Here is a 107,399-nt window from a genome sequence, read left to right as displayed (position 1 = left end):
AGAATAATGATTTTTTTAAAAACAATTTGTTGTTCTAGCTATAATTATCTCCAAATTTATTTGGAAACGTTTCTTTAAGTTTACACAGTATTCTATTAATCGTTTATTGTTATATTTCTAAAATGTTTGTCACCTTTGTTGAATATAAAGCTGCAACCTTCACACACTTGACCAAAATTTGTTGTTTCTAACTTCATTTTCAAAAAGGTAAAATGTCTGAAAAGCTAGTTATTATTGAAATATTTGTCTTTTTTATCAGTTTGTAACCCTGAGCTTGACTTGTTTTTTGAAAGAAATGAATAATTTTGTAGGAAATTCTGACAAACTTGCTCAGCTACAATTTTCATGTCTCATTAAAAGTGTTTTTGTTTTCACATGCAGAATAAATGAAATAATTAAATTATACTCATCTGAGGTGAAATTTTGAGATAAACAGATGGTTACATGGAGTCCATCACTTTGCTTTCGGTTGAAAATATTGAAAATCTGTTTTTCCAATTTATTTTGTTCTGTTTTGTTTTAATTAAATTTCACTCAAAACCTTCCAATCATATTTCCTGATCACTCAGAGTTTAACCAGACATCCTGCTTTAACTATTCCACATCAATACTACAGCCTGCTGATGTGATTTACATCATATCTCAGCATCAGTTGTCCACTTCCTGCATAATGTTAATATATGAGCAAATCCATAGTGCAGCTCGCTGGAATGATAATTAAATTAATGCCTACTAACGGTTGGTGTCAAGTGTGCTGAATAAATGTGCTAAATGTTCTCCATCATGTGTGAATGGAGCTGATTAATACCTATTCATTGCAAATGAAAAAGCAGCCATAAGTGGTAAAAGAAGAGGCGTTGCTGCTGCACGGTGAAGGTGGGCAGGATAATTATGAGGAACCGAATCCTGATTAGTGATCTGATGAGACTGCAGCAGTGCGGGCAGCAGTGCTGCTGCTGCCTGATTACAAACGACATCGCAGACCTCTGTTGTCAGATTCTATCCGTCATAATTGTTATGGAAAATTAGTCTGGAAGAGAACTTTGGCTCTTTCTGCTGTGTGTTCACAAAACAGTCGGTTCGTTTACAACCCAGCCGAACCGGAAAAGCAGAAGCTTTTTCTTGTGTTTGTTGTTTTTGTTCTACAAGGTTTTTTGTTTTTCTTAAAACCAATTATTATTTTCCATCCTTCGTATTTCTGCATTAATTTGTATTGGTTTATCACACAGGATTCATATATATTGCAACACGGAAGAATGTGGAAAAGTTGAAGTTGTATTAGTTTACAATCTATAATCTGTCTCTGGCTTTTACCGAGCAATTTTTTTGTGTAGTTAAAGGCAACCTATTATAAAAAATTCACATTTTGAATATTTTTATACTTCAGTTTTGTTCATAATGTTTTAAAAACACCCAGCTGTGTTTTGGCTATAAGTTAATGTTTTTCTGGTGTCTGGAAAATGAGCCGTTTCAATATTTTCTGGAGTGTAACGCTGCAAATCAGCCATTACCTAGCAACCGCAGTGAAGCCCAGCCTGTTACCTAGCAACTGCAGTGAAGCCCAACCCATTACCTAGCAACCTAGCAACCCCAGTGAAACCCAGCCCGTTGCCAAGCAACCGAAGCCGAGTTCCTGCATATTCGGTCATCTGGTTTATCGCTGTATGTAACAAGTTTTTTGCTGTTGACTTTCCATCCAGAAACCACTTGCTGCGTTCTTGTTGGTTGTGCAGAAGGCTCTACTTCTGCTTTGCAAAGATGTACGGTTGTATAGTTGCGAATCGGTTTGTAGCCATTTTCACGTACAAGAGTAAACGTTGAGTTTGGGTTTGTGGCCAGAAGCACCTTATTCAGATTTAAAGGGACGAGACGCCCTAAAACAGTCTAAAATCTAACTGTCCAAGAATGATTTTGTGCAAAAAAATGTAACAAACACGTTTTGTTTAGCTCAGAGATTTATCCTAACCTGTTCAAGGAAGTATAATAGGTGAATAAAACATAATTTTAAATCCATTCTAATAACTCAAAACCAGTGTGTTTATATTAACGTCTCTAAAACTGTTCTTATCTAAAAGATGCCTTTGGCTGTCATTTCATTACTGACTGATCTAAAAGGTTGTAGCTTTGCCTCAAACCTGCTAAGATCGATTGTCTTCCAATAATTATCATGCGAAACTCCTTCTGCCTTGCAGCTTACATACTCCCCTAACCGATTTATTCAGGGCATGTGAAATTCCATCATTTTCTTGTTAACAGAAAAGTTAATCAGTTCTCTGATTACATCTCCAGCTGCATTTTGCATACTAAGCTGCATATCAGTGATCTGGTGCATGCATAGCTTCAAAACAGCTTGTGTTTTATTAACATCCTGCATGAAAACAGATAGAAATCATCTTTCACCTCCAGTTTCAAGAGTTTCGATGGAAACTTGATGCAGCTTACAGAGAAACTGCATAAAACCAATAAAAGAAATGGTTTAATAAGTGTACTTTACATTGTATTTAGTATCAGAGTTAATCACTTCTGCACAGCAAACTATCATATTGTACCAATAATAAATAATAACCAATAAGATGCTGCTTATTATTTGCCAGTTCTACAACTAATTAAAACATCATGTAGTTCCTACTGTCTTTAAAAACATGTCAATGTGTACAAAAACACAGAAAATATTCCACACTGTCTTCATTCCTCATAAAAAATAAAACTAAAGAGAATAAAATGTTTAAGAACTAAATGCAACCTTGCTGACTTAGTTATTATTTATTATTATTATTTATTTATTATTATTATTAGATTTCTGAGGCCTTGAAAGCTGAGGCGGCTCATCAAGGAAAGCAAACAGTCACGCTGCTCAGAATGCAGGAAATTTAAAATTAATCTCAAGTTTTCTTTTTTTTTAACAGCTATTTAAGTAAAATGAATCAAATTCATAAATAATCTGATAATTGTTGCTAAATCTAAAATGTTTTGTACTTAGTTGATGCAGAAAAAATGGAAAAACTGAAACTGATAAACATTGTACAAGTCTTAATCACTAAACTGTTAACAGTTTTTAATGCTGTTAGTATTCTAAACTAGTAGGTAAGTAAATGTAATTCTTAACCAAACTAAATGACATCTATAAAAACATATTGTAAAAGAATAAACAAAGTTATACATATAAAAAATACATTTAAAACAAGACGAACAGTAGCAAGGTTTCGTTAAACTTGAAATAAGACTAAACTAACTTACAGGTAACTTTTCATCAAGATGTAGGAGTTTGTTTTAAATCAATAATTCCTTAATATTGATTTTAAAAAGTACAAGTTGCACTAACAGATTAGCTCACAATTGACAGGCACTTTGCGCCGTTACCTAGCAACCCCAGCCAAGCTTAGCCTGTCACCTAGCAACCCTGTTCTCTATCCACTAGTAGATTATTTCACTTATAACACAGGAAAAAGCTAAATAATCTGCCAATTAAACAATATTTTCATCATGGAATTATTTACTTAAAACAAACGTTTCAGTAAATTTTGTTTTATTTCAATTGTACTGAGATATTTGGACTAGAAACTAGACCAAAAAAGAGTTTGTGTTTTTGCAGTGTGAGATTATTTTGCCGTTTTTCCTCTGTCTCTTTGTGAGAATTTCATATTTGTTGTCAGTTTTCTGAGTTTAAGTGTAGATTTTCACTCCAACATTTTCATTATGAACTCTGCCTCTTTAGCGTCACAGATAAATGGCAACATCAACACACCGTCCACAAAAAAATGATCTATTTGGTCTGTTCTGCCAAGTCCCTCATCCAGACATTGATCACAGCTCCACTGATTTATATCTTCAGATGCATTATGCAGAAGAAGCTCCATAAATAAAAGCGATTTGGCCGACACAAATCTGCACAGCGCTCATGTTTTATTGATATTTTGCATGCAGATGGCGTTCAGCCCTCAGACCGCTCACCACCTCAGCTCATCTCTCAGGGTGTCACCAGGACCTCAGACTCACCTCTTCAATCTCAACTTGTTTTGACAAATAATAGACGCTGGATTGGCTGTAGCAACATGCACTGCATGTGTGAGAGCGCCAAGCTGTTGTTCTGTGATACAACAGAAAGTTCAAACAGAAACAGAAGGAAATTTAAATCTGTTTGTCGCTTATATAATGTAAAAGTAGCATCAAATCTGTTGCAATAAACCAATTAATCGTATGATAAATTAAAACTGACTCATTAAATTCCACTTGCATAAGTTATTGTTTTTCTTTGTTTCTACCAAAAACTGGATGATAAAAGTCTTCAGTCTGGTCCTTTAGATTCAACTAAACCTTGTTTTGAAGGACAATTTTGTTTATAGTGACTTCATAATTTATTTGTTGTTTTGTTTATTTATTTTGTGTATTTAAAATGTCTTCCAGTTCCAGTGTGAAATGTTCATTTGAATTTAAAGTTAATTGATATTCTAGAAGGTTTTTGAAACGGCTCTTTTTCCAAACACCAAAAATCATTAATTTATTAATGAAAGAGCGTTTGGGCTTTTTGTGGAAGCAGTGGAAACCAAAATGGAAGTGTAAAAATGAACAAAAGTGAATTTTGCATAATGTCCCCTTTCAACAAATAGATGGAACTGTTTTGTTGATTCGATTCGGCTTCTGGGTTCAACAACTTGAGTCAATCGTTGTCCGTCTGTCTGGCTTTCTCTGCTACCTCATTCTGACAAACACACAAGTCAGGATTGTTATGTATTATTTTTGTTTTGGTCTGCATCCTTTGGCAGCATTATGAAAAGTAGATTCTGTTATTTTTACAAAAACATGTTTGTTTATATTTTTCAGTGAGGGAGTTTTCCAGGGCGAAATGATGAGAACCAGCTGGAAACAAACACCAGGAACTCAGAGAGCATTAAAATATTCTGACAACAAACAAACAAACAAACAGTACAAGGTTACATTCAGTGTTTTAACCGTACCAAAATATTCATATTTTGAATATGAATCCATATGTTAGAGGTGAGATTTTGTGCATTTCTGAACGGTACAAAGTTAAAAAACAAACTATTGGCAATAACAGCGATACAACGTAATTACAGAGAGCCTTAACATCTGTTCTGACATTCAGGTCGCAAGAAAATGAAAACAATACTTACAATCAAAACGTCATTTAAAACCAGCTGATGGCAAAGTTTATATCAAAAAAAGCAGAAAGTCTGGAGTGGAATAATTTGAATCACCAGTGACTTAAAAGCAATCAGCATATCAATGCATCGGCTGAGGTTAGTCACATACAGTGGCTGCGTTTCCATTACAAATGTCTGCAAAACTTTGTCGATATTCAGCTGATGCCAAAAAAACACAATTTAGTAATTGTGGTGTTTCTATTAAATACGAAACGTAATTAAAATCAAACATGAATAAAATCGTTATCAGATCCTCCGACCACTTCCTGTCATCGTCTTCTTTGTCGTTTCTGCCAGTAGCAACATCCGGCTGTTGATCATGCTATGTGAAAAATTGTTTCAGTGAAATAAAAACTACCTTATCCTAACGCCAAAACTATTTACTGGAAATCGAGAGATGTTTTTTTTATTTGCCGTGCTTCCTTTAAGTGAATTTATTTTCTAAATGTTAGAGGATTTTTTTTAAAATACTTTTTAATATTTATTACCTTTTGTCATATTACGAACACTAAGTAAAATCTATTTATAAAAAAATTCTAACTTTTTGATTCAAGCAGATTTATTAAATAACAAAATAACCTGTTTTATTTATATACTGACATAAAACTCTGCCGTTAGTTTACATACAATTCTCTCTTAGTTTACTATAAAGTTAGCATTTATCATTTAGTTGATAAATGCTGTCATTTATCAACTAAATGACTGCATTTTGTTGATAAATACTTTCTGCTTATTATACACTTTAATAAATTAGAACTTTTAGGCTTTCGATTTTGGTTACATCTGTTATTTTTGTTAATTTTTTGACTTCTCTCAGATTTACAACCAAAATAAATGTGCTAAGCTAGCGCTAGCGGGAGAAATGGCTCATAGTCTATTACCAATAACAAAAAAATCCTGCAAACCTAAAATCAGATGTTTTGTGAAGAAGGAAGTTGCGCTCAGTCTTCTTCAAAGGGTTTTGTGTTGTTTCCTTTATTAGTTCTTGGTGCAGCGCCCCCACAGGCCAGGAAGGGAACAAGATTTTCAAAGGGTTTGCTTTGTTTGACACAGTGCAGCTGAAAATGTAACAAATGTTGCAATTTTGGTCCCCAATCGAACCGAGTCTACCAGACTATCAGGTATGAAAACATAATAACTGAAACCTCTTTGCTCTCAGTTGAAAATAAGGGTTGTTTGTTTTTTACAGTGTGTTTTGTTCCCTTCAGGGTTACATCAACTCTTAGTTTAAATTCTTGACAGGTGGACTGTGCTTGCTAAAAACTCAACCTCTAACTGCATTTGGTTGCTCTGACTTACGCAAATCTGAAACTTCGGTTTTACTTTATAAATTGGAACAATGTGATGATTTTGTGGGAAGTTTTAGGTTGGATGTGAGGCAGCGGAAAACAATTCATTCTGAAAAATAAGAAATGCAAATTCACCCAAAATCAGAGCGGTATTTAAACCAGGACAACCTGACAGAAAAGGAATAGTAACCACAATTTTGTAGAAAAAAAACATTTCTTAGTTCAGCATCAGTAAAAAAAAAAACAGCTTTTCTTGAGATGACAGCATGTTTTCTATGGAAAAATGTGAAGTGAGCACTGAAAATAAAAGAGAGATTCTGCTGTTTATTTTAGTGTGGCTAGAGGTGAGTGCTTAGGCTCAAGATGAAACTGGGGCTTGGGGAGAAAAACAATACACCTGTGGAAGTGTTGTGAGTAAAAGAAAGGAGTGATTGGGAGCCTGAGGCTGAGGAGCGAAGGGCAAAAGTTCAGAGTGAAAACTTGTTGGAGAGAAGAACTGATGCTGTAGATCTGTGTGCTGTCAGCTCTGTTACGTCCTCCACATGTCAAGTCCTTCACACGAAACAGTAAAAATGGAGAGGAATTTTTACCGTAACACCTTTTCATATGCACAGAATTAATATTGTTGACATACAAACCATGATCACTTCAAATATTTGTAATAAAGCAGAAATATGTCTAGATGCTAAATATGAGTGAATATTCTGAGTTTTATTTTTCAGTTGATGTTTTTGTTGGTGTAAATAACAGTAAACCCTATAGACATGTTGCACTTTATTGTTTACATGCAGAAATAATGCGCATGCAAACAACACTGGAGGACAAAAAGATGATTTTTTTACTTCCTGTCGTCTTCTTCGTCTTTTCCTCCAGAATCTGTTTTTGAAACTTTGGTCAATAAATGCCCGCTTCACTGTCCTGGTCCGTGTTACATAAATTAACCCACTTTACCCACTCCCAGAAAACATAAAAAGACATATAAAACATTCTGTAATAACCTGTCCAAAATGTATTATACTAACATTAATATTCTCCAGAACTAGAAACCTGAACATTTAGAAAAACCAACATCTATTTCACACAAACTTATTGCACATTTGAAGGCACTGTGAACGTCGGTCGGATCGTCTTCTTTGAGTAGCAGCAGAAACGTCTCCCAGTGGTGATTATCCAAATTAGTTCATTTAGGCAAAGCATTGGAAATCTATGAGAGCAGTACACAACGTCGCTAACGGTGAATGGTTTGTCAGCAGAAAGGAGAATCTGAACAGAGGAGACTATTGTCTTAGACAAATGAAAACACAAAACCCAGCTGGACCAGATTTATTAAACATTTCTCTGTCAAACTCTGAGCCTGACGTAAAAAATCCTCTTCCTGGATAGTGACCTTTCCAGGTGATTGATTGCAAACAGAGGATGTTAAAGCAGGTCTGTAGACGGGTTAAAATTGCACAGGGAAAAGTTATAGATGTGTATATATTATAAGCACACATATATAGGGAAAGACGGTTACATTTAAAAGATGTTTGCTGCTGTTGCTGCTGCTGATGCGGCTGTTAAACCAGCTGCCTTAATGGCTGCTCATCCGTCTTCTTCCAGAAGATTTCCACATTATTTACAGCTTAAATTTTAATAAAAAAATCATCTTGGGGAAGTGACAACATGGCCGTTCTGTTTGTGTGGAATTCATTATTTATATTTGATTTCTTTCTGAGTAATTTATCTGTTCATTCCAAAATCTGACTGTACGACAATGTATTAGTGCCGTTGTAGATTAAAAGAAATTGTCTTGAAAAAACAAGGAAATTTCTGAGTATGAAAAGTCAAAAATTTGCTAAAATTTTGAGATACATCTCAATTTTCTAGAAAAAGACTTCCAAAAGTTGGACATTTTTCATCCTCTGAAAGTTTTTACTGGCAACTTTCTGAGATTAATTTAAACCTATATTATTATTTTTCTACCAAACTTTTCAAAATCAGTAATTCCCCTGTTTTTTCTGTTGTTTTTTTATTTTATTTCTGAGATTGATATGAAAATTAAAGTTTTTTTCTTGCACATTTTCAACATTTGAAGCTTAGAATTTTCTTTATTTTTTTATCTAAAATTTCTGAGATTAATCTCAAAATATCTGGGCTTTTTGTGGCAAATTTCTGACTTTTCAAACTCAGATTTCTTTGTTTTTTCTAGACAGTTTTGGAAGAAATTTGCTTCCTTTGTCCATCTCCAATGACACTAATACATTGCCGCAAATTTTCAACTTGTGGACCTCAGAAATGTTGATGTCAACAATCTTAATCTCAAATTTTATCCTTTTTTCTATTTATAATGGCCACTGAATCAACTTACAGTGGACTCTCAATGTGTACAAAGCAGTTTGCACCAGTCTGATGGTTGAATAACCTAAATAACAAATTACAATATACTCTTTGCTGTAGAGCTCAGTAAAAAGAAGTTTGGAATTGAAAAACTTGCTTAACTTAAATTAACTCCCACCACTACTTTTAAAAAATTTAAATTAAAATAAGTATGATGGTAGTATGAGCTTTGGTGGTGCAGTTTTATATTTGACTGTAATAAAAAAACTCGTCTGTTTTTGGAAACTTTGAGAGCTTGGTGTCATTTGTGTGGCAGCGTTTGGCAAACAGCTTCTGAGTGGCAGGTGGTCGTGGTTTATTGGGATGGTTATTAACTCCCGGCAGGAGGATTTTCAAGCAGGTGGCTACCGGGCGACGGCATGGACAGCCCCTTCGCTTTCACCTCTGGTATCACCATCAGCGGATGGCAGCTCGCTTGGCGCAGGCAGGACTCCGGCGTCGGGGCCAGAGGTGTCTAGCTGATGGATAAGTCTGTTGGGTATTTGAGCATCTAAACTAACTATGATTAATGCCTCGGCGTCAGGTGGATCACAAACTGCAGATGCATGAAATTAAGTTTAATCACAGAGTTTGTACAGCTGACTTGTTCCTGTTTTGTTGTACTTTGATGGACGAGGTAAATATATCAGTTGTTGATTTAATGGATCTTCATGTGGATGTCGAGTGAAATGCATGTTAGTCTCAGCGAAGAGACAAATGTGCAGTTTATTCATATCCAAAGTATAAAAAGGTGAAGGGTTAAACTTCCTTGAACTGGTTAGGATATATCTATGGGCTAAACAAAGCATGTTGATGACTTTTTTTTTTTGCACAAAATTATGATGGGAAAATGAGATTCTCTGCCTTTATGAGCTCCTCTCAGAATGAGATGCATGTTAGGGCCATTGTAGAAAAAAGGAGCAATAAAGTTCCACCAAGAAACTGAGACATTTTTAGGTTAACCTCAGACATTTTAGACAAAACAAGATTTTGGGGAATTTTCTAGAGACATTTCTGAGTTTGAAATGTTGAAAATTTGCTGGAAAATGTTTAGAATAAATTTCAAAAGTTGAAAGTTTTCGACTTTTGAAAATTTTTAAAATTTCCACAGACTCAGTTTAGAAATTTCCTTGTTTTTTCTAGGAAATCTCTATTCTAGATTAATTTCAAAATTTGAGCTAAGTTCTAGGAAATTTTCAATATTTCAAACTCAGAAATGTCCAACATTTTTATAGAAATTTTCTGAGATTAATCTAAAGTCTGAGTATTTTGCAGAGATTGACTCCACTTTTTCTCCCTCACCTACGATGGTCCTAGTACGCCGTCATAGTTTTACAGGCTCTTGTCACTTTAAATTCAACTAAGCTGCTGGTCAATCGTGCTGGAACTCAGCTTGGGTTGCTAGGTAACAGGGCTAGGCTCCGCTGGCGTTGCTAGGAAACAGCGTAGCACCCATGGAATGTGACTTAACACTAGGGAGGTTTTTGAAACATCCCATTTACCAGACACCAAAAGACATTAACTTATTGCCAAAAAATAAAAATGTCTAGATAGGATTATTATTATTATTATTATTATTATTATTATTATTATTATTATTATTATTATTATTATTATTATTATTATTACTGTTTTAAGTGCTTTGGCTGTTTTTAGAAGTAGTTAAGACCCAAATCAAAGTACAAAAAATATGCAAAATGTTAACTTTGCATAATAGTCCCCCTATAATTGTCTCTCCTTTTTACAGAGTTGGAGCTAAACTTTAGATAATTATTTCTATTTTACATGTTTCTGTTGGTTTAAGATGTGTAAATGGAACTTGCATAACTAACATTTTGAAATAAATTCTCAGCTGAAGAGAGACTTCAGGAGAAGTCATTTTCACGGTTTCCTCTCTTCTAACAGCTCCACCTTATAATTGCCCTGCCTGATGTGAACATGATAAATATTCCTTTAAGCCACATTAAACTGCAAGATTTCATGCGGGCTGACTCAAAGTTGCATATATCACACTTAATGGAGTCATAAGATCTCATGCAATATTCATATTCATACTCACATCCAAGCAGCATTGTCAAAAGACACTTAGCAACGTTTTACATATTGTGTTTTTCCTCTGTTGAAGTTTTCTTTTCTGGCTGGTTAAAACCTAAGGCTGTTTTTCCACCTGATAGTTCAGTAAACTCAACTCGATTGGAGACCAAGATTTCCACATTTGTTACATTTTCATCTGCCGTGGTTTTCTTTACACTGCAGGGAGTCAAACGATCCAAACTAGTTGGAAAACCTGTTCCCCTCCTCACCTGTGGAGGCGATGCACCGAGAATCACTGAAGAAACAACACGAAAACCTCTGAAGATACTGAGCGCAACTTTACAAAATGTAAACAAAAATGGTCAATAATTCCTTAATATTGATTTTAAAAAGTACTTATTTCATTGACAAATTATTTAACTTAAAACAAAACATTTTTTCCCATTTTGGTAGTGAAATAAACCACTATTGGAACTAGTAGTTTTTTATTCATTATTGACTTAAAATAGCTTCCATATGTTGCTGAAAAGTTACATGTAAGTTGGTTTTGTCTTATTTCGAGTGTACTAACATATTTACACTAGAAACTACTTCAACAAAAATACTTGGTAAGAGTTTGTGTTTTTGCAGTATGGTACAGTTTATTTATTTTGTATTTGTGTTTACTTTTAACTTCATGGCATAGAGTATACTCCAGCCTTCTTTCTTCCACATTTTTTTTCAAATAAAATATTAAAAGAATTTTAATATGACATCATCTGTATGATGTCATGGTGGATCATGTGCCCAGGGCACCAAGCAGGCTAGGACCGCCCCTGTACGGCCACAAATGTAGAGCGGATTACCGTAAAACAATGTGTTTTTTAGTTTAACAACTGTGGATGCTCCTTTCTTTGCTCTCCAAATTAATTTACAGAATGAATGCCCGCCTTTATGCTGCTGAGTGAAGATAAAGTATTGCTGGATCTCACGGTCCGCTGCCTCACAAGACGAGCGGCGCATCGAGGGGAGGCCAGAACATTGTTTACTGTTTTACTCGGCGTTCTAAAAGCAGCACCCTGTAGAAGAGACACTGCAGTAAAACAGTAATTTACAGTGACAAAGAATACCCTGTTGGTTAATGTTTTGGAATAAAAGCTTCAAGGCAACGGTGTGAAATTAATCTGTGAATTTACGGACAACTGCTGAAGTTGAAGGCCTTTCCTTTGAGGAATTATTACATCAGGTGGAGTTAGTGTCGGCCATCTGGAGCTCAATTAATCAACCTCTTGTGCTTCAGAGTCTACAGTGTAAAGGGAGATTTGTTTTAATTTAACTGCATGGTTAAGAGAAAATTTACACTCTGTCTTTCAGGCATGTTTTTTTAATTATTATTTCTAGCCCTTATTCTGTTTTTCATAATTTGAACTATAATATACCATATTTAAAGAACGAAAGCTGCAGTTTGCCAATTGAATGCTGAATAAATTGTGTTACTCTGGGTAATTATAGCATTAATCAGAAAAACAACCAAAAGTAGGCTCACATTTCAAGATTTGATTTGTAATTTAAAACAATGTATAATTTTACTTTCTTTTCTTAAATATATAATAAATTGTATAGAATATGACATCCACCAAAAAAAGACAAAAAACTGATGTGACTTCAAACTGAGAATTATAACTTTTTTCTCAAAATTATGATTTTTGTTCTCAAAACATTAAAGGCAGAATCCATAGATCAGTGTCAACATTCAGAGAAAAAATAGAATTCTCAGGAAAAAGGACAAATCTTGAGAAAAAAAGTTTGGATTTTGAGATTAAAGTTAGAATTATGAGATTAAACTGTTACTACTGAGTGGAAATAAATCTGAATTCAGAGGGAAAAAAGAATTCTGAGATTGAAGTCAGAATCGTGAGGAGAAAAAATCCAGATTCCTGAGAAATATTCTGGGGAGAAAAGTTTTAATTTTGAGATAAAAGTCAAAATTCTGAAATTGAAGTTTGACTTCTGAGGGGAAAAAGTCAGAATTTTGAGGAACAAAAGCCTGAATTGTGGTGGAAAAAGTTTGAATTTTTAGATTAAAGTCAGAATTCAGGGGGAAAAAAGCCAGATTTCTTTTTCTTTGGCCCTAATCTTCTTCCATATTGTGATGGTCCTTCTCATAAATTCCCTTGCAGAGATACAGTAAAGTTTAAAATGTAGAAAGGTTATGAATGGTTTGTAATTATCACAGTTTTACTCGAACTCCTCCAATCCGCCTGGTCCATCCTGGAGTTAAAAACTCCCTTGATTCCTGAGAAAAGCACCCAGAATGTCCCCTCACCCACTGATCTATAATTCAACTTGAACATCACCATTCAATTTAACCAGATAAGTTGGTTTATGCATTTGAGTCTCATGTTTAAATGCTCAACCATGACATGTGTGTCATGGGAAAAAAAGATAACATGGCTTCCTCTAAATCAGACCTGTTTTCTTAAATCCACCATGAACTTTACTGGTAAGAAAAGAGGCCAAAATGTCCTAGAAACTAAATAAATACAATACATCACAGGGACAAGGAAATCCCATGGGAACAGAGGGGCTTTCTTTGTATTGGCTTTATTTTTAAAATTTTGTGGAGGTTTGCATAATTTAAAGTAAGAACACAGTGCTTGATTAAAAAATCTGTCAGGCATGTGGAACCATCTGTACTCACTATTGTGAGTGCGCCCTTATTGTGTTACAGTAAGGACGCAGGGTGTATTTGGAGACACTTCTGCAATAATGTCATGAAGGTCGATTATCTCAAAGGACAGAGGTAATGAGCAGAACTTTCTTTATTATAAAGATATTTCAGAGTTGCTGTCTCACAAACAACAGCTCAGAAACTAAGATTTCTATTGAATCCAGTGATATTTCCTTGACCTTTAATATTTGTTTTTAATTAAATCAACACCACCCAACTTTAAATGTCATTCCAATTTCCCCTGAAAGTGCAGCTGCTCATGTGTTTATTATGTATTTTAAGAAAAATATTTATGGTGTAAAACATCTTTTAATTTTCAATTTTAACTTATGTTAGACATTTATGATGCTTGAGGAGTCATAATTTTGCTCTATTGACTAATAAAAACTCCAGTCGCCCAAACCTTTACCAGTAAAATGTTTTTAAAGGTGACCTGCCATGCTTCCTTGTACAGGTTAGGACACGTCTATGGTCTACACAAAACATTTTCACTACATATTTTGCACAAACTCATTCTTGGATAATAAAATTATTACGTATTTTTGAGCTCCTTGCAGAATGAGATGATTTAGGGGCATCTTGTCACTTTAACAAATAACCTGCTGCAGGCCATGCCCCCTAACTCAATGTTTATACTGAAAATAGCCTCAAACAGATGCACAGTTACACAACCAAACATGTTTGAAAAGAAGAAGTAGAGCCTCCCGCCCAACCGACCAGAATGCAGCAAGTCGGTTTCTGAATTCTAAGTCAACAACAAAACACTTTGTTGCCACTGTACATTGCAATCAGGACGTTTTTGGAATGCCTCGTTTTCCAGACACCAAAAACTTTTACTTATTACCAAAAAGTTACTGGGTGGATTTTTTAAAGACTTGGGTTGTTTTTAGAAGCAGTAGAAACAAAAATGGAAGTACAAAAACCCCACAAGGATTCCTAGGCGATGAGTGGAACTCTGCTGGGGTTGCTAAGTAACGGGTCTTACTTAGCTGGGGTTGCTAAGTAACGGGCAGTGCCTGCTGATTTGTGACGCTACATTCGGTACGTTTTTGAAACGGCTCATTTTCCAAAAAACAAAAAACATCGATTTATTGCCATAAAAAGGTGAGGTGGGTTTTTTTTACAGCTCTTGGGTTTTTAGAAGCAGTGGAAACTCAACGGAACAAAAACATTAGAAATGTGAATTTTGCATATAACCCCGTATACACAAAAATTTAAAACGTCTACAAACTGATAATAAAAAAAAAAAAACTATATATACAGACAATGAATGAAGCTTTGGTCAGTATCAAACTCACAACTACAGCTATTTTTCTGACTGGAGCTTTATCAATACACAACTTATCACTTTGTCCACCAGTCCTCTGTATGTCCTTGCACATCACAGCGCTATCCTACAAGATAAGGAACAACCCCATAGCAGAGATAAACATGCTGTAAGTTGGCAGATTAATTATTGACTTCTGTGGGACGCTCTGATAAGCAACACAACAGAGGAGTTTGGGGTCTGCAGAGTAACTGGGAAACTCACACTGGATAGACAATGGAGAATTACTCTTAAGTTGGTTTAGTTCAGGAATGACAAACTCATTTTCATTTTGGGCCTTATCAAGATTATGAATGTTCCTAAAGAGTCGGTTGTGTCTGAATGCATTCGTAAAATCCATCAACTGTTAAAAGTATTAATTAACAGCAGTGTCTGCATCTGATAAGTACTTTGTAAAATTAAATAATATTGAACATGTTTTGAAACTACAGCTACAAAATAGTGCAGAAATTTTTAGATTAATCTCAGAAAATTTCTAGAAAAAACTAGAAAATTTACTTTTGATTTTTTGATTGAAAAATTTTAAATCTGCTCAAAAAACTCAGAAATTTTGAGATTAATATCAAAAAGTTTCAAGAAAAAGCTTGGAAATTTTGAAACTCAGAAACTTGCTAGTCTTTTCTCGAAAATCTTTGAGAAAATTTTAATGATTCAAAATTTCTGACTCATTATTACAACATATTTGAGATTAATCAAAAATATTTCAGAGTTTTTCCCCTCAACTTCTCAACTTTTGGAACATTAAAATTTCCTCTTTTTTTCTAAAAAATTTCTGAGATTGTTCTAAACATTTTCACATTTTTTGGCAGAAATGTTCTTTTTTGTCTATCCACAAATTATACGTCAAAATGACAATATTATTGTTTATTGTAATAATTTCTGAGACAATTTATCGTCCAGCTAAATTTGTTAATGTGAAAGGCCTAATAATGAGCAAACCAGGTTTTTGGCATCAATACTTATGTCACACGGCTAAATTTTGATTAATAAATAGTAACTTTTTTCCTTTTTCAAATTAAAGTGGCAAATAATTAATATAACGTTTTGGCCCATTCTAGCATGTTTTCTTCTCCATCTGTTGAAGCAGGAGTAGAACCAGTGAAACCTGCTGTGTTGCACAATATACTCCATCATTTTCATCTTGCTGTTTAGCCGCCACAGTCTAAGAAATACCCACTTATGGTGGGGATGTCAGCAAAATTTGGAAAGTTAGCAAATTTTAGTGTTCAGGGAAAAAGACATCTGGCTTCCTTCTCCACATGCTCTTATTTGATCTGGCACACACAGAGGAGTTTGGTTTTACTCTCTAAGGGTGTAATTAAAGGTTGGCCTGATGCACCTTGGAGCTATCACTACTCCTAATCACACACCGCTACCCAGTAGCAGCAGATTGCACTGGTTGCTGCTGACTAACACGCTGAAATGTTTTCAGACAAAACCTTAATGCACAAAAACTCTTCCTGGAACAGATTCCCAGTTTACCCAGCTGTTGGGGATGGAACCAGTTCTGATAGCCTTGAACTAGTCATGAGTTTTGACCCAGTTTATGGACAGAAGAAAAATACAGTACACCCCATCATGTAGCAGTTAACACATGTAGTTTTCATTTTATGTATCCCTTTATATGTATCTCTCTTCAATCCGAAGGCACCACTTCTCTTTACAGAGTTGCTTGAGATAATATAGCTATGCCCTCTTCCACTGATATTGATGATAAATAATTCCTTAATATTGATTTTTTTTTTTTAAAAAAAAGCATCAGTTCCACTGGCAGATTATTTCACTTATAACAAGACATTTTCCCAGTTTTATAATGACATAATCTGCCAGTGGAACTAGAACTGGGTTGCTAGGTAACAGGCTGGGCTTGGCTGGAGTTGCTAGGTAACGGCGCAGTGCCCGTCAATTTTGAAATAAGTTAAATAATCTGCCAGTGGAACTAGAACTTTTTTCATTAAAATGAGGGAATTATTTACCTAAAACAATCACCTACAGTTTGCACCAATCTGATAGTTGAATTACAAATTAAGTACAGTATATATTTGTCATTTAGCTCATATGTCTATTTATTCAACCATTTAGCAACAAAAATGGGTTTTGAATTGAAAATGTTGCTTATTTTGTCAATTTATGGTTTTCAATTAAAATGTGATCAATTAAGTTTAATTAACTAACTAAATTTTAATTGAGTCCCACCATTAGTTTTTTAAAAATTTAAATAAATAAAATATTGTCGCCTCGGATGTCGCCATGTTGTTTACGGTGCAATGCATTCTGGGCAGCTTCCGGACAAGATGCAGACTAAAGTATCTGAAGCTGTTGACCAGCTCCGCTTTCTTTCCCTTAAAGTTTATAGCTGTGAATACTGTAGATATTTGTTTTATACTGTAGACATTTGTTTTCTCCACCAATATTTCCCTGGTTAGTGGTCCAAATCCTGCTACTCACCAATTCCCCTTTCTCCAGCTCTTCCTAGTCCTTAATAACCAATAACTAGTTACATTTACTCAATTACATTTACTTGAGTAACTCTTTTGAAAAAATATACTTTTAGGAGTATTTTTACTACTACTCATTTAAAAGTAATGTTATTATGAAGTATTTCTGCTCTTACTTGAGTAAAATTTCTGGATTTTTTACTCACTGAGTGAAAAACAAACATGTTTTAACCAAAAATTCACCAGACACAGACACACACCTGCAGTTTCTGTTAAAGTTTTATAAGTTTTTTATTGAAATAAACTGATTTGGAAAAATTTACTTTTGCCTGATTTTGGGTTTTTTTATATTTATATGAATTATTGTCATTTTGGTCCTTAAAATACCTAACTTTCCACTTAACTTCATATTTTGGTCCATCTGATTATGTTATTTTTAAATATTAAATTATTATAATTTGAGTCTTACTTAAGTAATTTCTTGGACGGTTACTAAAAATATGTTGAAGTAGTTCTACTTTTAGTTTTTGGGTGGTTTGCCCACCTCTGCTGGTAGCATGACTGAGTCGTATTTAAAGTTTGAGGTTTACAAGGTGAACAGAAACAGAGACGGGTTCTCCGGTGTTTCTGATTACCGTTTCAGACGGGATTCTCCCTGGGCGAACGTGATGAAGCTGGTCTGACAGGTAATCAGCAACCCAGGAGACACAGGGAGCACAGACACCCATCCGGAGCGGTTTGTCTCCCAGCAAAGATGGCTGGATCAAATCAAGAAATAAGACTGACAGCATCACCCACTAACAACCTTTACAGAGTGATGAGGCTGAATACATTGGGCGGCTGGAAGGAGAACTCAAGATCTCACCAGTGGGCCAAGTCGAGTCGGAACCAAAACCAATCTGTGTGACATCAGGGCCAAAGGTCTGAAGTGAAAGAGGCCAAAATGTGGTACATTGCAAAATTTACAAAGTTGTTTTTGGTCTAGTTTCTAGTGTAAATATCTTAGTAAACTTCATGCAACTTTTCAGCAAGAGGTAAGAGCTTGTTTCAAGTAAATAATTACCTAATGTTGCCAAAAAAAATTAAAAAAAAAAGATCCACTTATGGTACCCTATGATTTCTACGATGGAGTTTAAGAGCCGTGCTAAGAAAAGAATATTACTAGAGTAAAGTCATGACATTACAATAATAAAATAATATTACAAATTACATTTACAAGAATAAAATTATACAAGAGTAAAGTTAAAATTGGAGAACAGTGGGGTGCTGTGGTGGCAAAGTACAACCCACATATTGAGGCCTTAGTCCTCGTGACGGTGGTCACAGGTTCGATTCCCGGCATGGCGACATTTGCCGCATGTCTTCCCCCTCTCTCATTACCCAGTTTCCTTTCAAATATAGGCCACTAGAACCAACAAAACCTTTTTAAAAAATTGGAGAATAGTCCTATTTTGAAAATAAAGTTGCATTTCAAGAATAAAGTTATAATATTTTGAGATTAAAGTCACTATTATAAGAATTAATTTCAAATAATACAAGAATAAAGTCATATAATATAAGATTAAACTCATGAGAATAGTTGTAGTATGACAGTAAAACCAAAATATTATGCAAAATAATGTTACGAGAATAGAGTTCAAATTAGATTAAAGTCATAATATTGCAAGAATAAAGTCATATTTTGAGGAAAAAGTCATTTTATTACTAGAATAAAATATGACTTTATTCTTGTATTTCTTTTTTCTTTTTTTTTTACCGTGGCCCTAATACTCTGCTGTAGATTTCCATAATGTGGAAAATGCAGATAAATCACAGAATTTAATTTAAAATGTTGAATTTCACCAAATTAGCTGACTGGAAGATCAGATATGAAAGCAACACAAACATACTGATGGTCCGTGTGCACAAGCTCCTACATCTTATAGGAGTTTTATGTTCATGTGATAAGTATTCTGGTGTTGATTTCAACTTTCTAAAATTTAGATTTTCTTTTAAGTCAAAATGAAATTCACATAATGCTTGAATTGTACTTTTTGTAAAACCAATGTTCTGTTGGACAACAGAAGAATAACATAAATTAGTGACATATAGCTAAATTATCTCACTTTTAACATGAGAAAATGTCTTGTAGTGCTGAAAAGTTAGTTGCAGATTATTGTTATTATTTTCTTTTTTATTTCAAGTGTACTAAGATATTTTCCCAAGAAATTAGACTAAAACTACTTGGTAAGACTATATTTTTTTCCATTTTCAGAACCATTTCCTCTTCTACTGCACCATTGTTCAGTTGGAGGTCATGAAGTCACACAAACTGAGCCACCCTGAGCAATTATGATGCCCTAAAAATGCTGCAGGGAACAGAACTTTAATTTAGGTAAAATAATGTGCTGGACATATAAGATAACCAGTCAAGTTAGTTAAAATAAATAAAATTTAAAAATCAGTATTCCTGCAGCTAATTTTATGTCTGACTCCAGAGACTCTCCACCTGAAACAAATAAGTGTTTGAGCACAATCAAGCAAAAGTTTGCCTCCTCTTACAGTTTCTATGAATCTCAATGAGAAAGTCTTGAGAAGTGAGAAGTGGTGGCCAACAGATTGCCCGAGGCGGCAAAGGACAGCAGCAGCAGCAGCAGCATGGTAAACTTTATGTGTCCGCAATGTGCAGAATATTAAACTCTAAAGCAGTCTTCCTCAAACTGTGGTCCGCGGCCGCCCCCTCGTGGTCCGCCGGGTACTGCATGGAAACGACCGTTTATTTACCGTGACGTCAGCTCAAAGTGCGACGCCACAGCTAGCTTAGCAAAGGACTGTTTACAAATATTAAACTCTAAGAAGAAAAACTGAGAAAAGAAAGCAACGCCAGGACTACTTCTATGATCAGAGGAGGTCATACCTGCTGACAGTTTTAATGTATCGTTCACGAACGATTCAATTCTTTTGAACGACTCTATGCCGTGACGGTAGGACAGAACTTGAGAACTGTTCTTTGTTTTTTAGGACTGTGCTTCCTGGTTATTTAATTAAAAATGATTAAGTTAAATTAGTTGTATACAATAGATAGCTACTATCGATAGAAATTGGTGGATAATTTCATATTCAATACGAAGTTATCCATATTAAATTATGGATATTTAATCCATAATTTAAATATTGATTAAATATCCATATGCTTCGCCTTTTATTCTGGAAAAGCAACTCAAGTCTATTTGTCTTTTATTGTGCTTATAAATTACAAATAGCCCTATTAATGCACATAACAGTAAAGAACACCTTCTTCTTTATTTCCATGTGTTTGACATCATTACAAACACTTTCAGAATATGTAAATAACTCAATATACCTGAGTTGACATTGTCAATGGCTTTGTCATATTTACCAAACAATAAATGAACACAAAAACTAACAATAAGTAAGTTAAGAGACTATTATTTTCATTTCAGATACTATATTTTGTGTTATTGTGGGGCAATTTCAAGTTAAGTGAATGTTTGTTAAATGAGTTAAGAGTTCCTCAGCCTGAAAAGGTTTGAGAAACACTACTATACAGAATAACTCACATGACACAATGAGGCTACAGAATAGCTCCTGTTTTTAGAAAAGCACTCATTATCATGCCTCAATACATTTAAATATGTTTCATCAAAGAGAAGCCTAGCAAAAAACTTTTTAACTTTTTAAACTAATTAATCCTTCTGAGGCCACCTTTGACTGTCCGGCTAACCAGCCGTAAGATGATGATACGTGAACAGAATACGCAACACGCATTATGCAGTTCTTGGGCTCGCAAAGCGGGAGTGCAAATTTAGAGAATGAAGCAACACTGGTGATTAAATATTTGCTGCTTTTAGAAATGGACTTCAAAATTCCTCCAGCTCTCACAGTTCGCTGGTGATGGAAGTTCATAGGAAAACCAGACCTTTGCATTTTTTATGTAGTAATCCCCCTTTGGAAAAAAAAAAGGAGGGCTGTGGAATAAATATTTAGCGAGAAGCAGAGTTCAATGTTTGGTTAAAAACTTAAACATTAGTTTTTGAGGTGAAGTAACTGGGAAATTGTGATCAAAAGTGGTAAATGTCATTCAAAATTGCTAATATTTTGACTTAAAGATGGCAGATCTCTAATACTAAACTTCTTCATATCTAGCAAAATTGGTGTAAAACAAAAAATTTCATTTGTCTCATTATAATTTTAAATATATTAATACATGTTGCCAGAGGTCATGAAAGGTCAGCCCCCCACCCAACCACCTTTTTCAAATCAAACAAGTTTGTTGTCAAACAATTCGACTACGTTTGTGAAGCAAAAATGTTCGTTTAAACTGCTTTTGCTTTGATGATATTAATTAAACTTAAGGTCAAAAAGGTCAACCAACTGCCCCACTTTACCCAAATCTAACAGAATTGCTCTGTCAACATGGCTGGGGTTCATAATTGCTGAAGCACAATGAGGAAAGTAATAGGAAATCATGGTCCAATAACCTGTGATTGATGGCAACTAACACATGTTCCTCTGCATGAAGGTGAACATCTAATTTTTGTCACAGTGACACTTATTGATAATCAAATTGAAGATCATTAAATGAAGGTAGTTATGCTTGATTTAATGTGAGTATTTTCCACTAGCTTAATGGCAGCATTATAACATGTGCTGCAGTAACTGCGGTATTTACATTTAAGCACCTTTTTATTTTTATTTTCAAGCATTTTCCTGAAGGCAGATTTTCACATTTCAGTCATTACTCACCCGCTTTTAACGTGCAAAATGTGTCCGAAACAACGTTCACAGTCACTTCATATAAGACTTTGTGCCCTTCATTCTTCCACTGATTGCGAAAGACTTGGGCTTTAATGTTGATTTCTTTGTTATTTCCCCACTAATAACCTTACAGACCTGATGTAGGACTCGTTCTTACCCGTCGTTTTTTCCTCAGTATCGGTTTATAAGGCAAAAATGACTCAAAAATGTCTTGGGTAACTCATCCAGTTCCACTACCTGTGCCATTATAACACTGTTTGTTTGTTGGAGGTTTGCTCTACTTTCACACGGGGGCAGAAGTAGAGGAAACTGGTTTCTTATGTCAAATGAGAAACCAGTGACAAACTTTACATTTTCAAAATCATCAATAGCCATTAAGTATGGTCAATGTTCCATTTTTTATGGTTCAAAAGCAATTCTGTACTGGAGGGTTTCTTAGGCCCACTTTAACTTGAAGTGCACTCATGCATTTGACAGTGAATCAAAGTTATGACTACTACACACTCTTAATAAATACAAACTCATTCCTGTTAAAGGTCAACACTCATCCCATCTTTTGGTGGAAGGTATTAGAGATATGAAACTCTGGTGGAGAAAAGTCCTTGAGTGCAAAAAAATCAAATAAAATAGGATTAGCAGAACAAAGACTTGTCATTGTGCTATAATACTCGAAGGTCAACCTAATTTTCTGACTTTGATCCCATGGTCCGGTTCCACAGAATCTCCTTATCTTAATCAACAAGAAGAAGTTGTGGAGAGCAGCTTTTATCTGTGGAGCCTTTTGTTGCTTTCAAATTGTTCATTTGTTGCCAACCAAAGTCTTATGCAAGGTGGAAATGTTACCTTGACAGACTGTTGATGTGAAAGGTTGACAGTGTGCATGTCAGGATCTTTGCTGACCCGTTTCAAGGGACCCCAGTCGATAGGGAGTCTTATTCTTCAGGGAAAAAAGTAAAACCGATGTTCAGGAATACACTGAAGCAGCCAAAAAGAGTAAAAAAAAAACAGTATAGGTTTGCATCATTTCAAGCCTAAAAGAAACAATGCAAGCACTCCGTCAAATTGGCTCATTTATCAAAAAGACAGTGAAATGCGGACAGTCTTCTTTCTTTTTTTGGATGATGCTGACAGTTTTTTGCTCCCTGTGTACGTTTGTGCTGAAGGTAACATATTTTGATGAAGTATCTGTCTGTAGAAAGACAAATATCAAAAGTTTTCAAAAAACAAACTGAGCGTTAAAATAAAGTTATAATAACATCAGAATAAAGTCAAAATATTACTAAAAGTAATAAAATTCAGAGAAAACAGTCAAAATATTATGAGAATAAAATTGTAATATTATGGGGAAAAAAAGTTTTAATGATACGAGAAAAATAATACATAACGTACACTGGGAAATGTTTCCAAGAATTATTTTACAATGACCTTTTTATAACAGATCCTGCTGAATAAACAAGTCACCAAGAGTTTGAAAGTTTCTTGAAATATTTAACTCTGTTGTGCTCAGAAAACATAAATCTAAACTTTCATATCAGCACCAAAAGAAAAAGACGAATATATGAAACTAAACTCACTGCCTGCTTGTGACGTTATGAGCCGTTTTTCATTTTACTGCTGCTCAGGTAAAGAGAGCGAAGGTGTAACTGTGAGATCGATGAGGTTTCCATAAAAACGAAGCTGAAAAATGGGCAAACAACATTCTGCATGAGATTAGGAGGAAAATAACTTCTGTTTTGGTCATTCCTCATTCTGTAATTGGACAGATGTTTTAGTTTCCAGCTTCATAGCTTAGAGAGATGGAAATCCCAAAAGTCTCAATTATATTTGAGAGAAACTGCGATTTGCATCTCAATATTGATACCCTAATAATTTCCCTGCTAGGATGAATAAAGTAATTCTATTCTATTCTAAAGAGACTTTTTCAAAATTATGATTGAAAAGTTTTATTAGCAGGTTATTTACCACAGCGTATTATCAGCATTATAGTTGGAAAAAAGGAGTGAATTTTGGCCAAAAGTCTCAGAAATCTTCCAGAAAAAAAAACAAAAAACGTTTCAGGACTATTTGAAATTTAGAGCTCCAAAAGTTGAATATTTATGAGGAAAAAAAAGATCAATCTCATAAAAGTAGAACATTTTCTTAGTTTGAAAAGTTGAAAATTTGCCAGAAAAAAAAAAATCTGACATTTTGAGACAAATTTCAGAAATTTTGTAGAAAAATACTTGGAATTTTCTGAGTTTCAAAAGGCGAATATTTCCAAATATTGGGGAAACATTTGGAAATTTTCTTTGGGAAATTTTGCCTTCAAAATTTTCCCAAAGAAGTGTTCTTTTGGAAAATTTCCCAAAGAAAATTTCCAACAATTTTTTGCTATCAGAACTTAGAAATTTCCAAGTGTTTTCTAGGGAATTTCAACAATTAATTCTCTAATTTTGAGTTTCTTCTTGCAATTTATCAACTTTTCAAACTCAGAAATGTCAATGTTTCTTCTAGAAAGTTTTTGAGGTGAAACTAAAACTTTCTGACATTTCTTTGCAGAAATTTACTCCTTTTTTTCTGTCTATAATAGCCTTAACCCACCATTATAGTTATTAGTCTCTTTCCAGCTGCAGCAACTCAACGTCTCTGTTTTGTGATATTTGCAATTTGAATGGCATCCATATTGCAGATAGCCGGATATTTCCAGGTGTGTGAGAGATTGTGTCTGATGTTCCCAGTTTCTGACATCTTAGTTGCAAGATGAGAACGTCATTCAGCTTTTCATTTGGTTTGGATCCAAACGGCCAGATGGGTTGAATGTGTTGACATTCAAATAAATCCACAGAAAAGTTTGTTTCGCTGAGATGACAAGCAGGGAGCAGACAGGCTATTAGTCCATGTCAGCCATGAGTTACAGTCTGAAATATCTGGGAAGATGATGCAGATGATTTATAATTCACTCATGGTGGGTGATGATGTAAAAAAAATTTATGTTTTATTTCTTTTTGCTTTGTTTAATGTCAGTTATTATCCATGGCAAAAGACACAGAGTCTTGAAAAAGTGGTTTTATTCCTTTAACATTTTACATTTTTGTTTTATTGTTACTATTCTCAACCATTAACAACATGATCTAGATCAGTTTTCATTTAAAAAACACTTTTTGTATTTGGCCAAGTTTTGATACAGTAATAAAAAGCAGATTTAAGAGCATTAAGATGTATTTTAGTAAATGTGCTTCTAGTTACCATGAACATAGAAGGAAACAAGAAAGCTTGGAAAAAATTAGCACTTGATGTTGCAGTTAATATTTTTGTAAGTAGGTTTGTCCTAATTTATTTTATTTAATCTTAAATTGTGGTTAGGATGAGGGCGCGGGAGGAGGGCACATAAAATCAAACCAAAGGCCATAAATGGCCCGCACACCCCACTTTGAGCACCCTTTATTTAAACAAGCAAAAGTGGCCTTATGAATTCAAAATATCTTTTCTGTGTAAAATAAACACTGTAGAAAAATGGCAATGGGAAGTTCACAACTTCTTACAAATTGTTCAGCTTAAACTGATTTAATAATAAAAATGTTTCAGTTATAATTAACTATAAATGTAACGTGATCCACGGTAACCGGCTACGGTAGCTGATACTTTTACTGCTGCTGTAGACTGTAAGTTAAAATAGAAATGATCCTGCTCACTGACTTCAAAGCACTTTTACATCATTATTTTATTTCATATTGAATGTTTTGAAGCATAGCCCGAAGAAAGAAAATATGTATAAAAGGGCTCCGGTTTCCACTCCAGGTTCTTTTTATTATAATAATCTGCTGATAAGGTGTAGCCCATGAGAACCTCTGTTCCAGCCGAATGCCGTTTTCCTATAAAATCAATATGAAAGAAATCTGAAAAGACGGAGATAAACAAACACGTTCTCAGTAGTTTGGTAGAAAAAACTGCAGCTGTTTATTACTGGACTCAATGTTTTTGTTTTATTTAGTGTAGATTTTGAGTCAACTGATTTAAGTGCTGATTTGGTAGAATTTGTATTTTTATGCATAAAGAGAGTATTCAAGTTTGAGATGGTTTTATCGGCATAAAAAAAATTCATGATCCTTTCCCTCTGATATAAAGAGATAGATTTTTTATGCTAAAATGGAACATTTTTCCTAGATGAATTTCTCAAGATAGCGAGTTAATTTCCAAATGGTTTTCTCAACATGTTTTCTTGAGCTTAATTAGTTGTCTTGAGAAATTAAGGGGAATTAAGTCGTTATCACAAGAAAACCATTGGAAGAAAGTATATGTGTGAAGGAAGTTATTAATCTCAATAATCACTGGGAAATCAACTTATCTCAAGAAAACCATCGGAGAAACGTACACGTGGAAAACAAGAAATTAACACGTTATCTCTTGGAAACCTGCAGGAAATTATTCTAAAAAAATAATCAGGAAGTAAACTTGTTATCTCGACAAAACCAACAGGAGAAAGTATATGCAGAAAATCCTTGGGAAATTAATTTGTTATCTCAAGAAAACCTTCAGGAAATTAATTTATCTTGAGAAAACCATCGGTAAAAATTTATGCGGAAAACGTCCGCTCTCACCTTCCCAGAACTCACCTGTAACTTTTTTAAGTTCCTTCAACTTAAAAACTTCAAGTCCATTCAACTGAAGTGCAATATTTGTAAATCCAGTGTAAAAAAAATGTCAACAAATTTAGGCACATTTAAAAAAATGTGTGCAGGGGAAAAAGTTAAATTTATTCTCTATAAAGGAGAACCTTATGAGTGTATGAAATTCTAGATGGGATTTAACGCTTACAATTACTGCACTTATTTCATTGTTCTGTAATATCTAATTATAAATCTGGACAGCACAAATTAAAGTCTGATGGGAAAAGTCACTGAGTCAATCTGTGTTTACTACAAAGATTTCGCCTGGCGGTAATGATCACACACCAGAAAACAACTGTTCCCCTTTTCTCTATCTAAAATTAAATCTTTTAATTACACCGGTGTGAGCGCGTGTGTACCTTTACGCTCCAACAGTCACATAACGTCCCCAACATTTCATCTGGAGGGAAAATTAGCAAAGTGACAAATTATTTTCATTCCATCCCACATGAACAAGGTGTACATACATATTACAGCCAATTTTGGCTTCTGGTTCAAAGTACCAAACAAAAAAAATGTGATAAAAACAAAAATTATTGCAGAACTTAGAGTATTTTTCCACATAAACCAATTTTTTCTCTTATAAAAATTACTTTGAACATCGAGGAAAGACACGACTTGTTTTTTCGACCAACTCGTTTGAATCAATCAAAAAATAAAATCCAGTCATAATTTTTAGAAATGAAGATTTTAAGTTTTATTTTGATACTGACTCACATCAGTGCTTCTGGTGGGTTGTCCAAAGTGGGGTCTGTGGACCATTTGTGGCCCACACAATTTTTATTTTCCTGCCACCTGTTCCCATGACTCATGAATATTAGAAATGTGATTGATGCAAAACCTACAACCGCTAAAATCTGATGCTATTCCATTTTTGTTTGTGAGGAAAGAAATTGCACTCAGCGTCTTCTTCAGAGGTTTTTGTGTTGTTTCCTTCAGTCAATAGTGGTGCAGCGCCCCCACAGGCGAGGAGGGGAACAGGTTTTTCAAAGGGTTTGGTTCATTTGATTCAGTGCAGTGTGAAAGTGAACCGCAGCAGCTGAAAATGGAACAAATGTTGCAATTTTGGTCCCAAATTGAACCGAGTCTACCGGACTGTCAGGTGTTAAAACACCATAAAAAATCTCTTTTCAGATGGGTTGTGCTGTGTTTGGTGTTTTGTGATTTCTGGTGAAATAATAGCTTGTTTTGCTCGGGACTTGTAGTAATGATCAGCTATGATATCGGCGTGCTGGAAGCAGATGGCTGGTGCTACCTGCAGTCAAATCCCTGCCATCCCAGTCTCTCTGGGTAAATTCAGCATAAGCTTAATTAAGGATTTGATAACCGCAGAGGCGCTCAGAGATGGGCACTAATTCCAAATTTAAGACGAGCTTACTAATAAAACCTTATGGAGGCGGTACTTAGGACATGTTGCTGCTTTATACTTTCCTCTAGCATGTGAACTTGTCCGACTGGAGCTTTACAGAAAGGCAGACATTTTAGAGCAAAGCGCTGAATAAAACAGATGTTTATTGGAGGCTTTGCTTCCTCTGAAGTTACACATTACAAGGAGCAGCTGTTTCTTTAATGACATGGAAATCTATAAGAAATGCAAATGTGGCTGAATGAAGCTGTGGTTATGGATCTCTGTAGTATTCGTAGTCCAAAAACACCACTGAGGGATTTCTGGGAGTCTTCATGGATCGGTTTCCTAAGGTGACCCTGCCAAAAACTTTGAAAACAAACTCCAAATTTCCACAAAAAAATGTCATCAGATGATTTTCTGCCTGTTTTTTTTTTTATATATATATATTTTGCATGAAAAATTATGAATTTGTAACTCTTGACATCGACATGTGATGCAATATTTTGATGGATGGTTGCATTTACCCATGACGCCCTGCATTGTAGTCCATTTCCTGTTTTTGTAGCGATCGCCATTCTGCTTTGCGTTCACGTTCGAACCGCACCAGAGTTCACGTCAACCGAACTGAGACTGAGGATTGTAGGTGGACCAGGGTTTGCTTATTTTGGTTCAATTATGGATTCACACCTCAGTAAAGAAACCGGACTTTAAAAGTCAGCAGAATGTGGAAATTTATTTAAATCAGATTAATCTTTTAATTATCACAACTTTTAATTATCACACCATTGTGTGTGTTTGCAGTGTATTTGGTATCCATGGAAATGCCAGACTCATGGCTAGAAGTTGTTTTTTTATTTAAAAGAAAGCATGTGAGTTTAAGGGCAATGACAGACGTCAGTGAATAGGAATCTTCATCAAAAAGACAATGTATGGAGCTCTAGCAGTGCCAAAAAAAGTACAAATCCAGGCGGTTTCATTTTTCTTTTTAAGTAAAATGTCTCTACATTTGTTGTAAGCACATCTTTCTGACTTTGGAAAGGTAAGATTTTGGGGTTTTTGCAGTGAAAGAGTAACAAACACAGAGAGTTGAACCAAAACACAATGGAAGTAGAAAACTAACACAAAGAGAATAACTTAAATACTCCACAGATAAACAAAACAAAAACACAAACAATCACACCAAAGAGCAATTTAATATCTGAAAATTGAGAATGGTGTAAACTCCATTCAAAATCTCCATTTCAACAGTTTTTACTGTATTTTCTGTCTATCTCTATTTTTCCAAGGACAACAAAAGCAAAAAATCAGTAGCCTCATAGAGTTGCATTAGGATTTATCCGATTCTCATTCTTTGCTTGGAAAGTCTGTCCTGCAGCGTTAAATGAGCCCCATCGGTCGGACAGCTGTGCCTTGATGGGCTGATGTCAAACACAGCAAGCAGGAACAGATGCGCAACAATTTGCCAGAAAGCCGCCATAAAGTTGAGCGGGACGGAGATGATGGCACATAATTAGGATTCCCGACAGGTTTGGGTCAGACAGGTCGTTATTTGGCACATTTCATGGTGCAAATCTTTAGATTTTCATTTCCCTGCCAATTAAAGGAGGACTGCAGGTGGGTGTGTGTGTGTGTGTGTGTGTGTGTGTGTGTGTGTGTGTGTGTGTGTGTGTGTGTGTGTGTGTGTTTGTTTCTAATACCTTGTGGGGACCATTTTCCTGACATATACTACGTTGTGGGGACACACTGCCCCTTGTGGGGAACGAAGCCTGAGGGGAAATGCTGTTTTTGGGTCAGGGGTCAGAAATAGGACTAAGGTGTGAATTGAGTTTTGGTTAGGGTTAGGTGTGTAATGGATAGGGTTAGGATAAGGTTTAGGCTGTAGAAATGAATGGAAGTCAATGGAAAGTTCCCGCAAAGATAGCTGAGCGAACATTTGTGTGTGGGGGGGAGAGGGTGTGTGTGTTTGTGTGTGTTTGTGTGCGGGCGTGCGTGTGTGTGTGTGTGAGATGACGATGGGGAATGTTTGAAAAGACAGACTAATAAAACCTTTAGCACATTTATTTTCGTAATGAATTTAAAGCTGACTAATTTCTCTCGTTTCTATTTATGTGTTGCATTGTTTAAACAAAACTCCTCTCTATTAACAATTCATCCACTGCCAGCATTAAGAATACAAGCAAATAAAATGCCTCTGTTAACTCTGACTCCTGGCTGCAAATATATTATGTTTAGATTTATTTCTACACTGCAAAAACTCAAAATCTTACCAAGTATTTTTGGTCTTGTTTCAAGTTCAAATATCTTATAATAATTCTTGAAATAAGACCAAACTTATTTCAACTCACAAGTAAGTTTTTATAAAGATATATAGGAGCTTGGTTTAAGTCAATAATTCATTAATATTGTTTAAAAAGTGCTAGTCCCATTGGCAGATTATTTCACTTATAACAAGACAATTTTCCCATGTCATAAGTGAAATAATCTGCAAGAAGAACTAGTACTTTATCATCAATATTAAGGAATTAATGACCTAAAACAATCTCCTCTATCTTGCTGAAAGGTTACTTGGCCCATTACTTGAGTTTGGTATATATATATATATATATATATATATATATATATATATATATATATATATATATATATATATATATATATATATATATATATATAGGGTAGGGTTAGGGTTAGGGTAACCCATCATCTATGAATGATTTTGTGAAAAAATAATAATTATATATATATATATATATATATATATATATATATATATATATATTAGCCTGCTCAAAAAAGCATAATAGGTCACCATTTATGCTTTTTTAGCATACAGAGGTGTTTTTCTTTTGTTGTGATACTTTAGGTAAGGTTACATGAACTCATTAGGTAAAAACATTTATGTAACATCCACATATTTCCAGACAGTACCTTCAGTACAAATCAGCCTCGACTTGCACTAGTTACATTAAATAAATATACTCTACAAGAACAGAGAAACTTGTTTTTTACTCGATTTGGGAAGAACGGAAATAAATTTCTTTCTCACCTTGAACTGAAATGCTGAACTCAGAAGTCTCACTGGTCCTCCAAACTGTAGTATTTGCATTTGTTCGACTTTACACAAGATAAAAATCTGCCCAGTTAATGGTTTATCCAGAATTTAAAAACAAAACGCCGACAAGTTGAGGGAACTGCCTAGAAAACGTCATAAAAATTAAATTAATGGCATTAAAAAAATACAAATCAAATATCTGGTGTCTTCAGGTGAATTATTTGAGTTTTATTATTCATGTGTCTTTATTTTTGAGTATGTTCCTTAATGAATCATTGCTGTACGTTTTATTGAAATATCCAGATTTCATAAATTGGTATTGCTGTAAATTGTGTCATTTAATCTGCTTTAAACTGTTGGCCAATCAAACCTTCTGTTGGCATATTTACGACAATATCGCCACCTTGTGTTCATTTACCGCAAGTACCACATTTAATCCCAGGTTATTGATCTTCAATCATTTAAAAAAAGAATAGAATCTTATTTCTTTTGCCTCAGTCATGAAATCCAATGTAATTATATAGTTTATTCAATTTAAAACAAACTAGAATGACTAAAGAAAGATTTCTGTCACAATGGTACTGAGTTAACACTCAAATGTTAATTTTATTTAATCTAAATATAAAGTTACATTTGTAATGGAAACGCAGCTTTTGTGGCCTTTGTTGCAGGCATTTAAAAATATATATACCAAGACCAATTATTTAAAAATGGCTTTTATTTGAACATGATTGCTTGTGTGTCCAGTTTCTACCAGTCACTATTTACATTGAATTGGAAGTTTGACATGAAAAAATCAGTGAGTTAAACGTGATTTGGTTAGTTTCTGTCTAGATCCATGTTCCCTTACAGTTCAGCCAAAGAGTCCTCCTCTTGCTGCGGAAGAGATAAAGAAAATCACCACAGTTTTAGTTATCTGTCCCTGTCTGAAGTTTTCTATTAGTTTAATTTAGTTTATTTAGGTTCCTACGTTTCTCGGTGACCGTATAAAGGGCCTCCATTCCAGCTGAAATGTGGTCGGTGACGTGGCAGTGGAGCAGCCAGGTACCAGGATGCTCAGGGCGCATCTTCACTGTCTGGACAGGGAAAGAGCAGCTTTTACTTTAGATTTTATTTCATTAAAAAAAAATTACCTCATTAGATTTCAACCAAAATTAAGCAAAAACTTTTGGTATAATATTGTAATGTAACTGATTAGTCTTAGAGATGAGCACAAATATAGCAGCACCACATATTAAAATCCATAAAATAAATTACTCTTTCATTGGTGCAGTATTATTTATCTCTGATTTTTTAAAATGTTATTTCCAAAGCATAATTTGGAAGCCATTATTAAGAGGGAACAAAATCTGACTTTGGAAATAATGCATACACTGCAAAAACACAAAATCTCACCTAATATTTTGTGTCTAATTTTCAGTGCAAACATGTGAGAACATTTGAAATAAGACAAAACTAACTTACAAGAAACCTTTCATCAAGATATAGAAACTTGTCTTAGGTCAACAATTCATTAATATTGATGGAAAAAGTACAATTACCTCTGACACATTATTTCACTAAATGTGTAAAAATCCTTAAAATCTTTTCATACATTCAGTAGAGTTGTAAAAAAAAAGTTTTTGAAATCATAATTATACAACTATAGTTAGACCAAATATGGAAAAACAATCTAAAATTAGACTTTTTACAAAAAAGTAAATAATTATTACAAGAAAGGTAAAATATATATACCTTTCTCAATAATCAGTGGGAAAATCTGAAGAAATTTAACTACACTGATTTGTTTTTATTAAATTTGAACACGTTTTTACTGATAATAAGAAAAACTTACGGTAACACTAGCTTTAGCAGACAGAAAAAGATTAAATAATTTCAAACAATGTGAGACGTTTTAAGACTTTACCTGAAAGATGGCTGGGAACAACTCATACGAATCAACACGGTGACGTCCTCCACCCAGCTGCAAAATAAAGATAATTAAATTATTAATTATTTTTACTCCATTATGTGTCAGATTATGGCTGCGTACCTTATATTCCACACTGTGACCATGCCAGTGTACAGTATGAATATCCACTTCATTTCCCATCGCCATTAGGTACCAGTAAACCTTATCTCCCACCTCCATGTTCAGCCCATTCAGGTTGCTATACACATAACCGTTAATAGCTGAAACCAAGCAGAAAAGAAAAAAAAAGGTTTTATTTATTTAATCCTGATTTACTTTGGTTGGGACATGATGGAAAGTTTTGTTTGAAACTCCAGACTGAATGTTCTGAGTGATGAACCAAAACCAATAACTACAAAATGTCAACATAGCAAACAAGTTGATTATTAACCGACTCAACCGGATCGAACATCAACATCCACACAAATACAAACCGCAAAGTAAAATCATTAACTGCACTTAGTTCCCTGTGCATCTAGTAGAACTTGTTTAGGAATTTCAAACACTAAGCTAAAATTAACCAAGTGTTTATTTTTTAACAACTTTTAAACTTTTAGTTGTTGGTATCTTCAAAAGTTTTAGCATTTCTTAATTAAAGTCATCCAAATCTGAGCTCAAAGCTTTTAAGTTTATTTTTGCTCAAACTAAACCTAAAAGCATTTGGAAATATTTGGAATTTTTTTAAGGGTCCCTATAACGTAAGATTCACATTTTGAGAATTTTTTGTACTTCCATTCCGGTGTTTTTTGGTGTCTGGAAATGAGCCGTTTCAAAAATCTCAACATTCCAAGGGCGCTGTGCCGTTACCTAGCAACCCCAGTGGCATTCCGCCTGTCGCCTAGCAACCCAAGCTGTGCTCCAGCACATGTGTTCAGCTGGTTTTATCGCTGCATGTGCTGCACAATGGCTGCTGGAAAAGACAAGTGTTTTGTTGTTGATTTGCCGTCCAGAATCCACTTGCTGCATTTTCGTTGGTTGTGCAGGTGGCTCTACTCATGCTTTTCAAAGATGTGCAGTTGTATAATTGCGCATCTGTTTGCAGCTACTTTTACATGTGTTTAAACATTGAGTTGGTGGGCGTGGTCAGCAGCAGCTTATTTGGATTTAAAGTGACAGAAGCCCTAAAAGAGTTTATCCTGAAAGGAGCTCAAAATGAAAATCTCATTATCTGAGAATAATTTCGCACAAAAAATTTAATTGATATGTTTTATAGGTCAGATAGCTATTCTGACTTGTTCAATGAAGCACAATAGGTCACCCTGAAGTCCATTCTAGTGTCATTTAACTTTTTTCCTTCAGTAATATCTAGGTTCTGTGGAATCTGGTGAGTTTCCAGTTTTCTCTGTGTTTTTATCTCACCATGCATTTTGTTGCTCTCAATGAAGGAGTCGTCAGCCTTCAGGTTTGGTCGAGGATTCCTGATGTTCCGTCTAATGTTTTCATCCAAATACCTGCAAAATAAAATGCATCACTTTTTGGAGCAGTCAGGAGAAAATTACTGAATTTGTAGCTTAAAGAGCCTCTTCTGTGCAGCAACTATTCAAACCTGAACCACACTGTGTGATGTAAGAATCACATCAGATGAGTATTTTAGTGAGATTTTATGTGACAGACCAACAAAATAGAGCAAAATTTTAATTGGAAAGGAAATTGATATTTTTAATAGTAAAATGTATGTTTATAGCATGCATTTATGTTAATCCCTTTGAAATAACAATTTTTTCAATTCTTTTCATTGAACGGATTACGGACTACTTTGGATTGGTATATCACATTAAATCAAAATTAAATACTTAAAATTTGTGTTTCTAATGCAACAAAATTAATACTTTCCTAAACTTTGCCAAGCATAATAAATAAGAAGTATATTTATAGATGAAACAGGGTGCTGCTGTGTTGCAGTACATTTTAAATGTTCACTTTTTGCTTACTGAATTCAGTATTTATCAACATAGATTAAAAATATAAACGATGAATTTGCTCTTTGAATTTTGACACCTACCAGCTTTCATTCTCATCAAACACCAAGAAAAGCAGAGCAAACTCTTCAACCTCCTTCTTTAGTCCCAGAGACCTGGAAGTGACACGATTTTGTTACACACACGGTGTTCAGTGATAAAATATACTTTAATTTCTCAGTATAAGCTTCATCGTGTTGGTTGAGATTTCAACGCTGTAAAAACACCAAATCTTATCAAGTATTTTTGGTCTTGGTAAGACTAAAAACACCATAACAAATGTAAATATGTGCAGTTTACAGTTGTTATGTATTTATATTTTGCTTAAAAGTTACTTTAAAGTTAGATTTGTTTTATTTCAAATGTACTACGATATTTGCATGTGAAATTAGACCAAAAATATTTGGTAACATTTTGTGTTTTTGCAGTGAATTCAGTCTTCACCTGGCCCAGCTGCGACGGCAGATCACTAATGGCCCAATTAATCCGCTGTACAAGTCCTGGCAGGAGGAGAGAGAGCATGTAAGTACACTGCAAAAACACAAAACATTACCAAGTATTTTTGGTCTAGTTTCTATTGCAAATACTTTAGTACACTGAAAAAAAGACAAAACTAACAAACATGCAACTTTTCTGCAAGATGTAACAGCTTGTTTTAAGTAAAGTTTTAGTAGAAAGTTCTAGTTCCACTGGTAAATTATTTCACTCATAACAAGAAATGTTTTCCTGTAAGTGAAACAATCTGCCGGTGGAACTAGTACTTTTTAAAATCAACATTAAGGCATTTTTCACTTAAAACAAGCTCTTATTCTTGAAAAGTTACTTCTAAGTTAGTTTTGTCTTATTTCAAGTGTAGTAAGACATTTTCACATAAACAAGACTAAAAGTATTTGGTAATATGTTTTGTTTTTGCAGTGTGCTTCATCAACACACCTTTGTGACATCAGCAGTAGAGTAATATGCTGACACAGAGCACTCCTCCTGCTCTGTGGTTGGTCCTGTGTTCTTGTTGACCAACCAGGTGTACGTGTGAGTTTCACCTGGACAAATACATTAGAAAGTCTTTCTGAACCCATCCAGTACGTATAAATAATCACTCCATTTTTCTGTGTGCTTTAACCATTTTGCTGAACAAAAGTGTGATGCTTCATCTCCTGTACCTGGTTTGGTTTGGTAAACATCGGGAGATTCTGTCTTCACTCCGTGGGCGTGGATAGAATAAGCTCTGGATGCCATGTTTTTAAAGACAATCTTAACTTTGTCGCCCACTGACGCATGAATCATTGGTCCTGAATGCAACAGAGACATTTACAGCACATGCTGTGTCAGATAAATCCAGAAAATAATGCACTTCTAAACAGAAAAATACAAAAAAAGCAGTAAATGACATTAAAAGAAAAAGGAAACACAATCCACATTTATTACTGCTAATAGCAAAGATGTGTAAACAGACTTCCAACAATTTTAGTTTAGTTTAGTTTTAAAAAAATATTTTTTTTGTGCTGCTGTAATCAGACATGAACGGCAAAAAACTAAATTTTCTCAGGTATTTTTGGTCAACTTTTTAGTACCCTTGAAATAAGACAAAACTGCCTTACAAGTAACTTTTTAGTCAGATATAGGAGCTTGTTTTAAGTAAATAATTCCTTAATATTGATTTTAAAAACATTTTAGTTCCACTGGCAGATTATTTCGCTTATAACGTGAGAAAATGTCTTGTTATAATTGAAATAAGTGAAACTGCCAGTGGAACTAGAACTGGGTTGCTAGGTGACGGCTGGACTTGGTTTAGGTTGCTAGGTAACGGCGCAGTGCTCGTCGGTTGTGAAATAATCTGCTGGTGGAAATTGTACTTTTTCATCAGTATTAAGAAATTTTTGACTTATTACAGGCTGCTACGTCTTGTTTAAAAGTTACTTATAAGTTTTTGATATACTTGCTTGTTTAGGTGAATAATTCCTTAATATTGATGGAAAGAGTACAAGTTATAAATGAAATAATCTGTCAGTGGATTAAGACAGTTCAATTTATAATATTGAAAAAAATTGTTTTTCCACTGATAAATTATTTCTCTCATAACTGGTACTTTATTATCCAAATTACAAAATTATTTACTTAAACAAGATCCTATTTCTTGCTAAAAGATACTTGTAAGTTAGTTTTGTCTTATTTCAAGTTCACTAAGATATTTGCACTAAAAACTAGAGCAAAATACGCGGTAGGTTTTGTGTTTTTGCAGCGCATGTCTGATTACAGTGACTTAAGGCCACAAGCACCACAAAAAATATTTAATTCGATCTTTACTTATAAAGATCGACTCACATCTGCCTGACTTGATGATGTCTCATTGTCTTCACAATTTTGAAAAGTCACCAACTACTAAAACACAACAGTTCTAAATGATCGCTGCTTAGTTTTGATCAGACCTACTGAAGGCCGTTATTGGACATGTTATTTCATAATCCAGCAATGATAAATTCAAACCAAAAGTACCCATAATTCCAAGGTGATCCATGTCAGCCGTTCGTTCCACCTTCTTGGTGAACTTGTCGTTGGTAAACTGCTGGTAAACAACCTTCTTGTAAATAGAACCGATGTATCCATCGCGCTTATCCAGAAAGACAGGGGCAGGACTGTAGCAAGAGAGAAAATGAATTATGAAGAAATATCTGCTCGCAGGAGAAAAAGGTTTATTTATTATGCAACTATAGGGCTGCAACTAATGATTAATTGATTATCTTATTGGTTATCATGACGACTAATTGGATAAAAAAAATTGGCTCTTTCTGTAGATTTTTTACTTAACCACTTAACCTTACTTTCTACAATATTGGAACTACATTAAAAATGCAAGAAAAAAAACACTTTTCCAATCAGGGCTGAAATTTCCTTGAAATTCGATTGAAATGAAAACACATCACAATAAAAAAAAACATTTTCAAGTTCACAAATACATTTTATAATCCTTTTTAATTTGATCTGCTCAATAATAAACTATAGATGTGAAATATTCTCCTGACACAAACAAAATAAACTTTAATCAATCTGCACCTGCAGGCCAGATTTGATTTGTTCTAGAATTTTTTTCAGGGGCCGCGCAAAATTCTTCAGAGGGTCACAGGCGGCCCTCAGACCGCACTTTGGACACCCCTGACATAGAGTATCATTTTTATGATTAAAAAAAGATGTATATATTGGTCTTTTGTAATATTCATATACAGTATGTATCCTGCATTTCCCCACTGTGGAACAATAAACATTTCTTTTAATTGTATTTCTATGTAATAACTAAGAAAGTAGCTTTAGGGTTCTTATTAAAATCTGTTATCTTATATAAATCTATTAAATATATTAGCTGAATTATTTAAATTACTTCAACCATTTTCCTTGAAATTCAAAAGTATGTACTCATAACATGACTTTTCTGCTAATTTTTAATTGTAAAATGATAGTATATAAGTAAAAATATGCTTCAAAAGAATTAAAAAGCAAATAAAATTTTCATGACGATAAAAATTCAAGTAGCAGTGACCAGTTTAGTGTCGTACTTTTCATGTCCTCTGAACATCTCAGTCTCCCAGGTGCGGTTGGGCGAGTAGTCCCAGTCGATTTCCACGGCGGCGATGTAGAAGGTCTTTGAATGCAGCATCACCTCAGACTGACTCTGAAACAGGCTGCACTTCTGCACCGTGTAGTTGGCTCGCATCCCACCCCGATAATGGTCCACCGTCGCAGAAACCACTTCAAACTGACCTGAAACACAAAAAAAACTTATGTTTTAGTTCACTCTGCAGTTTAGAATTTAATGAATGATTGTTGCTTTTGTAAGTTTGATTCTCTGCTTAGGAGAGACACAGTTTTTCATGTATGCAAAATTTATATTTTTTGTGCTTCTATTTGGGTTCCTGCTGCTAAAATCGAAACAAAACGCTTAAAAAAAAACACCGGACCGATTTTTGGCAATAAGTTCATGTTTTTTGGTGTCTGGAAATGAGCCGTTTCAAAAATCTCCAGATTCCAAGAGCACTGCGCCGTTACCTAGCAACGCCAGGGCATAGCACCCATAGCCTAGCAACCTAAGAAGAGTTCCAGCACGTTTGTTCAGCTGGTTTCACCGCTGTATGTGGAATACAATGGCTGCTGGGAAAGATAACTGTTTTGTTATTGATTTACCATCCAGAAAGCACTTGCTGCATTCTTGCTAGTTGAGCAGGAGGTTCCACTTCTGCTTTTCAAATATATACGGTTGTGTAATTGTACATATGTTTGCAGCCATTTTCAGGTGCGAGTGTAAATGTTGAGTTGAGAGACGAGGCCAACAGCAGCTTATATGGATTTAAAGTTGTCGAATGTAACTTTTATAAAAATATTTTGTTGAGACTGTCATCATGTTGTGACAGTTTATTATGAGACAGATAATCTGTGAATAAATAAAATGAGGTAGAAACAACTAATCAGAGCGAGAAGGTGAGTCTTAATGCTGTCAATCACAATATTGTGTGTTCTCTCTCTTAACGGTGCTCTCTCCTATGCTGCAGCTAGCATAGTATGTTGTGAATGCTAAGCCTAGTTAGCATGGCCACCGATAAATGGTTTTTCTTGCAACAGTAAGTAGTTTCTTCACCATTAGCACATTTAGCAGCGAGTACATGAGGATTATTGACAGCGCTAAGACCCTCCTCCTGGCTCCGATTGGTTGTTTTTAGTCAGATGCATTTCTTCAGTGCAATGGTGCAAGTGATTATTTTCTTATTATTACTTTCTATAAAGAAAAGACTATTTAAAAACATCTACAGTGTTAATCTTTATTGATCATATTTTGATTATTTTTTCAAACTTGATGTTTTCTTGAAGTTGCAGTGAATTTAACACAAACCTACCCATGCTGTCCGGCTCCATAGTTACTGTGTGCGAGATGTGAGGGAAAACACTGATGGTGTCTTTTCTGTTCTGGCGGTAGAGGAATCGGTTTCCCTGGAAGTAAAGGCTGATGATGTCCGTCTCCGTGCCCAGACCCGAGAGGTGCCACGTCGTTTTGTCCCCCTTACACATGGTGAGGCCCGGAAGGTTCCTGTACACAAATCCGTTGATCGCTAAAGGACAAGCAGAGACATGGAGATTATTTCAAACAAGACAACATCATGAATCAGATGAAGCAAAAGAAGATTGAAAAAAATTTCAAATCTCAACTCACCATGCATTTTATTGCTCTCAATGAAGTCCTCGTTCTCCTTGGTAACAGAGTTAGGAACTGTAGTGAAAGTCTGGATGTTTTCATCCAGGTACCAGCTGAGGTTCTCATCAAACACTGTGGCCATAAGATGAAACTCCTTGTTATAGTTCTTCTGCAAAAACAAAACAAGAAACAACATGTTAGATGCAAACAATTCACTGACTTACGATTAATTGCCAATTAATGGTTTACACAGGTGGGTAGAGCACCCAAACGTTGTACTCAAGTAAAAGTAGCACTACTTCAGCATAAAGAGACTGCTCAAGTACTGAGTAACTGATCAAATTAGCCATCGTTTAATATTTAAAAATTACATAATCAAAGGGACCAAAATATATAATTAAGTGGAAATGTTGGCACTTTAAGGATCAAAATGACAATTCATATAAGTAACAAAAAACAACATGAAAGTTATGAAAGTTTTAAAAAACTGCAGTGTGTTTAAACGTGTTAGTTTCTCATTCAGTGAGTAGAACAAGCAGAACTTTTACTCAAGAGCAGCGATACTATATAATAAAATTACCCAGGTAAAAGCAAAAAGTACAGCGTACTCTTGAAAGTATTTTTTTCCCCCCAAAAAAGTTACTCATGTAAATGTAGCTAGGTAAATGTAACTAGTTACTACCCAACTCTGATGGTTTATTAGATTAAAATTAGGGCCAATCTGTTTATTACGCCCGTTTAGACCCTCTTTGGTGTTGTAATTTAGTGTCCGTCCAACAGAGGGCGCCGCTGGTCGTCTGTACGCAGAGACGTTGATACAGAAATTAAAAATGGCGGCGGGCCCATTCCTGACGGAGAAGGAGAAACGGTCCAAACAGAGTCCAGTGTGGGATGAAACAGACATTTTATGCGGTTCTGTTAATTATTGATGCTACGAAGGTGAGGAGAACTGAAAAACTGTAAAATGATGGAAAAACATGACGCCAAGGCTGATTTTGAGCCTGTTGTGAGTTAATACACTTCATGGATCGAAGACTTAGCATTTCTTGAAGAGCAACAGATGGTCCTCTTTTATGAATATCTCTGTTCATGTTAAGTTTCAGATATTTAATACCTGGTTTCTAAAATTTCTGGAACAAAAATGGTACTTTTTTTTAACTTAGTATCTAAATTCTGGGAAAGTTTGTTTTAAATTCTGGTAAAATAAAAAATTAAATATGTCAGTTAGAAGAAACAAACTGCACGTAATAAGTAATAAATGGGTTTGAGATCATGAGCGAATGTTTACAAATCCGAAACACGATTGTGATAGTTTTGGGTTTTTCATTGTAATTTAGTTTTACTTCGTTGTGACTTTTTGTTTGTCTATTTCAGTTAGTTTTAATTAGTTTCTAGAAGATGCTTGCTAACCTATTAATTATAAGTTTTTATTGTTTAGATTTTATTAATTATACCAGTAGTTTTAGTTTTTTCATATTTGGGGGAATTTTAAGATCCAGAATTCAAAAACGTATTGTGTTGTGATTGTGTATACATCGATTGGGTAATGAATACTCAATAGAAGATAAAAAAAATTTAAAAATGTATTTAATTATTGTTTATCAGCCAATTGACTGGTGTTTTCTCCAAACCTTTGCTGCTGCCATTTTGGGACTAGTGTAAGAATTTTGGAGTGCCGTAATTTGCTGACGTAAACTGAACAATTTCACATCAGCTCAAAAGAAAAATAAGTAGATTTATAAACATAAAAACAAATCATATTATATCTATAATTTCAGCTTGTTTTAGTGAGTGATATAGTTCCAGTTATTTTTAGTTTTTTCCCCATTAATTATTGTTTTCACAAAAATATTTTCTCAGATTCAGTTTTAGTTATGTTTTCCATAATCTGAAATAGAAATACTTTGTGATTTTACAAACTAGCGGTCATAATAAAAATCCTTCACCTGTGCTCCTTTCTTTAGGGACCCGGGTCGGCAGACGAGAAGCGGCCCGACCAACCCAGAACTCGTGTCTTTAACAGGATCCACTGCAGAGTAGTACAGGTAGCTCAGACAGTCGGGCTCCCCTGGAACCGGACCGGCACCCACAGGTACGGTCCACTCATAGGTGTACACCGTCCCAGGTCTGACCTGGGCGGCTGGAGGAGGAGTCACCACCCCTAAAATCATCATTACATGTCAGAATATTATTATTATCCATAAAACCAGAGATGAAATCTTGAGGAAACCATGTTTGGTGAACTCACTTGGCTCTCGTTTCAGCTCCCGCAGTTTCTTTGCTGTGTACGACTCTGAGAAAAAAAAATGTTTAAAGCTCAGACGAGTGAGGAATACTCTATTCAAGCCAAGAAATGATTATTTTTGTTATTCACCTTCTAGCTCGTTGTAGTAAAGTGTCCCGTCCTGTTCGATGCTGTACTGAACTCCATGCGGCTGAATCGTGTACGGCCGGCTGGCTTTGTTCTTAAAAATCACCTTAATCGTGTCTTTCTCTTCGGCTCGCAGGACGGGACCTGCGGACAATTAGCAGTACAATTAAATAAATAGTCACAAAAATATAAATATTCACCAAAATATTATAATATTGCTATAATAAGAGACAGTTTTGAATGTTTCTACTAAAAATAAGTGAAAAGTAAAGCAAGAATGAAGTAGTATTACGAGAATAAATACAAAAATATTTAGTCAAATATTTTAGTATTATGACTAAAATACTATAACTTTAGTCATAAAGACTAAAGATTAAAATGATTAAGATTAAAACCGTACAAGAATAAATTCAAAATATGTGAAAGTCATAGTATTACATGAATAAAGTTAAAATACAAGAATTGAGTCACATTATGAGAATAAAGTCATAGAATTATATGACAGTCATATTATGAGAATAAGGTCGTATGAGAATAAATTTAAAATAATACAAAAATAAAGTTGTAATAATACCAGAGTAAAGTTTCAAAGTCCTGCTATTGACAATAACCTGATGCTGATGGGTTAAATTATTATTTTCTAATTTGTAAAATCAATACCAATCAGTTGTAATACTGCTTTTCTTCTGTTGGCGTTCTCATAATATTACAACTTTATTCTGGGAATATTGTGACTTTATTCTTGTATTTTTTTATTTTCTTAGTGTGGCTCTAATACATACATATATGATGGAAATCACAAGAAATGACCTGGTCTCATGATATAATCGAAATATTTTATGGAAAAGTCAAACGATAAGTTAAAACATGAGTTTTTAAATCTCTGTCGTGCTTGGATTACCCAGAATCCCCAGGTGTTGCTCCTCCGGGCTGCGTATCATCTTCGTTGTGAAAGTGTTGTCGAGATATTCCACGTATCGAACCTTCTTATACCTGCTGCCGATGCGGGTCGGACCTCTAGTCACAAAGGTTTCTGCCTCGCTGTGCGCAGAAAAGCACAGGATGTGGTTGTAGCAGTTCTTAAAACATCAACATGTCTGCTAGCATGTGGATTAACCAACCTTTCACTGGGTGCCGTGGGTGCATAATCCCAGACCTCTTCCTCAGCAGCGATGAAGAACTGCCTGAGCTCACCGTGAGGACGGGGCTTGTGCACGTTAGGGAAGCACTTCTTGATTTCAAACAATGCCTGCATTCCGGCTGGATGAAAAATATAAAGCAAAAACAAAAAAAGCTCTTGAAAAAGTCTTAAACGTGATTGAAGTATTTCAACTTTAATGGGTTATTAGCGTTAAACACATGTTGCAGTGTGAGGTTAATCGGTTTTAGCTGTCAAGTCGTCAATATAGCATGCTAAATCGTAAATATATGCGATAAATATAAAAGAAAAAGGGATGCAGTGTTTTGCTATTAATTGTCAATACTAGATAAGAAGGTCAGAAATAAGTTTTAATTAAAAAAAAATAGCAGGAGAGGGAAGCATGTCAGCTAGGCTAGCTTGACTATGATAACCGTAACATGTAGATGTGCTGTGGAATTTGGTGTGTTTTGGTTCAATTAAGAAAAATATCAGATCATCAACAGAGCAGGTCTTTAAGTTAGCTAACCAACCACTGCTGTGTTAGCTTAACCAATAGCAGCAGTAGCTAATCTACCACAGCAATCACTTATTAATAACTGCAAAATAAAAATCAAGCCAGAAAACATAAAACTGTAACGATCTGAACTGAATGTTCTGTCCTATTTTAGGTGTTGAATCCTGAAACATGAAGTACTGTTACTGTTGGTTGCCGTGGCAACGAGTCTGCGTGTAGCGTAGCCGAGACGGAGAGCGAGAAAACAGTGGTTTTGAGTTAACTGTTGGCCTGATTTGGAGCCTGGAAGACGTTTCCTCACCCGTCAGATGATCGTTGACGGTGCAGGTCAGCAGCCAGTGTCCGGGGTTGTCGGCCACCATTTCAGCAGTGGTGCTGGAGGCTGGGAAAAGGCTGACCATGTCTGTGTGGTGGTTCAGGTTGGTCAAGATCTGGCCATGGAAATGAACTGAGTGCATGTCCACCTGTGAGAGAGACAAAATGACAACTTCATGCAGGATTGTTTAGATACAACCAGGTGAAACCAGGCAGATGGATAACTCAACTGAAATGAAACTAAAACTAAAGTCAACAAACAACATTTATATTATTTAATGCCAGAATAAGGAGACAAAGTGCTTAAAGTTCACATTTTACACATTTTTGTACTTCCATTTGGGTTTCCACTGCTTCTAAAAACATCCCGAGCGCTTAGAAAAATCACCCAACTATTTTCCCACAATAAGTTATAACATGGCATTTCTACATGTTATAAGTGAAATAATCTGCCAGTAGAACTAGTACTTTTAACTCAATATTAAGGAGTTATTTATTTAAAACAAGCTCCTATATCGTGTTCAAAAGTGACTAGTTTTGTACTATTTCAAGTGTACTGAGATATTTGCACTAGAAACTTGACCAAAAACACTTGGTAAAATTTTGTGTAGTTGCAAGACAAATTTATTCACAAATATATCTGGATTCAACTTACATTACTACAACAGTATAATTCACATATATTGTTTTCATAAATCATTGAATATTGGCAGTAGAAAACTTTTCTCATTATATTATTTGAAACCAGATAAAACTAAGAAGACCCATTTAATTATATCTACTGTACTTTAAATAAACTTGTAATGTAATAAAAGTAAAAGCTGTTACCTCATTGCCAAGGCCAATCAGGTGCCAGTGGATCTTGTTGCCTTGACACGCGCTCAGTCCAGGCAGGTTTCCGTAAAGGTAACCGTTTATCCCTGTGACATAAACAAAGTATTAAACCTGAACTTTTCAGTTTGCATGCAGATATTAAAAGTATCAACATCTCTCACCGTGCATCTTGTTGCTCTCTATAAAATCTTCATCCTCCTTCAGGTCTCTGATGGGATTTGTGATGTGTGTCCTGATATTGTCGTCAAGGTACCAGCTCAGGTTCTCATCCGACACCATGAACAGCAGAGCGTAGGTGTAGTCGGCTGCCCTGTCACCATGGATGTCCAGAGTTCCTACAGAACAGATAAAATCAGATTTTCAAATAATTAGTCTATTTTATATTAATAAAAGATTTACAATTTATCTCAAAGTCAGTAGAAAATGCAATACTAGACTAATTTTCTTGATTTTAAAAGAGAATATCATGCAAAACCCTCTTTTTTTAGCAATTAAACACATTTTTGTGTACTTTGAGTGTCTTGGATTGCTGAAAAGTTTAATTTGTCTCTCCTGGTTCTGTTTAACTAATATTTTTTCAGTTTTTTATTATTCCGTTACATTTTTCATACTAAGAAGTCAGTATTCGCTGCAAAAGTAATTTAAAAGTGAGACAGGAAAGGTGTAGATATGTAAAGAAAAACAAGTTGGCTTTTTAATAAAGATCCAAAGTGTCTACACTGCAAAAACACAAAATCTTACCAAGTATTTCTCTGTCTAGTTTCTATTGCTAATGTCCTACTACACCTGAAATAAGACAAAACTGACTTGAAACTAACTGTTCATAGCTTATTTTAAGTAAATAAGTCCTTAAAGTAGATTAAAAAGTACCAGCACCACTGGCAAATTATTTCAGCTATGACAAGAGATTTTTCCATCGAAAAACATGAACATTTCTGAGCTCCAAAAGTTCAACATTTTTTACTTTTGGAACACAGAAAATTCCATGGGTTTTTTTTTAGGGAAAATTTCTGAAATTCATCTCCAAATTCCTTTTTTTTCTAGAAAATTTTAGACTTTTCAAACTCAGAAATTTCCTTCATTTTCTTGAAAATTTCTGCGATTAATCTCAAAACTTGAGTTTTTTTCTAAGAAATTCTTTACTTTTCAAACTCAGAAATTTTAAAGTTTTTCTAGACCATTTCTTAAATAAATTTTTAAAATTCTGAGATTTTCTTTTGAGATTTTTAACTTCTTAAGCTCAAAAATCTTCTTGTTTTCTCATAATGTTTGAGTTTTTCGTCTGAAATTCACGTCCTGTTTTTTGATCTATGATGGCCCTAAAAGCAGGCAGGCAGAATACAATTCTAAATCAGCTCAGAAAACCAACATCATCGTTCACAACTTCTTCTGTTTGCTGATTGGCCCAGTTGAAATTCTAATCCAAATCAATGGGAGAAATCTCAGACTGTTCTTCGAAGCAAGGTTTGAATTGAGTGGATTATGTATGAAGGCACTGGCCAGGCTGCAGTTGTTATAATTGGATTGAAAAAGTACCTCGCTTGCATATGAGCAGAGGTCCCATAAGTCCAGAGGCGATGTCTTTTGGGGGGCGGACATGAGAGTGGTAGAACCTGGTCATGCAGTTACTGTCTTCAGCTGTTGGGCTGTGGGATTCTGGGAGAGTCCACTCATATGTCTCAGTGGCACCGGGAGCCACTGCGTCATCCCTCTTCTGCTGTGGACCTGTGCCATCTGGGTACAAGGCTCCTGGAAGCACAAACAAACTGTCAATGTTAATCTAAAAATGTTAATGTGTTAATATTACATAGAAATATAGCCACTGGGGAAAAATAGTTTTTCCTCAGAATTATGATTTTAATCTAAGAATTCTGACTTTTGCTAAAAATGTTTTTTAAATTATATAATTTCAGACTTTTAAAAAAAAAGTTTAGACTTTTTTCTAAAACATTATAACTTTTTCTAAAAATTCAGATTTTTTTTCCTAAAAATTCAGATTTTTTTAAGAATTCTGACTTTTAAAGAAAATTCTGAATTTTTTTCAATAAGAATAATTTTTTTCACCACTTTTTCCACATGTTTGGCACAAAAGAAAAATCACAGAAAAGGATGCTGTTAAGTGACAACGTAGGATGTACATATTGCAACAATGGATTATCCTTCCACTAAAGCACAAGCAGTTCACTGCAAAAACACAAAATCTTACCAAACTATTTCACTTGCAATAAGACAAAACTTACTTACAAGTAACATTTCAGCAAGAAATATGAGCTTGTTTTAAGTTGGTAATTTCTAATATTGAAGAAAAAGTTCTACTTCCACTGGCAGATTATTTCACTTATAACTCAACATTTTTCCCATGCTACAACTGAAATAATCTGCCGGTGGAACTAGAACTGGGTTGCTAGGTGATGGGTTGGGCTTGGCTGGGGTTGCTAAGTAACAACACAAGTGGAACTACGACTTTTCCGTTAAGGAACACAGAATGAGGTTTCTATTCTCCTTTTCTCAAACAGCTGAGGTTTTTTTTGGTTTTTCTCACCCTCACTCCCTTTGCTGTAGTTGAGTCCGTGCGCGTGGACACTGTACGGTCTGGAAGCTGAGTTTCTCAGGTGGACGATCACTGTGTCGCCGTCCTCCGCCATCACCACGGGGCCCAGGTATCCCAGCCATTCTGGCTTCTGCAGTTCCGTCCTGTAGGTGGCGTCGCTGTACTGTTTGTAAACAGCCTTTTTGTAGACTGGGCCAATGCGTTGGGGACGTTTTACTAAAAACACAGAAGCATCTCTGCAAAGATATTTGCACAGAGAGAAAACTATTGATGTTGTTTTTATATCATGGAAATCAAACGTAAATGTTGTTGTGATCGGCTGTTTTAACCATAATGGCTGAGATGATCAGTTAATACCTTTATTCTGTTTTCTATTTAACACAATGCATCATTCTGCCTGGGATGCTTTTAAACATTTAAACTTTTTTCCCTACACTTTCCCTCAGCTAAACATAAACATATTTGGTATCCATGGAAATGTCAGATTGCAAAAACAAAAATCTTACCAAGTATTTTGGAAAAACCTCCGGAATGTAACGTCACAAATAAACAGGCACTTCCCCTGACTAGCAACCCCAACCTGTTACTTGGCAACCTACGCAAATCCCAGGCTATTGCCTAGCAACCAGCATGTTTGCTCAGCTGGTTTTATCGCTGTGAGTGCAGAGTAATGTCTGAAAAAATATATCAGCAAATAACAAATTCTTATTGTCTTATGACAATTGGATGAAAAAATAAATGTGTGTATTTAAAAAAATAAATAAATCCATTTTAGATATGTAAAAATAAGTTTAGTAAGTAAAAACACAGAATCTGCCCAGTTTTGTAGATGTAGCCAACCTTGGCTAGTGGCAAAAAGTTTTTAAAATTATTATTTGCTTTGCTTTACCTGCATCCTTGACAAGGAATGTGGATCTATGATTTCCAAAAGTTTGTAGCCTTATTTATATTTCTAAAAGGTTTATATACTGTATGATACAAAGAAATTCTAAAAAAGCCCTAATTATTTTATGTTGAATTCTTAAAACTAATTTATAAGTAACCTTTCAGCTAGATATAGGCTTGTTTTACGTCAATAATTTCTTCATATTGATGAAGAGGTATTTGATACATTCTATTTAAATTATCAAGACAAGTCAGTGGAGCTAGTACTTTTTCTTCAATAGAAAGGAATTATTGATGTGGAACAAGCTCTTTAACTTGCTGAAAACTTACTTGTAACTTAGTTTTATATTATTTCAAGTGTACTTAGATATTTGCACTAGAAACTAGACCAAAAATATTTGGTAAGATTTTGTTTTTGCAGTTTAGTTTTTTGCATGTTAAAATTAACATAGGAATTTACATTTCATATGTAAATTCAGTCAAAGTTTCATGTGTGGAGTTTTTTACATGTTAGACATTTAGTCACAATAACTTTTACATGTTTTTGTATTTCCAATGTGATTACCGTACATTAGAAAAGTTAAAAATTTGCCTATTAAAATGTCCATTTGAACAAATTCAAAAAAATCATTCTATCTTTCTAAAATAGTAAAATGAACAGTTATTTAACGGGCATACTTACTCATCCTCCTGCAGTGTTCGATTCTGGATGACGTTCTTCCCAGTTGGAGCATAATTCCAAGAAACCTCCTCTATCTTAAGAAAATACTCTCTTCTCATTCCTGCAGCACACATTGCAGCACAACACAACAGCAACACAACTCCAAATTTCTTCATTTTCATCAATTAAAACATCAGAGAAACATTAACAAGTGAAACTGATGCACAGACAGCTGCTCTATGCGCTTTCCCTGTCTTTTTATACTCCTTCCACTGGCAGGCTGCTGAGATCAGGCAAAAAGCCAAAGGGGTCACTGACCATCGGACAATGCAAGACAACCATTTGATCAGCGGGTCGCACTTGCATAACGTCGGGAAACATCCAAACTTTAACCAGAAAACCGCTTCATCAATCGCGATTCAAAACGTTCAATCGGTTTCTAAAATCTAGCAGCAGAAGTTGTCGTTTCCTGGACCAGTTTGGATTAGTTTCGACTTTATTGCAGACGTTTTGTGAGGAAGGGCTGTGTGAAAAGTCAGAGGAGACGTTGAAGAATGGATTCTACATCCTCAAAAAACAAAAACTAAACAGAATAAACTTCTTTCCTTCCGTTTTTACATTTTTTTGTACTCACAGTTAAGCATCATTGACACCAAAGTTCAAAAGTTTAACCAATGAGGAAAATACTTTGACTTTTGATCCAGTCAATACTGGGTTTTTTTTCCCAGTCAGAGAAATAGGTTAACCATCTATTTCATTTCATAATAATTATATCATGATAATTATTCAGTAACAATAAACATAATCATATAATCCCAAAATCTTTATTAAAAAGTTTGAAATGATTCATGATTTAGTTATTTCCTAATGAGGTCAGTCTCTATATCACGGTAAGTCCCATCTTGTCTGTCAAAGTGTAAAGGTAACATTTACTCAATTTGGGGCCACACCAATCAATAATGGGTAACTGTGGAAAGTCCAGAGCAGAAACATGAGGGAATGGATTTCCACACACCGAACATACTCGTTTGCCTTTTTTGACACATTTAATCCCTTTTGTTGCACATGTAATTTCTTCAGAAATTATTGAAATACTGTTATTTCTAAAAACCCAGAAAAAATGTCAATAAAAATAGTCATGGTAAATAAATGGGAGGATATAAAACCTAACAGAAAGAAATAGAACCACACATTAAAATACTGTTTTTGTATTATGAAATGCTCTCATTGATGTCTGATATTTTTTGCTTTTTATCTCTAGAAAAGAAAGTGGGTTTATGATAAATAAAAACTAAATACGTTTTTTAATCTTTTAATAAAATGTATCGACAAAAATCTGGATTCTAATTGGAGAAAAATCTAGGACAGCCCAGAGCTAAAACCAGCTGACCAAATGTTCTTGGGTTGCTAGGTAACGGGGCTTGGCTCAGTGGGGGTTGCTAGGTAACGGAGTGGGCTTCACAGGAAGGGCAGCGCCTGCTAATTTGTGACGTTACATTCGGGAGATTTTTGAAACAGATCATTTTCAAGTCCCTAAAAAAAAAAACATTTGGTAAAAAAAAAACAAAAAACTTTTTTTTTTTTTTTTAGGCAAAAATTTGCAAGGAAAACCCCGGCGCGACTTAATTGTTTTTGAATGTACGAGAAACTTTTAAAGAATCAGCCTGACTGTATGAATAAAATTGAAATTATTTATTTACTCAAGGCAGCACAAATAAACAGCACATTATATAAAAAAACTAAAACGGATATAAAATGTCATTCAATAATGAACTACCACCTGACAGATATCAAGGTAGCAATTTACAGCAACAGGTAAAAAACACACAAGATACCTAAAAAGTTGATGAAAGGTACTTTCATTTACTCAGTGTGGGTCTGATTTACACACTACTTAAAGAAAACATCCAACTTTATTTTGTAAGATAGAGGCGAATAATTTTAAAGATAACAACAAAGTCACTCCATGCTGTCATGAAACTCATCGACGTGTCAAACTCGAGGCGCGGGGCCTAAATCCAGCCCACCGTAGCTAATCATGTGGCCTCTCACAGGGACACATAGATGATACCTCCAAGGTAACAGCTATGTTTTTAAATATTATTCTATTGGTCAAATCAAAGCAGTTTTTTTCTGTATACTGCCAAAATACATCAATCAGTCCGTACAGTTCTTCACGATTCCACAATTACAGAAATCAACGCAAGATCAACAAATCCCAGAACGTTTTCCTCACTAAGATTTTATTTTAGCCTTTCTATAGATATTAAGTTTGTCCAAATTTATTTATTCTTCAAATTTATTATGCTTAGTCAACAAGTTGTTTCTTGTGACATTTCTTGGTGTATTTAAGTTCTGGTATGTTGCTTTTGCATAAGCGGTTGGCAGTTACCGCAGCAACCAGTAACTGACAGCTCCTCCCCCTTTTCTGTTGCCCTCGGTAACTTTAGTATGTATTAGGATCAGCTCTATTTTCTTTAGAAGTATTAATCTCTTAACACATTTTAGACAAATTTAATTATATACAATATTTCATGTGTAATTTTGTCATGTTTTTTCTGTTTTTTACTGTTAATTTCCTTTTAGCTTTGTTTAATTTTACAATTGTTAACTGCTGTGAGCTGCTCTTTGGGAATCATTGCTTTGTAGTCTGTTTAGGGTAATTTATTGTATTTTGAGGGCAGAAGCTCTATTGTTAGAATAAATACAGAGAACCTGAGTGTTTCTGTTATAAAGTCAACCTACTTTTCCTGAGACGAATATAGGAGGGTTACACAACTGAATTCATTTATAATTTTCCATAAAAACGGTCTAAAACATTGGATTTATCTGGGTTTAAGTGACAAACTTCAATCTTTAAGTGGCAGTGTTTCTTACTTCTATTTCATTGCTGCCTCAGCGTTATTATAGTCCATGATCGATGAGACAAGTAACAAAAAGTCACATTTGCTGTTTTACATATATCATTTACAAATATCACTAAATCTTTTGCAAGTATTTCTAAGTTAGCGCCGCAAAATCAGTTATGTTGATTGCAAAAAAAATTGCTAAATCCTGCAGTGGCTACAACGGCGCATGAGAGCCACTGTAGATACCAAAAACTGGAGAAAATGTCCAGCAAATAAATTTCATATTGAGATTAAGCTCAGAAATTACCTAGAAAATACCTGGAATTTCTAAGTTTGAAAAGAAAAGTTCTGAGATTAATCTCAGAAATTTTTGTGCAAAAACTTGGAAATGTATGGTTTTGAAAAGTTGAACAAAAACTCAGAACTTTAGAGGTGGATTTCAGAAATTTTCTAGGAGAAAAGCTTGAAATTTTCTGAGTTTCAAAAGTGGAAAATCTTTGACTTTTGACACTCAAAAATTTCAATTCTAGACCATTTTAATCTCAAAATTTCTGATTTTTTACTCAAATTTTATATTTTTCAAGTTCATGGATTTCAAAGTTTCTCTTGAAAATTTCTGAGCTTAATCTCAAAATTTCTGAGTCTTTGGGTGGAAATTGACACTTTTTTTCTCTATCTACAGTACAATGGCCCTAATACGCCGTTGTTCTTTATTATTTAATTTTAAGAAGCACATATGGAGACACAGCAACTTATTTAAATTTTAACAGTTTGTTAATGGGTTTTATGAATGCATTCTGGTACAGCTGGCTCTTTGAGAACATTCGTGATCTTGATAAGGCCCAAAATGAAAATGAGTTTGACATCCGTGTTTTAGCCCATCAGCATGAAACTGCTTACTTGTGTCTATATCACAGTTGTTGCTGTAATGTACTGTTGTTTCTGTGATACGCCCAGCGTCCATGCAGATGTGCCTCTCTAAGCGTTGAGACTGTATTCCTGCTTGTAGCAGCAGGGCCGACAGATGGCGTTCACTAAACCGTTTCCAAGCTGTAAAAGGCAGATAATGAACTCCAGCACTGCGAGGCCCAGTAACACGCACAGCAGAGTGACGTTCCATTCTACGATGTTGATGGGCTGGAGGCACCGCGGCCAGATTTCAGGCTGCAACAGATACCTGGGAAGCACAGGAGAGAGAACATGACAATCAAAGAAAAAATTATTGGTTCTAAGAGCTGGTTTTGTCTTTTAGGACACTGAAAAAACAAGAAATTTTACTAAGTGGTTTTTGGTCTAGTTTCTAAAGCAAATAGTACACTTGCAAGAAGAGAAACTAACTTACAAGTAGCCTTTCATCAAGATATAGGAGCTAGCTTTAAGTAAATAATTTCTTAAAATTGGTGAAAAAGTACTAGTTCCACTGGACCGTTACCTAGCAACACCAGCCAAGCCCAGGCTGTCACCTAGCAACCTGGTTCTAGTTACAATGGAAGATTATTTCACTTGTAATGAAATAATATAATATACATATGAAATAATATATATGGGAAAATGTCTTCATGTAAGTGAAAAAGTACTAGTTGTGTGGAAAATATGCAAAACATTTTTTGGTTTAATTACTGCTTTGAATATGTTGTTCTTCCAGCAAATAGCTTTTATTTAGTTTGTTTACTCCAGTTAACAATTACTAAGTTAGTTGACAATTATTTGAATAATCAATTAGACAGATTCATTGTTTCAGCCCTGATCTAGAGGAAACCACCAAACATTTTTTGAAATGTTCTACTGGAGAGAACTTTGTAGACGGTGTGCGTCCCGTTTCATCTGACATAAAACTACAGCAGCATTTTTAAAAAGAAAAGTCTTAAGATATGAAAGTCCAGCAACAACAATAATCTTCTTGATGTAAAATGTTTTGGTTTTTTTTGTAATTGTTATTACTGGGTGTCCTTACCTGCCGCGCTGGTCTGCGAAGGGGTACGACCACCCATAGGAGGTGAAGCAGTGGGGGCCCTGAACCAAAGCCAGGCCTGAAATGACGAAGCAGTAACCAGAGCCCAGGAGGCCGACGATGGCCGCCAGAACCGAGCCGCACATCTGTGAAGGCACAGCGGCACACGGGCAGCGTTTTAAAAACAACAGACTAATGTTTACACTGCAAAAACACAAAATCCTGAAAAGTATTTTGGTCTAGTTTCTACTGCAAATATGTTAGTACACTTGAAAAAAGAAATATATTTTCAACTAGAAACTAGACTAAAAAATACTTTTGTGTTTTACAGTGTGTATTTGGTTAGGAGTGTATGCTGCAGCAAATACATTTTGACCGTTTCACTTCATCCTTGCCGAGTTGGAAAAAACAGGCACAGCTGCTACACACACACACGTATAGACGCAGCTGTGCATGAATGGCATTCAAGCTCACTTTGGTGTGTGTTTCTTAACAATGGGAGCCTTGTTCAGTAATCATGGGAGACTCAGCATTAGCACTTCAGCTCTATCTGATAGAAATTTAGTTTTAGCTTGGTTATTACTACCTAGTGCAGTGGTGCCCAGAGTCAATCCTGGAGGGCCGGTATCCTGCATGTTTTAATTTTCTCAATGGTTTAAAGCACCTGAATCAAATGATGGCTCATTACAGGCCTAAGAAGAACATTGACATGCTGAAAAGGTCGTTACCGCCACCAGGAAGAGAACAAAAACATGCAGGATGTCGGCCCTCGAGGACCGACAGTGGACACCTCTGACCGAATGCATTACTCTCAAAGCGGTGACAACAAAATAATAATAAAATTGCATAAACGCCACTATATACTAAATAAAGAAGAAACAGAAATGGATACATATGTCAAAATGTTTCACTCAGAAACAGAACGAAGTGCTAGCTTAAGTGCTAGTTTACATTAGCACTTCAGCTCTATCCGATAGGAATCTAGTTTTATCTTGGTTATTGACTATTAATAAACTGGAAAAACTCCAACAAATATATGCTGACTGAAAAAAATCTGAAAGCGATAGCAATGTTGAAATGTTTCGTTCAAACACACAGTTAACTAAAGAGCCAGTTAGCATTAGCACTTTAGCCATATAGGATAGGTTTTATCTTGGTTATTGACTTCTTTAATGCATTACTCTGAAAGGGGTGAAAACAAAATTATAATAATAGAACTGCAAAAAAGTCCAACTGATATATACAGACTGGAAAAAAAGAAACATGTTTGTTAGCTTGTCAGATAAACTGAATGCTCTAGATGTTTATCCGATCCCATTAACAGTTACTGGTGTAGAATGTTTCCCTCTTGTATATTTTGAGCACTGGTCCCAGCGTAAAAAGTCTCCTACCATTAAGCTTTCATTCCAGCAGCAGCTGCATTTCCCTAGAGTGATGAAGGCCACAGCTGGAATCAGCATCTGGAAAGACACAGAATTGATTTTTTTTCTGTTACAGTTTCTGAACAATGACATTTTTCCCCTTTATCTAATTTATTATTCTGTTGCCAGATAATTTAATAATAAAAAAAAGAACACTATGAAGTTTCTGCATGTAACTGTAGCTTTAAGTTTTAAATGCAAAACAGGTTAATTTAATTAAAACAGCTATTCACCATTATAAAAATGAATTTAAAAAAGTAATAACTAGTAAAGCTCATATCTGAACAGAGCTTTTTTATTTATTTATTAAACACAAAGTCTTACCAAGTATTTTTGGTTTAGTTTCTAGTGCAAATATCTTAGTGCACTTGAGTTGAAGAAAAACTAACTTAAGCCAGCTCGTTACCTAGCAACCCCAGCGAAGCCTGGCCTGTTACCTAGCAACCAGGACACCTAGTCAGCTGGTTTTACCGCTATATGCACTGCACTAAAACAATGGCTACTGGAAAAGACAAGAGTACTACAAAAGCACACAATCTTATTAAGTATTTTTAGTCTAGTTTCTTATTAAACTTGAATTAAGACAAAACCAATTAACAAGGAACTGGCCAGCAAGAAATAGGAAGTACACATCAGATTATTTTACTAATAATATATTTTTCCACATTTTAAGTGAAATAATCTGCCACTGTAACTTTTCTTTTCAAAAAAATTATTAAAAAATGTGTGCCCTTTTTTTCTTACATTAGCATGTTTCAATTAAGCAAACTTATTCTTGTAATTCTAATTTGCCCAATTATATGATCAATGAAAACACAGTAACTCCACAATTTGATATTTCACAAATAAATTTGCTAAATGAAAACACAAATTTTTAAAAAGTTTTTTGACCCACAGTTTTGGAGCTAGTTTTGGCCATATAGTTATAGAAGTCACATGATCAACAACAGGATGTTACTACTGGTGGAAACAACAAAGAAGATGACAGGAAGTGGTTGAAGGATGACGTTTTTTAACAACTTATCGCGTGAACAAACTTATTTACTTGTTATTTTTAATTATGTTTCGTATTTAATGGAAACACCGCAATTGCAAAATTGTGATTTTTCGACCCCTGCATAATATGGTCAAAGTTTTGCACTCATTTGTAACGGAAACGCAGTTTGTTCTTTTCTCCCCTGTCTGGGAGGAACAGAGGGACTCTGATCCTCTTTCCTGTGTTGCTGTCTGTCTCCCAGAGACATTAAATCACCTTCCAACAAAAGGAAAGGATGTTCCAAAATATTTTCCACACCCGCAAAGTGCTCAACAATCAGAATTGAGTTAAAATACACATCCTGCATGTCAACAGAAGAGATTAAAAGGGAGTCTGGCAACAGGGAGGGAAGCGCACGGCGTGTAAAGAGGAGAAAAGGAAAAACGGAGGGAGGATGCACATGGGAGAGGAAGTTGGGGGAGCTGCAGATGGATGTTCTCAGAGGGATTCACTTTGTTCTTTGACCTACTAACTTTATGTCATTTCCATCCATCTGCTTAAAAATAAGCAGCCAAAAATATTAAACTACTCAGATCTCATAGCTTTCAGATTCCGGAAAGTGTGAGCTAATTGATCATTGAAATTTTTTAAAGAGCAAAAATGGCCTGCAGGTTTTTTGATTTGAAGTTTGGAATCTAAAAGAAAATTACGTTATTACCTCTAGCTATATCTCAAAATGTATGTTTACGATCTTTATTCAAGTTAAAATGCACAAAAACACAAAATCATATCAAGTATTTTTGGTTAGAATTTATTGAAAATATCTTAGCACACTTGAAACAATACTTTTTATATATATCAATTTAAAGAAATTGTTGACTTAAATCAAGCACTTACATCTTACTGAAAAGTTGCTTGTTATTTCAAGTGTACCAAGATATCTTTACTAAAACCTAGAACAAAAATACTTAGTAAGATTTTGTACATGCTTAGTAAAACTTTGTACAGCACATATCACGGTAAAACAACCAGCTGACCAAATGTGCTGGTTGCTAGGTAACAAGCTAGGCTTTTGCTGGGGTTGCAAGGTAACGGGTTGAGCAAAAGTTAATTTTGCTATTGATAGTTTCACTAGAAGCTAGATCAAAATACTTGGTAAAGTTTTGTGTTTTCGTAGTCTACTTCTTCCTTATAGTACTGTGTATTTATAGTATTTATGGACCAAAACTGATTTGAGATTCCAGTGTTGACTAGAAAGAAAAGAAAACTCTGAGTTATTAGTATTTTACTTTAAAATCATCAATCAGAGATGATCAATGGGAAATTGGATGATTTCTATTCGTGATCGATTGATTATTGTATATTTTTGATTTTTAGCATAAATAAAAATGGAGTATTTGTAAACCTCTCCTGTGTAAATCAAATCGCTCTTGTGGTCCTCCGTCCAGCAGGGGGCGATAAGCAATTTAATTATACCTGAGTTCTGACCAGTTCAGTTCTTTAACTGTCACACTTCATTCATATATTATTTAAATTTTCTTGTGTTATTTCATTTAAATTAACCTGCAACTGGCTTAATTAGCACAGAGCGTCATAATTTAGACTTTATGGAATGGTATTTACAGAAAAATACTTGAAAAACAAAGTTAATTTTAGTTGTAAGGCACAATCTTTCTGTTGTTGCTGGGTGAAAAAGAACAGCTCCTTTCTGCTCAGTTAGAGCAAAACCCCATCAGCTCAGCGGCGTGCAAAGCAGACAGATTAACTGTAGATGTACAAAACACTTCTTTGTTCCCACTGAACAACTGCAAACTCACTCAGACTGAATGGTGTCAAAGGGGAACAATTTATACTTATTTATATTTTTCAGGGCTAAGTCCACTTTAATTCACTAAAAAAAATACATTTAAAGTCACAAAATAGCTCTGCCAACGTTACACTGCAAAAACACCAAATATTACCAAGTATTTTTGCTCCAGTTTCTAGTGAAAACATCTTAGTAAAATAAGACAAAACTAACTTACAAGTAACTTTTCAGCAAAAAATAGGAGCTTATTTTACGTAAAACATTTCTTAATACTGATGAATAAATACCAGGTAAAAGTGAAATAATCTGCCAGTTGAACTAAATTAAGGAATTATTTATTTAAAACAAGATTCTATGACTTGGCAAAAGGTTAACTGTAAGTTTGTTTTGTCTCATTTCAAATCTACTCAAATATTTGGATTAAAACCTAAAGGAAATAGTTGGTAAGATTATGTGTTTTTTCAGTGTAATCTCTAATGAATAAGACAGGAAGGGAGGAAACGCTTTAGCTCACAAGCCATAAATATAAAAAAAAAAACAATTCCTAAAGATACATTCTTTCCTTTAGGTTTTTAAATATGACTATAAAAATATATTTTGAGTAAATATGGAAGAAGATTAATGTTTTATATTGTTTTAGGCTTCCCTATTAATACATTTCTAACAATAATACTTTATTTGTAGAGCAATTTTTTACACAAATGAACATAAACAGCATCCTACAAGACACAAGATAAAAGTAAAACGAATTTAAATCAATGATTTAAATAAACTGGACTGATTTACATAACAATGAAATAATAAAAATACAAAATAAATTATATTTCTTTTTTTAAGTAGACAAAAAGTAAAACCAAGAAAAAATACAAATTTAAAAATTATCCTGGGTATTGACATCCAATTTTACATTATTTGTTTGAAAAAAGCAGGTAGAAGATACAAGATTTTATAATTTTCATACTAAAACCTACAAACATTTAAATCTTTTCCTAACAGATAAATTCTTAAATTATTCGCTCATTGAATTGAATTATTTAACATCATCAATATCATTTTTGGTCCCAATAAGCTCTTTTTTAAACACTTGTTTTTTAGTCCATCATTAGTTTTAACTAATGATTTAAAAGAATAAAAATTCCTGACTATAAAAGCTCTTTAAAAAAATCTAACTAGTTTCTTTGTCATAAATGTTTTTACTCACCAGCAGCCCTCCGCCTCCCAGTCCACCAAAGTACCAGATGTAGCTGGCGAGTCGGTCCTGCTGGATGTAGGTGATTTCTCCCATTGGAAACAGCAGCAGCAGGTTGGCCAAAATGCTGCAGAGTGCCAGCGGCAGCAGAGCCAGGCCCAAAGACCGGGCAAAACCCACCGAGCAGCACATCGAAAAACAAAAACACCAAAATCACAACGCGCAGAGGGAGACGGCGGAGGAGCTGGAGCGGCTCTGGAGAGGCACTGGGAAGGAGAGGAGGGGAACAGCTGAAGGGGCAGGAAGCGGGTTGTGTTGGAGTTAAAGGGTGGAGGGGGTTCTGGCATGACAAAGGAGGAAACACGTTCACGCTGACGAGACCAGAACGAACGGGAAAACAAAAAGTCCAACAAGGATGATGGAGTTTCTCTCAGGCCGTTAGTCAGCAGAGACAAAATCAGACAAAAAAATAACTTGAATCAGAAGAAACAGCTGACATGTGTAATGACGTAAATACAAGACAAAAATTGAGATAAGATTACAAGAATAAAGTCAAAATAATAAAAAATAAAGTAAAAATATTTAAAGAATGAAGTCGTATTATTACAAGAATTAAGTCACAATATTTTGAGAATAAAGATGTAACAGTACTATTTTATTCTTGTAATATTATGACTTTATTATCTTTTATTCTGGTGCGGCAGTTTGCAAAATGTTCTGATATAATACTTAAATTATTCACAGAAAACAGGATTTATGATGGAGTGTTTGGGCTACACAAAGGAAAAAATAAAGTCAAAATAACATGAGGATAAAGTTGTAATAATATGAGAATCAAGTCATAATATTACAAGAATGGTCATACAAAAATAGTCGAAATAATATTATTCTATATAATATTAAGACTATTCTCATAAAACTACGACTTTATCCTCGTAACAGAACTTTTTCTCCCAAATTTTGACTTTATTCTCATATTATTTTGAATTTATTCTCATAATTTTATTACTTTATTCTTATTAGTTCAACTTTATTCTCGTAAAACTACAACTTGGTAATATTAGAACTTTATTGTAGTAATTTTGACTTTATTCTCATAAGTTTATCTTTTTATTTTCTCAGTGTGGCCCTAATACTTCATTGTAATATTTAGATTATATGCATGTGTGTGTGTGCGTGTGAGTGTGTGTGTGTGAGCGCGCGCAAATACAGTCGTGTTTTCACATCTTGTGGGAACTTTACATTGACTTCCATTCATTTTCTACAGCCTAACTCTAACCATCACATACCTATTCTTTACCATAACTAACCATCACATACCTATCCTTTACCATAACTAACCATCACATACCTATCCTTTACCATAACTAACCATCACATACCTATCCTTTACCATAACTAACCATCACATACCTAGCCCCAAACCCAAAAACAGCATTTCCCCTCATGAGGATCAAGAAATGTCCCCATAAGGAGCAGCGTCCCCACAACCCCACAATCTAGGCAGAAATAGGTCCCCAAGAGGATATAAAAACCTGGTTCTCACACACGCACACACACACGCACACATGTGTGAATTAAAACAAAAAGAAACAATAAGGTTTAAGGTATTTCTTCCAAACAGGCAGGATGAAGTTTAATGTGTTGAACATCAGTAGCGATAAAAGATGTATATATTTATATTTCTCAAACTCATCATTTAATGTCCATTTAACTGAAGCTGAACATAAGGGACGCCGGAGTAAGAGCCGTTTCAGGCAGATTATGTCGCCTGGATTATGTTGGTGAGTCGTTAGCAGAGTAAACGGATCGTACCAGGTTGGGTTTGGATCTGTAAGGAGATTACCGCGGTAACAAAGTCCAACATGGGGAGATTTTATGCTCAAGTAGAGACTGTGTGAAACAATCCAGCGCCAACAGGGAAATTACATAATAAATGAAGATTATTTAGATGTTTACATACATGGGGTGCTTTTTCTCTCTTTTTGTCACCTACAGTAAGTAAATCTGATTCACTTTGGTTATTTAATCAAATTCTACTTTAAAAAATATCTGCCTGCTTCGTGCCGGTTGTTGGGTCAACTAATGAGGGAGTATTAGTCTCTTTTAACTCAAGTGCACCTTATTGCGAGCCGCATAAAGTTCAGATAAAGATTCAGATGGCAAAAGAAGATTTAAACAAGTGTACACTTTAGTTTATTTGGCATTTCTAAACAAGTTTAACATAAGTTTCAATAGAAGAATAATAATAATTCACTGACAAATAATCTTAGATGTAGATTTTAAAACTCAAGCAACCAATGGCGCTTTCTCCCAAAAAAGGTATTATAGGAGAGGTCAGAGCAGGCCAATAAAAAAAATAAACATTCTTCACAAATTCCAAAGGAAACATATAATTTCTTTTTCTTTTTTATATATATATTTTTGTTATTGGCCTCCCCTATATATTTTTATCTATTAATTTCCAATTTTAATAAAATTTCTAATTGTATAATTTGAAGTTTGCAAAATTTTATAAATGTATCTATTAATTGTGTTTTACATTTATCTCCTGATTGAAGAAGATGACTATGTAAGACTTTCTATGACCTGAACATGATTCTCTGGGTGGCCAACATTTTTCTACAGGGTACCATGGCACCCATTTGCCCCCTATGGGGTAGCCACTGCAAACAGAAAAATATGTAATTTAGATCCTTGTAAAAAATCCTTAAAAAATAAACTGACAATCACAAGGACTTGTGTACAGAGTATGAAAAAGCATTTCATATTATTATTTATTATTTTATTTCTTGATTGAGTCCAACAATTTGTGGCATCAGTGGTTCAATCACCAGGTTTTCTTTCATAGAAATATTGAGAATATCCCTTGGTTACTCTGCAGATCTGCTTCTGCTGATTGCATCCAGTAATTGTGAGGTACTTTGAACCTCATCCAGGTGCCATGTGACGTCTGATACAAACCCAGCTGTTTGTCAAATATTAACCAGCATTAAAATCATTTAGTTGAATCATAAAACCAAAGTAAACAGAATAAAAATAGGAGTGCTATTAAAAAAAAGAGGGAATTAAACCAGAATTATCATGAAAAACACATTTTGTTTGTATTAATTAGCAGTGAAATGATTCTGAATATTCTGGTCTTTCTGATATTAGTATCCCTGAGCACATCCATCTGCTCTGGGGTCTGATCCTGCCCACAGCACCCTGGGTGGAGAACCGGTTTGAGGGATGGAGTGACTCCACCAATCACCCACAGTGATTATCTGTCCACGCCCAAACTGAGCCCTCTGGTGGCCTACGTATGGAAATACAAGGGTGGTTTAAAGACAGGTTTCTCAAACATTATTCACACTTTTCCTGAGTAAAAACTCCAATATCAGGCTTGTTTTTCAACTGCAATTACAAAACTGTAGATATTTGTGTACATTATCTACTATGATTAAAACAATTAATCGTGATTAATCAATGATTGTCAACTAATTTAATAATCGATTAATTGTTAACTGCAGTAAACAAACTCAAAGAAGGCAATTTGCTTAAAGAACAGCATAATCACAACAGTAATTAAGCCAAAACTGTACAAAAAACATATATATATTTCAATTGAGATGTAAAAAAAACTTTGTCGGTCTATAAATATGTCCAACAAGTTACAGTTTTAGCTTCACCCGACTAAATTCTGTAAATAAAACAAATAATAATAAAATCTCCTATTATTTTATTGCATTTTAGGGAATGAAATGGGCATTATAGGATTATCTCATTTTAAAAAGGAAATGAATTAATTGTTTATGTGGATTTTTATGTATTTCTAAAATAATGAACTTTCTAAAATATGTCAATTATTTTACCAAAAGTTATATTTTTTAGTGGTTAAATAAGAAATCTGCAGAATGTGCCAGATTTGTTTATCCGATTAATCGATTAATTGAAAGAATAATCAACTAATTGTCAGAACAGTTTATAGGAAAATTGATGAATACAATAATTGTTAGTTGTAGTAGTTAAAATAAGTTTTTTTATGTTCTATTTTCTGACTTTTTTAGTTATTTAACAGACATAATCTGTTTGCACTTTTCAGGAAAGTGATTTTACTTCTGCGTCTCGTTTAGGAAAGAGAAGAGGAACAAAAACCAACATCCTGCTTGTAAAAGGAACCAAAATGTTTTATGGAAGCTGTGGTTTATTGACATTAACACAGAATGTTATTTCAGCAACAGTAATTTTTTATGGATGTTACTATAAAGTATATCAATAAAACAAGTTATTGTGGCACATTAACTTCCTTTAGCTGCTGGTGGTAAAATGTGGACTATAAGTCAATGGAGAACGGTCCAAACTACGACCAAAAGCATTTCTGACTTTTTAAACGCAGAAAATTAAAACATATTTTGTACATTAAAAATAAAATACCTGTAACAGGCCAGTTGACTCTGTGGCCTCTTCTTTTCAGCTCCTCAGCCACTTCCTGGTCGATCCCTTCCTCCAAATTAACTAACCACTGACCAGCTGCAAGACAGAATCACCAAAAAATTATTTCTCCTTCAAATTATGCAGAATTATCATTTTTATACTTATGATCCCACAATACACGACAGAAAAGAGCTACTTGGCCACTTTAGTATGCAGGAATAAACTTCATATCTATATTGCAAGATAAAAATAAATTATTATGGAGCAAAAAATGTAAAGTTTAAATAAGGTAAGTCAATTCGGATGATTGAAATAAATAAAATAACATTGCTTTGTGTATTGCACTTTTATTTTCCACTGGAAAATTCAGTTATGAAAGATCCAGGATTTATAGATATCGTGTACTGTAACAAAACATTTAAGGCTGAAACGATTAATCGTGGTGAATCAATTATTCAAATAATCAACTAATTTTGTATTTGATTAATTGTTAACTGAAGTATACAAACTCAAAAAAGCATAAGAAAAAAGATTAAGACACTCAGAGTAGAAAAGCTTAAACTGTACAAATATACTGCATTCAATTTTTTTTTTTTTAAATGTCTGTAAATATGTCAGAACTTCAAGTGGCAGTTTTAGCTTCACTTGGTTTAAATTCTGTAAAACAAATCTATTAAGCACCTTTCGCTATTCAGTTATTAATTGGTTAATGCAGAAAATAATCAACGGATCTGTTTTAAACTGTACTGATGTTAATTCCATCAGAAAGTCCTGAGATTTTCACATGTTGATGTTAAAAGTATGTTTTTAGCTGCAGATGCATCGTTTGCTACAAAAGATTAAGTTTTCACTAAAGCAACAAATCTTTATTATTTAAAAAAGGAATTTGGTTATTGCCATTTTTATTAGATTTCCAATATTGTAAATAAGTGTCAGTGGTTTCATGAAAAATCTGCAGAATTTGCTCATTTTTTATTTGATTAATTGATTAATTGTCAGTTGCGGCCCTGAATAAAATAACTAAAAGAGCCAAAAACAAATTGTTGGGGATATATGCCATACTGTGGTGTAAATTGTAGTGATGTTTTCATTGTTTGACTTTTTGAAAAATGTTTTAAGGCATATACTTTTGTCATCGTATTCCACAAAGACTCTCGGTGCATCCAAAGCCTGCTGAGGGTTCATCCCAAACTCGACCATGTTCAGCAGGACCTTAACAAAACAGACCAGGTAAATCTACTATTAATTATTAATTGGTTAAACCAAAAATAGTCAATAGATGTATTTCTAAAAAGGTTGAGGTGTAAATCAAAGGAAGGTGCCTATTTCATTTATCCGATTAATCGTCAGAATAATTGACAGATTAATCAATTATAAAATAATCATTAATTACAGCCCTAATTCTGCGTACCTGGATGTGTCCTTGAGGTTGCATAAAGGCCCCCATGACCCCCAAGGCAGCGAGCAGTTGGGGTTTTTCTGAGTCGGTGAGGAGAGCAGGTATTATGGTGTGATACGGCCGCTTCCCTCCAGCAACACAGTTAACGTGGCCGCGCTGCAGGGAAAAGTTGGCACCTCGGTTCTGCAAGACAGGAGAATATGAATTTCAACGCTGCCGTTCAGTCTGATTAGTTAATGCTAAAATAAGGAAACAATATCAGCTATATTAAGTATTTCATACGGCATAAAACACAAGCAAGCCGTTCATCTTGAGGTGGTGTTAATATGCAAAACCGGTTAGAAATTAGAATACCTTGCTCTCTAATTCATTTATGACACATATAGTATATTTAAAAATCATATTATTGTCTGACTGATTTACCCGTTCCAGCTTTATTAATAAGACCAGACTGACTGGTAGCTCTTGGAAAACCAAGTTGATGAGCCACACAAAACAAATATATATGTCCAGAAGACAGAGGGAGTGAGGAGTAAACAACAAACTGGTTGAGAAAGTAAAGTATTTTCAGGGATTTGAAGGATTTGAACCCTGAAATAAAGAACAGTATCCTCCTCTACAGCAGACCTGTAGCGAGAAGCCGCAGTCCTTAGGGACCAGGCCAGTCCCAAACCCCATGTAGGTGCTGTTGACAAACGAACAAGCGTTCCTCTGACTGTCAATCACACAGAAGTAGACCGTGTCACTTCCTGTCAGTAGACCTGGTTCCACTCGTGCCATCACCCTGCAGATCCACAAAAACTATTTTACAATAAAGAAAGTAAACTGATCAGAGTTAAAACGATTAATCGTATTGATCATGATTAACTGATTAATTGTTAACGGGATCATTCGTTAATTGACAGAAGAACAAGATATTCAGAGCAGTAATTAAGAGCAAACTATACAAATACATATACATTATTATACAAAGTGTGGCAATTTTTTATCTGATTGATCAATTAATCATTGGAATAATTGATTAATCATCAAAACAATCTATAGAATAATCGATTAATCGTCAGAACAATTGATAAAATAAGCAATTACTAAGGTAATCAATAGTTGCAGCTCTAAACCTGATGTTAAATGAAAACAAAACAAGCAGGATCCACATTTCCAAACTTATGTTGGGGATTTTTCTGTCAGTAAATAAGTTTAAACAGGAGGCTTTTCCTTTCACTTATAATCAACTAATATAGCAGTGCTGTAAACATTATTAATTTCCTGCTTTTCTTGATTTTTTTTACTTACCTTGTTTAATATGAAAATGTAAACATAGAAATTACTGAATGAAAAGGATGTGAATCATAAATGGGAGCAGGTTTAGTGCTCAACCAAAACATTATTAAAAAGTGTTTGAGGCTTAGTAATGCAACATCGCAGAACTCTTGATTGTTTTTTTATTTATTCAGTCAGTATTCAAATAAATTGTATGTATTTCAAAACACTGCAACAATTTAAACAACTTGACTGAAAATAAGTTTAAGACTTATGTCCTACACATAAGATTAACCTAAATTACCACTTTATAAATCATTACAATACATAAAAACCCAACATATATCACTAAATGTTATTACAAACAACTAGGCCCGTTACGATAACAAATTCTGGTTGACAATAAAATGTCCCAGAAGTTATTGCGATAAACAATAATATTGTCGTTTTTAGACCATTTTCAAGTAATGATAATAATGCAAGAACACATTTTCAAAGATCAATAAACTTTAATTTCTAATGAATATTTAACACTGGAACCAGAAGACATTTTAAATGTCCAAAATAGATCAACAAAACAACAGAAATAATAAATAAAATGAATTATGGAGTCTCTGGAAACAAAACTGTCCTTTAAAAAAAAGGGCAAGTTGAGACCAAACGTACCGGACTCAAGACTTTTGTCTTCCAGTTTTTGAAAAAGAGAGAAAGAAAAACAATAAATTATGTGAATTAAGTTATTAAGTTCATTTTAATGTATCATGTGATTTATTGATTTAATGCTTATTGTGACAAACAATTCAAAACCAAAATGGATTTCAACTCAATTTTAAATTTTTCTCTCTTTTAACCATCAAACCTTCACTTCAGCGTGTTTCTGTGTGCCTCAATTCAGCATAATGGATTATTATGTTTTTACGGTTTTATAGTTGGTCTATTTGTATTACAACTGATAATGATTTAAAGTTCAAAGTACATGTTGCTGGTCAGTAAACACACGAGCTATACGAGCCCACACCCTTCGTATGCGAGGGACGAGACAAAGACAGAGGAGCGTTAAGGTCAAGGGAAGTAAAAGTCCACAATCCTATCTAAAGTCAACAAAGAACAACTGGTACATCATGGCACCAACACACACACACACACACCTGTCCATGCTGATGTGCCGCGCCCGCTGATGGCTGTAACTTTTCGCCAGTAAGCTTTCCGTAGGGACGGTCATGTGGGCGGCATCGCCAAGGTAACGGAAGGCATCCGTTTGTGCCAAACGCACGGCCTCCACGAACACATGGATGTAGTCTGAGCTGTTGTGGCCTCCAGCTGAAAGGAAACGCAACGAGACGCATCAACAAAATGTTTTACTTTCAATTAAAGAGCAAACAATTTCAGAGTTTTATTTATATTCTCTGAAACTTTTGAAAAGTGACATTTCCGTAGGGTTTTACGGCAATATCCAATCTAGTTGGGTTTTTTTTTAATCAATATTGGGATCAATACAGATATTAATATTGGATCAGTACATCTCTAATTTTATCTATTTATCAAATTTTTGGTTTTTGAAGATTTTATTTCTGGAAAATCTGGATTTTTTTTTCACCAATGCCCATCTTCAGATTCCCATCATTCAGAGAGATGCAAAGCTGAGGCGGCCATCTTGTTTCACAATCGTAATTTACAGCTTCTTTTCATTTGAACTCTGAATTCATGACAACTGCACAATTAAATATTAGAGCAAGAGTTTCTTTCAATTATGAGAATAAAGTCATGTTTTAACAACAATACAGTCAAAAATAATAAAAGAATAAAGTTGTTGGGGGTTTTTTTTAAACTGAATATAGTCATAATATCTGGAGAGTAAAGTAGTAACTCCAACACAAATAAATATGAAAAATTAGGAATATCGAGGATCTTATAAAGTTATACTTTGGTCTTGGTTTTACAAGTAAGGAAATATTTGATCTTTTAACATCAACATCAAATTACCAGAAGCAGGACTATTAAATGATCTAACGAGTATTTTAAAGAAAGAACTAAAAAAAACTATTTTCTCATTAAAGCAACTTTTTTTGTTGTTTTAGGGCGTTTTTCTGGTAAAATTGCATCTTTTTGCTGCTAATATTGTCCTCGTAATTATTCAAACATTCTCACAACCCGCCGCTATTATGCCTTGTACAACTCAGAAGGGATGATTGAAATAAAGCCACGTTGGGAAAACATTTTCTGTCATTTCTGTAATTCCGTTTTTAAAAAAAGAAAGCGAGGGAAATACATAAATTATCAGATTTGGCATTAAAAAATGCAGATATTTTATCACTCAACCCCACTCTATTATACCTTCTAAAGGTAAACCTCAAATTTGTGATGTCACAAATTTGCATTTATGCCATCATTACAGATTAAAATGTTGATTAATGTTTCATTTACAAAGTTTTAAAAGCAGCTATAAAAAGGTGGGTTTTAGTCTAGAGTTAAAGGAACTCAGTATTTCGCCTGTTTTGTAGTTTTCTGGAAGTTTGTTCCAGATTTGCGGTGCATAGAAGCTGAATGCTGCTTCTCCATGTTTGGTTCTGGGGATCAAAACTGTGTTTTTGCAGCGCACACACAACAGTCTGAGATTCTAAAATCCTCAGGGTCTGGAGAAATATTTCTCCTTTGAGCTTTAGAGGATGTCAGCTGCATCTCCTCTGAGTTCCTGCCCTGTACCTTTGAGCTGAGGAAAGTTCTCCAGGATGTTGAGGAGCAGCAGAGCGACCAGGCCCTGACCGTTGGGAGGAAGCTCCCACAGACGCACGCCCTGAACACAAAACAAACCCGGTCACTCGCCGCTGACCGGGGAGCGAAGGCACAGGCATGATAAGCGACTCGGGTTGCCGACCTTGTAATCTGTGCTAATGGGGCTGACGACCTCGCTGTCGTGGCTGCTGAGGTCCTCCAGGGTCATGACCCCTCCGTTCTGGTTGATGACATCAACAATGGCTTGAGCCACTCGGCCCTGGTAGAAACCCGGTTTGCCTTGCTCACCGAGCTCCTGGGAAAAGTTACATTTATGTTATAGTTGGTGCACCACTATGATATTCACTTGGCCTATAGAGGCTTCATTATTTTATTCCTAAACAAAACATGTTCATTACATTTCATTACACAAAATCATTCTTAGATAAAAAAAAATGTTTGATTATTTTGAGCTCCTTTCAGAATAAGTTGTTTTAGGGCGTCTTGTCGCTTTAAATCCAAATAAACTGATGATGGCCACGCCCTCCCAACTCAAAGTTTACTCTTGGACATGAACATGCAAACAGATGGGCAATTATACAACCATATGTCTTTGAAAAGCAGAAGTAGAGCTTCCTGCTCAACCAACAAGAATGCAGCGACTGGTTTCTGAATAGTAAGTCAACAACAAAACACTTCTATCTAGCAGCCATTGTACAGCGCATACAGCGGTAAAACCAGCTGAACAAATGTGCTGGAGCTCTGCTGGGGTTGCTAGGTTACAGGCAGTGTCTGCTGATTCGTGATGTTACATTTCAGACGTTTTTGAAACGGCTCATTTTCCAGACAACAAAAAACATGAAGTTTAATGCTAGTTCAATCGAACTCTGATCTGGATCAAAAAGGCGAATTCTGGTGCGCCTACAAACCAAGGTTTCGGTTCGGTTGAAGTGAACGCCAAGCTGATCCAAAAGCAGAAAGCTTTTGGACCAACACACTGCATTCTGGGTGAATATAACCACGACAAATGTGCTAAGCTAGCTCTAGCAGGAGAAATGGCTCCTTGTTTTTCACCAAGTACGAAAGCGAAATCCTACCACCAATAAAATCTGACTCCATGTTTGTTTACATTTTGTGAAGAAGGAAGTTGTGCTCAGCGTCTTCTTCAGAGATTTCCGTGCCGATTCCGTCAGTGGTTCTTTGTTTCTATTTTGGTCCCCCATCGAACCGACTCCGGTGACTAAACACCGTTAAATCGTCAGAGTGAAGTCATGCCTCAGTCTGCCTTTGTAAATTTTCATCAATGGGGTGAATCAAAGTGTGAGTGAGAAAGGAAATGACGCATTTGGCTTCATCATGGAGTGACTGCCGCCATCACTGAGGGTGAGGTCATTTCCATTGTTTCTTCTGCCTCTGCAACGTGACGTTCTGTTTGTGTTACGGGTGTATGGAGAGTTTTATGGCGTTACATAATGCAGATTTTTAGGACGCCATTGAAATCAGGAATTCCTCCTTCAGTGGTGATAACGCACGCTCACATTCACTCACAGTGACCTCAGCTTTACCTCTATTGAAGTGTTGATGACAGAAAAATGACGGGAGGTTTATAAATACTGCAATACATATCAAAAAAACTCACAATAAAAGTTAGAAGTCTGAATACGGGAAAGGAAAGTTATGTTTTAGAAAGAAAAAGTGAGAAAAATCACAGTTTTATTTATATTAAGGACATATTAAGTTCCCTTCAGTCAGCATTCTGCCAAAATATGCTTTTATAAAACTGTTTGCAGATTGTTTAAAGCAGTGTTGTCCAAAGTGCGGCCTGTGGGCCATTTGCAGCCCGTGGATTGATTCTGTGTAGCCCGCAGATGGAAATTATTTTTATTTAAAGCGAAATTATCACTAACCAATTAAAATCTTCTGTCAAGGGAAAATATTACATACAATACAAAGTATTTGTCTTTTAACAACCAGACTTTGTGCTTTTTCTTTGATTCCATAGTTAATAAGAACACATTTATCAACTGACTTTTACTTCTTAAAATCTTTGAATTAATCAAACTTGACTTAATATAATTAGGATTTTTTTAAGAAAGAGTTTCCCAAATCATTGCTGGGAATAAGAACAAGCAAAATAATTTTCAAAATAAATGACCTTCTTTTAAGTTTTAGATCAACGATGACATAAACTTTCCTTTTCTACAAAAAACTGGACTTTTTTTGTTTAATTTAAAAGTTGGATGCTTAGTTTATTGTTTTACAATAAAAAAATACTATTTTTGTTTTGTGGTTTTAGTGCTTTTGAAAATTTTTTTTTTGGCTTGACAGGTTTGGACACAAATGTTTTTAAAAAATGACTACATTGTTAATAAAATATAGTATATATTAATCTTCCTGGGGTCTAATTGATAGAATACAAAAATATTCCTACAAAATATTTTTAACATAATATGCACAAAATTGGCCAGACATTACATTAATTAATATAGGTGTAATAAAAAATATGCTCTTTTTAAAAAAGAGTTTTCATTCAATTTTTTTTTGCCAGAGTCTCTGGCAAAATAATGATGTGAAAAGATTATTATATTTAATTTTAAGAAGTACTCATAATTATTAATATTTTAAAGTTAGTTAAATGAGTTTAATCAATACATTTTGTCACAACCGGCCCTTTAAGGACATTTATAATTATGGCCCAAAATGAAAATGAGTTTGACCTCCTTGCTGTAGACCACTGCTGTCCAAACTTTATAATAACTACAGGCAGGACACATTTTCATTAAATTCAATTTAAAATCCAAAAAATAGTTTATTGTGATTTTTGTTTTTAGTTTTACCTCACAAGCAGTAAACTATATTTTTTAAAGAAGATTGTTTTATTAAAAGGAAACAGACAATTTCCAAATTCTCTCTATTTTTTGACTTGTGATCAGGGGCCCAACAAAATCATTTTAAGGGCAATAAATGGCTCCTGGGCCACACTTTGGACATCCTTTCATTTAAATTCCCAGTGTTTATTTCCTTTTTAACTATGTTTTAATAATAAATGCAAATATCAGCTTAAATCTTTCTACAAAAAGATGTACAGATGTTATAAAACAAAACATAAAACAGTCAAAATGTTTGTTTTTATTAACTTCAGGGATTTACCTTTATGGTTTGAGCCATTGCAGTGTTTTTAAACACTTCTCCGTGTTTGGGTGGATGGCCGCCGATCAGCAGCTCCGCCCCCAGCTCCTTCTGCGACTCGCCCAAAGCCGCCGCCCACTTTTCCCAGTGATGCGCCGTTACCCCGGCAACCGGAAAGCCCTCTTCTGCCAGGGTCGCCGCTCCGCTCAAAACCTCCCGCAAGGACAGCTGGGGAAACAGGAAGAGGAAGCATTTTACAGGAAGCAGTGTGAAGCAGGAACACAAAGTGACTGTGGTAAACCTCTCTGCAGCGGCTGGCATCAGTAACAGACAGAGTTTTTATTTTATACCAGTTATATGTTGAAAACATCCATATGTTGCACTGTATCAGTATTAAATTATTTGAATATAATCAGTTGTGTTTAATTTTAGATAAAGATGCACCTTACATTAATTTTGCTTCTTTTTTGTGTGAAATAAACTGTCTTGGCCCGATGCAACCTTTTTATGAAATTCAAGGATCATCAAAAACTCTAAATTTAAACTTTATTTTTACTTCAATTCACAAACAAGATGGATTTTCTCCTCTATTTGTTTTTATGATCTGTTTGTGTCAGAATTGTCGTTTTTAAAGAGGTTATGTCCTTTAAATTCCTGCTAAATGGGGTTTTATTTACCAGATTATTGCAGAAAACATGACGACCAGAGAAGCAGACGAACCTTTTGGCTTCCAAACAACTGGACTGTGTCGCACCAGAGAGCAGGCGCTCCTGGGACAGTCACATTTAAAGCATCAAACACCGAAGGAGGAGCTTCTGCTGAGTAGCCGAGTCCTTCCAGAAAGTCCAGGGTCAAAGTTTGAGGTGAACGACCACTGAGGAGAAACATGAATGGAGCTTGGATAATTTCTCAACATCATCCGGGTGAGAATAAACCCGACAGAGGAGTCTCAACCTGCCATTAATCCCTCGGATTTCTCCAGTTTTCCCATCGTAGAACAAGCAGAAGGCATCGCCGCCGAGTCCAGTGCTGCACGGCTCCGTTACCGCCAAAGCCGCTGCCATGGCAACGGCCGCATCTGCAGCATTCCCGCCACGCTTCAGGACATCTGGACTCAAAAGCAGACCCAGGACAGTAAATGGTTTATGGCATTCCTGCAGCTCTTTGTCAAAACATACTCCTTAAATAATAGTAAATAATATCTTAATATTAATGAAAAGTACTAGTTCCATTACCACAACATGGGAAAAATGTCTTGTTAAGTGGAACTAGTCGTTTTTCACCAATATTACTGAATTATTTACTTAAAACAAGCTTCTATGTGTTGCTTAGTTAGTTTTGTCTTAATTCAAGTTTACAGAGATGTTTGCACAAGAAACTAGACGATACATGACAGTTTGTTATGAGACAGATAATCTGTGAAAGGCACCAAAAACAACCAATCAGAGCGAGGGGGCGGGTCTTAACATGTCATGTGCTGAATGTGCTAATGACGGAGAAACAGCAGCTAACAGGTGATTTAACCATCGTCATGATGATAATGCTAACTAGCCTTAGCATTCATAACATGCTATGCTAGCTGCAATTTGGCAGTGATTGACAGCGCTAAGCCCCGCCTCTGTTTGGTTGTTTCTGGGAAACTCGTTTTTTTCACTATTTATCTGTCTCATACCATACCGTCCTGACATAGTGACAATTTATATATGTAAAAAAAGTTTTTTAAAGTTACATACTGCAGCTTTAAAGTCTTATAGATCCCTCTTTGAATTGGCAGCTGAGCTCCTACAGAACCGTCTAAAGTCCAGTTTTCAGCGGTTCGAGCAGTTAATACTTTAATCAGCTCTCCCTGCGTGTTTAGTTTATAAAGAAGCCAACTCTGAATCCTGTAGTCCTCCTCATATGTTGCATGCATTTCAGATGTTATTAGTCACGATCAAATTAAAAACGCAGAACTGAAAAAATAAATAAACAAATCAGGTGTCACCGTCCCACTCACTCACCCAGACCCACGGCCGAGGCCAGCGGCTGACTGGACGCCACGCAGCCGTGCAAGCACAGCACGGGAGACCGGCGAGAGGAGAAAGGCAGGTCGGCTGTCATACCGCGGCAGCTTCCCGCAGAGACCGAGAAAACAGCGCGAAAATGCAGAAAATAAGACAAACCGAAGCGGACTTTCAACTTCTGATCGATTATTCTGTAATTGATTGTGATGGGCTGGGAGAAAAGAGGAGCGCAGAACTCATCAATTGCCTAATATCAAGTTCAATAAATTGACAAGTAACTCAAATCACTAAGACATATTTTTAAAATGTATATTAAATACTTAATATTATTATTTAATATTAATATTTTGGTCCGTCTGATAATATTAAATCATTGATGTTTTGATTAATTACTTGGTACTCAGTCTTTTTACCAATAGTTTTTTACTCCTACTTCAGTAATTTCTTGGCTGCTTTATATTTTACTTGAGTAGTTGAAGTAGTTCCTCTTAGTTGAGTATAATTTTTGTGTCCTCTGTCCGCTTCTGATTAAATCAGAAATGCTGAAGATTATTTCCAAAAGGTACTTTTAATTTGCCAAACGAGCCTCATTAACACAAATTCAATTGACATTGTCAAATTTGATTGTAAAACAAGAACGAAATCAACAAAAAGTGCATAAAAGACTAAGTTTGCGAAATCAACTGAAAATCCAATATGGCTGCCTTTAATATTAGTTACAGCTGCAATAAAAACAGTTGATCTCTCTTTCTAATAAAACACAGCATATTATACAACTTCCTTTAATGAACATGTAGCTACAGTGTTTCAAAGACATTAGCTTGTGTTCCTTTTATTAGCCTGCTCAAACCCACAGGTTTTCTATATTTGGAATTGAAACAGAGATGAACTGAACTTGACGTCATATCCAGATCCATGTTCTAATATAAGATGTAAAAAGAATCGACAGCGCCGGCACATGAATCACTGTCCAACGCTTCAGTTTTTAACATTTTGTCTGTCTTACACAGCAGTAAAATCCAGCTAAGCTAAAGTGCTGGAGGTTCTGCGGTTGCTAGGTAACGGGGTTGGGCTTCTACGGTTGCTAGGTAACGGGGTTGGGCTTTGCTGGGGTCAGAAGCTGAGGTGCAGTGCCTGCTGATTTGTGACGCTGAATAAAAACCTTCTTATTCAGAAGGTTTTTGAATAAGATCATTTTCCAGACACCACTTTTTTTTTTTTTTTTATAAAACTTATAGTTGTTTTCTTTTTTTAAGCTACTTTTAGAAGCATAAAAACACAAAATGTGAATTTTATACAACAGTATCCCTTTAAATAACTGAATCTTTATGGTATTTGTTGCAAACTAAATACAAATTGCAGTTATTCTAATTTACCTTCCTTTAATAATAAATACCAGAATTTCTTCTTCTACTACTAAAGGCAGCCAAAGTAGCGACTCTGGATACAGACTACAGTTTGAGAACAATGCTTAGAAATAATTAACAAATTATTTTATAGCTTCTAAGCTCCCTTTTTTCTTCTCTTTTTGCAACAGTCAATAGGTAATGGATTAGTCTATAAAACTGTCAGTTATTTTCAGAAAAGGTTATTTCTGTGTTTTTATTTAGATTTTAAACACCTATATGTGTTTTTTTTTGGTTCAAAATGTGATATATTTTCAGTGAGAACCAAGTTTAAGATGTATAATCTTTTTAAAACAGAGTAAAAAGTAGATAGATAAAAACTTAACCCAGCCCCTTTTGTTAAGGATGGGTAAATGTCAGCAGTTGTTCCTAAACTAGAACTAGTTTATAATTTAACTTAAAACAAAACTTTTTTCCAAATTTATGGCGGTGAAACTAGTATTTTCTCATAAATATTAATCAATCAAGTTTATTTTTATAGCACATTTCAGCAACACATCAGTCAAAGTGTTTTACCTAATAAAATACAAAACTAGAAAATAATAAAACAGCATATAATTACTAACAGAGAAATCAGAACAAACATCAAGTACCATAATCAAAATCATCAATACATAAAAATGTTGGTCAATGGTCAATTAAAGAACTTATTCCAAAGTATTATATATTTAGAACAAGCATGTAAATCTTGCTGAAAAGTTATTTTTTTAGTTAGTTTTGCCTTATTTTCAGTGTAATAAGATATTTCCACTAGAAACTAGACCAAAAATACTTGGTAAGATTTAGTTTTTTGTGCAGTGTTGGAGAAACACACTGTAAAACCACTAACATATAAAAGTCAAACTCGTTACTATATATCAAATCAGATAATAATATTCCTTAATGTTGATAAATTGCTCACTTTAACACGAGGAGATAATCAACAGAATGATTCATGCTGTGCTATGATTCATGTCGACAAGCCTACTGGTTAAACCCGCTTTCCATCGATTACAAGGCAGGGCTCCGATTAAATAATCTTACTTTCCTTCAAACCATACTTTTATAGATTCATCACATTTTCGTTGGACATTCCTTATTGATCACGAGTCTTTCTTATGAGTCACTATCAACCGACTATCTGTCACTTCCTCCTCTGTCTCCGTGTAATCCAAACACCGGGTAAAACATTAACCACTCTGACCACTGCTGTGTCCGGGTGGACACACAGGTATGTATTCCTGCATTAATAGCCCTCTGTGCGTTTTGAATGGATCCACCAGCTATGTGCACTGCAAAAACACACAATTTTACCAAGTATTTGGTCTAGTTTACTGCAAATATCTCAGTTCACTAGAAATAAGACAAAACTAACTTACAAGTAACTTTTCAGGAAGACAGGAGCTGGTTTAAAGTCAGTAATTCCTTAGTATTGCTGACAAAGTACTACTTCTACTTGCAGATTATTTCACTGAGAACACAATATTTTTCTACTGTTATAAGTGAAATAATCTGCAAGTGTAACTACTAGTTTTTCATCAATATAAAGGAATTATTGACTTAAAACAAGATTGTATTTCTTGCTAAAAAGTTACTTGTAAGTTAGTTTAGTCTTTTTTCAAGTGTACTAAGATGTTGCACTAAAAACTAGACCAAAAATAGTTGGCAAGATTTTTCGTTTTTGCAGTGTAGAAATATATGAAACACAATGACAACCTTATACACTGCAAAAACACAAAATCTTACAAAATATTTTGGACTATTTTCTATAGAGCAAATATTTTAGTACTTGAAATAAGAAAAGTCATTTATAAGTGAGTTATCAGCAAGATACAGGAGCTTGTTTTAAGTAAAACTCAATGGTTATAACATAATTTCCTCACATTATAAGTGAAATTATCTGCCAATCAAACTATTAATTTAAAAAAAAATAAGTATTAAGGAATTGTTGCCATAAAATAAGCTCCTATATGTTGCTGATAACTCACTGATAAATTAGTTTTGTCTTATTTGAAGTGTAATTAGATATTTGCAGTAGAAACCAGACCAAAATAATTTGTAAAGTTTTGTTTTTGCAGTGTGTGTTTGGACTTTGTATGGGTGTGTGTGTGTGTGAGAGAGAGAGATCTGTTTGATGTAAATGTGAAGCAATGAGATCATGTCTGAAGAGAGGAGGGGCGACTATAAAGGACCACATGAAGCATCAGCAGTCATCAGTAGGAAGGCAGGTGAAGCGGCAGCATCATTCTGAGTCCAGATATTTCTAAACTAGAGCTGCAAGAAGTTAGGAGTCGTCTTTCTGAAGCGGGCACAGCCTGGACTGTATCTAAATCTCAGAATATTTCAGACGAGTCGAGGCCCGGCGTGTGAAGCTTCGTTGTCAGAATGTGTTCGGGCGGCTTCGCTAAATGTCTGGGCATCAGCCTGATGCCTCTCGCCATCGTGTGTGTGCTCTGCAACATCCTGCTCTTCTTCCCCGGCGGGAAGGTTGTGGATAAGGACAACATCACAGACGAGGTCTGGTACTTTGGAGGCCTATTGGGATCTGGTGTGCTGGTACGTTTCAGGAAAGTCCTACGTTTCATGATGGTTATGCTGTCTAGAGTTGATAATGTGATGGTAAATGTGTTTATGTTTTTATAAATAAATTCAGAATTTTTGAAAAGCAAAAATTTGTTTTTAAAGTACATGGAAGCATTTTTTCCACATCAGGTAGGAGTTGTACGTATACTTTTTCCCTTGGTTTTCTCCAGATAACTTAATTCTGCATTTTCTGCATAAACTTTTTACCAACGATTTTCTCCAGCTATAGAGTTAATCTTGAGAAAACAAATATTTTTTTCTTGAAGTTAAGTCAAGAGAAACAAACTTTGAGATAATAGTTTTTCTTGAAAAACTCAATGTTTTTCTTCAGACATGTTAATTTCCCAATAATCGTTTAAGAGATGAAGAGTTAATCTCAAGAAAGCAGATATTGTTTTCTTGAAAACAAAACGTTGTTTCCAAAGCTTGTTTGAAAACAAACTTTGACAAAACAATGAGTTTTCTTGACAAATTTTAGAAAACTTGATTGTTTTCTCTATTGAACTAGTTAAATTTCCACTTTCCGCATATTCATCCCCAATGATTTTCACCAGATAAAGACTTAATTCCACAATAATTTCTTTACAGATATAAAGAAAAAATCCTTGAGAAAACTTTTTTGTCAAAATTTCTCAATGGTTTTCTCAAGAAAATAAACTGAGAAAATATTGAGTTTTCTCTACAAACTTCGAGAAAACTCAAAGGATTTTTCCGAGATAACGAGCTAATCTCGAGAAAACCATCGGGGAAAAGTGTATGCAGAAAACATCCGTTCTTGGCTTCCGTAGAAGCTGAAATGTATAATTAAATAATTAAGAGTTTATGAGAAAAAAAATTGTATTTAAAGTATGTGAAACCTTGCTTGATGCTTTTTTTTGCTCATCGGGTAGAAGTTGAAATGTACATCAAAAGATTGATGCTCAATAATCTTCTGTATGCTTGGTGACGGAAAATGGACACAAAAAGGAAATGAATGATTCCTCATTTAGATATTTTGTTTTGTGTGTGTGTGTGTGTGTGTGTGTGTGTGTGTGTGTGTGTGTGCGTGTGTGTGTGTGTGTGCGTGTGTGTGTGTGTGTATTTGGATGGTAGATGATCTTCCCAGCTCTCGTCTTCCTGGGTTTGAAGAACAATGACTGCTGCGGTTGCTGTGGAAACGAAAGCTGTGGGCGGAGATTTGCGGTAAAGAATTGTTTTGTTGTTCAACATCGTGAATTTATTTAGTTTATTTTACAAAAATCACTTACAAAATTGGGACTAAGTTTATTTTAATCACCGTAGCTCTTCATTTGAGTTTGATTTAGCCATTTTCATATTTAAAATGAAAACAATCAGGAAACATTGATCGATTTTCCAACTCGAAAGGAGCTGATATGCAACTGAAGGATAACAGAAGTGAAAATTAAAACGTTTTTTCTCATTTATGTACTGTATGGAAATTCAGACCTTATTTGTTTCCTTTTGGGATTGCAAAATGAAAAAACTGACTAATAGTCCAAATGATAACATTTTATACCATATTTAAATATAATTTTAAAGTAAAATAATTGATATAAACTTTCTTAAATATGGATCTTAGGTTTCTGAATTCTTCAAAATGGCTGCTGTGGTAAACCCTGTACCTTGCCCTGGGATGCGGAGCCCCAAACGGTGTGGCAACATCAGACGCTTTAAAGCAAATATGATAAAGGGAACCAAAGAGCCGGAGCAAATAATTTCCCATAACCCAACTAGGTTTATTGAACTTTAATTTGAAACAAACATGATTTTTATTTGATTTGTGAAATGTATTAATTGTAAAACACAAATGAAAAAGGTGGATTTAAAAATTTAATTAATGTTAGTGGTAATTAAATTGTATCCCCAGTTCAATTTCTTAGTTTTCACCCATCTTTTGTTTCTTTTACCTGTTTTATGACTTAAATAAATAAAAAAATAAAAAAATTTGACCCATAATGTACTTTTTGTGAAGCAGGGATTATTATAACAAAGATCATGTAAGACTTCAGTGTTTTGCCAAACAACTTTTCATAGTTGTTGACACAATGAAAAATTGTTACCAGTTATTTTGTTCATTTAGTAAAAATGTTGGAGTGATAGACGGCCTCCATGTTTTACTGCTTGTTATCAGTTTAACTGTAAATCCAAATCAGGCTGAGGCTGGAAGGGAAAACAAACACAGTGGCGCTGTGTACACACACCCTTCATGATTTACATGGCCATAAATGTAAAAACACACAGAGAAATGCATAAAACTAAGCACACGTATTAATGAATGTTTGGACGGTTTAAATGCGTCTCTCACAGTGTTACTATTGTTCCGCCAAAGATGAACACACACACACACACACACACACACAGATCGATCAGGAATGTGAAAATCAAACAAAACTTTGTTTGATTTTCGTTGTTCTGCAAAAACACAAAATCTTACCAAGTAATTTTGGTCTATTTTCTAGAGCAAATGTCTTGAAATAAGACAAAACTAACTTACAAGTAACTTTTCAGTAAGAAATAGAGGCTTATTTTAAGTCAACAAGTCCTTAATGTTGATGGAAAAAGTACTAGTTCCATCGGCAGATAAATTAACTCATAATTTGGAAAAAAAAATTTGTTATGAGTGAAATAAACTGCCAGTGGAATTAGAAGTGGGTTGCTAGGTGAAGGGTTGGGCTTGGCTGAGGTTGCTAGGTAACGGCACAGCAGTAGATGCGAAATAAGTAAAATAATCTGCTGATGGAATTAGTACTTTTTCATTAACATTAAGGAATTATTTACTTAAAACAAGCTCTTATATGTTGCTAAAAGTTTTTTGTAAGTTAGCTTGTCTTATTTCAAGAGTAATAAAGTATTTGCACTGTAAACTACACCAAAAATACTTGGTATGTTTTGCTGTTTTTGCAGTGATTCCATTTAAATCATATATTGTATTTGTATTTCTGATCAAGAGGACGCTGAATTCATTGTACCATTTTCTCTCTGTTGTGTCCACATAGATGCTGAGCTCCATACTGTTTGCAGCTGTTGGCGCGCTTGGTGCAGGTTACTCAGTTGTAGTGTCATGTGTAGCTATCAACAAGGGGCCGCGTTGTTTTGTAGTTGACCCTGTGGACGTCAACCAAACAGAATGGAAATACCCTTTCGACAATGGGTGAGATGCTGTGCAAAATCACAAATTCATGAAACACATTTCTTAGTACAGACCCCAATAGCTGTGTTTGTTTATATTAGCCATAAAATTGTTAATATAAACAATTTTAGTAAGTTGAAAAGAAGAAAATAAATTTGCTTAATGGCAACATGTCAATTTTGAAAAAAACTCATGTTTTTTTCTAAAACAATTTGGTGCCAGATGAGACTTTTCGGCTGCATAAAAATGAGCATATTTTACAAAACTACAATGAAAACACTTTTTTCACATTAGGAGTCACATGGTCAGCGACCGCATGCTGACCATGTGGAAATGACGAATAATTCGACAGGAAGTAGTTGGATGATGATGGCACAGCATGATTTTTAATGACTTACTGTGTGAACAAACTTATTCACAAGTGATTTTTAATTGTGCTTATTTCATTTACATATGGCAATTGCAAGACTGTTTGTTTTTACATTAGCTAAATATTTAAAAAGTTCTGAGCACATTTGTAATGAAAACACAGCTAATAAAACTCGCACAAAAACAATGTAAACTATTTTTGGCACACAACAGATGCATTTCCTTCACACTCTGTCCATTTCACACTGTTTTTTTACATTAGCAAAATATGGACCACAGCTGTTGTGTACCAAAAATAGTTTATATTGTTTTTGTGTCAGTTTTATTAGCTGCCTTTTTGTTACAAATGTGCTCAAAACTTTGTTGATATTCTGCTAATTTAAAAAAGAAATGAAAAAAAACCCACACGATTTCGCAATTCAATCAACATTTAATCAACAATGGAAGCGATAATACCCAAATATATACAAAGTTTTGAGCACATTTGTAAAGTAAACCCAGAAATAGTCAGAAATGTATATTCTACTCATCAAAAACAAGCTGAAATAAATAATCCGACTCTATATTTAATCTTCAGAGACTACCTGAGGAACCACACTCTCTGGAGTGAGTGCAAAGAGCCAACAAATGTGGTTTCCTGGCACCTGGGCCTGTTCTGCGTGCTGCTGGTGATGGGTTTAATCCAGATCGCTCTGTGCGCCGTGCAGGTGATAAACGGCCTGCTGGGGGCGCTGTGCGGAGACTGCTGCGGCTGCTGCGGAGGGGTCAGTGTCCAGGAAGCTGAATTCACTTCCAACACTGCAAAAAAAAAAAAAAAACATTACCAAGGATTTTTGGTCTAGTTTCTAGAGCAAATATCTACAGTAGAAATAAGCATTATTTAAATAATATAAACTATTTCTATTAAAAATATTTGTGAATATTTTTTCACAAATATTGACTTAAAACCAGCTCTCTAAACTTTCAGCAACTATCTTGCTGAAAGGTAACTTGTAAGATGGTTTTGTCTTTTCTCAACTGTACTACGATATTTTCATTAGAAACTAGATGAAAATACTTGGTAAAGTTTAGGTTTTTTGCAGTGAACAAGTCTGCAGAGATTTCTAACTTATTATTCTGTATTTTTATCTGTTGTCGTAACCTGAAAATCTCCAACTGAGTCTGTTTGGTTGAGTTATGTGAACTGAAAACATGTGACTGATAATAATGTTTGTCTTTCAGAGCGATGGAGCCGTATAAGCGCCTCCTGTGGATGAAGACAGATGGCGGCCCCATATTTATTCTCCTTCCTGAGGATGACTTTTACGCATCATCTAACTGCTGAAGAGCTTATTGATTACAGTGTGTCGTCTGAAAACACTGCAAAAATGACAGAGCTCTTTTTACGTTCTTAGTTTACTTTCTTCTTGCAGACTCTTATGACTATGTATTATTACTATTATTGATAATATAAAGGTGAATCTGCTGTATATTGTTATTTTCTGATTTTCTATCTGCTATATGTATTTATTTCGTTTCATGGCTTTGTTGTTTGTTTTTATTTTCTCCCCAGTTGCTCCTAGACATTAATACTTTATGAAGTAACATGACTGCACCCTTGTGGGCTTCATTCGCAAAAGATTTTATTGTACTTTACATAGTAATTATTGCAGTTTTTCTCAGTCACTTTGGTGCATTTCTCTCTTTGCAAAAACATAAGAACATTCTCAGAACAATTTGTACAAACCGTAAAACACCATGGATTAACTGCAAATGTCAGTTTATTTCTCAGAATCCTTAGTTTATAACTCAAAAATTAAATATCTGCATCAACAAACATGTTTGGATAAAATTCACATCTGCTCTTTTACTGTAATTTTTGACAGATCATGTTATTGTGAAAAGACAGTCCTGCATATTAAGATTTACATGACAAATTTACGCTTAAATGTTGTGGAGTTTCAGAATATTTAATAGAAAGCTACATACATACTTTTGATCAGCATGATAACATATCATGTTATCAGAATTTCAAATCTGTTCTGAGAAATGAAACAAAACAGAGAAAAATGTAAAAAAAAATAAATAAAACAAATAAAAATAAAATTAAAAAATGGTTTTGTCTGAATATGCTGTAGTAACAGAAATGTCATGCATTTACTTTATTCTCTTATTACAAATTTGGGATATTATTGGATTTCTCTTTTACATACAAGTTAATGCTGCATTCCAGTTACACTTTAAACTGGGAAATTCCTAAAATCAACTGGAACGCCCTCTGAAGTCAGATTTTCCATTGGGAAACTGGGCACCACTCGCCCAGCTAGGATTTTTAAGGCGAACTTCCCGTTTCAATATGGCTGCTCCTCACATCTACTGTAATATGATGCGGTGGAAACGTGTTTATTTTACAAGACTCAAGATGTAAAAGTGCATCTAAATAATGCACAATTCTACATGTAACGCCTTCAACTCTAAACTGAAAAGTCGTGGTGTTTGCTGATGGAAAATAAAGCTTAAAACTATGTTTGTTATTGGTAAATATATCAATGGGTGCCGCCATGTTTTAATTCCGACTTTGTAACTAAAACGTGACCTTGGGTGTGACATCAAATCCAGGTACCTGAAGGAAAGCATACTTCTGAAATCAGCATTTGTAAAATGGGTTAATAAAATTTATCTTTCTTCAGTTCATCCAGTAAAACACCCAGCAGTCATATCTTACAAAGAAATGAGTGTGAATATATATCTCAACTGGATACTAAAAGTTTTAAATAAATTGGGTTAATTGTTTTACTGAAAGTAATATGTTAGTGTGATAATTTGGACAGCATATAATTAAGTCTTTTGACTTTTTTGTTTAATTTAGATCGACGTTAGCTGAGATACTTCAAACGTGACACTTTTTATTTAACAAATGATGAAAACAGCTGGTAAAGAACCCACAAAGTTTAACTATTAGCATTTTAAAATTGTTTTTTAGTCATTATGAAGAAAAGTATATCACTAAACTTGTTAAAAACATTTACCGATATAAAGCAATATATAAAATTCAAATAAATATTTACATGAATTATAACAATAAAACATATTAATAGATAAATTATCCTATTAATTTATGTATTTTTTATTATGTGTATTTTGACATTACACGCTACATCGCTCTCACGTCCAAAGGTCCGTCTAGTCACGTAAGTGGAACTATTAAGTCGTGGAAGCTGATGCGCCCGGAAGAAATAAACAACGTACCAGGGTAAAATCCTGCTGAATGACCCCGAAGAAAAGCTTGAAATATGAAGTTTTCAGACTGAAACTAAGGTAAATTTAGCAGCTAAGTTTATGGGACTATGATAAATAAATACACGATGTTTAGTTATGCATCTGCAGCTGTTCACGGTGACGGGTTTGTGTTGTTTCTGCGTGCAGGTGGGTGTTGAATCCTGTTTGGAAAAATGCGATTTATTTAGAAATCTAAAACATATTGAATGCGAGGTTTTTTTTCTTTGTATCATTTGGCCCGAAGTTTCAGATGTAGTTATTTGTGTCGCCTTGTTTTTCTTGCTATTTTATGTGATCCTGGACAGCTTCGCCATTGACCGTTTCCAGTGATATATTTTTTAAATCCTCTCAAAATTTCTCTCTAAATGTTAAGGAAATAATTCAGCAGATTACATAAACACGGGTTTATATATGTATAAATGGGATTTTGCCCGAATTGATTCAGTTTAAGTAGGCATTTATTCATCATAATTACAGCTATTTTCCTAGAAAAGCTAATCGATTTAAAAGTGAAACACATATTTACTAATTACAGACATTTCTCTATTGATTTTGATTTTGTTGGCTTATAGTGAATGAAAACCCAAAATTCAGTTTCTCAGAAAATTAAACTATTGATTTAAAAAGTTACGTAAAACTAAAATTATCCCAATTAAAATGATAATGTGGCGGATGCAATGTATATATTTCACACCAGAATGTATGCTCTTATTGTGAAGGGGAGAAGGCACCAACGGTTGCCCTTCATTCTATTTTTGGTTTTGGTTGGAAGACATTGAGGATAAATCAAGACTCAAATTACTTTTTTCTCTTTTTCTGCTGACTTCCACATTGGTGACCCCGTGACGTGATTTGAACACGCAACCTTCTGATTTTTCCAGTAATATAACAGGAATGGTATAATGCAACTCTCAAGGGTCAATATATTTACATTTCTAATGAACATTTGACTGTGGAACTGGAAGACATTTCAAATATCAAAAATAAACTCTAAATAAAGCTGTTCTTCCAAAAGGGGGCTGGTTGAGACCAATTAACCAGACCAAGTCTTTGGTCACCTAGTTTTTGGTATAAATAAATAAATTCTTAGAGATCCTTTTAAGACCACATTGAATGAAATTTAATACTTGCAAACGTCGTCCAGGCAACTACACATTTGCACTTACCCATGGTAGCCTAGCTAGCCAGCTAGTTAACGTTACCCGTCGGAACGCAACAGATGTTTGAGAGCGACTTAAACTTTTGCCTGACAGAAAAGCACCGCGAGGGAAAAAAAACATAAATTAAAAAGTCAAGACAAAAATTGTGAAAGTAAAAAATATGTAGAAAATAAATTTAAAAAAGATGTCCGTTGACTTTTTAAACAGTGATTCTCAGTCTTGTTTTTGCCCTCAGATGCTGTCTGTTGCTTTAAGAAGAAGCGTCACTGCAACGCCGAGGGTAAGAAATCCATCCTGGTTTGGCTCGAATATTAATTTAAAACAGGAATGTTCAAAGTATGGCTCGGGGGCCATTGACCCACTGAGTGATTTTGTAATCCTATACAAACAGATTTGTGAAAGACCCTTTTTAATATTGTGGATCTACAATGTTTTACAGATTGCTTTTCTACAAATATGTAACCATGTTTGCTCCAAGAAAATTTAGCAAGCTTTGATTTTTTTTGTACGGCAGACTGTTAGAGCCAACCTAAGAAGCAAAATTACAAGAATAAAGTCATAATATTAAAACAATAAAGGATATGAGAATAAACTAGAAATAATCATCCATAATAAACTTTAATTTTCATAATATTTTGGGATTAAAGGCAGTATTAGAATATTTATAGTATTATAAGAATAAAGTCAAAATTATAAGTACAAAATGTCATAATACTTATGACTTTTTTCTCGTAATATTACAGCTTTAGTCTTATTTCGACTTTCTTCTAATAAGAATTTGACTTATAAAGTTTCTATTTTATTCTCGTAATACTGATTTGAATCTCAAAATGACTCACGACTTTATTCTTGTCATGAGTCATTTTGACTTTTATCTCAAGATGTTATTATTATTATTATGACTCTCATGACACTATGACTTTAATCTTGAAATATGACTTTTTTCTCTTAATTTATGTTTTTCTAAGTATATCCCTAAAACTGCTCCGTAGCCATAACGTGTTGATTTCGGCCGTCAGGGCTGACCTCTCATATAGAAACTGTATTTCCTGTAGGTTTCCCTCTGGACTCGTTGTCCTCCAACATGGCGGCCGTCGTCCCTGACCGGATCGCCATTCTCCTCCAGTTTCTTCCCGGATGATTTCGGACGACTACAACCTCATGGTTTCACTTCCGTCACCCAGAACACTCCGCGTTTGAACGCTTTCATCACATCACAACATTTCCACTCGTCTGCTGCGAGGCTGAAGAAACGAGACCGACCGGAACCGCCTCCCCGGGAACTGGACCTGCTCCGGTATGACATGAAACACTTGTGGGAAGGTCCGAAGCCGGCGCTGTGTCTGGGCTTCGCCGGGCTCATCCCCTTCGTCTCCCCGCCTCTGATCATGGCCGCCACAGAGACGTTTTACCCGGAGCTGGCCTACGCCCAGCTGGCCTACGCCGCCGCCATCGTCTCTTTCCTGGGCGGCGCCCGATGGGGGTTCGCGCTTCCCGACAGCAGCCCGGCCAAACCCGACTGGATCAACCTGGCCAACAGTGTGGTTCCGCCGCTGTTGGCATGGGCGGCCATGCTGTTGAGCGACAGCCTTGTTCCGGCGGCCATGACGGCCATCATTGGACTTGGTGTTTCGCTGCATTATGACCTCTCTCTGCTGCCGACGTATCCCAGCTGGTTCAAGGCGCTGCGCACCGTCCTGACCGTGACGGCGTTCTTTTCTCTGCTCGGAACGATTTTAATGAACGGATCATTTCCAGAGAAGTATTTTTTCTGAACCATATTTAATGTACAACAGCGTATTGGGGCAGAGGAGGAGGAAATTTCCACCAGAAAACACCTACTGGAGAGAAAAAAGCATAGAAGTTTCCACTAGGTGGCACAAAAATGCCAAATTTTCATCCTGATTTCACTATATTGGGTTTAAATAAAGGAAAACAATGATATTCTTTGCTTAATGTTTTAAATATATCTAAAATAAAAAAGGACCTTTTTATTAAATTAAACAATCGTGATCTAAATAGTGAACTTGTTTCAGACATAAATGTAAATGAACAATAATTAGCTTATGTAGCAGCTTTGACCTAAATTCAGAGTATTCAGTTGGTGAACTATGAACTTTAATTTTTATTTTTTGCCTGAGTTGAATTCTGAGATTTTCAAAGCGTGAGATAAAACCTCAGCGACATACATCATCGTTTCTGTTGGTATTTTCAATAAAAAAAACTGTTCACAACTTAATTTATTTGTAATTGGATGTTTATTGTAAACATTATCTATAAACCAAAAGAAAACATAAGAAAAAAAAGACATAAGGCACATTTGTTTTACTTTTACTTAGAGGTGCAATAACATCCCACATGTCTCTTTGGAAAAACACTGCTGTGAATTTTTTCCAAAAGGGATAAAGTATTGCACTTTAATTTTTCAGAGACATCTTACGTAATTTTGGGGGTTTTACACAGCAGGCGATGGCTTGGACTTCTGATAAGGGTCGAAACTGACGCAGGTTGATTAAAGGTAAAAAACAATGGAGGGTTTTCTGTTTAAATCAATCTCCTCTGAGCGAGTGCCGGTTATTTAACCCAAAGTGTCAGTGCACTTAAAGCTGTGGTTGCATTGTAAACAGCGAGCAGGATTTTAAAGTTCTGCTGTCACTTTAAGTCCTCCACAGGAGTTCAGCTGTGTGACCTCTGGGTAAACAACTTGATGAAGAATGGGGAGTAAAAATGGCTGCAATCTGGAGGGTTCTGCAGCTTACTTTTGGATTCCCAGGCCAGAGCGCATGTTCTCGTAAACGACGTAGCTGATGCTGACCGCCGGTATCACCTTCATGAAGTTGGGCAGGATGCCGCGGTAAAGTCCGAAGAAGCCCTCCTTCTCCAGGATCTTCTGCACCATGCGGCCCATCGGCAGCTGCTCAGAGCCCTCCAGAGACGCTGCGGAGACGGAGAGGCACACAGAGGGTGTCAACATGGTCGAAGTTAACAATTTAGCATTAGCTTCCACTAAATACCAGGTTGGTATAGCACTTTAGTGTTACTGGAATTATTTATGATCGGTGCTTTAGGGTTAGTGTAAATAACCGTTTAGTTAGCAATGCCCTCCACTATGATGTAGTATCTGGTCTATGCTGATGAAAAGTGTAAAAAATTAAATTACAAGAATAAAGTCACATTGATGATAAAGTCAAATAAAATAGCTTTGCCTTCTCATAATATTACAACTTTTCTTAAAGTTTAATATCCATTTGGGATCAATAAATAAACTAAATGAAGCACTCAAAATTATGGTTTTAAGTTTGGGTTTTTTTCCTGCTTTAAGCATTTAAATCAAAAATATACACAACACAAAATGAATTTGCAAATTCATAAATTTAGAAAAGGTAAATAACACCCCTGCTAAATTGTAAGTATGTGGGAAGATATTAAATGTTTTCTATTTAAACATCTAATAAAAGTGGTTTTATGTAAAATATTTACTTAGATTCTTCAATGCAAAGTAAAAAAAGATTAATATTCCTTATTATAAATTCATTCACTATTTCCAAGATGGAAGTGGTTTTAATCCACGTAATACATTTTGCAATTTCATGTTGAAATTACACTGCCTGGCCAAAAAAATAGTCGCCACCTGGATTTAACTAAGCAAATAGGTACAAGCCTCCTATTAGATAAGTACTGCATAGGCGATTATCTTTCAGCTGGCAACAAGTTATTTAACCCCTGCTGATGCAATGAGTAACTCCTCATTTCTTAAACAACCATGGCAAAAGACACATCCTGTGGTCGTGGAAAAGACGTTAGTTTGTTTAAGAAGGGTCAAATCATTGGCATGCATCAAGCAGAGAAACATCTAAGGAGATTGCAGAAACTACTAGAATTGGGTTAAGAACTGTCCAACGCATCATTAAAAACTGGAAGGATGGTGGGGAACCATCGTCTTCCAGGAAGAAATGTGGTCGGAAAAAAATCCTGAATGATCGTGATCGGCGATTACTTAAACGTTTGGTCAAATCAAATCGAAGAAAAACAACAGCAGAACTCAGGAGTATGTTTAATTGTGAACGCAAAAGCATTTCCACACGCACAATGCGAAGGGAACTCAAGGGGTTGGGATTGAACAGCTGTGTAGCCGTAAGAAAACCTCTAATCAGTAAGGCTAACCAGAAAAAAAGGCTTCAGTTTGCTAGGGAGCATAAAGATTGGACTCTGGAGGAATGGAAGAGGGTCATGTGGTCTGATGAGTCCAGATTTACCCTGTTCCAGAGTGATGGGCGCATCAGGGTAAGAAGAGAGGCAGGTGAAGTGATGCACCCATCATGCCTAGTGCCTACTGTACAAGCCTGTGGGGGCAGTGCTATGATCTGGGGTTACTGCAGTTGGTCAGGTCAAGGTTCAGCAACATTGTGTGCCCAAAGAATTAGGTCAGCTGACTACCTGAATATACTGAATGACCAGGTTATTCCATCAATGGATTTTGTCTTCCCAAATGGAACGGGCGTATTCCAAGATGACAATGCCAGGATTCATGGGGCTCACATTGTGAAAGAGTGGTTCAGGGAGCATGAGACATCTTTTTCACACATGGATTGGCCACCACAGAGTCCAGACCTTAACCCCATTGAGAATCTTTGGGATGTGCTGGAGAAGGCTTTGCGCAGTGGTCAGACTCTCCCATCATCAATACAAGATCTTGGTGAAAGATTAATGCAACACTGGATGGAAATAAATCTTGTGACACTGCAGAAGCTTATTGAAACAATGCCACAGCGAATGTGGGCTGTAATCAAAGCTAAAGGCGGTCCAACAAAATATTAGAGAGTGTGACCATTTTTTGGTGGCGACTTTTTTTTTTGGCCAGGCAGTGTATTAATGAATGAACAGGGAGGAAAAATATATATTTTATTTCCCAATTTTAAGGTAATCACATTAAAAATAAACATAAAATCATGAATTCATTTAAAGTAGAAGAAGAGATCCTGATTTAATTACCAGCTCTGTTTGTTGCACAACATGGCGTGAAGATAAAACCCATTAAGAACCAGTTCTGTTCCATGACACTAAAAAAATCCTCAGCTTACGTCACTAATCCCCTAATCCTAATTTAAAACAGTTTTGAGTTCATGAGAACATTTTGTTCTTCTAGAAACTTCCTTAAATCTGAATTATTTGAAAGACAATCAATTTAACATGGCTGCACATCCAGCCAACTAACATCTGTGAACTTGTAGCGCGTAATAATTTCATAAGGAAAACTCAAATTGGATTTTAAATAATGCACTTTTTTCAGGGTTTGTTTCACCAACTCAAATTTAAGACTTTCAAAGACTTTAAGATCATTATGAAAGGAATTTCATCCCAATATGAAATTCCATATTTCGTACAGAAATGTATGAATTTCATCCAGTCAACTGCTGATAAATTTGCAATTAACCATGACAGATGCAAAAAAGATAGCTAGTTTACAACAGAGTACTAGGGCCACACTAAGAAAATATATATATATATTTTAACATTTTTTAATGACTTTATTCTTGTACTATTACAATTTTATTCTTGTAGAACAAATTTATTCTTATATTTTTATTATTCTTGCAGAACTTAATTCTCGTACGACTTCATTCTCATTATAAATTAACTTCACTTATAATAAAAATACACATTTTAGTGGATTTAAAAAAAATGTTCTTAATGTTTATTAACTAGTCTTCATCAAGTTAAAGGGAGCTAATATTCATATTTCTAGCTACATATTTATTGTATTTAAGTTATTTTTCACTGATTTTCCTTTACCTTGAGCCTGCATGCGAGTGCGGATCAGTGCCAGCGGGTAGCTGGCCAGCTGACCACAGGTGCTGGAAATGGTACCGCAGCCCAGCAGCACCAGAACCCCTGGGTTCGCTGTGTCTTTGGCGTATTTGGACAACCAGAAGTTCTTTAAGCTCTGTTGGGAAGAGGTTGAGAAAACATCAGTACGGATTTATTTGCAGTTTGAATTTATCCAAGTTATCGGCACAGACCTCGTACACAGCCAGATCTATCCCAGCATACGGGATTATGCCCAGAATATTGGGAACGTATCCTTTGTAAAATGCCTTGACTCCTTCCCTCTGCAGGATTTTCTTGGCACAGTCGAACATCCCTGAGTACTGTCCCGTCTTTCTCAGCGTCAGACGAGTTTTCATCACCTGAAGAGACGAGATCCAGACGATCAATCAGCTAAGCAGCTCAGTTTTTTTCTTTTCTGGAAAATAAACTCAAAATTTGACACAAAACTTTGAAATATTCTAGAAACAAAGTTTTTCAACTTGAAAGACTGTTAAAAAAAATCTCATAAATGTTGACAATCTATTATGTTTTCTGGAAAATACTTGAGCATGTCTGACTTTAAAAAGTTGAAATTTGAAAGAAGCAAACACATTTTGAGCTTAATCTAAAATTTTCTGGAAAAGACGTGGAAATGTATCTGAAAAGTGAAAAATTTGTACAAAAAAATTCTGAAAGTTTAAGATTAATCACAGAAATTTGAGGGGGGAAAAAAGTATTTCTGAGTTTCAAAAGTCAAAAATCTACTAGAAAAAAAAAAACCTAAAATTGGAGGTTAATCTCAGAAATATTTTTGAAAAGAACTTGGAAATTTCAGAGTTTGAAAAGTTGAAAATTTGCTAAAAGAAAAGCACAAATTTTTTGATTAATCTAAGAAACCTTCTGATTTTAAAAAGTTTACATTTGTTAGAAAAAAAATTCTGAAATTAATCTAAAAACGTGTCTGGAAGAAACAGAAATTTCCAAGTTCGAAAAGTCAAAAGATTTTCAACTTTTGAAAAGGAGTCAGAATTTTTTAGAACAATCTCAGAAATTTTCAAGAAAAACTTGGAAATTTCTGAATTTCAAGGATGAAAATTGTTAATATTACCCACTGTTTGGATAATTATCCATTCACATATCAATACAATGAGTTAGGGAAGTACGAAAAAAACAAAAAGTCTGACTTGAAGTAGAAAAGAAACATGTCACGCTGAACTTGTTTTGCAACTTTCTGACTTCCACATATTGTAATCAACCCGATATAAAACTGCCAGAAACACAAAATTTGCATCTTCTTTGGACACTTTTCAAAGTTTATGATGAAAAAAGTTAAAAATAATTCAATTGGAACAAGAAAATATGCTACAAGAACAATGTTTCTGATCAAATTTAAAATGTGTCATTAAATTTCTGGTTGAATGATCATCAGGTTGAATCATTCAACCACTGAAAACTTTTACTTTTATAGTTTATAGCTCAAAGTATAAATCCTGGGATGAAAACCTTCTTGAGTTTTTTTATTGGTATTGTGAATTACTGCAGCAAACCAGCATGACTTGCTATTGTTTATAGGAAGAAAGGTCAAAATTTGCACATTTTCATTTACTTGAAAACCTAATTTTGCAGTATTGGTTCAACCTGCACAAACTGAGATCACAAAGAATTGGAAATTCACTCCTACACTCCAAAAACATAAAATTTTACCAAGTATTTTTGGTCTAGTTTCTGGTGCAAATATCTAAGTGCACTTGAAATAAGAAAAAACTAACTTAAGTATATTTAAGCAAAATATAGAAGCTTGTTTTAAACCAGGGGTCTCAAACTCCAGTCCTGCAGGGCCTCTGTCCTGCAACTTTCAGATGTGCCTCTGCTGCACCACCTGAACAGAATAATTAGGTCATTAAGCTCTGGAGAACTGATCTACACCAGGAGGAGGAAATTAAGTCATTTCATTCCAGAGTTTTGTACCTGTGGCTCATCTAAAAACTGCAGGACAGCGGCTGGAGGACTGGAGTTTGAGACCCCTGTTTTAAGCCAACAATTCCTTAATATTGATTTTTTTTTTTAAGTATTAGCTCCACAGGGAGATTATTTCACTTATAATAAAGACATTTTCTAATGTTATAAGTAAATTAATCTATCTGTGAAAGTAGCACTTTTTAAATATTAATATTAAGTAATTATTGACTCCTACATCTTGATGAAAAGTTACTTGTCAGTTAGTTCTGTCTTATTTCTAGTGTAGTAAAATATTTACACTTGGTAAGACTTTGTGTTTTTGCAGTGCATGTTTTTCCTACATGGGGTAAGAAAAGCTCCATCTTGTCTCACCTCCATGGGGTAGATGGCAGTTTGCGCCGTGGCTCCAGCCAACGATCCCGCCATGAACCTCTCATGGGTCTGGACCTTCCCCGGTTCACTGGCCAGCAGCTTCTTATACTGAGGAGACACTTCAGTAAGTATCTGAAATACGCAAAAGAAAAGAATTCAACAAATTATAAAAATACATGCCTGTTCGTATGCCATGAATTTAATGGCTGTCTCCGGGGCGATCTTCAGGACGTTGATGCCGTTTCCTCTCCACAAAGACGTCACCCCTCCTTCTTTTAACATCTGCTTAAAGCCTCCCACCAGGCTGATTTTGTTGCTCTTTGAGGCGTGAACCTGCAGATTAAAGAAAACAAGAATTAAAACTGATTCCTAAAAGCAGATTCAGCAAGAAGGGATGCAAGTTATCGATTACTAGGTTAATCTAAAGTTGATTGGTCCAATCTTTTTAATAGTTTGTGTCAGTTGTATTAAACACTGACTGAATAAACAGAAAATTGTAATTGTCAGATTAACAAATTAGACAAATTTATGAGATACATTAAAACAGGAATTTCTTAGACTGCTAAATAGATAAATAAAAAACGAAAAGAATAAAATATGTGGAAAAAACAGCATATTGGGACATCGTAGAAAGAAAAAAGATTCCTCTTAAAATCTAGGGTTTTTCCGTAAATGTACTCATTTTGTCATCTACAATAACCCTAATGCGCCGCTGTATTCATACAGAACTACAGTCTGTTTGCTCTTGAAGAAATTTTAAAACTTCGCTTCAGAAAGTGACTTAAGTCACAACATTCCTCAAAACCAACCTCGTTATTTGGCATTAGTTGTTTTTTTGTTATGCTTTTTCAATCATGTTAAAACTTTTCTGCGTCGTCCTGCTCTTTGCTGTCATCGCAGCCTTACCTTCGTGGCCCAGCAGTCATTTTTAAATGAGAAGTTGACGCTGTTCCGTCATGAAGCTCGGCTGAATCAGCGCCATCAGGGTGGAAATTACAGTAAGGAGTTTGGCGAGAGCTTATAATTCAAAATAAAACCGAATAAAGTGCATTTTGCGTCTCACACCGGACTCTGAACCATTTCTCTTTTCCGTTCTGGAATAATCCTGCCGCCATTTTTAATTTCTGTACGCACGGCTCAGTTTAAGAATGACGAGCAGCGCCCTCTGCTGGATGGCGGCTAAATCACAACGCTAAAAGATAACAAACCGAAGCTACTAATCGATTAGATTAATTGTTTCCATCCGTATAAAAATAATTTTATATTCAGATCAGAGCTGATCCCTGGAATTATTTGACACAATAATAAGCAATAATTTATGTTGAAAGGCCCAATAAAGTACAAGATTAACATAAAATTGCTTGTGACGCACCTGCATGAAGACCTTCATTCTGTCCAGCGGGGCGGTTCCTGTGCGGGACACGGCTCCCGCAACGGCCCCCGACATCAGCTGCTTCCACCACAAACCCGTTGTCTTCTCCTCTTCCGTGAACTCATCCGGGATGGTCAGGCTGTCGCCAATATCCAGAACCTGGAGGAAACACATTCACTCTCATTAAATCTGATTTAAATCCCACAGCTGTTTGTTTCCATCACGAGTAAGTCAAAGTTTTAGGGATGGGCAAATAAAGAGATTTTAATCAATCAAACATTGAATTTTTGGTTTTCAAACATTTAATTCTGGATTTCTTTTTCTCCCCCAATGCACTCCTTGGGTTCCCAAGGTCGCCATCTTGTTTGACATCTTGTATTTATTTTGACTCTGAATTCAAAAAATAAAAGGGACAGGCTAAGATTTATTTTTAAATGTTTTGAGGGTTTTTTACAAAATAAAATCATAATGTTACTAGAGCACGGGCATATGACAATAAAATCTAAATAATATAGAGAATAAAGTTTTAATGTTACCTGAATAAAGTCGTAATATTAGGAGAATGAAGTAGTAATTATGTTGGCCTATTATGATGAGTTATTTTCCACCAAGACACTCAAATTTTATAGAAAAAAAACCAAGTACATTCTAATATCCCAAAGATTTTCTTTTAAAAAATTCTAAGTTTGAATAGTAGAAATTTGCTTTAAGAAAAAGCAACTTTTAAGATTAAGCTAAAAAGAATTTCAAGAAAAAAGTTTCAAAAGTCAAAAGCATTTGACTTTCCAAAAGCGGTAACTTGATGCTGAAATTTTATTTTTATTTTTTGGAAATAGATTATTTTTCCACTGAAAACGGCTGAATTTATAGTTTCTATATTTTTAACAGATTGTGAAAACCTACCACATCCACCTCAAAGACGCCTCCTCCATCTTCAAATTTGAGGAAACCCCAGTTAGCATGTTGCTGCAGCAGAGCCATGGCCGTCCAAAGCCTTCAACGGATCTGCAGAGCCACAAAGTTCCTGTTTCCCTTCACACGATTCTAATAAAGAGCCAGAATCTTTGCTGAAGTCCCGGCTCCTCATTCCTACTCTTCTCCAGACGCTCTTCCTTTCTACTCATGCCTTCCAAATCCCTCTGAGGGGCTAATCTGCACGCAGGTCAGATTGAAATTAGCTAATCTCGGCTGCGTTTAGAAAGCAGGCGGTAATTTATCCACACTGAACGGAGAAGGTGAGCATCAGAGATTAGACTCGGGCTGAGGCGGCTCTGTTTCTGGGTTTTAGTATTTTATAAGAAATTCAACATATTTCAGTTTATGAGCAAAATAAATTAATGAGTGGAATATGTAAGCTACCAAAATAAAGATATATAATCATAAAGGATTGTTCTAGACATAGAAAAACAACCGAACATCATAGCATATTTCCTTTAAAGGGGAAATAATATCTGTAAAAATCTACTTTTTTAGCTTTAGATCATGTTCTAATGTTATTCCCTCATCAAAAACATATTTAGAGTTTTGCTTTGATTCTTTCATCCATGTTTGAGAAATCTTTTAATCTCCAAACCAACCATTCAGTTGTGCTAAGCGCCTTGTTGGACCTAGCTCCGCCTTCAAGGCGCAGCTCCTCCTTTCGAAACTTCTGAGCTTCTGCATTACAGAGCAGCCTTCCCCCACTCAGTTCCTTCAGACTAGCCAGCAGTAATTAGCAACCACCTTGTTGAACTTATTACAGGAGCTACTACTCACTAAAATGCTAGTAAAAATGTTGATAAAGGGTTAATAGAGGAGCCATGTTGGGATGACTTCCTGGAGGTGGAGTCTTAGAAAGAGCAGGAGTTTTTAAAGAGACAGATGCCCAATTTCAAGCGTTAAATTACAAAGTCAAATTCCCTTTAAATCATATTTGATTTATATCGCATTTTTATAACCACTGAAGTTAACATAGTTACTTCATTATGCTATAAAATGACAGTGTGCCTGGAAATCACATAATACTGCACCTTTAATTAAAGCTGTTTTTACTACTGATAATCTGGCAGATTTAGTTCGACTGGAGATCAAAGTTGTAACAATTGTTACATTTTCAGATGCCCCGGTTTTCTTTCTCACTGCACTAAGTCGAATGGACCAAACAATTTGAAAAAAACGTTCCCCTCCTCGCCCTGTGGGGGCGCTGTACCAGAACCACTAAAGGAAACAACATGAAAATCTGTAAAGAAGACACTGAGTCCAACTTCCTTCTTCATGAAATGTAAACAAAAATTAAGTAATGTCAGATTTTAGTGATTGGAGGATTTCTCTTTAATCGTTGGTGAAAAACAAGATGGCTGCTCTTACCGTGCTGTGCTTCCAGTAGCGAATGATCTCCTGCAGGCTGGTTGCCGGGTTTAACAGGAAGTGCTCCCTCCATTCATTCCAGTCCAACGACATGGTACCATCAGAATCAATACTGGAGAAAAACATAGAGAAAAACATTTTCATTTAAAATATCCATTTTAAATTAAACAATTAATCAGACTAATCATGATTAATCAATAATTTCAATAATCATCAACAAATATAGTGATCGATTAATTGTTAACTTGAGAACACAGACTCAAAAAACACCCCTTGCTGAAAAAGCAACATATTTACAGCAGTAATTAAGTCTATATTGTACAATATATACTGTATATGTATATATATAACATTTAAGATTAAAAAATGTCTGTAAATATGTTCCCCTGAGAACGCTTCTAGTGGCAGAATTTAGATTCTCCTAAAGTCAAATTATGTAAATAAATAAATTTCCTATCAAGCACATGTTGCTGTTCAATTGATAATTGATTAATATAAAAAAGATCAACAGATCAGCCCTACGCTGTATTGATATTAAGTCAAACAGAAAAGTGCTGAGCTTTTCATATGTTGACGTTTTTGCTACTAATGATTAATCATACACTAGAGGAATGCTTTGTTGTTGCATTTTAGGAAATAAAATGTTTTTTCTATTTAAGAATGTAAATACATTTCCTTATTTGCATCTTTTAATGTATATCTAATATTGTATTTTTTTAAAAAGGCTTAAGTAGTTAAATGAAATTTGGAGAATTTGCCATGTTTTATTTGATTAATTGATTAATCGTCAGAATAATTGATAGAGTAAATGTTAGGTGCAGCCCTAAACGACCTTTATGTTGTTATATTTGTTTCTGATTGTTGCTTAAATTCCTTTGTGTCTGTTCAGTAAATTGGCACGCGCCCTTTGCTGTGGTTTTCAAACCACATCTGTCTGACTCACACCAACACACATCCTGTTCTACTTTTTGTTTTCTCTCATTCATCGCATGTCACCACCTCTTTATGTGTCACTTTATGTTTCTTTGTGTAAATCTATTGAATTTCACCGGTTTGTCGTGTTAAAACACACCGGTGAATACTTCAAATGTATTTTGAGGATCTTGTAAGATAAACGAATATAAAATACCATGACCTAAACCTGGAAGGCGAGCAACATTATGGCACTCTCAAGACCTGGCAATAACAGGAAAAACTAGAAAATCTTCCTTCATGTTAACTGGGGCTGCAACTAACGCTTATCTCAGTTATTGATTAATCTAATAATTATTCTGACAATTAATCGATTAGTTGGATTTTGCAGATTTTCATTTTAGCCTTTTATATGCAATTTTATAAAAACATTAAAATATGCAAACAAAGAACTATTTAAATTCCTTTTTAAAATAAGAAAATACAGATTTTATAGCCTAAAATGCGACGATAACAGCATTCCTTGTATGCTTGATTATTTGGAGATGATGATGCATCTGCAGCTAAATTATACTTCATTTTTATTTCTTTTTTCCCCATTTTTTCTCCGAAGAGTTTTTGCGGCGCTAGTGGCTCGTATTTTTTGCGACAGTAGGCAGACAGGAAGGAGGGCGAGGATATCGGGGAAGACATGCGGCAAAGGTCGCCGGGACCGGGAGTCGTCTGCGTCGAGGACTAAGGCCTCCAAACGTGGGGCCTGCTAACCCCCTGCACCACCACAGCACGCCCCAAAATATACTTCTTACGTGAAAAGCGCAGCCTTTTCTGCTCGACTTAACAACAGCAAGAGCAGATCTGTTGGTTATTTTTTGGATTAACAAATCAATAATGGGAAAAGGTGATAAATAGGAGACATTTTTTCATACAATTTGAACCTGGTGGAGCTAAAATTGTCACTTGAGGAGTTCTAGGAAGAATATCTGTACAGACAAAGGTGTTTTTTTATTTTAAAAGCAACAGTTTGGGCCTAATTACTGCTCAGAGTGTGTTGTTCTCTCAGTAAATGACTGTTTTTATAATCTTTATACTCCAGTTAATGATTAATTGATTGCTAAATTAATTAATGATTATTTCAATAGCTGATTAATCACAATTAATGTGATTAATTGTTTCAGTCCCAATGCTAACACAAGCCCAAAAGAGGAATCAGCAGACATGTATTGTGCAAGAAGGTGTTTTTTTGCCTACATGCAAACGACGAACAGAAAGCTAACAATGCAAATCATTCTGAACACACAGATGCAAATTAAATCATGATAGTGGCAACATTATACCACAGAAAACGTTTTCTGAGATAAACAAATAGATGCAGAAAACTAGAAAGTTGGAGTGACGATGAGAAAAGCAAAAAAAAGAGAAAAGGAATCCAAAACTGTTTTTCAATTAAATATAATTTGTTTTCAATTATTGTTAAATAATAAATATATATAATAGATTTTAATTACACTGAAATAATCCAAACAAGTTGTCTGGGATAAAAAAAAAAATCTCTAAAGAAAATTTTCACCAATCACCAAGTTTTCTGGTATTTAGTAAATAGAAATAATTTTGATCATTCTAACTGACCAAAAACAAGAAAAATTTGTCTGATTTAACTTCAGACAGTGAGAAAAAAATGTGTCTGATTAGGTGAATGAACATATCTGGCTATCAAATTAAAACTTAATCAAACGATGGATTACACTTTACTACAAAAATGTGCAGTTTGAATATCAAGCACTTAATATAGAAATCAAACCTTGAAAACTTACATTTTCAAATCAAATTCAATTTAAGTTTCCCTCTAAACTTAAATGAATCACATTTGAGTATCAGAGTAGCACAAATGTTGCAGGAAATTCATTTAGACCTGATTTAGTGAGGAGTTTGTGTCCAGCTGTGAGTATTTTTTATGTCAGTTTTCTTCTCAGTAGCTCTTTATCATGTGGCACTGCGTTCCCCCACCGCTCCCTGGTTATCAGCCCCTCACACTGGTCTCCACCTTCCACTTTATGCTACACTTTCATTTTAAGCTTTCTATTTCTAGAAATCCACATAAGACTGTATCAGATCCAGTTCGTTAACCGCAGCAATAAGAGACAAACAGAAAAACCTCTGAAGGATCTTCTTTGCGTCTTCCTTGGTGATCTCCAGACCCAGATCGGCGAACGACTGCTGGATCTCCATGTAATCTACTTGACCTGTTGGAATAAATGAGCACAGCTCAAGCAGATAAACTCAAAAAAAATTTTTTAGTTTAAAGCTGAATGGCATTTCTCCATACCGTCTCTGTTTTTGTCCAAGCTCTTGAAAGTCAGGCGCAGCTTCTTCTCATGCTCCTTCAGGTACTTGGCGAACTCGTTGAAGTCCAGCTCATCGTCTTTGTTTTTGTCAGCAGAGGAAATTATTTTCTAAAGATAAAAACACACAGAATATCAGATGTTCAGATTCTTCACAGGTTTTTCCCGGGTGTTTTTGCGGTGTTTTCTGACCTCTTCGGTGGGTGAAGGAAGAGCTTTGAGCTCTGAAGAGAAAGATGTTGACTCCACCATCATTAACACAAGCAGCAGTTACCATAATCTGCCACTTGGGGGCAGAATACTGCAAAGATAAACTTCCTCCTCTGAGCTCAGTTCCTGTCTGAGCTTTGTACTTTTTAGAACTGCAATTAACAGCTATTTTTGTTACTGATTAATCGATTATTCTGACAATTAATCGATTAATCATATTTTAAAAATGAGCACATCCTGCAGATTTGTCATTTAAGACTTTAGATGCAAATAAATGAATTAAATTCCTTTTTTTGAATAAGAAAATAAACATTTCAAATAAAGTGCAAGAAACGTTTCCTGTAGTGAACGCTGCAGATGCAAAAACTAAAAAAATACTCCCAACACCATCATAAAAAAAGCTCAGCCCTTCCTGCTTGGCTTATCCACACAGTGTTGGGTTGATCTGTTCACTTTTCTAATGAACAGATTAACAACTGGATAGCAAAAGGTACTAAATAACACATTTTTAACAGAATTTTCTCTCTATGAAGCTAAAACTGCAATCTTGGGAGTTTGGGGTAGAATATTTACAGACAACAGTTGTTTTTTTTATCTTAAAAGCAAAATGTACATATTTTTTATACAGTTTTGGCTAAATAATTCTCCAAGTATGTTGTTATTTCAGCAAGTGGCCTTTTGATACTCCAGTTAACAAACAAACAATTGCTACTGCAATTGATAATTATTTCAATAATTGATTAATCATGATTAATCGTTTTAGCCCTAATAGGTTAAGATCAGAAATATGCAAACGTCATGTGGCTTTACTTAAGTTAAACATATTCCACCTATTACTTTCTAAATTATGAATAAAAATTGAATTTGCTCCTGTTAGAATCAAATAATATAATAAATTAAACCAAAAGTCTTGGGAGAATATGAAGCAACCAGTGTAGAGATTTATTACTGCTTATCATGTCACAGAAAGCATTTATAAAAAATTATTATTTTACAGCCCTGAGTCACACACAGCAGTGGCCTCTCCCCAAGTTCACTTCTGGCCGAGTAAAGACGGATCCTTTCTCTTGCAGCAACAGTGAGATTTTAACTGCAGATTTAACTTTTTTCATATTCGCTGAATTCCTGATCACTTTTTCTGTTTGTTCCTGTGCTTCTTACTCCGCCTGGACCTGCAGGGTTTTCTCTAGATAGTTGTGATTCTTAAGATAAACATGCTTTCTGTGTGTTTTTTAAGCAGCAATGTGATGCAGAGCAGACATGTTTATTGCAGATAAGGTTAAAGTGAAGCTTTGGTTTGTTTTGTCTTCCCCCGTTTCTTATTTCTACGCTGCAGTTTGTTGTTTTAGACGGAGGTTCTGCTCAGTTTAGGGCTCTAGGAAATGCAAACACGTCCAGGTTATCAACATTAACTGCTTTATTCAGGTCAATTCAAAATGTTATTGCTGGATTTTAACAGCGTGGAATAAAAATAAACCTTGATGAATTATTTTATCGCCTTAAAAAAGGTTTTGTCTGACTGCTTGACAATTTACACTCAAAGTTTTTCTGGCTTTGTGACATTACAGCCGATCAATAATTATAGCATTTTTTTCATTATTTTGCCATCATGCTTAGATTTTACCTTTACGCTTTTAAAGATTTTTGCACATTAAATCAAATTTATTACTTTCTTATTTTTCCTACAAAAGAATTAAATTACTTTTTGAGTGAATAGCGGCATAACAGAATAAACTTGATCACACCATCAAATTAAATGCTTTTGTTTGAATTAGGGCTGCACTTAATGATTATTTCAGTTATCAATTACTAATTATATTAATAATCAATTAGTCACAAATAATCCCGATTAATCGTTTCGTCCATAGTTTGTATCAAACTCAACATTGTTCTGATGTTTGTGTAAAGTTATGGAAGATTTCTTAAATCTTATTTCTTCCATCCTCCATCAGGTAAATCAGGACAAACAAATGAAATAGAAGGAAGAAATAACAGATTAATGAATTAATCAGCAGAATAATCAATTACTAAAATAATTGTAAGTCGCAGCCCTGTGTTTGTTTTTCTTAGCTTAGTAGATAAATTTTAGTCTAAATAATCAAACATTATATTTTTGATTAGACTTTTAAAAAGTTTCTCGTTGATTTCCAGTTTCCTAGAGTTTTTACTTTAGTGTGGATAAAAGAAAAATCCTGATAAATACACAGATATCTTCCTTATTCTTTTATTCACAATAAAAATGGTCAAATAAAATAAAATAAATAATCTTTTAGACACACTTTTGTTTAAATAAAAGACTTATTGCATCTATATAGGAGACTGGTTCTTATTTAGCTTAATCTCACTATAAGGTACAAAACACCAAAAAGAGATTCTGACCCGACATGCCGGAGCGGTTTGAGGGAAGCTGCCTTGCTCCAGGGCACATTTCCACCGCAAAACTTTCACAGCTGCAACAAAATGGAGGCTGCATGAAACCATACAGGCTGACAAAGTCAGAAGATTACAAGCAGCTTGACATCCTGACTGAAATAAAACCTTTAAAAGAAAACGTTTTGAATTCTTGGATAATGTTTTGAGGTTTCTGAAAATTATTTCACGTTATTTAAAGCCAGAGTTGGGTAGTAACCAGTTACATTTACTTGAAAAAAGGTTTTTTTGAAAAATTTAGCTTTTAGTAGTATTTTTACTGCGCTGTACCTTTTACTTTTACTTAATATTATAAAGTATCTCTACTCTTAGTTGAGTAAAATTTCAGGTTTTTCTTCCCACTGAATGAAAAACAAATATGTTTTAACCTAAATTCACCTGACTCAGACACACCTGCAGTTTTGGTTGAAGTTTCGTAAGTTTTTTATTGAAAGAAACTGATTTGGAAATTTTTTCTTTTGCCTGATTTTGTTATTTTTAGTTACTTATATAAATTATTGTCATTTTGGTCCTTAAATATCAAAATTTCCTTTATATGTCATTTTAAAATATTAAATGATTGAAAATTTATCAGTTACTTCAGTAGACTTACATATTTTTTTATTCCTACTTAACTTCTTACTACTTTTTACATGAGAAAAATGTGTTTAGGTATTGCTTCTTTTACTTGAGAACATTTTTTGTGCACTCTAAAGCACATTCATCACTTTTATATTGTTTTGAAAGTGAGATCATTATGTTCAATCAGTAGTGCAGAAGTAATCAGTTTATCATAGTTTAGAGAAGTTAAATATTTATTCCCCTATATCAGATTTTTTTTTTTTACACAAAATTTTGCAGGAAATGTTTCTAATTAAAACTTTTGTGCATATAGGTAATACTCATGTAGCAGTAAAAGAGTTTTGAGATGAGATTAAATCCCATTTCCAAATGTTACACCAACTGCTACCTTCAAGCAATGGCAGCTTTATTCAAGAAGCTGGTCCATCATCAGTTTTCTCCTATTTTTATGCAAATAAAAATGTAAATATAGCTTCATATGGCTGCGTGTGTTACCTAAACTGTTAGCATCGCTGCAGAGTTTCCATTACTAATGTGCGTCAATATTCCACTGACGTTGGAAAAACACAAGTTTGTGTTTTGATTAAATAGGAAAAGTCATTAAAAATTTGTTAACACGATAAGTCATTAAAAAAAATGCTGCGCCATCATCCTCCACATACTTCCTGTTCCTGTCTTCTTCGTGGCTTGCGCCAGTGGCAACTTCCGATTATTGATCATGTGATTCGTTTTGAAGAATGTTTTGTTTCTTACAATGGCCTATTAGGACCATTGTAAATAGAAAGAAGGTGTACATTTTAGCAAATTAACATCTGAGAAATTCTCTAGAAAAAAAACAAGAAAATTGAGTTTGAAAAGTCAAAACTTTGATAGAAAAAACTGAAAATTTGAGATTAAGCTCAGAAATTGAGAAAAAATGTGGAAATTTCGGTTTGAAAAGCAGAAAAAAAAGCAAATTCCTCGAAGAGGTAGACATTTTCGAGTCTAGAAAGTCAACAGTTTGCTATAAAAAACTTGGAAATTTCTATATTTCAAAAAATTTCCAAAAGTTGAACATTTTCATAAATTTATAAGTTTTATTTTTCTCAAAAATTTCTCAGATTAATCTAAAACTTTCTGAGTTTTTTGGCGAAAATTGACTTTTATTTTTCTGTTTACCATGACCCTAATACACCTTCATAGTTTATCAATATTTTTTGTTAAGACAAAAAGTTTCTTCCTTTCATCTTAGAACTTTACTTACACATTGTTGGGAATTAGACAAAAACATCTTGTTGTCACAGTACAATATTTCGCACTAAAACCATTGAAAACGTTCGTTTAACATATTTTTGCACATTTTGTTTCTTGCCTTACCTGGACTGCCCCCTTCCCGTTTTGGATGCCCATTGCAGCCAGGCCTGCCTTGAGCTCGGAAACATCCACTTTCCCATCCTTGTTGGTGTCCAGCTTGGCGAACAACTCCTCGTATGTCTTGGGCGGATTTCCGGCGCACCGACAGTCCGTAAAAAACAGCTTCCTCAATGCGGGATACATGGCTTAAACTTGAAATGTTTTTTAAAACGAGGCCTGCGGAGCTGCACACACACAATCCGAGCAGCTACGGCGATGGGGAAACTCACACAGATCGGCTCCTGTGGTTGGGCACTTCTGGTTTCAGGCAGAAGGATTGCTCCGTCTGATTTCCACAAGATTATCCGCGTTGCAACCTGGAGAGGAATCACCTAATGGGTCGCTGGAGTGGGAAAGAAAATAGATTAAAATGTTTGAATAAAAAAGCTTGGAGCGGATGAGGTAGGCTGGCAGAAGGGTGGGGAAAGGACTCGGCTCAGTTGGCCTGGAAAGACCTCCTTCTTTTACTGCGCAAACATATTACAGACACACCCATCTAACGACCAGAAAATCCCGTTGATACATACTTTACAGGTGATCGTAAAACTGTTCCCAAAACTCCTCCCACTCATGCGCTGATGTTAAACGTTATGGTTGCTTTTACAAACCCGCAGAACCTGCAAACATTGCCATAAACTGTGTCCAATATCACCGAAACAGATCAGCATTCAATACCCAAAAGAATCCGGCAGGTGTCGCCAGAGCTCACTCTGCAGCTAATTGAGAAAAATAAAACTTTTGACTCGCTTTGACAAAAATCTCCGCATCCATGTTTTATTTATTTTACGAAAAGAAAAATATTTCAAAACGTTGCAGTGCTTAGTTTTAACCACGAGGTGGCGACAACGTACCAGACGACCGCAGCCGGTTTCGCTTTGTTTTAATCTGTACAATCGGTGCTGCTGTTCTCCGTCTGACCGGCAGGGGGAGATCGAGAAAAGAGGCGGGCTTTATTTTGAAGCTCCATGGGATTAAAGTTGTCACCGCTGCATTTCTCTTTAAACTATTGGTATTTCAAAGTAAAAGAGGCAATTTTTTGTTTTTTGTTTTTTAATATTAAGAAAACATAAAAATGCTGACAAGTAGAAATAAAAACGTAACTGAAACGTTTTAAAATTAAATATAAATCTCAAGCAGAATTTACAGGCATTGCAACTGAAAAGATTGTATGCATATTGATGCAAACTTTAAAAAATATGTTTTTGGTTTGTACTACAATAATGAT

The 107,399-nt window shown here is 35.0% G+C and overlaps 6 protein-coding genes across 7 annotated transcripts; 2 read left to right on the top strand and 4 right to left on the bottom strand.

Moving 5' to 3' along the window:
• Positions 1-31,819: 31,819 nt before the first annotated feature.
• LOC102224425 (ceruloplasmin-like) lies at positions 31,820-49,723 on the bottom strand. The gene is made up of 24 exons (XM_005805211.3): positions 49,498-49,723; positions 47,922-48,166; positions 46,916-47,128; positions 45,541-45,714; positions 45,374-45,465; positions 44,532-44,694; positions 43,697-43,835; positions 43,477-43,616; positions 42,579-42,719; positions 42,453-42,497; positions 42,151-42,365; positions 40,223-40,373; positions 39,909-40,121; positions 38,577-38,781; positions 37,522-37,661; positions 36,189-36,317; positions 35,962-36,068; positions 35,473-35,528; positions 35,073-35,144; positions 34,430-34,521; positions 33,152-33,291; positions 33,026-33,082; positions 32,090-32,195; positions 31,820-31,995 (listed from the first exon to the last, which is right to left on the bottom strand). Exons 1-24 carry the CDS (start codon positions 49,656-49,658, stop codon positions 31,973-31,975), a joined length of 3,219 nt encoding a protein of 1,072 aa, XP_005805268.1. The 5' UTR covers positions 49,659-49,723; the 3' UTR covers positions 31,820-31,972.
• A 1,436-nt stretch (positions 49,724-51,159) lies between these two features.
• LOC102228636 (transmembrane 4 L6 family member 1-like) lies at positions 51,160-60,210 on the bottom strand. Its single transcript, XM_005805226.2, has 4 exons — positions 59,682-60,210; positions 55,668-55,736; positions 54,280-54,422; positions 51,160-53,502 (listed from the first exon to the last, which is right to left on the bottom strand). Exons 1-4 carry the CDS (start codon positions 59,859-59,861, stop codon positions 53,304-53,306), a joined length of 591 nt encoding a protein of 196 aa, XP_005805283.1. The 5' UTR covers positions 59,862-60,210; the 3' UTR covers positions 51,160-53,303.
• A 455-nt stretch (positions 60,211-60,665) lies between these two features.
• On the bottom strand, positions 60,666-74,820 carry LOC102228901 (glutathione hydrolase-like YwrD proenzyme). Its single transcript, XM_005805227.2, has 12 exons — positions 74,586-74,820; positions 73,540-73,693; positions 73,306-73,459; positions 72,607-72,813; positions 69,620-69,772; positions 69,448-69,538; positions 67,893-68,064; positions 66,112-66,268; positions 65,497-65,667; positions 65,213-65,297; positions 64,086-64,181; positions 60,666-62,967 (listed from the first exon to the last, which is right to left on the bottom strand). Exons 1-12 carry the CDS (start codon positions 74,683-74,685, stop codon positions 62,822-62,824), a joined length of 1,686 nt encoding a protein of 561 aa, XP_005805284.1. The 5' UTR covers positions 74,686-74,820; the 3' UTR covers positions 60,666-62,821.
• Positions 74,821-78,170: 3,350 nt separating this feature from the next.
• tm4sf4 (transmembrane 4 L six family member 4) lies at positions 78,171-84,561 on the top strand. The gene is made up of 5 exons (XM_005805212.2): positions 78,171-78,529; positions 79,649-79,738; positions 81,553-81,707; positions 82,633-82,819; positions 83,277-84,561. The coding sequence occupies exons 1-5, from the start codon at positions 78,359-78,361 to the stop codon at positions 83,292-83,294; spliced, it is 621 nt and encodes a 206-aa protein (XP_005805269.1). The 5' UTR covers positions 78,171-78,358; the 3' UTR covers positions 83,295-84,561.
• Positions 84,562-85,264: 703 nt separating this feature from the next.
• On the top strand, positions 85,265-88,678 carry LOC102225109 (transmembrane protein 69-like). Its single transcript, XM_005805213.3, has 3 exons — positions 85,265-85,352; positions 86,709-86,753; positions 87,529-88,678. The coding sequence occupies exons 2-3, from the start codon at positions 86,709-86,711 to the stop codon at positions 88,246-88,248; spliced, it is 765 nt and encodes a 254-aa protein (XP_005805270.2). The 5' UTR covers positions 85,265-85,352; the 3' UTR covers positions 88,249-88,678.
• Positions 88,679-88,712: 34 nt separating this feature from the next.
• slc25a24 (solute carrier family 25 member 24) lies at positions 88,713-106,799 on the bottom strand. Of its 2 annotated transcripts, none has more exons than XM_005805214.3 (10): positions 106,139-106,799; positions 101,566-101,692; positions 101,395-101,482; positions 98,331-98,442; positions 95,985-96,143; positions 94,793-94,945; positions 94,613-94,720; positions 92,494-92,661; positions 92,267-92,417; positions 88,713-89,410 (listed from the first exon to the last, which is right to left on the bottom strand). In XM_005805214.3, exons 1-10 carry the CDS (start codon positions 106,316-106,318, stop codon positions 89,229-89,231), a joined length of 1,428 nt encoding a protein of 475 aa, XP_005805271.1. In that variant the 5' UTR covers positions 106,319-106,799; the 3' UTR covers positions 88,713-89,228. The 2 variants fall into 2 exon arrangements, with proteins under 2 accessions (XP_005805271.1, XP_023195297.1); XM_023339529.1 differs by lacking the exon at positions 106,139-106,799 and adding an exon at positions 104,171-104,287.
• Between the last annotated feature and the right edge of the window lie 600 nt (positions 106,800-107,399).

This window comes from Xiphophorus maculatus, chromosome 9, assembly GCF_002775205.1.
Source record: "Xiphophorus maculatus strain JP 163 A chromosome 9, X_maculatus-5.0-male, whole genome shotgun sequence".
NCBI classification, from domain to species: Eukaryota; Metazoa; Chordata; class Actinopteri; order Cyprinodontiformes; family Poeciliidae; genus Xiphophorus; species Xiphophorus maculatus.
The sequence above is the reverse complement of the archived record's forward strand: the minus strand, read 5'-3'. Positions and strand labels throughout refer to the sequence as shown.

Coding starts and splice junctions, on each gene's coding strand:
- LOC102224425 (XM_005805211.3), bottom strand. CDS start 49,658: ATGAAAATGAAGAAATTTGGAGTTGTGTTGCTGTTGTGTTGTGCTGCA. Junction 43,617..43,696: donor CCCACGGCACCCAGTGAAAG/GTTGGTTAATCC, acceptor TTCTGCGCACAG/CGAGGCAGAAACCTTTGTGA. Junction 36,069..36,188: donor TGTTTACCAAACCAAACCAG/GTACAGGAGATG, acceptor GTATTTGTCCAG/GTGAAACTCACACGTACACC.
- LOC102228636 (XM_005805226.2), bottom strand. CDS start 59,861: ATGTGCTGCTCGGTGGGTTTTGCCCGGTCTTTGGGCCTGGCTCTGCTG. Junction 55,737..59,681: donor TGGGAGGCGGAGGGCTGCTG/GTGAGTAAAAAC, acceptor GTGTCTTTCCAG/ATGCTGATTCCAGCTGTGGC. Junction 53,503..54,279: donor TTCGCAGACCAGCGCGGCAG/GTAAGGACACCC, acceptor TGTGCTTCCCAG/GTATCTGTTGCAGCCTGAAA.
- LOC102228901 (XM_005805227.2), bottom strand. CDS start 74,685: ATGACAGCCGACCTGCCTTTCTCCTCTCGCCGGTCTCCCGTGCTGTGC. Junction 65,668..66,111: donor ACTGCGGCTTCTCGCTACAG/GTCTGCTGTAGA, acceptor CCTGTCTTGCAG/AACCGAGGTGCCAACTTTTC. Junction 62,968..64,085: donor AGTCAACTGGCCTGTTACAG/GTATTTTATTTT, acceptor TTCCATACGTAG/GCCACCAGAGGGCTCAGTTT.
- tm4sf4 (XM_005805212.2), top strand. CDS start 78,359: ATGTGTTCGGGCGGCTTCGCTAAATGTCTGGGCATCAGCCTGATGCCT. Junction 78,530..79,648: donor TATTGGGATCTGGTGTGCTG/GTACGTTTCAGG, acceptor TTTGGATGGTAG/ATGATCTTCCCAGCTCTCGT. Junction 79,739..81,552: donor GCTGTGGGCGGAGATTTGCG/GTAAAGAATTGT, acceptor GTGTCCACATAG/ATGCTGAGCTCCATACTGTT.
- LOC102225109 (XM_005805213.3), top strand. CDS start 86,709: ATGCTGTCTGTTGCTTTAAGAAGAAGCGTCACTGCAACGCCGAGG. Junction 86,754..87,528: donor GCGTCACTGCAACGCCGAGG/GTAAGAAATCCA, acceptor TATTTCCTGTAG/GTTTCCCTCTGGACTCGTTG.
- slc25a24 (XM_005805214.3), bottom strand. CDS start 106,318: ATGTATCCCGCATTGAGGAAGCTGTTTTTTACGGACTGTCGGTGCGCC. Junction 101,483..101,565: donor CTTGGACAAAAACAGAGACG/GTATGGAGAAAT, acceptor TTATTCCAACAG/GTCAAGTAGATTACATGGAG. Junction 92,418..92,493: donor TAGATCTGGCTGTGTACGAG/GTCTGTGCCGAT, acceptor TCTTCCCAACAG/AGCTTAAAGAACTTCTGGTT.